This window comes from Myxocyprinus asiaticus, chromosome 41 (assembly GCF_019703515.2).
Source record: "Myxocyprinus asiaticus isolate MX2 ecotype Aquarium Trade chromosome 41, UBuf_Myxa_2, whole genome shotgun sequence".
Lineage (NCBI taxonomy): Eukaryota > Metazoa > Chordata > Actinopteri > Cypriniformes > Catostomidae > Myxocyprinus > Myxocyprinus asiaticus.
The window spans coordinates 24,767,337-24,893,274 of record NC_059384.1 but is presented as its reverse complement, the minus strand read 5'-3'; the positions used below and the strand labels follow the sequence as shown (position 1 = coordinate 24,893,274).

Sequence of the window (125,938 nt, the reverse complement as noted above, 5' to 3'; positions counted from 1 at the left end):
ACAGACATGTGATTAACAGAAATGGAATAATGTGTCCCTGAACAAAGGGGGGGTCAAAAGTAACAGTCAGTATCCGGTGTGGCCACCAGCTGCATTAAGTACTGCAGTGCATCTCCACCAGATTTGCCAGTTCTTGCTGTGAGATGTCACCCCACTCTTCCACCAAGGCACTTGCAAGTTCCCAGACAGTTCTTGGGGGGGAATGGCCCTAGCCCTCACCCTCCGATCCAACAGGTCCCAGATGTGCTCAATGGGATTGAGATCCGGGCTCTTCGCTGGCCATGGCAGAACACTGACATTCCTGTCTTGCAGAAAATCACGTACAGAATGAGCAGTATGGCTGGTGGCATTGTCATTCTGGGGGGTCATGTCAGGATGAGCCTGCAGGAAGGGTACCACATAAGGTAGGAGGATGTCTTCCCTGTAACACACAGCATTGAGATTGCCTGCAATGACAACAAGCTCAGTCCGATGATGCTGTGACACACCGCCCCAGACCATGACGGATCCTCCACCTCCAAATCGATCCCGCTCCAGAGCACAGGCCTTGGTGTAATGCTCATTCCTTCGACGATAAATGCGAGTCTGACCATCACCCCTGGTTAGACAAAACCACGACTCATCAGTGAAGAGCACTTTTTGCCAGTCCTGTCTGGTCCAGCGAAGGTGGGTTTATGCCCATAGGCGACGTTGTTGCCGGTGATGTATGGTAAGGACCTGTCTTACAACAGGCCTACAAGCCCTCAGTCCAGCCTCTCTCAGCCTATTGCAGACAGTCTGAGCACTGATGGAGGGATTGTGCATTCCTGATGTTACTCGGGCAATTGTTGTAGCCATCCTGTACCTGTCCCGCAGGTGTGATATTCGGATGTACCGATCCTGTGCAGGTGTTGTTACACGTGGTCTGCCACTGCGAGGACGATCAGCTGTCCTTCCTGTCTCCCTGTAGGGTTGTCTTAGGCGTCTCACTATACGGACATTGCAATTTGTTGCCCTGGCCACATCTGCAGTCCTCATGCCTCCATGCAGCATGCCTAAGGCACGTTAAAGCAGATGAGCAAGGACCCTGGGCATCTTTCTTTTGGTGTTTTTCAGAGTCAGAAGAAAGGTCTCTTTAGTGTCCTAAGTTTTTATAACTGTGACCTTAATTGCCTACCATCTGTAAGTTGTTAGTGTCTTAACGACCGTTCCACAGGTGTAAGTTCATTAATTGTTTATGGTTCATTGAACAAGCGGGTCGCGCCGCGGCAGGATGTGTTGATCTCCTCGGTCTGCTTCTTCACAGTCAAGAACAGATGGGCAAAATCCGAGACGCCAAAAAGCCCCTCTTGGGAGATGGGCGCATCAGGAAAGCAGATTTCTCGGCATCACGCATCTCCGCAAGGTTGAGCCACAGATGCCGCTCTTGGACCACAAAAGAGGACATCGTCCGGCCCAGGGCGAGCGCCGTGACCGTCGCACTTAAGGCGAGGTCGGTTGCAGTGCGCAGTTCCTGCATCAGCCCTGGGTCGGTCTTAACCTCGTGCAGATCTTTCAGTGCCTTGGTCTGGTGGACCTGCAGAACAGCCATGGTGTGCAGGGTGGAAGCGGCCTAACCCGCGGCCTTGTAAGCCTTTGTCATTAAAGAGGAAGAGAACTTACAGGCCTTGGAAGTGAGCCTTGGTCGGACGCGCCAGGTGGCTGCGCCCTGTGGGCATAAATGAACACTCAGGGCAGGGTGGAGGGTTCCACTTCAGCCCGATGTTTGCAGCCGCCCGGGCAAGCACGGCTGCCATCTCAGTGTCCGCCTCATCCTGTGCTCTACCGCCAGTGGGCGGGAGCTCAGAAGATTCGTCCGCTTCCGATAGCAGAAGCCCACCCTCCGATGCCACGACCGAAAGCTCATCCTCGTTGCAAGCTGCGAACGACACATTAAACTCGCCCTGAGGCAGACCGCCTGCATCGCTCGACAGCTCATCCGGACAGAACGAGCATGCTGGGGGATGGGAGGTCCGTGGGGGCTGAGCCGGCTGAAACGCTCCCATGTCCACATCCAGATCGCCCGTGGTGTTTGCCGACCCGGCCGGCTGAGCATCAGCCCAGGACGGACCAGGTTGGGGAGCAGCCGCGGTGGCTCCTTGCTTCGTGAAGAAGGAAGTGAGCTGCAAATGCAACGTTCTCATGGGCATGTTCTCGCAATGAGTACACAACCCTTCCACGAAAGCTGCCTCGGCATGCGTGCGCCCCAGACACTCGAGGCAGATTTCATGGGTATAGAGGGGAGAGATAACGGCCACATCCAGTAGCGCAAACGCGGAAGGACATCTTTAAAAAGACGCCAAGCGTTTGCGCGAGCTCTTTTAGAGAAAATATACTCTTTCGAATATACTCTTTTAGCACCCGCAGACTCAGGCTGCCGAAGCGCCCAGGGGAAGCACCACACTCGACTGTGCGAGGGTGACCACTGATATGCGGTGTAAAAAGTCCAGCAGCGTAGCAAGAGGTGAGAGGACGAACACACAAGCATTCGGCTCCAAAGAAAAAATCTGAATGAGTGATGCAAGCCATCTCCTTTTATACCTGTATGTCCGGGGAGGAGAGTGGCATGCAAATTCCACTCGCCAATTTTCAGTGGCCTTTTCTATTTTAAGCAAAGGTGATTGGGGCCCTCAAGATCGAACCCCTAGTGTCACTACATCAACACAATGTTGAGTGAGTGACAGACAGGGAACATTGTTTAAACCCTTTACAATAAAGATCTGTAAAGTTATTTGGATTTTTACAAAATTATCTTTAAAATACAGTGTCCTGAAAAAGGGACGTTTCTTTTTTGCTGAGTTTATTTGTCTGCAGTCATCATTAAGAAATAAGTATCAAAAAGTGCTATGGTAATACCATGGTATTCAGTTTGAATTTCCTCAGACTACCATGTAAACCATGGTTAAATATGGTAAACAGTTAACACCATAGTATCACCATCTAACATCATAATTGTTCCAAGTAATGTGTGAACCACCAAATTTGAGATTCAGCATTTCAGTCTATTTTTTTAATTTACTCATTTCAAATGTGACAAATTTTCATCAAACTGAGTAATCTTTAAATAGTGGACATACTGTACTATGAATTCAGAATAAATATGAAATGTTTAATTCAAATTAATGAAGAGTATACAAATGATTGATCACTGTTTACATTAATATTCTGGACAGTAATAAAGAGACTCCATGCTTGATTATGAGCACTGAAGTAGTGATTTCTGTACTCGTATCTATAGATGATCTATGAGATGCTTGCAAGGTGTAGAAAAAACAGCCAAGGAGGAGCAAACATATGAGAGAATGTTTATATAAAGTTTGAATGAAGACAGTGACTTGAAAAACGTTCACACAGAGGTATGACTGATGGATTTTCATAACGTGCTAGTACACTTGGAAAGATAATAAGAACAGCACTGAAAAGACATTTTGCTTTATGAAAATGTTGATGAAATCAAAAGAGAAAAATCACTCAAAGAATGAGAGAGAACTACTTGAATTTGGTCTTCATATATTTGAAGTGCATTTGTTGACGGTTGTCTTTATCAAGTTTGGTGGTGTGTATCTATGTTCTCTAAATGAAGGAAATTGATAGTAGAGCTTACAAGAAAACCTTAAGAGAGATAGATAGATTGAGAGAGAGAGATAGAGAGACCACACTTTTTCAATGTCAGTTTTAGTTTACTGAACTATATCTGAATGGCCCAGCTGGAACTCCGAGTATAATTGGCAGTGTCACAAGAATTGATTGGTGCAATAGATGCAGCAAGAAACTTCGTTGAGCTGCTGGGGTCTCTGAGTCATTCCTAAAACATTTCATGATCAACTGCCCCATAAATTTGAAAGTGGAGGAAGGGAGGGAGTTTGTGCTTGAGATGTCCACCCCTCTCTCGACCACCTTTTGTTTGGTGCCCATATTCTGGGTGGAGTACAGTACTGTGCAAAAGTCTTAGGCACATAAGATGTTTCACAAAAGCATTTGTCTTTAGATGGTTAATTATATCTTCAGCTTTAGCATGTCAATAGGAAATATAAATGTTAGACTCCCAAACATTACTTTTGCAAACAGAAAAGATTAGAATAGAAGAACAGAGAGCCCTGCAACAGATGTCATGGCCCCCACAGAGCCCCCCACTGAACATCGTGTCTGTCTGAGATTACATAAAGAGACAGAAGCAATTGAGGCTAAATAGATAGAAGAACTGTGGCGAATTCTCCAAGAAGCTTGGAACATCCTATCTGCCAACAACCAAGAAAAACTGTGTTCAGGTGTACCTAGGAGACTTGCTGCTGTTTTAAAGGCAAAGGTGGTCACACCGAATATAGATTTAGCTTTTTTTATGTTTACTGGACTTTTTATGACATTAAGTGATAAATGAAAACTATTTATGTCATTATTTTTGAAGACATCCTCACTATGCAACATTTTTCACAAGTGCCTAAAACTTTTGCACAGTACAGTATGTATATATATAAAAAAAACCTATGTGGTGGTGCCACAATGCCAAGATGTTGCTATGTGGTTGCTAAGGTGTTCTGGATAGTTTTTAGTATGCTAAGTGGTTGCATACTGGTCCAAGTCAAGGTTCGGTTCCCTCCTTCATTTAAAGTCCATGGGATTGTTTTGCTTGTTTTATTGTCCACCAAGGGAAAATCTTAAGTCTGTTCACTTAGAAAGGTAGTTTAGACCTCCCCTAAACAAACCATTTGATTAGAAGTGTCATTCAAGTCCGTAATACAAACAAAAACAAACCATTCAGGATGAGTTGCTCTCCAAAGTTTAATACATACTGTAGTTTAAGAGTTTTTTCAAATCCCTAACCCTAAGTATGAGCAAGTAATAGGGATGCTTGCCTTAGTAAACACATCTATAAACTGTTCACTCAAACCTCGGTTCTGACTGGAATGAAAAGAAGATTATATAAACCATTTTTTAAATACATATTTTGCATTGACCTGCAATCTTTGGCAGATCATTAGCAGATGTTCCTGTTCCTAACCACTTTTTAATCTTATTTGATTTATAAGCTCCAAAGTGAAGAAATGAAATAGAACTTCGTAGCTTAGATCACTGCTAAATAAAGTTACTTGAATTTCAAAATGTATTCTTATATTTCCTTTCATTTAATAAAGGTACTCTAATCAAGCAGGTTAATAAGATTTTACTCATTTAAATATGTTTTACAATAAATGAGAGTGGGGCATTGTGATGAAACCCAGATGCAGAAATAATGCTGCTTCATGTTGTGTTGAAATTACAGCAATTACGAGATGGCAACTCAGAGATTCTACTCCGGGTTGTTCTTGTCCTCAGACATTGGAAATTATGCATTTCCATGGCAACCCTCATAACACCAAAACGGCTTTATTGTTGATAACAGCAAAATACAGTGGCAAGAAAAAGTATGTGAACCCCTTTGAATTAGCTGGTTTTCTATATTAACTTATCATAAAATGTGATCTCATCTTCATCAAAATAAGTATAGACAAACTCAATGTGCTTAAGATAACAACACATAAACAATTATAAATGTTCATGTCTTTATTGAACATATCGCATTAAACAAGAAAACATTCACAGTGCTGTGGAAAAAGTAAGTGGTATAATAACTGGTCGATCCTCCTTTGGCAGCAATAACCTCAACCAAGCATTTCCGGTAGCTGTGGATTATACCTGCACAACGTTCAGAAGAAATTTTGGACCATTCTTCATTACAGAGCTGCTTCAGCTTAGCCATATTCTTAGGATGTCTGGTGTGAACGGCTCTCGAGGTCATTCCACGATATATCTATTGGGTTAAAGTCTGGGCTCTGACTGGACCACTGCAAAAGGTGGATTTTCTTTTTTTGAAGCCATTCTGTAGTGAATTTACTTTGATGTTTAGGGCTATTGTCCTGCTACATCACCCAACTTCTACTGAGCTTCAGCTGGCACACAGCCCGTAGGATACCTTGATACATTTGCAAATTTATTTTTCCTTTGATTATGGCAAGCTTTCCAGGCCCCAAAGCAGCAAACAAGCCCCAAATCATGATGCTCCCTCCACCATACTTCACAGTTGGGACGATGTTTTTAAGTTGGTATGCAGTGCCCTTTTTACACCATACGTATTGCTGCATGTTCTTCCCAAACAATTCAACCATAGATTTATCAGTCTACAAAACATTTTCCCAGTAGCACTGTGGAGTGTCAAGGTGGTCCTTGTCAAACTTCAGGTGCGCAGCAATGTTTTTGTTGGAAAGCAGCGGCTTCCTTCATGGTGTACTGCCATGGACACCATCCCTGTTTAATATTTTCCGTGTAGACTCATGAACAGAGATTTTAACCAGTTCCAATGATTCCTTCAAGTCTTTAGCTGTCACTCTATAGCGTGCTTTTTTTTTTTACTTAATTGAGCATTCTGCGGTGTGCCCTTTGAGTCATTTCGGCTTGACGGCCACTTCAATGGAGAGTAGCCACAGTACTAAATCATCTCCATTTATAGACAATTTGTCTAACTGTGGACGATATATATCTAAGCTCTTCGAGGTAACTTTGTAACCCTTTCCAGCTTTATGCAAAGCAACAATTCTTGATTGTAGGTCTTCTGAGATCTCTTTTTTGTGAGGCATGATCCACATCAGCAGATACTTCTTGTGAATAGCAGTCAAAATATTGGAGTGCTTTTTATAAGTCAAAGTAGCTCTAACCCACACCTCCAATCTCGTTTCATTAATTGGATACCAGGTTTGTCAACTCCTGACTCTAATTAGCTTTTGTTAACGTCATTAGCCTAGGGGTTCACATACTTTTTCCAATATACAATGAGAATTTTTAAATTATGTATTCAATATGTACAAGAACAATACAATAATTTGTGTTAAAATAGATTGTGTTTGTTCATTATTGTAACTTAGATGAAGATCAAACCAGATTTTAAGACAAATTTAAACATAACGCAGGTAATTCCGAATGGTTCACATAGTTTTTCTTGCCACTGTATGAATCACTACATCAATTCACCACTATATGTTCTTGCAAAAAGTTTACACAAATATTGCACATAAATTCCCATTTCCAGTTCACCAGTCCATGGTAACACTTCTTTCTCAAATCATTATTTACTCATTTATTAAATTAAATTAAACTGGCATTAAATTACCATGTTAATAATCGTAAAGATTTTAGAAAGGCTACATAACCTATAACATCTACAGAAAACAATGCCAATACCTTGGGCTATTGGTTAACTTTATTTTTCCTTCCCACACTGCCTAGGTGACATAAACAGAAAAGGAAAGTGGTTTCAAAGGCGGAGCGAGTTCTTTAATTTTGATGAAAGTTTACATAGGCAAACTTTTTTTTTCTTTAGAATAAGGTGCACTGACAAATTGTGCACACTAAGACCAGAAACGTGTATTAATAATGTAAATTGGGTAATTTCTTTTAATGTTGACTTCAAGAGGAAACTGAAGAGGAAAAAAAAAAACCAATAAGCCAGGAAACCAATGAAACAAGTAGACATTTATAAAAGTTTCACCATTTTTTTTATTCACACCCATCTCTATTCCACTATGTTAGAAAGCGACATCAGCTTCACTCTGCTATGATCCTATGCAGTTTATTTGTACGTCTGTACACAGCTATAAAAACTCAATACATAATGCTTTAGAAATCACATGGGGCACAGGTTATACTGTATCTGTAATGCAGGCTCTCTGAAACCCCCGCACATCTCATTTTGTCCAGAATTTTCTTTTTCTTTTTTGGAAAACAAGGCATTTCTATACAGCTGAGAATGAGGCATTTAAAGGGTATAGAATGACATCAGTAAAGCACTTATAATTCATACAGAACAAAAGAGATAAACAATAAAACCAAATAAAGGTTTAAAGAAGGAATATACTGTTTGGACAATAATACAATACAATGCCATTGACAAGTACCACAGACATAAAATGTCATTTCAGCATTTCAAAGAAACATGATTTGGAGTAAACAAATCAAATATATACACCGAGGTAAAAACACATTGGTCTTCAGAGGAGGTATTTTTGACAATTTGTAAAACTTTTCCTGAAATTATTTTTTTCTTCTTTTAATTTTTAATTTTTTAAGGTGATGCAAACATTAGAAATAAGTCCCATGCAGTGCATCATTCTAAGTGAAATAATAATAATAAAAAAAACACATATAGTCAAACTTAGGCACCAAATAAAACACGATAAAGCTTTCCTCTTCCATTCCACAATGTTTTATCAGCAGCCACACAAACTGACCAAATGAAATGCACCTGGGATAACTCTTTAACTAACTGTCACCTTTAAATGACCCAGACTTCTGCCTTGTGCTTTATGTTTACCCTAAATTGAGGTACCCTCATATCCTCGTACATTTTTTTAGCAAATTACAGCAGGCCTACATATGGTTTTCGAACTGCATGATTTTTGGTGCTGCCTGTCCACGGTCCCTCAAGGGTCTTTCTCACAGTGTCTGGATATTGGCATAGGTGTTTCAACAAACTGTAATAAATACTACTGCAAATGCTAGTGGAGAGCCTGAGGACTGTGTCACCCTATACATTTGCATAAATAAGTGAAAGACTCGTGTTTCTTCACAGCACCTTAAAAAAAAAATGGCATACCTTTATTGAAATTATGCGAATTGTGCTGTACTTGGTGGCACATTACAAGGAACGTCGAGGTTTTAAAAACGTAACATTCACGTCAGTCACATTTGGGTTAGATATATACACCCCTAGCGTTGACTTGATCACACAAAAGCTGTGAATTAATCCTCCTGATACTACATAGTGCATTATAGTGTGAAACGTTTGCATAATTTGCCTTCAATCATTCACAGGCTTGAATTATTAATTAAAAGCTGCAAGTAAAGTCTGGGTCAAAGAAGGGTACCCGATGCAACCTCACAGACATCTGGCCTGGCTACTGAAAAAATTTAAATCTCCTGGCATGAATGAACTCTTTCCCATGCACTGCAAATGAGTTTGAAGGAGGCACAAAAGTTGTTGACATCAAGAGGGATGTTGGCTGCGAAAGGGCGAGACAGCGAGTGCATGCCAGAGGGACACAGAAAATCCCATTGGTCAATCTCAAATACCTCATTTCCTAAATGTTTGACATGTATAGAAAAACTGAGCTACACTAAAAGGTAATGAACCATTTGAAAAGTACCTCACTGTCTCGCCCATTTGTGTGGAACCAGAGTGAACGTGATTTTTCCAAGTAGGACCTGTTCCTGGATCAACATCGCTATTATCAAATCAGATGTAAGGGATAGGGAAAACAGTAGGGTTGGAAATTTTTATTTTTGGGGTGAACTAAAGAGCTTAGGGATAGTTTAAAAAAAAAAAAAAAAGGAACATTGCTCCAGGACCAACAAAAGATGCTGCCTTAAAAACACGCCTTATACTTGGCAAATCACGTTAGCCGTGGAACCAGAGGTGCAATGGTGTTTTTTTCTGTCAAGTTGTAGCTGGTGTGGCATGACCTTCATGGCCAATAGGATACCTGGATGTCACTAAAGAAACCTGGATGTAAATGTTACCATGTTTGAATTTAAAACAAAAGGCTGCTGGTGAATTAGGATGTGTTCGACTTTGATGAGAGATGTGCATGAACGGGAGAAGAAAAGACTGTCGAATGTTTGTCGAAGAAAGCTTAACTGCAATCGCATTCCCTTAAACAACCTTATCAATTTCTCTAATGTTTCCCTTTGAGCTCATATCCTCTTCTGGCAGCAATGTCCATTGCGTTTTTTTTTTTTTTTAATTGGGTTTAATTTACACATTTTCCTTTCTTTAAGTTTCATTAACAAACTGTACATGACACATGTTATACATACATATTTATATACCTTTAAAAAAAAATTTATAGACACTATTTCCTATCCACACATTAAAAAGTACTTCATTCAGGAATTTTGCATTTGCAACATGTAGAAGTCACTAATTCATTCATTCATTCATTCAATCACTGTACGTATGGAACATCATATTGAGTCTCCAACAAAACAGCATAACAGCATCCAATTATCAAGAAGTAACAGACCATAATAATACTTTCTATCCAACTGACTGGCACTGTTTTATTTACAAGTATGAATTATTTCAACTAATGCCATCTCAAACAAGCTCTTTAACTCATAATTGTGATTATTTTAAAACCCGAATCACTCTGCATATGGTCATTACTGCTGTTCAACAAGAGAAGTGGGTTCTTTTACACTCAAATGAAAAAAATAATAATACTAATAATAATTTAAAAGAAGTGGACTGAGAAACCCTGTTCTGAATATGTCAATTATCCAAAAGTAATCTGGGCAATTCATGTTACCTGGTAGGTTGAATTCAGGTAAATTGGGCAACTTTTTAATAATCATCAATGTTAAAAAAAAACAACAACAAAAAAAGTTTACCTGCATTCACCATACTAAGTACTAGTGTATACTTACTAACACTTTACAATATGGTTGCATATTGGTAACATTGGTTAACTACATTAGTTTACATAAACTCATAATTAAAAAACAAAAAAAACTTTTACCAAACTTATCAATCTTGGTTAATATTTATTTTTAACATACTAATACATTATTAATAGAAAAAGTTAATTAACACTGACAATGAACAATTGTATTTTTAAAAATTAACATAAAGATGAATAAATGCTGTTAAAAATATTGTTCATTGTTAATTCATGTTAACTAAAGCATTTAATAATGTTAACAAATACCTCCTTATTGTAAAGTGTTACTGTTTACTTTACTTGCTCCAGAAATGAGAATTGTAATGCATAGCAGTAATGTCATCTACAACAGAAGACCAAAATATTTGACCAAAAATATTAAAAATATTGCAACATCAATTAACACGCTTGAACTTCAGTAACTGCCAAACCAATTAAAATATTCCAGTTTTTTCAAAGGGCTCTTACTTGACTATAATGATCAATGCAATGAATGTATAGCCAGTATAAGAAACTAGTTATGTTTTTCCAAAAAATAGTGTCTAGAAATGTAAGATTGCATGTAAATAAAATCTCAAGATGCACACTTAAAACACTGTATCATCAGAAGTGGATAACTTAAACTGGTTTAGCCAAGTTCAGAGAGCCGTTTCAGTTTTCATACATAAACGCAGCTATGAAAAACAATGCTATCAAATATCATCCAGCTTTGAAACACTAGACAGCCAGCTTGTTTGGGTGGCAACACAGTTCACCTCTATGGACATATAAACTGCTTGATCTTTTGCTACATTTATGTATTCTGTTACATACTGTATTGACCCTCCTGTGTTATTATAGTTGATTCAAACAGAACTTTTTACAACAAAACAAACAACCTCGACATGTTCGATTGGTCCCTTAAGGCTTGCTTCAAAGTTTTAAAGCAGTCCTTGAATTCATTTTTCTCTTTTTGTTTACATTCTATTAGAAAAAAGTTGCCGCAAAATGTTGGAAAACCTATGGCTTAGTAAATATCCATTTGCTATATTTAGAATGAATGTACCATTTTTGCACACTGAGAACAAAAGCTTAACTATAAGAAATATTCTAATCATATGTTTTCATTGGGCAACTTTCAGTAATGCTATTGGTTTCTTTCAATAATTCTATTGTTTTTGTCCAATCCCTGGGCTACTCTTCATTTTCTTTGCATCAAGCGACAGTTACTTAGTCCTTGCTATACTCCATCCTTGATATAGTAGTTTTGCAACTCTAAGCTTTGTTGAAGCATCAGCAACAATCTGCACTGGCCTGCAGACCCTCATCAGTTTCCCAGTTTCGACCAATCAAACCAGAGAACAAAGGTGGGTGTCCGATCACAGCACCGTCAGGGTACTTGAGTCAGTCATTGGTTTCCCAATATGCAGCAATTCCATGAAAAAGTACATATTGTCCGAAAAAAGAAGCTGTAAAATGAGAAGAGGTCTGGATTGTTGTTGTTACATCCCTCAGTGCTGCATCAATGAACATCATGAGGAGGCAGAAAATGAAAAATGGCACCAGCAAATTTGAGTGTGGCGGCCCCTTGTGCATAAGAGACATCACATAAGAAACTTTACAGAGAATCTCTCCAACATCAATACTTTAAGACCGACAGCGACTGAAGGGGCCAGCTCACACCATGAGGGTGGGTTTTTTCAAAGCAGTGTCACTTTCTGGTAACACCTGGCTTGGAAGGCATGGTTGTCATCGTTGTTGAAGTTGTAGTTGTTTTGCAGAGCAGTAAAAATATAAAGTAGATAAGATTTATCTATATTGCATATGTCACAGCATGTTTGCCAAGACTAAATGAGGTCATGTCCAGTTTAGTTTTTGCAAAAAACAAATGAAAACGAAAAGAACGAAAATATTTTCGTTACGCTGACCTGAAGAACTGCAGTGATAAGTGAAAAGGAAATCAAGGTGCAAATAATACGGTCCCAAAGAAATGAGTCAACCACAAAAAGTCATCCCTCCATGGGAGAAAAAAAAACAAAACAACTACAATTCTACCCAGTCACTGAAGAAGCTAAATGTATAAATAAAATAAAAAACCCTTCCTTGCAGGACAGATTTTTCCCAGCACCCAGGAGGCTAGTTTCAGTATCTGCCATGCTATTGGTGGAGTCTGGTGCTGTGCTCCCATAAAAAATGATATTCCATTATCTTCAGGGCCAGCCTATCAACAAGACCAGATGGACGTGCATACCAAAGGTGGGATATAGTTATTACATCAAGAGTTCATGTTCTCTAAGACCCACAGCAAGTCCACACGCAACATTAAGACCAAAAGGAACGCAAAACAACTGCAAAACTTCATTCAAAGTGCTTGTGTCCTCTCTTGAAGACAGAGGATTATGCAATAAAGGACAATGATAAAGGTAATGAGAACTATAGTGATCATAGTTTGAATTTTCAAAACGGTAAGTCGAGTGACTTTCCTCGACCGCTGGCCTACATTTTAATTCCCTCTTGTTGGCTGAGCTGGGATAAGGTCTTTTTAATGCGCAGGGCGGTGAGGCGAGCGGCTCCGTTGGCATACCAGCACTCCCGCATGATCTTGGCCATCACCCGCAGAGCCTGTGAACGAAACAAGAGAAATATGTTAAAGACCCCATGAAAATGCTTGATGAGCAATCTTTTCTTTCCTTGTTGACGTATATCGAAAATATATCGGAAATGAAACGAAGGGCTTGCCCTTTTATTAAAATAGCCAATAACTTTTAGTTTACATCTCAACCAAGAAAGATGATTCGATACTTGCTAGTAGGTGTGTTCAACTTCTCGAACTCGATTTACCAATCAGCGACATTTGCCGATTGCAGTTGGGGGACGAGTTGATATGAGAGCCTTCAAGCCAAACACTGCACTTCCCATCATGTGCTGAACCTACATTAGTCACGGAAGATCATGTGATGTTTGCAGGCGAAGTGGAATTCAGATAGACAGATGCTTACATTTTTCATAAAACAATCAGAAACATTGTTAATTTGAAAGGTTAATGTGCTGCTTAATACAGTGCCTGCTGTGTGTACAAGAAGAAAGTCCAATAAATGCCTATATTAGTTTAATAACAAAAATGTGTCAGTATTTTACTTCACGGTGACATGGCGGTGGTGGCGCTGTCTCAAGTCGACAAAAATTTTAACCAACATGCACTGTTTCAAGTATGGAGCTGATCAGTCAGCACAGCGCTGCATGAAGCTGAACACACCTATTGCTAGTCAGAAGTAGGTGGTGTTAGGAAGTGGCAAAAAAAAAAAAAAAAAAAAAAAATCAATCACATCCAATAAGAGCATATCTGATGTTGATGAGATTTCACTGTGGGCGGGAATACCCAGTGTGACACCACAAAATGAAAACCACCAAATGTCAAATGTCCTGTGACTCGTCACGGTTAATTAAGACAAAAACTCTGATTTACTTGGAGGAGATGGCTTTTATTTCTTATACATTCATAGTAATAGTGTCGAGTCCAAAAGTGCATCTAAAATGTTGTTTATGTTTAAGATGTGTCAAAAACACTTACGGACTGTTCAGACCACACACATTATTGCGCTAAAAGAACAGAACACAGATGTCTGGAGACGTATTTTTAAAAGTTGATGTTCTTTTTAACCTGACATGGCATATACACACAAAAAAAAGGATTTTTGCAGGTTGTTCAGTTTACTTAATTAAAATGAACTTAAGCAAAGCAATTCTAGAACATTTTGTCACAACTTGATTTCATTGCATTCTATCCAATTAAATTTGTAAAATTTAAGTTTACTTAATCCATTTGAGTTTGGACTACATGAATACGTTTTGTAGCATTGATGTAGCTGGGCAGTTGATTTACATTTTCCAGCATGTTTTGCATGGGACTGGATGGGGTGAACAAATGTTAAAATTAAGTGTTATTTTATGCATTTTTGAGCAAGATGAGAATAGGAGATTTGTTAATGTTTAATGTTCTGTTATATTGGTATTTAAAAAGAGTGTAAGTTATGCTGGAGTTTTGGGGGTTACCATTGTGGTGAAGAATGGCACTTGTGCTTAGGTTGAGGATGGACTTTCACATTCAAGTGATGTTTGGTTCGAGTGCTGCTTCGCTCTATAAGCATTTGCTATTAATTTGAGAGTGCAACAGTTTCCTGTCCTTACACTTGCTCACCTGGTATAAAATAATGATTAATTAAATAAATGAAGTTGGACCAACATAAGAAATTAAATTAAATGAAACATGAATCAGTTTAGTTTGATGAACCAAATAAAGTTAAAACTACTATAGTACATTGATTTGACCTAATCCAACTAAATTATTTTGGCTGAATGAAAGAAATTACATTGCTTGTAAAAACTCGCAAATTCAATTAAGTAAGGGTAATGACTAAATTTTTTGAGTGTAAAAAATGCATCCTTCCAGCATGACACACTGCAAAAAAATAGTGAGATGCAACAATGGTCAAAAACGGCCATCTAGCACTATATACATAGAAAAACAACTGAAAACCCTCAGATTTCAATGTACATGGCTTTTATTGCTTATAAATGCATTGCTAGACCACAAATATACAAATAGCTTTCAGTCCAAAAGTGCATCTGAAATGTTTACATTATAGATATGACACATAATCACCTTCGGGTGTTTGAATGAACAAGTTCTTGCACTAAAAAAAGCTAGCACAATGGACAAAACACAACATAGTGTAGGTGCCTCGAGATGCATTTGTACTGACGTTCTTTTCAACCTGACACGGAAAACTATTTTTCCCAAGCAGTTTTAGAAAACTAAACTATCTTAGTATCCAACATTGAGGTTCTTGTCAGCTCAAACATGCTAGAATGAATACAAATACGCTACTAAAGACATTTATGTCCCTCTTGCCATTATCTGCACATCATCTCCTAATGACTTCAGCGAGAGTCCTCCTCTAAGAGCCCTTAATAAAGTGAAGCTTGAGAGAGTTTGACAGAGCACCGCTCCAACAGATTTACTCATCACTTGGATTTTTGTTGGATACAAATTAGACAAAGCAAGCAAAAGAGCTTTTTATACTCGGCACACTGTTACCAGCGTACAAAATGCACAACAATCTCTGAAGAAATTTGAGCTCTCTTAGGGGTAATTACTCACACCCACATTCGCCTCTTGATTTGCAAGTATTTTCAACAGAATGCAAATCAAATTATTTCTGTTTTTGCTTAAGACAGGAGAGATAGTGCTACCAAAACAAATGCAAACTGCATTGTATGAATTAATTTCATTTCACTGCCTTCAAATCACATTCTTGCTCACAAAAATCAAAGGGTATCACCTTAAGTTAGAAGATTAAGCCTTAAAAAACAACAAGGAGTTTAAAATAAAGTTTTTTTTTGTTGTTGTTTTTGTTTTACATCTAATCAACCTGCACAAGTGTGAACAATCTGGCACAGTCCGATTTTAATAAAGCGGTTCCACTGAAGTCCGAGGACAAAATACAAAATTACCTATCTTGGGGGGGATATACTAGTCAGCTTCTTCTTTTTTTTTTTTTTTTTAAAGTATGTCCCTTAAGAAACTGCATAACAAATATTTACATATATTCCATAATTGAAATTACACAAATAAAATATATTATGTAATGTAATGTAATGTAAATGTAAAATGTATTATGTAATTTTAACTTTATGGTCCTAATAAAGTGCCCGGCATAGTCTTATAGCCCATCCACCTCAAGGTTCAACATGTTGTGCATTCTGAGATGCTATTCTGCTCACTACAATTGTACAGAGTGGTTATCTGAGTTACCGTAGCCTTTGTCAGCTCGAACCAGTCTGGCCACTCTCTGTTGACGTCTCTCATCAACAAGGCATTTCTTTCGCAGAACTGCCACTCACTGGATGTTTTTTGTTTTTGGCACCATTCTGAGTAAACTCTTTAGACTGTTGTGTGTAAAAATCCCAGGAGATCAGCAGTTACAGAAATACTCAAACCAGCCCATCTGACACCAACAATCATGCCACGGTTGAAATCACTGAGATCACATTTTTCCCCATTCTGATGGTTAATGTGAACTTTAACTGAAGCTTCTGACCTGTATCTGAATGATTTTATGCATTCCACTGCTGCCACATGATTGGCTGATTAGATAATCGCATGAATAAGTAGGTTTACAGGTGTTCCTAATAAAGTGCTCAGTAAGTGTAAATGTTATATACAAAATAGATATAAATAAGTATAATCTAATTTAATAATAATTTAAATGTAATACTAAACAAAAAACAAAATGCATTTTTTATCATCGCTCTTATTTTGTAAAAAAATATATAAACATTTACAGATTCTGCAAACTTGTAAACTTATGATTAGAACTGTAATTCGCACCCACATTATATGATACAGGCTCAGATTTTTAATTTTACACCTGGTCATTATGAAAAAAACACTTTCCAAAGACACGGATCTCTTCGCAAGCATCTGCATTTACAGGCTAACCTGTAAATGAGAGCAGGATACAGAAATACTATCTGCTTAAAATGCTGCACCAAACATTAAATGTCACTCATACTGCAGCTGAGTCATGCACTAGATATGAGGTCCTACAACACAGTTGGAAAGAAACAAAGACAGTAATACCTATTTATGAGAACGGAAGGCAAGACGAAGCGACTCTCTATTTCATGGTTTCTCATGAAAACTTTTTTTCAGAAAATATTATGCAGAAAACAATGCTTTAGAACTGGTGTCATAGCGTAGTTTGTCCAGCAGAGCACGCTCCGACTCCATTGTTTACAGAGCTGAGCTGATGGTGGCTCTGCAGATAGGGCAGAGTTCAGCGGTGTCATCACAGTAAGTTGTTAACTAGTTTGTGAAATACATATGGAAATTTAATAAACAACGACCCCATCATTTTCCCTTTTCAACATAACTAATATAACGTTAACCTTATCCCTGACAACCATATCACTCATGTTTGTTTGCTGTTAGCCAACTACAGTTTGTCAGTGCAGTCAGTAATGTAGCAGATTGAAAGGTAAACATCAGAGCATCTTTTTGCAGCTCAACAGACAACGGTGCGGTGGTGGATTGTGTCTGTTGAGTGTTGATTTCACGCTATGTTATTACCTATTTGGTGAGACACAATGCTGGAAAGTAAATAAACAACGTCCGTCTTTTACTCTCCGTGACAACGAGCTTATAGCTAACTAGCTAATCACATAGCTACTTTCATTGCTGTCAGCTGAGTGGAAGCTAATGTGTAAACATGTATTCACCAAACTGTTTTGTTCAGGATTCACAGTTTGGTACCCCCTTCAACCGAACAATTCCAGTCATTGCATTTATAAAATGTAATATTTAAAAGTCTGGTTTTCCACCGTTGAAAGTTTCCCCTGAACTTGTATAGCAGAATACTGTATAACACCACTGCCGCTGTTTATCTTGACTCGGCAGTATTAATATAGTCAGCATCTGACTGATACTAAACAGTAATACTGATGTTCATTTAGCTATTTATTTTATTTTTATTTATTCTTTATTTTAATGGTCAGCATTTGACTGATACTAAACAGTAGCACTGATGTTTATTTAGCTATTTATTTAATTTTTATTTATTCTTTATTTTAATGGTCAGCATTTGATTGATACTAAACAGTAGCACTGATGTTTATTTAGCTATTTATTTTATTTTTATTTATTCTTTATTTTAATGGTCAGCATTTGACTGATACTAAACAGTAGCACTGATGTTTATTTAGCTATTTATTTTAGTTTTATTTATTCTTTATTTTAATGGTCAGCATTTGACTGATACTAAACAGTAGTACTGATGTTTATTTAGCTATTTATTTTATTTTTATTTCTTCTTTATTTTAATGGTCAGCATTTGACTGATACTAAACAGTACTGATGTTTATTTAGCTATCTGTTTTATTTTTATTTATTCTTTATTTTAATGGTCAGCATTTGATTGATACCAAAGAGTAGTTCTGATGTTTATTTAGCTATTTATTTTATTTCTATTTAAATGGTCAGCATTTGACTGATACTAAACAGTACTGATGTTTATTTAGCTATTTATTTTATTTGTATTTATTCTTTATTTAAATGGTCAGCTTTTGACTGATACTAAACAGTACTGATGTTTATTTAGCTATTTATTTTATTTGTATTTATTCTTTATTTAAATGGTCAGCTTTTGACTGATACTAAACAGTACTGATGTTTATTTAGCTATTTATTTTATTTGTATTTATTCTTTATTTAAATGGTCAGCATTTGACTGATACTAAACAATACTGATGTTTATTTAGCTATTTATTTTATTTGTATTTATTCTTTATTTAAATGGTCAGCATTTGATTGATACTAAACAGTACTGATGTTTATTTAGCTATCTGTTTTATTTTTACTTATTCTTTATTTTAATGGTCAACAATTGACTGATACTAAACAGTACTGATGTTTATTTAGCTATTTATTTTATTTGAACTTATTCTTTATTTTCTCAGTGTTCATTTCTAGAATTTGTTGACAATGTATAATAACAATGTCAAATTTTCTTTGATAAAAATATTTTAAAAAGCAGCCTTCTGAGTACCTTTGCATAGTCATATCGGTGCAAACTCATTGAAAAATCCACATAGAAAAGGTCTGTTTTCATTCCAGCCCAAAAATTAAATATATCAGCCACCATATCGGTAATCGGTGAATTTTCCCCCTCTAAAATCAGTATCGGTCTCAAAAATCCCATATCAGTCGGGCTCCAATTCCAAACTGGGAGAAAAGGGGATACAATTTTTTTTTACATGTGTCCACGGACAATGACGCTTTCTGCTGGTCAATCATTTTGTACATTCTCATAGTATTGTAGTTGCAGCGAATTATTGAGGCTTAATGTCATTTTTATGTCATGTTGCTCATAATAGTCAGTTGAGGGTGTTATTTTGCTGCTGTTGTTTTTGACAACCGTTTCTGCTTGTGTCGCTCTTAATAAAGCTCATTTGATATCTTTGGAGTGCGGGGTTTTGGAAAAAGAGTGCGTTGCTAATCCAGCAGCTCAGCTTGTGGAAAATCTAGAATGGCTAAAACCACTTACACCACCATTAAGTTTTGTCAAAATACAGTAGAATTTTGATTTAGATGCACAGCCTTTGACGTCAAATCTCTTTTAAAAGTTGAAAAGTTTATTTTATTTGCCATCCTAACCATGCACAATTGTACGGTTAGTTGCGTTTAACAAAAACAAATGTCCTGCTGCCTGCGACCTTATCAGAACAGACCTCCAAACTTATTTTTGGGTCATGACCCACCAGATGAGAACCACTGGATTGGATTTCAGAGCAGTGGTATCGTAGATTAAATCCAATCAAATTGTGTTCATCCCAAGTTAAAAAGAAGACACCACTGAAGACAGAACAGAGCATGTCGGGTGCTCCTTTGATGACCGGCTGGAGAGCAACAGACGGAAAACCTCTCACGCCACTCCGGTGGGGATTGTGGTTTGCTCAGACAGAAGACTGTGGTGTCTCCAATGACACAAGAGCGCACAGATGTGGGAATTTAAATGAGAGAAGATAGCCATTAAGATTGAGTAATGATACATCCTGTGCCGGGGGGCCGCAGTGATGTGATTACTCCTGAAAGAGAGGCCAGATTTGTGTACCACATAATGAAATGCTGGCGTACACTTTATTGATCCACAAGGGGAAATTAAAATTCTTCCGAAAAAAAAAAAAAAAAAAAAAAAAAAAGGATATATTTGGTGAACAGAAAGCCATAAGCATATGTACAGGGGGCACACAAAATATTTGGGCACTTATGCAACACTTAAAAATCTATGAATTTCATTGCATTTATTTTAAATGAAGAAAGCACAAAGATGCTTTACAAACATTTACAAAAAAAAGTTTTTAAGGTTTTAAATTGTATAACAATAGATGTACTGTTCAAAATTAAGACAAAAGCATTGGACATCTGGTTGTCAAATGATAGTGGAATAAAAACACTCTGGTAGGACCCCTGTTTGACCATAAGGGGAACTGATTTTATATATCCACAGAAATGGGATGTTAAAAATAATTGCAAAAAGAAAAGTGAAGTTATTTCTGTTATGTAATGCAATGACAACTGTAAATTTTTATGTGTGGCTTAAAGGAATATTCCGGGTTTAATACAAGTTAAGCTCAATCAACAGCATTTGTGGCATAATATAGATTACCACAAAAATTTATTTTGTCTTGCCCCTCCTTTTCATTAAAAAAATCTGGGTTACAGTGAAGCACTTACAATGGAAGTGAAAGGGGCCAATACGTAACTCACTATTTCAAAAGTATAGACATAAACAATATGCATGTTAACATGATTTTAGTGTGATACATTTGCTTACTAACCTTTTATATGTGAAACTATAGCAAATTTAACAACTTGCCATGATGATGTAATGACAACAAACCCTAAAACAACTGTAAAAAATTACAATTTTAACAACTTTACAGCTCAAATAATACATGAGTTTTAACAAAATAATTAATTTAAGTGCTTTTATAAAATTATAAGCTTCACATTTCTGCCTTTGAACACTCCAAAAATTGGCCCCATTCACTTCCATTGTAAGTGCTTCACTGTAGCCTCGATTTATGTAAAAGAAAAGGATCGAGGGACAAGTCAAAATTATTTTTTGTGGTAATCAACATTATGCCACAAATGCTTTTGATTGAGCTTAACATGTACTGAACCCAGAATATTCCTTTAAGGTCCAAATAATGGGGCCAACTTATGTACACTGATTCATTCATTTTTTGGCAAAGTTGTACATGCTTACCTCACAGCTTTGCCACCTGTTTGGAATGTTGGGTCGTAATTTCTGTTCACACACAACTCTCCTCATTTCCTCCACCGACGGGTCGGACTGTACTAAGTCATAGTACGGCAGCTGGTAGTCTTCATGAATGCCTGTGGAAAAACAGTGTTTCGTCAGACCAGGGCTGCAAGCACAAGGACAAATATCTCTAGAAAATCATTAAACAACATTATACCGTATTGTGACATGTTAATATACTGCTGATAAGATTTAAATATTTGTTAGAAAGTTTACATAATACTTTACGTATATATTGAATTGATAACGGAGAATGAAAGTATTTGTTTAGGGAGTAGAAAAAAAGCATGTTACCTCCGATAGAACATCTGCTTGCAATTTCCCAAAAGACGAGACCCATGGCATAGATGTCTGCCCTCTTGAAAGACTCAAAATGCTTCATATTTATTGAATCGTCAAGCACCTCTGGGGCCATATACCTGTTGAAGAGGTATTATTTTATTTCAGAACACAGTAAAATAATGCTAATCCTGAGCTGAGCAGATTTATGCCCAGCAACCTAATAATACAAAAGGGTCATCTTTTTCAAGGTTTATTTTATTGTTATCTGCACTTTTATGAACACAGTTTCGTCAAGGGCCGAGGTATACTACTCGCAATATAACTGCACCCCTGCTGCGTCTATTTTTTAGGCCTTAATCATAAGTTAAAAACTGCTGCCTTTAGGACTAGTTTACTGAAAGGAACAGTTAAAGGAAAGTGCTAAAAAATAGTGTCCAAAGCCTGTATGATTTTTACTTGTTTTGGTGGAACACAAAAGATGACATATTGAGGAATGTCCAGAGTGCGTTTTCATAATAGGAACTGAGGCTGTCAAGCACAAAAATGGGGAAAAAAACACCATAAAAGTCACATATGTAAAAATGGTTTTTTATGACTAAATCCATACAATAGCTTTGTGTGTGGAAAAAATGAGATTTAAGTCATTATTTGGTGGATCTTTTAAATCTCATTATATTCCAATATGGTGCATGTTGTGCCGGGTCTGACATCAATGATGACCTTATGGCACTTTTTGTCATTTTTGAAGCTCGACAGAAACCGTTCCCTTTCATTTCATTGTTTGGAAAAGAGCAGCCAGGACATTCTGCAAAACATTTTCTGTGTTCCATGAGAAAGAAAAAAAAAACATATGGGTTTGAAACAACATGAGGATAAGTAAATTCATTTTGGGGTGAACTACAGTATTCCTTTAATTTAAAAATATGTTGAAATACCACTGAAACAAACATCTAACAAAATGTCTTGGAAGTATAGACTATCCTTAAGCCTTTCAACTTTAATGCTTTGTTCCATCAAGCTGTTATCCTGCCAGGAGCAGGGAATAACATTACTAGGTTATTGTGAAGTCTTTCACAGGACAGAAGGACATTAAAACGACTAATCTTCCCCCAAAATTCAGGGGGGTTAAGTCCATTTCTTGATCATGATTAATCTGGACAAATTCAAGGGGCTGGTGGGGTGGAGTTCTGGCTGTGAGCCCGGATAATAGCTGGGTTACCAGAGATGCTTCCAACTCTAAAAACGTGACAATGCCAGACCTCCCATTGCCCTCTGAGAGGCTCTTCACAATGAGAAGAAGTGGGCACTTTTTTCATTCTATTCTGTCGACTAATTATATTGTCAAGGCAAATGGGTTAAGTAAGCTGAGAGATTGTTCCTTTTCAACGCGTTAATTTAATTTGACGCCATTTCAAAAATGCAATTACTAAAAGAATTGTTAATGGAATCTTTAAGGAACCGTTATCGTTAAATGGATTCGGGATCAAAACAGAATTGTACATTTTCTAACGGTTCTCATCCTTACCTGTTGGTGGAAGACATTAGAGACAAAAGAAGTGAACCATCCCTTTAAGTAGAAAAATAAGAACCTCAACCAAACAGAACAGAAGTTTCTTGACAGGGGAACATTACCTTTTCGTGCCCACTCTGTGATTAGGTGCAATATCGATGGTATCGGTGGCCGAGTCGTGGCGTACAGCCAAGCCTAAGTCAGCAATACAGCATGTGCCGTTCTTCTTGACAAGAATATTCTTCGATTTCAGATCCCTGTGTGCGATAGCTGGCTTGCCTGAAATCAAATGAAGGAACAGGAGGTCAGAGAAGTTCACAATTTGAAGAGAAAGAGTTTTAAAGAAAAGCGACAGACAAATGATAAATTAAACTAGGACTAGAAGAAGGTATTCTTATCCGGAAAGGTATGCTACTGACAAAAAAGACATTTCTTGACATGCACCATAGTAATTAGCATTTTACATAAATATAGATTCATTTAGAAGATGCTTTTAACCAAAGCAATTTAAAAATGAGGAATATAACAAAATGTCTGTGTAATATGCAATTCACCCTGAGGAGACAGTAACACCATGCTTACAATACCATGTTTATTTGGACATGTACCACAGTACTGCCATGTTTATTTTGGCATGTACCTTGGTAGTAACTACTTTATTTGGACATGTACTGTAACATGGATTGATGTTTTTTAGACATGCACTTTGGTACTACCATGTTTATTTGGACATGTACCATGGTATTATCATGTTTTTTGGACATGTATCATAGTACTACCATTTTTATTTGGACATGTTTCTTGGTATTACCATGTTTTTTTGTTTTGTTTTTACCTGTACCATGGTATTACCATGTTTTTTGGACTTGTACTATGGTATTACCTTGTTTTCTTTGGACCTGTACCATGGTATTACATGTTTATTTGGACATGTACCATGGTATTATCATGTTTTTTGGACGTATATCATGGTACTGCCATTTGTATTTGGACCTGTTCCATGGCATAACGTGTTTATTTGGTCATCTACCATGGTATCACCATGTTTTTTTGGATATGCCCCATGGTATTACCATGGTATGTTTTTAGTACTAACATGATTATTTGGATATGTTCCATGGTATTACCATGTTTTTTGGCTATATATCATGGTACTACCATTTTTACTTGGACCTGTACCATTGCATTACCTGTTTATTTGGACATGTACTATTGTATTACCATGTTTTTTGGACATGCACTATGGTATTACCTTGTTTTTTTTAGACATGTACCATGGCATTACCTGTTTATCTGGGCATGTACCATTGCATTACCATATTTTTTGGATGTACCATGAGAGTACCATGTTTATTTGGGCATGTTTCATTGTATTACCATAGTCAGAAAGGAAGACAAACTGGCTAATCCGAGCGTCTGCTAGCTACCTTGTAACGTCACACAGGTCACATAAACTACAAAACATACAGACTGTACCACCTAGATATCATATAGAAACTGTGTCTGTTCCCAGAACTACCAAACACAAACCCCTCACTAAATCATTTAGAAAAAAATGTGATTAATGTCAAACTTGTAAAAAAAAAAAAAAAATTGAAGATAATCATCATATAAAGGTAAGGGTTCCAAACATTAGATCTCTTTCTACCAAAACACTAACTGTAATTGAAATTATTAAAGATCATAGTTTGGATGCGCTCTGTTTGACTGAAACCTGGCTTAAACTGGATGAATATATTAGTTTAAATGAATCTACTCCCTCAGGTTATTGTTATAAACACGAGCCTCATCTGAAGGGTCAAGGAGGAGGGGTTGCTACAATTTACAGTGAAGTTTTTGGTGTTACTCAGAGGACACTATATAAGTTTAAGTCTTTTGAACTAATAATACTTAATGTGACACCGTCAGATATAAATAAAAATCTCTGTCGTCTTTTGCTCTTGCTACAGTATATAGATCACCTGGGCCGTACTCAGATTTCCTTGGTGAATTTGCAAATATTCTATCAGATCTAGTATTTAATGTAGATAGACCTTTAATTGTTGGTGACTTCAACATTCACAAAGATAATGAAAATGGCACATTGGGATTAGCATTTATCGATTTTCTCAACTCTCTTTGAGTCAGACAAAATGTGACAGGACCAACTCATCGCCATAATCATACACTAGATTTAATTCTGTCATATGGAGTTGATGTTGATACTATAGAAATTCTACTGCAGAGCGATGACATCTCAGATCATTACCTCCTCTCTTGTTTGCTGCGATCATCTAATGTCACTCAATCTACAACATGCTATCGTTCAGGTAGAACTATTCTTTCGACCACTAAAGACAGCTTCACTAATAATCTTCCAGAATGGTCTCACATACTCAATAAGCCAAAAAGTCTAAGAGAACTTGATGAAATAACAGAAAACATAAATACAGTCTTCTCTAGCACTCTTGAGAGTGTCGCCCCCTTCGATTAAAGAAAATTCAAGAAAAAAGCCCTGCACCATGGTACAATGATCACACTCATGCTCTCAAGAGAACAGCTAGGAAAATGGAGCAAAAGTGGAAGAATACAAAATTAGAGATATTTCGCGGTGCATGGAAGGATCGTGTCTGTAGCTACAGACAGGCACTAAAAGCTGCCAGGGCATCATATTTTAACAAACTCACAGAAAATAACCACAATGATCCTAGCTGTTTATTCAGTACTGTGACTAAATTGGTTAAGAATAAAGCCTCAACTGAACCAGATATTCTGTCGCAGCACAATAGTAATGACTTCATGAATTTCTTTACTGATAACGTTGAATTAATCAGAAATAATTTGGAACTATACAATCAACTGTCACAGCACCTAGAAAACAGTGTCAGTGTAATTTTCCTCACAAGCAACTTCAATCCTTTGCTGTCAAAGGTCATGAAGAGCTAACAAAACTTATCAAAAATTCAAAAGCCACAACATGTATGTTAGATCCAATACCAACTAAGCTCTTAAAAGAGGTATTCCCTGTAATCTCAGAACCTGTTCTTAATATTATTAACTCCTCGCTATCCTTAGGACATGTCCCAAGAAACTTTAAAATGGCAGTTATCAAACTGCTAATTAAGAAGCCACAGCTTGATCCTGGAGAATTGGCTAATTACAGACCGATTTCAAATCTACCATTTATGTTGAAAATACTAGAAAAGATAGTGTCCTCCCAACTATGATAATTTCTACAGAGAAATTGTATATACTGTATGAACAATTTCAGTCAGGATTTAGGCCCCATCATAGTACAGAGACTGCACTTAGAGTTACAAATGGCTTGCTCTAAACATCTGATCGTGCCTGCATTTCTCTTCTAGTACTTTTAGGTCTTAGTGCTGCCTTTGACATGTTAGATCACAACATTCTCTTGAATAGGCTGGAAAATTATTTATATTTCTTCCAAACCCAACCAAAATTCACAATTCTCCAAATTAGCAGTGTATTATCAATGAAATCAAAGATTAGATGGCAAGACATTTCCTTCCACTCAAATTCCGGCAAAACATAGGTACTAATTATTGGACCAAAAACCTCTAAAAATAAGCCGCTTAAATATAATTTGACTCTCGATGGATGTACTGTTACGTCGTCTTCTACAGAGAACTTGGGTGTTATATTAGATACCAATCTGTCCTTTGAAAATCACATTTCCAATGTTTGTAGAACAGCATTCTTCCAACTCAGAAATATTGCTAAGTTACGACACATGCTCTCTGTTGCTGATGCCGAAAAACTAATTCATGCATTCATGACCTCAAGACTAGATTACTGTAATGCATTACTGGGAGGATGTCCAGCCAGTTCAATAAATAAACTTCAATTGGTTCAAAATGCAGCTGCCAGTGTGCTGACTAGAACCAAGAAATATGATCATATTAGCCCCATTTTATCGTCGTTACATTGGCTACCTGTTAAATTTCATATTAATTTTAAAATTCTGTTAACTACATACAAAGCTTTGAATGGTCTATCTCCATAGTACTATATTCCATCACATTCATTACAATCACAAAATTCTGGCTAGTTAATAGTTCCTAGAATATCAAAATCCACAAAAGGAGGTAGATCCTTTTCATATTTGGTTCCTAAACTATGGAATAGTCTCCCTAACACTGTTTGGGATGCAGACACACTTCACTCAGTTTAAGTCTAGACTAAAGACTCATCTAATTAGCCAGGCATACACCTAATTTATCCATCAACTCACAATTAGGCTGCTTTAGTTAGGTCTGCCAGAACCAGAAACATCTATCATGATCTATAACTCTGCATAAAATTGAATGACATCTATGCTAATATTATTTTATTTGTTTCCATGTCTCAACCTCGGGATTCATATCATGGTACTGCCATTTGTATTTGGACCTGTTCCATGGCACTACCTGTTTATTTGGACATGTACCATGGTATTACCTTGTTTTTTTTTGTTTTTTTGGATATGCCCCATGGTATTACCATGTTTTTTGGACATATATCATGGTACTACCATAAACGGGGTTACCAGAGCCGGCCAGATCCAGCTCTGTTCCTGCTTGATGTCGGACTCCACTGCTATGTGTTGTGGACTAAATGGGTAGGTGCTAGCCAGACATCACTTCAGTCTTTTACAATGGACTTCAGAGGATGAACTGATGCCAACTCCAACTGCAAGATATTGGATACTTCATATGCCACTTCCTGAACCTTGGACTTAGGATGGACCCCACCGAACCTCACCGAAATGACCAGTCGGATGAACTGCGATGCATCTCACTGATCTCTGCCTGCATCACCTTTGTCTATTGATGGACTACACTCTTGAAATGGAATAATACATAGACTATAATTTAATTGCCAACAAAAGCCTTCATCAGCCAACTAACAAAGGACAATGCATCTATGAAGTCAATCCTTGATTAACTGCAGAATTTCACAAAGACATTAGTCATTAATCTTACAGTAAAAAAAATAAAAAAATAAATAACATATATTTTTTTAAACTGGATCTTAACACTTACTTAGTTTACTAATCTTAAACCATAACCTGAACTGCATATAAATAACTAATATTGGCATTATATTCATGCTGGTAAGCCAGAGGGGAACTGGCACCCACAGAGAGCCTGGTTTCTCCCAAAGTTATTTTTCTCCATTGACCAACATCTTATGGAATTTTGTGTTCCTTGCCACAGTGGCCTTCAGCTTGCTCACTGGGGTTCTAAATACAATTACTATTTAATTATTTAATTTGTATACACAATTTACAATCATATTTAATCAAAGTACACAATGATCACTCTAAGACTTTATAGATATTACAGTTTCATTTGAAACGATGTGTGTTGTGAAAAGAGATATACAATTAAAAATGACTTGACTTTTATAGACATGTACTACAGGTACTACCACATTTTTTGGACACTACCGTCTGATTCAATCACTGTACTATGGTACCACCACAGTACTTTATATAAGGGCAGGGGAATATCATACAACTATGGACATGCAATCATTTCTGGCCTAAAGCAGTGGGAAAATGTCAAACATATCACATTCAAACACACAAATGAACACATACACACTCATGTGCACACTGACACCTCTGCACACGTGCATGAAAACCCACACAAGCAAGAACTGTGTTCCCTAGGGCACCATTTCACAATGCCCCATGAGCTAAATAACCACTTTTCATTATTCGCTGATGGTTAAATGCTGCCTCAGCATGTATCTACTGCATGCATGTTGCTCTAACCTTCAGGCACACCGGAGAAACCAACAGAGTAGTTTGAAAGGAACACTATAGACTTACTCTGTTCCTCTGCCTTCACAGTTCTAAGACTACATGCAGATTAGTGTTGCATTGCAAAGAAAATCTTGAGGGCTGTTTCAAAGCACAACCAGGAAATTCTCTCACATAAGACTAGATTTTTACATTTTCTGAATGAAATTTGAGTAAAGAATCATGTGTAAAAAATCATTAATTCTGTAGGAAGTGCTGAATGTTTTGCAGTGAAGATTCAAAAGAACCGGCTCATAAGAGTCATTCGTTCTGCAATTAGACTACACTGGTCACACTGTATGTTTCGAGCTGTAGATTCAAAATAACAAGCTCATAAAAGTCATTTGGCTCTGTTTTTTGTTTTTTTAATGGAACCGATTCTGACTATGACTAGGGAGTTCTAAGTGGTTGCTAGGGCATGGCTAGGGTGTTCTGGGTGGTTGCTAGATGATAATTTACTGGTTCAAGTCAAAAGAACCCACCCCTAAATCTCTATGGAATCTGAATATTCTTAATCTGGATTGCATTTGCACCTTTCATTCCAACACACCTCTAGTGTGATTGGGCAGGAACCGTTAGCACTTACCCATGCAAAATGGAAAACAGCACTTACAGATTACATATTACTTACAAAGTTGTTGTTACGTAGATAACAAAAACGAATGAGCATTTATAACTTAGTTGAATCTGTCCCTGACCCCCTCTGATGCCACGTCAACACTAATATGTTTTCGGTTGAAAACTCTTGTTTTTTCCATTTCCAAACATCATTGTTTTCTAAAGTATGCTGTACTAGAAAGCATTATCAAAAGTCTTTTACACGAGTTACATGGTTTTGATAAAGCCTGAGCAACAGTAAGTGTGAAAGCTTGTCTTTGCAAGCACCACTAAAAATGCATTACTTTTCAGCAGTCATAAACAAATTAAAACTTTGTTATACCTTTCACACTACAATAAGCCATGTTAAATTGATCTTAAAAGGCTTGATTGTGACACACTCTCGAAGTGTAATGGGGCATTATGTCTTAATTATACGAATGTAATAAAGCTGCTGTGCCGTTAAATGAAGCTTGCCGCAATCGCAAAAACCTCAGCTGATGACATAATTATTCAAGTAATCCCATCAAATAGTCATGGCCGCAATACAGCAGTCTAAATCAGTCTCAAACCAGCAAAAATGCTTAAAGAGCCCCTATTATGGTTCTTAAACATGCCTATTTTGTTTTAAAGGTCTCATACACTAGATTTACATGCATCCAAGGTCAAAAAACACTTTAATTTGCCAATAATCTAAATTGCAGCATTATCTTTTTTTCCTAGTGTCAAAAACATTCTAAAGGATTCATTCTAAAATCCTCTATTCAGAGAGCCTACTTTGCTATGATTGGTCAGATGTCCCAGTCTGTTGTGATTGGTCTACCGCTTAGTGTAGTGTTTGAGAGCGGGTCAAAGCTGTTCGTGAGCAGCCAATGAAGATCAAGTTTTTTTGTTACCAAATTACGTAGGTTAGTACAGGAAGTAAGTCTGGAATTACTAACGACTCATTTCAGGTGTTCAGAAACGGTTCTTTCTTTTGGGAGTCAATAACTCCATTTGTCGTGATTTTTGAAACAGCTATATAACACACTACATGAAAGGTAATATTTGAAAAACCATAATAGGTGCTCTTTAAGCATTTTTGCTGGTTTGAGACTGATTTAGACTGCTGTATTGCGGCCATGACTATTTGATGGGATTACTTGAATAATTATGTCATCAGCTGAGGTTTTTGCGATTGGACCTGAAGGAGTAAAAAGTGACTTAAAAAAAGACTCCAACTACTATTTTGCTACATTTTACAAAAAATAATCCTTCCCTGAACCTATGGTGGGCAAGCAAGGCTTGTAAAGGTGAAATATTTATTTGGCATTAATCGAATGAAAACAGCACAGCCTGTGAGCAAAGGAATTAACAGCTTACTATATATGAACAACCAAAATAACATCTGCTATGGCTGACATGGTGACAACATCCTACACAGGCGCATGCTGAGGCTGCACAGGGAGTGACAAGGAGCCACAACATCCTGTTTAGGCCCTATTATGGAAAATGAAAATCTCTTGAAAAAAATCATTGTACTGAATGATTACCATATTCATATACCATATTTCTCTTCCCTTTATGGTAACCTTAGGTATTTCATGGTATTAGGATCAATAACAAATAAGAATCTCCAAGATCAATAAAAGGAAAAAAAATATTTCAATTCTAGTTTCAAATGTTCCAAGTTCTCAAGATGTCACATATTTAAAAAACTTAAAGTGTCAAGGGTAGTTCACCCATTAACTCACCCTTATGTTGTTCCAAACCTGTATGAGTTTATTCTGGGGAACAAAAAAAAGAGATGTCAAGCAGCCTCAGTCACCATTCATTTTCACTGCATCATTTTTATTTTCACTGCATCATTTTCCAAACAATGAAAGTAAATGGCGACTTAGGCTGTCACTCTGTCTAACATCTCATTTTGTATTCCATGGAAGAACGAAAATCATATGGTTTTGGAACAACATGAGTCTAAGTAATTTTTGGGTGAACTATCCCTTTAATATGCAAATAAAACAACAATGTGACTCTGTGTGTGACACTATCAAAACATTGTTCTTTGTTTATGAGTGTCACATCATTGACATCATTGATTGGTAATACCATGGTACTTTTCGGTACTTTTTTGTTAGTTTTAACACTAAGAGGAATTCTGAAAACAAAAAGTCATTCATTTCTGTTTGATAATAGGCAGTCGGTGTAACAAACACAGGTGTGAGTGCTACTGTGGAATTGTCTGTGGGTTTCGGAGCACAGGTGAGCAAACAAATACCTTGTGTTCCGACAATCTCCATGTGCAGGTGAGCCAGGCCACTGGCAGTGGACAAAGACAGTTTGATCATGCCCTCCACTGTAACTGTGTACCGATTTAGGTAGTCAAAAAGGGAGCCATGTTCATGGTAGTCTGATACAAGCCACAGCTGGGTCCACGTCCCATTGTCTGAGAGAGAGAAAGAGAGATTGAGAGAGAAAAGACAGATTAGATGAGCAAATATCAGTGGTTTTTTGAGTGCGAGACCTCCAGATGGCTCGTGAGATCTCAAATCCGCTGGGCGGACTTTAACAACTGCTCAATATAAACACAAGCACACACACCACCTGCTTTCTAAAATCCCTCTGAAAAAAGGTTTGATAGAAATTCAGCAACACTTCTTTTCTCTAAATGAACTCTGTCTGAAGTGAAATGGGATCTGCTGGTAATGTACTGTAGCTCAAACACTCCAGTCACTAGAAATGGCTCAGGTCCCTGCTTCAATATAAGCCTGCAGGATTTTCCCCATTTTATCTTCAAGCAGTGTGGAAATCCTAAGCCTCATTGCTTAGAAAAGTAATAGCATACCTTTCCTCAACATGCCGCATGATTTCAGGAATCATGACTGTAGCACAAAAAATGCACGACGAGTTGCATTTCGAAGTTTAATACTTCGGTTTAGGGATTTTCTCAAATACCTAAACCAAAGTATGAGCAACAGTAATAGTGATGCTTGCCTTAGCATAGCCAATTCTTTAAGTATTTATTTGCAATTTATTTGCAACATTTGATATAGTTACATGTTGATGTTAATTTAATTTTTAGGGTAAGAGGTAATAAATTCTCAATCTTGAGAATTTGTATTAATAAATTTATTAAATTAACATATTTGACATAAAAGGATGAAACACCGTTTTTGTTTTAAATGGTTAGGAAAAACTAAAAAGTAATAAATACCCCCAAAAAATCTAATCCAGAGGGCAACTACTGCCCCTTAATGTAAAACTTAATTTCTGACACTGTTCCAAACTCATATGACTTTCTTATGCGGAGCACAAAGGGAGAAAATTGAATTCCAATTCCATACAATCAGTATGTTCAATACAATGAGAGTTGATAGTGACTCACTTTAAATCTTTAAAAAAATCACTCTAAAGTGTCATACAAGTAGTCAATGTATCTTGTGCATCATATTCCAAGTCTTCTAAAGGCATACAATAGAAGTTTTTCAGTTTGTTGCGCATTCATGAGCGCTATGAGAGAAGCTTGTTCACGTGAGAATTTGTATTGTGTTAAGTGCTACTTTAATGATGCTTTTGGGTGCTTTAAGCTTTAACGTGAGTCATTTTCAACTGCAATTGTACTTTAAAAGATGGACTGGAATTAGTGCTGTCAGTCGATTACATTTTTTAAATTCGATTAAATGCATAATTTTTTTTGTAGTTAATCGCGATTAAACGCAGATATTAAAAGTGCTAAAATTTGACACCATATATACTTTTTTTCTTGTCAAAATTTATTTATTTCCATCTTAGGAAAGAAAACAAAACAATATGTAGCAACATAATGCTTTATTAACATTTTCCAAACAAAGCCTTCCACAATATAAAGATAGAAAGGCACTAAAATAACACCAATTTAAGTAACATTAAACGTTTCACAAAGTCTAAATGGGAGTTTGACTAATTGAAAGAACTAGTCCCCACATAAGGTTAATATTTATTGCAATGGAAATTAAATCCCTTAAACTCTCATTCTCCACAATATTAATCTGCCAGTAGATTGTGGCTATTTGCTTTGTAACAGCAATCGTGAAGCTGTGTTCATGATTTGCGTCAGTGCGTCAACGTCAGCGTGAAGCGGCACTTTAAACTCATCACGAAAAACAATTACAAACAAACACGTCTCATTCTGCGTTTTGGTGATGACTAAGACTTGACGTGCTTCTGTGGTAATTAAAATGCGCCGTACATAGGCTGAAAACTAGCAACTAGTGTGTTTTATGCTAAGCTTGAAGGCTCCTCTAGATACAAGGGCTCTGGCGCTGTTGCGTGTCTGTTTGTGGCATGTGTGTCAGTGTAATGACTCCAGACGGACGCATTAGAATTCTGACAGCCCTAACTGGAATATTCATTATATTCTCACCTTTTGTGTTCCACCTAATTAAGTCAAGTGTGTATGGAATGAAATGAGGGTGAGTAAATTATGACAGAATTTTTTTTTTTTTTTGTTGAATTAACCCTTTAATATTCGGAAGACCCCATGTCCTAAAAAAACATGTTAAGGATTCATCCTAACTATTAATGAGCCCTTTAAACAAATCCCTGCATGCATTAGTGCTGCTGACCTTTGTTGTCAGCGGCGATGAAGCCGAGGATATTCTCATGCCGGAGCATCACAGTCTGGTAGATCTCTGCCTCCCGAAACCAGGACCGCTCTTCTCTGGAGGAGAATATCTTTACTGCCACCTCCTCTCCTCTCCACTTCCCCCGCCACACCTCTCCAAAGCGGCCCTTGCCGATGCTCTCTTGCAGGATGATGGTTCTGGCTATGGTCCTCTGCACCAGTAGAGGAAGACCTGGAAAAGATTAAACAGAAAGACAGATTATATATAGACAGAAAGAGAAAAGAAACTGGATGCCATGACTGGGCCTAACAGTATGCTAAACAATAACCAACATGTATTTATTTTTATTTTTTTTATTAAGGTTTACTTATAATGTTAGTAATATTCTTTTGCACAAAAAACAGTTTCAATGCAGTATTAAATGTCCTTTTTCTGGTCCTCTGTCTGAAACATTCGGTTTCAGTGCACTTCACCTTTAAGAAACCCAAACTGGTATGACTGGCTAACATCTTCACAAGTCTCACCTTGCCTCAGTGCTTCAATATGCATTCAGTGTCAGAAAACACGGGATGTTTTCCCGGTAGAAAATGTGCCGAACAAAACATATAATCCCACACTGATGCATTCAGGAACTTCGTTTAAATAATTCCTAACATTGGGATCCTTTAGAAGGCTATGCAGATATGCAGCTTTTTTCAAAAATAGGAACACAACAATGTCTGGGGACTTCTTAATCTTTTCGTTGGTTAAAAGCAAACTACAGTAACAATAGTACCACTTTCAATGTTGAAGTACCTAAGCAGCTCTCTCTTACACCATGACAATTACTTATGTTGTGGAGGCAGAGATATTCAAATGAACAACACATTGTGACGTAACTACAGTATGTGGACGATTTAAAACACATTTTAATTTTTTTTTTGTAGAAACAGTAAATGCTCTTTTTGGGCTGGAGAAGAAGTTTTGAGTTCTGAAACTTACAGTATATTTTTATAGTACACTGACCTCTTACATGTCAAAATATCAAGGAAAATTCAAATCCTCAAGTCATGACCTCTTTAAGTCTCTAAAGCTTTACAAATTTGTGTTTTTAAACATAGCTAAGAATGTACACAATACAGTAATGGTTCTCAGTTCTCATGGTTTTTCTCACATAGTTTGTGTCTGACAGATTGTTCAAAAGTATTGATTTGCGGTTGAGTGAGTGAGCAAATTGTTAGTCAAACCAATAGCAAGTGAGTTCAATACAGACCATGAATCACTTCAATGACTCTTTAAAAAGACCGTCTCATAGTAGCCATTTGTTTGTGAAATCACTGGCCTTCACTGGCGGTATGTTCGCTGTTGCGTGCAACCAGCAAATAGAGTGTAATTTTGTGCAGAGCCCAATCTTTCTCAAATCAAATTGTTTTCTAACTGCAAGCTCACAAGTTGAAGATTGTTTTGCCATGGGGCAGTAGACTTCACAGCAGACACTGGCAGTCATGAAGAAAACAGTGACATTAAGTATTTAAAACCTAATTTAGATCAGATGCTAGGGTGTCATGATAGGAAATCAACTAAATTGGTTAAGTGTCTGAATTAATTCAGCTAGTCAAGTGCAGCATACACGTATACAAGTTAAATTAGCAGCTTAGACCCCCGCAAGAATAGAATATTTGCAATTGTAGCAGAGCATCCAAATTATAGACAAGTCTTTATCACATTAGTATAGAGAGAGGGGAAATGTTAATTATTTAAAAACAATTAAAAACAGATTGAGATGCAGGTGCTGCAACATGTGTATGAGCTGTGGCGTTCATATGGGAGATGGAGGTTTGAATCTTCCCATTGTTGTCTGACCTTGGCTGTTGACTGTCCCTGTCAATAATACAAAAAAGGCCAAAAAAACAGAGATGGAAAGGAATGCCAGAGGAGATTGTGTGTGTGTGTATTTGTGTAGGAAGTGAAGAGTAACAAATCAAAACCATTTAACCTCTATGGCCAATCTTGATGTTTATGTTCTCTAGCAACATTATGGTGAGTCATTTTACACTAAAGCCTTCAGGGACGGACTCAAAAGACTAGTGCCGCTTCAAAAATAGAACAGCAAGCTATTAGAAACCAAATGGAGCGTGTATTCTGTATGGGAATGGTGGGAAGCCATGGAGACAACGGACGGGGTCAGTATGAGCCAATCAGTATTCAGCCAACAGCGACTACCCCACTAAAAGCTTTCTGATCTGCCCAATAATCTCATAGAGAGGGCATGAGAACTTTGGCCTTTGTGTGGCTGAGATATTCAGAGCAGGTGGGGTGAAAGGATGCATGGGTATCTACAGGCTAATACTAACACCCGATACAGCATTGTATCAAGTCCTGTTCAATTATTCCAACCAGAAACCCCATTCTCAAAACCAAGGTTATGTGCCATGCAGCACTGAATTATGAAGACCTTTTAAATTCCAGTTCAATCCCTGAATGTGAACTGAATTTGAATTGAGGTAGCAAACAGGATGCAGAATAGCATTTAGAAATTGAATTTAAGAAAGTACCAATTAAAATGGAATGAAATTAAAAAACATTCTTGGAACTGCTACAAGTGTAGTTTTAGTACTACATCTCATTTTTCATAATGAATAATGCATAATCATGTAATCACACGCACATACAACGCAAACACACATATTCTGGAAACGTATTTCCAGGAACATTAAAAAGGGTCACATTATTTCAGTGATTTCGCAACAATTTCCCCAGAAGTGAAGATTTTCTTCTCTTAAACACATGGGATGGAAACACTGCTTTATTTTCAAATAGTTTTTCCGATGATCCACATATATTGAATTGCATCTCATATGGATACTAGCTATTGACTGTTTTGGTAGACCTGATTAGCATGTCTGTGATTCTGTGAGTCATAAAAATGGAATTAAGAGTAAAAGAGTGGAATTTCACAGAATTAGACATCTTTGGGATGAAATGAATGTCAGTTTGACAATTAATAATAATAATAATTTAAAAAAAACACAATATGACCAAGTGTGATTATTTAGCCGCAAAATTTATTATACATTTTAAGTAAAAAATAAAACATGAAATCCCGAAAAACTAAAACAGAATACAAAGAATTTGGGAAAAATAAAATGGATTATATAGGGCCCTACTTTAGATTGTATTAGTAATCATTGTCTGAATTGCCACCTATAGAAATGTTCTATTCTATTTACATATTTAAATTTCATCATATTTAATAAATTAACTTTTATTAGCCTCTATGGACCATGGTGGAAGAACTCCCAGTTCCCAGAATGCTCTAATTTACCCCAAAGTCTTCAAAATTGAGCCGAACTACATGAAGCTCACAAGATGGAAACTTTAATTCTTGCAATTTTCAAGAATGAAATTTGGTGCGTGATTGTGATGAATTTCTTTGAACGGCAATTTAGTAAAATTCCTCATAACGTTTACTATGAAGATAAATAATAAAAACTGTGTAGTGGGAGAATGTGTGGGCTGACAATCTCTTGACATTCTCAGTTATATATGCTTCCAATCACTGATTCAATTTGCCTATGACAGGGATGGCAAGGTCAGGCAGACAGGCGGAGAACTGCAGAGACTGTGAGCAGTGTTGTGGGATAGACATGAGGTTTACAGACACAGCCAACAGAGGAAGACAGGGAAAAAAAATGATGTGTACAATGTGACTCACTGGTGAGGTTATGTCATGCAAGAGATCCAGACGCAGAAAGCTAAAGTAAGACAAGTGGCGCCACACCAAGCCAGACCTACAGACTAAATCAAATGTGGCTAAAGATGTCTAACAGACACCAGACTGCTTAAATGCATTAAGAAATGGGTTACCAGGGATTTAAAAAAAAGGTACTCTAACCTACTTAAAGAACCTATTTAAACTTATTCTATAAACCTAAGGCCTCTTTTAAAAGTGAATTGTGTAGTTTAAAGTCAACATGAAATCAGCAGACATTAATTTTCTTAATGCACGTTCCTGCTCATATTTTGAACATCAGCTTATGATATTCCAAAAAAAATTAAAATAAATAAATCTTGCAAACAACTAAACTTTTCGGCTGACTTTTTAAAGAAATCAGCTTTTGTTAGGCATCTGATCTCATGTGAGTGTTTTTCAAAAGTACTATTAATTTCTTTAGGGGTAAACAATTTTTTTCAATGAAAAAGATTTTGAGTGCACCTTTAAATAAAAGGATGCGGGAAGGCAAACTTATTTTGAGGATTTAATAATTTCACACCCTCATTAAAACTGCAGCATGAATGTGTCCTTGGATATGTTCTGTCTAAGTTTCAACCACCTCCACAGATTTTTCCTTTCAGTAAACATGAGAAACAGTCGAGGAACCTTTTTTTCCTGTGCAAATTAAGTTGGCGTAGATATCTGAGTATGTGTGACCTCAGCTGAAGCCTACGGGTTTGTTTGGTCCTCATTCCAGTTCTCACACAACAGATAAGTCCTTGGGGAGAGACGTTAAGAGTGTCAAGTTAGCGCTACCCTGTTTTTACGGCTTGCCATGGAAACAGCACAGCCGAAGACTTGCCAATAAGATAACTGCCACTTCACACTCAGCGCCGCGTCTTTAAACCTGCCTGAGATGCCGTGCGATGACTGCTGCGATTTACAAAACCACAAACAAACACAAAGTGGAGGGAGGGAGAGATATAAAGATAATCAAAACAGACAACAAAGAGCCATGCAGACACGCAGACATAACATTCATGGTGGCAAACACACATCAAAGGAGGCAGGTGTTTAAAAAGACAAACAGGTAATTATATTGAGTGAACAGTGTGTAAATAAAGCAAGAATAACAGGAATCTTCTAAAAAGTTTCCCCGTGAATCAGATTACAATTAATTTCACTTCATGCATCTTTATCATGCGAATTGCTATCTGACTGGGAATGCACATTCCATTAACACTTAGACCACGACCACAATAATACGTTTTTGTTGCAAAACTTATCTTTTTCTTTACGTTTTGCCCTTTCGTCCACACTGAGACAGCATTTTTGACAGCGAAAACTGCTTTTTGAAAACGCTCTCCCAAGTAGATAAATTAGAAAATGCTGTCTTTGCGTTGTAGTGTGGACAGGGAAAACGGAAATATCTGAAAATGATCATGCATTTGTTGTCATGTGACGCAGTCACATGATCCATTCCACCCAAAACAATCAAGATCATGGCCCATGTTGTAGAGGTATTGTTGTGCCTGCTATTCATTTTGAAAGCATTGTTAAAGATAAATGTTACTTTGTACAACCTTCAAATTGCATTCCTTCAAAGGTGACAGGAAGTTTACTCGGAATTGCTGTCTGGCAACAGAACACGAGGACATTTGCGTTTCAGATTGTACATGGAATGCCAGTTTCTTTGCATGCGCAGTAATTGGATTTAGGAACTTTCTTTTCATACTTTTCAGTGTGGATGAGCAACTTTTTGAAAATGCTTTAAAACAGCAGTCTGGATGGAGAGCGTTTCGAAAACGAAAACGGCCTTTTCAAATGAATCCGGATTAATGTGGATGTGGCCTTAGCCACATAAATGTGTCTCAGCACAGCAGATATAAATCCAATGAACTATTCCCACGCTATACGCATACTCTGGAACACTTGATTCTGATTGGTCAATGGCGCCATCCAGCGGTCTGATATTTCAAAAAATTACCGCACATCTGGGGATAAAGCAATATTTCACCGGTTATCCGGGTATTGAGAGTCATCTTTTGTACATCTCATATCACTCTGTGATATATACAAGTAAGCTAATAAAATAATTCTAATTCAAATTAATATTTATTTTCAATTTATTTATTTTATGTGTCAAGTAGTCTTGCAATAAGCGAGATAATGTGCAGTTACACCGTCATTTTCACATAAAAAATCAGATGCAAACTGAAGGTGGAATTCAGCTGTTTCTGGAGACTCCACAATCTCTTTCCTTTCACATAATGATGTAATTTAATCTCAATTCAATATTTTATGTCCATTTATTTGGCAAGCAGTCTTGTAATGAGTGGGATAATGAGCAGTCAGACAGTCATTTTCACAATACAAAGTCAGTTGCAAACCGGAGGTGGAATTCAGCTGTTTCTGGAGACTCTGTGATCTCCCTGTCTGGGTTTAATTTGTGATAACCGGCTGACTATAGATTATCTCTTTCAGAGTTCATTATGTGAGGTTGTTACTATTCACCTCGAAGGGCACATAAAGGTCTTTTCATAACTGGATCGCTAGGCGATCTCTGAAAATGCATGAATTGACCAAATGTAAATACACCAAAATACAGGTGTAAAGATAAGACAGTTTGGACACCATTAGCTATGTGTGAGATTGAGTACACAGACACTGATTATGGCATAAAATGATCGTGACGTACCAGAGCCTGAACCCGATGTGGTCATGTCATATATGAGGTCTTTAAGTGTGGTTCCCACGGTAATGAAGGGGTGGTCCATGGAGGGATCTTCCTCGTTAGGCACACGGTGGTGGATGACCGAACGGCTATGGCAGATGTAGAAAATGGTGACCATCATGAAGCAAACCACACACACGGGACCTGCGATTAGGGCAGCAAAAGCCACGGGTCCCAATGCTGGAGGCTTTTGTGTTGGCACTGTGTGAGAAAAGTGAAATAGAGAGAGAGAGAGAGAAAGAGAAAGAGAGAAATTGTTGTGAGAAATTACTTCATTAAACTTTGACTCGTCATTTTCTTATATTCCCATTTGAACATACATAAACTACAGATTTTGTTTTAGCATTATTAAATAAAGCCATAAGCAAGGAGAGGGTGAGTGTCAGTGATTTTGCCATGGATAAGGCGTCTTCTAAGGAACAATGCCAATCAGTAAATCCTCCCTAACCTATGGTAAAATCACTGCAACACATGGCCATGTGTGGTTTATTGTTTAATTTAATAAAACTTAAAAAATGGCTCATCCAATCAGTTTTAGACCCAGAACTATCAGTTTCATAATGTTATTTAATGACTAATTAAAAGCAATCATTATTAAAAGTTACAGATTTCCTTTAATGATTTGTACAGGTTTTGATGGAGGCTCCTTGTAGAGTAAGCAAGACCAGATTGCACAAGAAAAAAAGGACATATAATTTTTTATAATTTATTATTTACTGTATTAGTAGTACGGTGTCTTTGAAAACTTTAGAAATCAGAAATTCAATCCCTAGCCAAATAAATGAAAGGTAGCTGATGCCATTTACTTTATTTGTTCTATCAGAAGGATCTATTATCTTCAAGATTGTTTCAGAACAAAATGCTATAGTATAAATGCTGCATGGTTTGATATTTTGTTATCTAAAGCAATGAAATTCATACATCAAGTGAGACAAAAGTGTCAATTTTATTAATTAGTAGCAGATAACTCCCAGATATAAGGCATCTGCCTCTGAATGCTTGCAAACATTAAGTTTGTCAGAGCATTTTGTCTGCATGCTCTAAACCCCAAGTAATTTACTTTATTTAATCGAAGAGCAACAGTGGCTTCAACTTCTGTTCTCTGTTCTATTTCACAACAATTTCACCAGAAATGAAGATTTTCTTCTCTTAAACACATGGGATGGAAACACTGCTTTATTTTCAAATAGTTTTTTCCGATGTGCCACATTACATTTGCAACTCATATGGATACTAACTATTGACTGTTATGGTAGACCTGATTAGCATGTCTGTGTATGTGGGAGACAGTTAAGAAAAATACAAAAAGCTTCTTGATACTGACTAGGTGATCATATATTACATTTGCAACTCATATGGATACTAGCTATTGACTGTTTTGGTAGACCTGATTAGCAAGTCTGTGTATGTGGGAAACAATTAAGAAAAAAACAAAAAGCTTCTTTGTACTGACTAGGTGACCTTTCATAAAAAAGTTTAGAAGCTCATTAAGTCTAAATGGTCTATTCCGAAAGTAACAGGGAATTACCTTGCATAAAATAGATGCTTTTGTTTCCAATAACTTTGAGAAAATGGGTCTTTTTTCTAATAGTGCGTTACATTAGAATTTGGGTGGATGATAATGCCACCTGAGCCACTAAATGGTATAGTGAGAAGGAACAATGGGTCTTTATAATCCATGTGGGAAAAAAAGGTTTAACAAAGTAATGCCAGACGATGTGTGTCTGGTTTTGTGTAAACAAACAAGTCAAGCTCAATTCTGCATGCCAATGTAGTTACATTGACATTACTCCTTTTTAAAATAAAGAAGTTCCCACAGATGACTGTCTAGACTTCAGACAGATATTCCATTGAAGGGACATCACAAGCTCATGTGATTCATCTCATGAGGACATCGATAACTTCCTTGGAAAAGTAAGTGTTACCAGCTAGCAAAAGGAAGGCAGAGGACAGTTTGACAGAGCTGCAATAACATGCTGATCCCTACAAGCTGAATAAGCCAACTAACAGCACAGGTTGGACCAGCTGTTCCAAATGACATTCCTTTGTTAACATGGAAGTCTGTGGCTGAGGATTGAAGTGTCTTCATCTGAAATTCCTCTAGAGAAAACAATCATCTAAAACAGGCACCGTAGCATGAATCATGAAGAAGTTAAGAAAAAAACAACGATTTTTTCTGACCAAATTTATAAATTGAACATAACAGTTTTACCAAGCTCATGTTTGCCAGTTGTCCATGATTTTAATTCTTTAAATGTTATCTGAATGAAAATGTCCAACTCAGTCTGCCAAAGAATTCCTTTATTTTAAGCACACCCTCTGGACTACAGCAATAGTTTCCTTCTATGAACTATTTTTTCTGTTTCTAAAATGTGGGCTGAGGATTTGCTGTAGAGCCATTTATGAGCAGCAACCAGAACGTGAGGCTTTTTTCCACACCATCAAGACAATAACTTAATAACAGACTCCTGGAGGCATTCACATTTGATTGCTGAATGGAGTGATTGTATTTTTGTGTTCATGTTTAAAGCTATGCGTGACTGGCAACATTTTCCAGTAACTTATATACACAGTCATTTGGAAGATGTACATTCCAAGAAAACAATAAAAGTATTATTATTGTTATTAGCAAGCCTGACTAAACGTTACTCAGCATTGATTCAGCAGACCTTTAAAAGACTGATCTGCAAAAAAGATAAATTCACCCCTAAAAGTAGGGCTGAATCAAAGCAAAAGTTGTCACGTTCCACTTGTCCTACTGTGTCTACATTAGTAGTGGACATAAATGCAACTTTTTCTGTGTGTAAAAATACATGTGAATTAATTTAAGCAATTCTGTGGATGTCTTATCTGCTACTAATTAATAAAATTGACACTTTTGTCTCACTTGATGTATGAATTTCATTGCTTTAGATAACAAAATATCAAACCATGCAGCATTTATACTATAGACTTTTTTGGGGCCACTCTATCTGGGTAATTGACATGAAATATTTTTAGAAAATTGACATGTCCTGCAGTGTGACATGCTATAACCAATCGAAAACTACTTTAAACAGCATTGTGCTGTTTAAATGATTTTATAATCATTTTAAATGGAGCTTTAATCACCTCATATTAATTGCAAGACTGCATGGAATATTTGCACTTTTTAAAATTTTCACACAGCAGGACCATGTCCCAGGGGTTGATTTTTTATTAAAACTAACAGATTTCAACTTTTTTGCTTTGTAATATGGTGGTTACATTAAAACGAACTTGGAAACTTTTTTACCAAGCCATTTATTTATTTTTTTTGGAATATCTTATGTTATGATTTTATTGTTTTAGCCTTGTCCCATACCCAAACATTCAATATTAAACTACGAAAATAAATAATAAAAATAAAATGTAAATTTAATAAAAAAAAAAAAAAAAAAGAGAAAGAAAAAAAAATTTTGTGAAATAAACAAACCATTTTAATATTTATTGTGTGAAAATTATTTCTAACAAACTTTCAAAAAATACGCTGTCACACAGTTCAGGCGTCATTTCCACCACACCAGACAATTTCGCCCCTACTAAAGTTTTTTCGAAAGTTAGTGTACTTGTTATACTATGTTCACAAAAGTGAAGATCATGCTTGAGATGAAATATGAGATGTGATTTTAGAAAAGAAAAAAAACCTAAGAAAAATCAAGGTAAATATCACTTATGAGCAGAATACTGTATTTTTGTTGCGTCATTTCCAACAAAGCTGTAATTTTGTCAAAAACTGTAAAATGAAAAACGTCATTTCCATCACTGTCATTTCCACCACATAATTCTGTTAAACATAATACATAATTTGAGATGTGCTGAAAATGGCACTGCGATGGGATTTTTTATGACTTTCAGAAATGTTTACATTTTGAAAAATGCTTTAACAAGGTTTGACTGTCTAGAAGTCTACAGTTACGTTATGTTTCAACTACCAATCTGCTATTTTTCTTTTTAAATATTGGTTACAGCTATTGTTTGACCACTGATTTGCATGTCAATCTACTGAGTCTTACCTGGGAATGTTGTGAGGTCAGGGTTCTTGTTGCACCAGTCCGTGTCACAGCACATGGGGTAAATCCCTGTGTTGTCCTTGGTGGAGGGTGCACAGACGAAGGGCCGGTCACGTGGTATCAGCTCAATCTCACTTATGCAAAAACTCTGTTGCGTGGTGACGCTGCCTGATTTTGTGATGGAAACGTAGCACAGACCGTCTGTGGCACAGGTGTGGTTTGGGCATCGGTGACAGTAGCATTGTAAGGCTGGAAAAAAAATCAGAAAAAATAACACGAATGCTTTATAATTAAAAAGACACTTTTTTAATTAGACAAACCTTAACCTTGACCAATAAAACAAAAGATTGACAAAACAAGCTACAGTATGAGAAGAACCACTGACAATAGTCTGTTGTTCAAAATTAAGACAAAAAGTATTGTGACACTTTCTAGTTGTCAAAAGTTAGTGGAACATGTCCAGAGTAAATGTAATGAACTACACCTGTTGTAGTTACTCTGCAAGAACACCTGTGAGAACTGGAGGGGAAGTGACTATCATCCCCTAAAGATTACCCTGAGACCAACTGGTTAAAAGAAACTGAAGAAAACTGAAGTTAGTTCTCAGAAAAGGTCTTGTGTCATTTGTTTGTAGATGCCACTTGGTTTGACAATGAGACATTTTTTAGTATGACTTAAGTATACAAAAATGTCCAAATACTCTTTTGCCTTCCAAATACAAACAGTTTTGGACATTTTAGTCTTTACTCATTAAAGTAGATAGGAGCTGTACTGGTATGCAAATTACCTACATAGAAAATAGCTTCCCGGAGGAGTTACCAAGATTGCTGTTGATTGAACTGACTTGCCTCAAAGGGACTTTGGAAAAACCAATTATGATGTAATATCACAAACAAAGAAAGAAATCAAATGTAGGTAAAGACTAAACTTTCACATTAAGCTTTCCTAATCAGAGTGCAGTCATTTTGCTTTTTGGGTAAAATGTACCATTTCACAAAAGAGAATTCCTCAACCTGGCATCAACAGATTGCCATTAGCATTTCTGCTGTCTGAGTTCAGTTGTACCATACTGACCGCCTGTCTCCCTCATCAACAAACATATGATGGCCGCCATCCAAAAACAGCCCACCATCTGTACCTACTGGGTGAAAATGCAAAAATGAAGGTCAAGGCAGAGCTTTGCCTACAACCAAAACTATACCATTCTAGACAATACATATATATATACAGTTGAAGTCAGAAGTTTACATACACTTAAGTATGTGAGGATTAAGTCATTAAAACTATTTATAACCACTCCACAGATTTCATTTTAGCAAACTATAGTTTTGGCAAGTCGTTTAGGACATCTACTTTGTGCATGACACAAGTGATTTTTCCAACAATAGTTTACAGACAGATCGTTTCACTTTTAATTGACTACATCACAATTCCAGTGGGTCAGAAGTTTACATACACTAAGTTAACTGTGCCTTTAAGCAGCTTGGAAAAATGTCAAGCCTTTGGGCAATTAGCCAATTAGCTTCTGACAGGCTAACTGCAGTCAAGTGGTAGTGTACCTGTGGATGTATTTTAAGGCCTAACCTCAAACTCAGTGGCTCTTTCCTTGATATAATGGGAAAAATCAAAAGAAATCAGCCAAGACCTTAGCAAAAAATTGTGGACCTCCACAAGTCTGGTTCATCCAGGAAGGTGAGTTCTGACTGTCGTTTATCACCTTTCACCGCTCTGAAGCTCTCACAGTGGAGGGTAATTGTCTTCAAAGGAAATAATTCATAAGGGTGTCTGGGGTGATCATTTCTGAACAGGACACACCAATGCTGGAGCTAGATGCGAGGATGAGTGGCTGAAGTTTATTTTATTTATCAGCTGGAGGTTTCCTGGGATGTACAGTTCTAGTAGATTTACTCCAATTATTATGCTTGGTGTATTGTGATTCATAACATGTATATATCATATTTTATACCTTTGTTTTTCATTCATCTGTATTGCACAGCGGCTCCCACCTCGTCATAAACAAAGACTGCGATTTACTGTGTGCGTTTGTGGGCAGGTAATGTAGTAATGTTGACATAGATCATCGTTCAGTTTTCAAATATTTGGAAAAGCTGGCCGATACTGAGATTACCTCTAAAGTTTCCCCTGTAAGAGTGCTCTAGCTTGATCAGCATGATAGAAAGCGGTGTGTGTCAGTGTGTGGCTACAAACCAAAACCTATTGGCTAGTTTTAAAAATGGGGCGAGTAGTTTGACATGTCCCGCCCCCACTTCCTGTTTCAGTAGGAAATACATTAAAACAGTAACTCCAACCTTGCTTGTCAAGGCACTTCAGGGCGACTTTAAGGGAAACCGAAAGGGATTATGACGTTTTACTTATAAACCCCTTAAATAACACTTAATGGTTATTTTCTGCAACTTTAGGGCATTCTTAAGGGAAAATGACACTTAATGTGCTTTATGCAACCGGGCCCAAGTATTTTAAAAGTTCATATCTGTAACGTTGTTTCTGCGACAGCCCCAGACCTCCGACACTTGGTGTATACAACAGCATCCGAATTCGCTCACTCATTTCGTTCACTCGCTGCTGAGACGCAGTGCATTCACTGCCATTCACTATATAGGAAATAGTGAATGTGTGAATGATTTTGGACACATAGTGATCGATTTTGATTGCATACAAATTAATTAGCATCAATATTTTATTGAAATTAGACATTTTTGGTTACATGATAACATAAAAATAGAGGATCAGTTGGTTTTTTCCCCTATTTACCCCCTATTTCTGATGTTTTGGATCAAATGGTTGAGTCCATTTTCATCAGTGGGCCCTCATGTTAAGCTCGTTTGAGATGCCAAACGCCTCTCCTTGAAAGTAGACGAGTGCAGGCTGGTGCAGTCTGGGGAGGAGTGAAATAAGAGCTGTCAAGTCGGACAGTTCTCACTTCTTGTAATGGATCACCAGCTACGAGATCAAAGGTAGATATCATGTGATTCACGTTCAAGTGCTTTGTGGATGCAATTTAAATTCTGTTGCTTTAAATGAAAATAGATATGATGAACAAAACACTCAATGTACCTGTTATTTAATTACCCCATAACATACATTTTTAGTTTAATAAATACACGTATTTTAGATATTTCAGAAATATGATACCAATCACATATCCCATACAGTTAGAATGTTGGGAATATTCACATATCATTTATACACATAAAAACATGATATTAGAGATAAAAAAAAATAAAACATTTTAAAAGAGAAAAAAAAATCAAGGTTGTTTAAGCCAATGAGCATTAAGCTGTCGGCAGCAAGTCATTTCCCATCATGCTTGCAGTTCGTGCAACTCGGAAAAAGCAACTGTACCGCCTGCCTGCTACAACTGTGGCCGCCTTGCTCTCGCAGGAGTATTTTTGACATACGTGGTCATGATATCACAGCAAGTCGGACAGATTTCTAACCGGCATGCACCTGTTGGTGATCACCGGTGATCGGTTCTGCGCAGAACTTCCTCATCTCAAAGGAGCCTAACGAAATGCATGCTGTTTTTTCTTCAAATGAGCCTAATGAAATGCATGCTGTTGTTTTCTTCAATCACTGGATTGGATCATAAGCAGAGAACATGAAACTTAAGTAGCCTACTGTCGTTCACATGTCGCATATATAAAAAATGCACTCTTAACATTTTAAAATATATTTTTCATTGTAATGTTCTAATTGCAAAATACTGCAGAAGATGAAAGTTGAGTTTTTAAGCTTTAATTTGATACCAAGTATGTGAACATTGATGAAATTTTTGATATAAAACAAAGCATTTGTTTTTTAGCCACACTCAAATGGTCCAACTGTTGGCCAGTGACAGTTAACAGGTTTAAAACTGCCGTGTATGACGGCCTCTGTAGCACCCCCATTTTCACCAACAGTCACCAAAATTGGTACATATATAGTTCTCATCAAGCCGGACAACTTTCATAAATATAGTCATTAGGTCCGCCCAACAGGGAGTCGGCCATTTTGGATTTTTTGAATATTGCAGTCTCTGAACTTTTAAATACTCCTCCTAGGGGATTTATGAGACTGTCACCACATTTAGACAACATTATGCCAAGACACTGAAGATGCTAAATTGTGAACAGATTTTCAATGTATCGTACGCTGTTGCCATGGCGAGGCATTAAATTAATGGTGAAAATGGGAAACAGAAAGTGTCTCATATCTTCTGTGTGCAATGTGTGATTTAAATCAAAATTGAGATATGTGTGTTCAGTCTTAGGGGCTAATCACATGGATGTGACTATTTTGGGACACGGTCATAGCGCCACCACCTGGCAGCAGGAAGTGTGGCTCTTACAACAGACTTTAAAATAGTCCTCTTGTATTTATCAAATTGCTTCAAAATTGTTTAGAATGTCAAATGCCAAATGCATGTGTCCACCTTGCATTGTTTTCTGAAAGCCACCGGTGGAAATGGACCCATGGTGCTTGGGCCCATCATCACTGCTTGCAGCTATATTTTCCTTTTAAATCTGCATGTAAGTTTAAACTTTTGTTCGGCGCAGCGGTTGATTGACAAGTGAGAGGTGGTGCTTTGCTACCATCCGGGAAACATCAGGATGGCGTTTACACCTCAAATGCAATGTGGTCACATGCGTTTTTGACTACCTCTGTCCTACGTTTTGCACCCCATTTACAACTATATTTAGCACTGACCATCTGCGATCGGATCATCCGAAACACGTCTTCATACCAGCTGTAAACCGGGTCTTAAATTAAAAATTGTGACCCATTTTACATAGCAAAAATCCATCAAATCCAACAACAATGTACAATGTACTCCAGGTAAATTTGTGACATTTTTGAAAATAATATGAATCATTCCCAAAGTAATCACATTGAACTGAATTCTGACCAATCTTAAGATTTTATGGCAAAATCACTTGATTAAATAATTTAATTGAAATTGAATTTTATAATTGTCACAGCAAATATTTACACCCCTATTAAAAAGGTAGTTAAGTATGTTGTTGGATAGGCTAAATGTTGGGCCACTTCAATGCAACACACTCCAAAGCTTTTCATAAATAGTCCAATTACAGCATAATTACAGTCTAGCAAAGTGCAACAAACAAATTTTACATAAAAAATAAATCTGCACTTTTTTGTGATAGACCTTACCAAAAGAATAAACTTTTTCAATGCAATACAAATATGAATGCATGTTTTTTAACTAATTTCTTTGCACATCAGCTTTATAAACAAATGAGGTAAGCTTTAAAAACTATGCACCCGCTGAACTTGTTTTCGCCTCAGTCTGGCGCAGTAATTATACTGGCATGAGAACACGGCATAGACAAGGTGAAGACAGGTTACTCTTAACAGACACATTCAACCACTGTCTGTGACTAAACTGCACACAAACTGTGTGATTTGTATAGATGAGGTTCAAGCAAGGTGCTGATGTTGCTGATAAGTATTTCAGTCCTATTCTGTCAGACCAAACCAGACTGATAAAATATTAAATAAAATCAACTCGTTTTTCATGGTGCCGTATGCTGAAACTGAGCAGTATGTGTTCACAAGGGATCACACTTGCACAACCGTGAGACGCCAGAAATATCAGCTCATTGACTCTCTGACAAGGTCACTTCGAAAGAAACGTTTTTTACAGCTATGTAAAAGCTATAATTTGACACTTTATTTTTGTGGGAAAATGATAATATACAGTTCCGTAAACTGCCTCAAAACATTCTCACATTGACCCCAGACCCTGGGACATTCTTATTGTCAAACAGTCAAAAAATGGGGGGAAAAGAGGGTAAAATGTGCGGGAAGGGGATAAATGCGAGAGACGGGAAGAGGGAAATTAAGGAGATATGACAGAGAAGAGATGGGGTATGATTGAGCAAACTCAAAACCACAAGCAACAATAAAGTCAGCAATGGCATTTCTGAAGGTCTAGACAGCCCCAGGGCACCAAACACGTCAAAGACTTTCAATATGATTTGCCCTTGAGGAATTGAGATGGGGGGGGGGGGTTCATATAAGCGTTTCAGTTTTCAGTAAAGAGGAAAATACAAAAGGACATCTTGCAACCAGCAGTCTAGTCTGTGGTCTATGCAGAACACAAAGGAGGTACAGGCCAGATATTTTTGTGTTTCATAGAAGACGGGTTTGGAACATTTTCATTTTAGGTAATCTATGCCTTTAACTGTGCACCTGACTCTGAGTCCATTAAAAAAATATATTTATAAGGTGACCCAAACAAACATGCATTCCACAAGAAAGGGCGGAAGAGAGGTCTTGCCTAGAGTCAGTGAACATTTCCTGAATGATGTTTAGATTAATAAAACTTGACAGTGACACAGGTTAGTTGCACAGAAGCAGAGAAAAGGATTTTCAGACCTGAGATTGAAATTTAAGAAGGCTGAACTCACAGGGACCTTCAAGGACTGAATAGGGATTGTTAGGATGCAAGTTGGCCTGACAGTGGTATCAAAAACAGGGCTCACTAGATTTGAGATTAATAAAGAAACAACCCTGACGGAAAAGTGAAAACCCCAAATATTTTTTTTTTCTTCTTTTTTTTTTTTCACAACAACTGCTGCCAGGTCATGAAGGCAAAGGAAACAAGAGGAATCAAAACAAAAAATGGTAGCAGATTATTCTCAAGCAAGTAGTTTTAAAATTGGGTGTTGCAGAAACCGATGGACCAGGGGTTGGATCAGCAAACTAAGGCACCAGTGGTGGCACGTGGAGGGGTATCACTGGCACGCGAGCAACAGCGAGAGAGGAGTATACAGTATGTTTTATTTATATGAAGTCCCTCATACCTGCATACCAATCTACTTCTTGATGTTATCCTTCCTCATAATTGTGTTTTATGTAGATATAATTGGAAGCTAAACACTATTTAAGTGTGACGAGACAGCAGTACACACCAGACGAGCACCACTTGTGCAAGCCATTCGCGCATCACGAGCCAGCGCCGCAGACCAATAGATAATATTCACAGCAGCAAAAATGTTTGGGTGGGAATGATAACGAGACTGTGAGGCATAGACATACAGTCTTTTCAATGGGTTGTACAGTTGTTTGAAGTGTTTTTGGATCGTGACGAAACAATGAAAAAATATCTTCCCAACAACTTCAGTAGACAAAAAAACTCCAGACACTATGAGTTGTGGAAAATTAGATGTGATGTAGGAGCTTTTTAATAACTTTATACAGTGCATGTAATTAACCCTTTAAGCTCGGGATGCGCCCCCCTCCCCAAGAAAAAAAAAATTAGCGTCAAAATATTAACAACTACAGTCTTGACCAGCACAAAATGGGTATCGTTTGAAAGCTTAGAAGCTCTAATTTCCAATGCATGTAAAAATAATGACCAAAACTGAACAAGTGCTTTGAAATTTGCAGACAAATCAGAAGTTACATTTTGATAATTTAGAAAACAAAATTTGCACTGTACATATTTTTGCAATCAGAAAAACATCAAACTGTTCAAATAGCCTTGTGTCATATGTTGTTGGAAAGCTCTCAAAGAGTAGAATACAACTGTCATATTTGTTTTACTCACAGACACAAAATATAGCGAGTAATACCAAAGTATATTTTTAACAATTATGCTGGTGTTGCTTATATGCCGCGTTTTCGCTTATAACTTCACGAAACCGCGGCATATAAGCTTCACTTCATATAAGCTTCACTTCATATACCATTATTTAGAGGAGGTAATTATCTTTCAAATGAGCTCACACACAAGGTGATCTGATGCACAGATCATTAGACAGTCCACACAAAGCACAGTTTTACATATGGCCACCAGGAGATGGCGCCATGTAAATGATACCAACTCAATGATGCTAACTCATTGAGTCAAAAGGCACCCATTCTGTGAAATCTCATTACTAAAATCATGTCTCCATGCTATGCATACCTTTAGTCATTGTGTTTGCATGTGCAAATCGTTTTTTATGTACAATTATTATGTTTTATTTGTTTGGAGAGGCTTTTGGACACATGGAGACGTTTTTGGACACTATGATCAATAATTTTTGAAACACTATAACTTTTGATTGCTTTGTCATATCAACACAACATTTTTCTCATGTCTGCTTTGCTGCTTGTTTGAGTGGATAACAGCCCCATTTTAGTGTCTTTTGTGTTTTCCTACTGATGTTAATAAGAAGCAACTGCTATCAAAGCTTGATTTTCAACCCATTACACACGCTCCTTAAACCACAATGACGATAACTTTCAAAACTTCATTATTAAGGGAAAAGAGCAAACACTGTCAAATAAATCTAATACCTGGTAAATATTCCTAATCTAATGTATAGTATAATTTAATATTTACTTTAATAATAATAATAATAATAATATTTAAAGGGGTCATTAAGTGCTATTTATGTAAATAATTGTATTATCTCCCCTGAGGTCCAATGACAATGTTACAAAAGTTTTTTTTTGCATCAAAACAGTCACAATTTAATATATGATATATGTATTTGTCCCCTCTGTCTGAAACGCTCAGTTTTGGCCCAAGAGCCTCCTTAAAACTTCAACTTAAACACCCAGTGTTATGATTGGCATGCAGCCCCTCAAATTCAGCAAACTCAATAGGAAGAGAATGAACAAGCCTCTCAACATTATAAAACTAAATTGCAGGGTTTACACACAATGCACATCTGACACATTGCATCTGAATATATTCAACTGTTCATCTCAATCACAACCGTTAACACTCAGCACCATAAACTATCAGTCATTACATTTGAAACACATCAAAACGGTCAAAGACGTCCATCTCAGTACGTTTACATACACCAATAATTAAAAATAGTGCAGATGTGCAGAAGAATGAGTACAAGACACGCTGGTGCTCAAAACAACAAGAGGCAGCAGTTGAATTAAATAGAACTGCGTCTCCCTTTCAGAGTTGTAACTTGACACCGCGTCTTTTAAAAGCATCGAGACACATGGCAGTGGTCAAAGAGTCTGCTTAGTTCATATATATATATTTTTTATATACGAAATAATTCAAAATAGTCCAGATGGGTCCCTCTTTGGTGTTAGGAATAGTAAGCCACATAAGGCCCGGTCTCTTGACTTGACCTGCGCGCCAGTGGGTGTGGCCAAAGGTGCGATGATGCATGTTGTGGGATGTGTAAATAAAAAGTAGTCATGTTTTGTGATGTCATGAACAGGGACATTTCAGCAGGGTGGCAACTATAAATGCTCTTTTTAGACTGGGGAGGAAGTTTTGAGTTCTGAAATTTACAGTAGTTTTTATAGTACAGTTACATCTTATGTCTAAATATCATTTGAAAGTTAGATTTCCATTTCATGACTCCTTTAAAAAATATATCAAGCAAGAGTCTTGTAATTACTGAATAGAAGTTTTCAATGTTTTCACTTATAATGTGATGTTTTCTTGTGCAGTACTTCATTTAATTAAAAACTAGAGCTGTCAGAAATAACGCGTTAACGCATGTGATTACATTTAAAGGTGTAAAGTATTTTTTTCTTAATCGCGATTAACACATTTACTGTTAATACAGCACATAACCCAGCATAAACACTGGTTTGAAGGGCAGAACCTTTGTGATGTGTCTGCCTGGTTCATGAATGCAGCTTCACAATTGCTTTAGAAAAGCGGATAGCCACAGTCTACAGGTAGATTAATATTGTGGAGGATGAGAGTTTAAGAGATTTAAAGCCCATTGCAATGAAAATGGGGAGACTAGTTCTTTCAATTAGTCAATCTCCCACTTAGACTTTAGGAAACGTTTAATGTTACTTGAATTGGTTCTATTTTAGTCCATTTCTATCTTTATACTGTGGAAGGCTTTATTGGAAAGCACATTTCTATATTCCACTTTATTCACCGAGCTGGCTGGTCACATTACATGTCAGTCATCTAAGCAGTCTTTATGCAGATAGACAAAAGTTTGGCTAGGCAAGGTATTGTCTTGTTTCAGAACTGTGCCTGAACAGCACCCATAGAAAGGGACCTTTACTAATGGCTTTACTCGAGCACTGTGCATTCTGTTATGCAATTCCCCTTCAGTGCCTGGAGGGCAAGAGCTTGTTCACAGCTGACTGAGCAGTACACACCAGTTTGATGAGGAGAGATGCTTGCCTGCCTACCTCTTCTCTTCTTAAGTCTCTCTTTCCTCCTTATCCTCTTTCTAACTTTCCTTTTCCCAGGCCCTTGCATTCTCCTCGCATCTTTCTTTCTCTCTACTTCACATTTCATCATCTGGAACAGCATTGGTTTCAAGTGCATGTAAGAATCTGGAACATGTTCGGTCCCATGTTCACTGTTGTGAGTGTTTCATGGCTTCCACCAACAGTCATGTAAGATTACCAAGAAATAAGGCCATAATATCCAGACTAGGCACACGCAAAACTACAAATGTTTAAAAGAGACTTGTCGGTGGGTTGCCTGAACAACTAGCAGACTAATCTGTATTGAGGAAGCTCTGTATAATTAAGCTGGTTTCGGGTTCACCTGACCCCAATCAGACACATTTCTAAAAGGGTATTTACATAACACAGGTTAAGGGCCATTAGTTTTTTTTTTTTTTTTTTTTGTGATTTTTCCCCTTTTTCTCCCAATTTGGAATGCCCGATTCCCAATGTGCTTTTAAGTCCTCATGGTTGCGTAGTGATTCGCCTCAGTCCGGGTGGTGGAGGACGAATCTCAGTTGCCTCTGCGTCTGAGACCATCAACCCATGTATCTTATCATGTGGCTTGTTGAGTGCGTTGCCACGGAGACATAGCGCGTGTGGAGGCTTCACGCCACCCACCGCGGCAACCACGCTCAACTCATCACGTGCCCCACTGAGAGTGAACCACATTATAGCGACCATGAGGAGTTTACCCCATGTGACTCTACCCTCCCTAGCAACCGGGCCAATTTGGTTGCTTAGGAGACCTGTCTGGAGTCACTCAGCACACCCTGGGATTCGAACTAGCAAGGTAGCGAACTCCAGGGGTGGCAGCTGGTGTATTTTACCACTGAGCTACCCAGGCCCCCCCAAGGGCTGTTAGTTTAGAAAAACTTTTAAGTTGGACTACTTTTTTTACTTCACACGATTAGTAGATTAATCAATCTTAAGGAAGCAAGATGCAAGATGCAACACAACAACCAAAGAAGTTCATTTAAATTTGTATGACTGTGCTTTAAAGGGGATACATTTAAAGACAATTTTCAGTAGGGATGTGCTGAACAACCAATTTCCCTGACGTTTAAATGCAAATTCTGAAGTCGAACTTTCATGAAAAGTTGCACATATTTCATGACATGCAGTCGTGCATTAACCATTGATCTAATATGACAGCTGTTTGGTAAAGAACGTTACCCAATAACAGTTACTATGTAAAAAAAAAAAGTAGCCATAGGATAGAAAAAATAGGCCTGTGATGTAGCCTACAATAAACCTAATGTATTTTAAACGTGACTTGCACACAGAATAAAAAATAATTGAACCCATTAAGCAGTCGGCACCTCACTGGAAAAAAAAAGTAATTTTCTAGGCTACTTACTCCAAAAGCATTTTTTTTTTTTTTGATGAGCAAAATTAACACGTTGACTCACCTGAGGTGGCTTTCCTGTGCTTGAAAAAGCCTGCACATCAGAAAAATAACGTACAATCAAGCACAGATGTAAATAAGACTCAAATGTGAAAACATCCATAGGGACTTTCAAACGTTTGGAAATCCGATTATCGCACCACCACCAAAGTGATTTCATAACTACTTTGCTGAGTTTGCTTGTCTAGCGAGAGGACATTTTGAGAGGGAAAAAGCACGTGCAGCCTGAGGTGAAATGTAACTTTGCATCTGCTCCAGATATCCTCTTTTTAAAATAATATTTGTATTAATTCTATTTAAAATATGTAACATTAATATGACAGTAATTTAAGCGCAACCTCTATAAAAATAAAAGCCAGACATAATTGTGTAAAAATGATGATCAGTTTAATGGGGGGAAATACTGACTGACTAGTAATTCCAGTGTCGGATAGCAGCATCAGAACCGTTTAGTCGACTAGTCTCGCACATCCCTACTTTTCAGAGAGGGTTTTACTGTGCATAATAATGCACAGCAAACTGTCAACATGCTAATTAAATAACTTAGACTAGATAATCTATATAAACTAGTCCTCATTAATCGAATAGTTGACCATTGGGATCAATCCCTAATAGGGCCATAAAGCTGTCCAGCAAGCTGAACAAATATTCTCAAAGAATATAAAGAACTTTTTTTTTCCAACAGGTGAAATAATGTGATGCTGACTAACCGTCTCATTACAGCTTTGATGATAAAAACCAAACTAGTAGCCAAAGATAAGGTTACAACCATGAGGCCAGAAGAATTCCAATAATGTTATCCTACAGAGAGCTCAGTAAAACCCCTAAGCACATCCTATTTCAGTCTGCATGCAATAGCCCAACACAGTCACTCTACTCTAATGCTCAAATTCAATACTACAGCCTTCACAAAATATAGCAGGTATCAGGATACTTCAATAAAATTATTTTGCCACTCAATCTTGACATTTGTGTGGATATCTGGGTCAATGCGGCTCACCGACTGCATGTACACCAAGGTTTATTGGGCAAACGTTCACAAGTTCATAAAGCCTTCAAAGGTTCTTAAATATATCCTTGCAAAAACCAATAACCCCTTGTGTTGCAGTAAATCTCTTGGGAGGACTCAAAAATAAAAGCTCACTGAATAAAAGCTTGCTGCTGGTCTGGTTTAAGGATCCCATAGCCTAGTCAAAATGTTAATTTTGTATGCCCTCAGACAATAAAAAAAAACTAGGGTAAATAAAGGTTGTCACCAGAATCAAAGAGGCTCGGAATCACAGAATGGCAATATTGACGAATCTAAGAAAATGGGAGGTTGACTTGAGCCCCACCCTAATGCAGAGCTGCAACATAAACCCATCGGCTCTACAGCACGATTTCCATGCTTTGAGTCGTAGCTAGGCAACAGTAAAACAATGCATAGCTGTCACCAGTGGTATGGGGCTAATCAGGGGGTTTCTGTTGGATTGCAACCGAGAAGGATGCAGAGAAGGAGAAGCAAACAAAGATGTGGACTGATAAGCAGACAAAAAAAAGTCGATTTCAATGAATGTTTGCATTTGTGACGCAGACAGACAGGATTAACCTATACCAATTTATTTTTTTTATTAAAGAAAACCTTGCAGAAGCTCAGAATTTGTATAATATACAAGGCACCAGGACTCATTTCAGCTCTCAAGCTGCTTGAATTCTATTTCATGTTGCACAAGGCTGTTCAATTCTCTGAATCAGCCTTGAAAAGTGAGAGCAGTTGGAAGCTAGTTATAGAAATATAATGTTTGAAACAGCAGTGAGGTGGGCTTGCTCGAAAGGAAATAGAGATCAAAAAGTGTGCATCCCACTGGCACTGATAGCACTAAATAATCCCTAGGATCTCGCTAGAAGCTAATTGGTATTGGTCATAATTAAGCTTCCTTTGAGTATGTTGACTGTACACTTTAGTTTGCATGCATTTTGTGTAATTGATTTTAAGCTTCTCAATAAATACTATACATTTATATGACATTACTCATCACATCAATTTTATTAGGGATGCACCGTTATGGAATTGCTGGGCCAATACGATAACCGATAACTCACAGCTCATTGTGGCCGATACCGATAAATGGTATTTTAACATTTTTAATCTTTTAACTTGAACTGCTAGCTAATTAATTAAAAGCTTCTCATTTGAAAAATTTGTCAAATAGCAGCAAGTCCAAATTCCAAGCTTTTATATAAGGTTTGGCAGATGTAACATGAACCAGAAATGTGTCTATATTACAGATGAATGCTGATTTAAATGAGAAATAAATGAAAATACATGTGCATTATTGTATGGTGCCCATTTATATGAGTGTTTATGGTAATTCTGATGACTTGCTAACAGAGAGAATAATGAACTTCAAACAGCTGTAACAATGCATTAAACCAAAATAAAGTGATAAACAGCATGTAATGAACATTAAAACAACCAAACACACAATATAAACCCTAAACTCTGTATACAGGTCTTGACATTAAGCATTGTCATATGCTTGTCTTTCGGACAAGTAAATTGGTAATTCATTTGTCTGAGTAAAAAAGTTACTTGTCCGGAGACAAAAACAAAAGGACGTAAGAAAAAAAAAAAAGAAAAGCCTCCATCGTCATCATTTACACCTAATAGGGATTAAGAACACAGTGCAGAAAGATGGTAAATCATTACTCACCCTCAAGCCTGTATGAATTTCTCTCTTAGGGACACAAAATTAGATTTTTGGCACTATTCACTGTCACTGCATCTTTTTTTTTTTTTTTTTCATAAAATACAAGTGAATTGAGACTGAAACTAACATTCTCCCTAACATCTCCTTTTGAGATCCGCGGAAGATACATAAACATAAAGGCGAGTAATGATGACAGAATTTTACAATAAGGTTCCATTCATTAACATTAGATAATGCATTAGCCATCATGAACTAACAATGAACAATATTTTACAGCATGTATCAATCTTGATTAATGTTAGTTTCTAAAAAAAGAATTACAATTGTTCATTGTTTGTTCATAGTGCATTAACTAATGTTAACATATACAACTTTTTATTTGAATATATGAAAATGTATTAATACATTGTATGTTGGAATTAACATTAACCAAGATTAATAAATTATATAAAAGTGTTTATTGTTAGTTCATGTTAACTGATTTAGTTAACTATCATTAACAAATGTAAAGTGTTACCAAATTTTCATTTTTGGGTAAATCATCTCTTTGAGAGTACAAGTCAATTCTCACCAGTTGCATTAAAACCGCTGTTTAATACTGACAAAATCCATTTAAAATGTTAACAGATAAAATTCTGAGAACCTTGCTGCTAAATCAGTTATGTTGTATATTCAAAACAGATATGCAAATTAAAGATAGATAATGTTTTCATTGTGTGTAATTTATTAAAGTTATAGTATTAATATTATTATAGTATATATTGTTATACAGTATGAAAAATGCTAATAAAAACAAAAATGTGTGATTTATTTTTGTTAATTATATTCACGCTTTGCTATATTGAAAGCATTACAGTTATACACTATATGCTGTTTTACCCTGTGAATTTCATTGTTTTTTTGTTTTTTTTATGTACAGTAATTTCAAATCAGATGATTGCAACACACTCCAAAAAAGTTGGGACAGTCGGGTACCACTGTGAAACACCACCATTTCTTCTAATAACACTTATTAAGCATTTAGGCACTGAAGACACAAGTTTAAGTTTAGAAAGTGGAATTTTCCCCCATTCATCCATTATGTAGGTCTTTAGCTGCACAATTGTATGGGGTCTTCATTGCCATATGGTGTGCTTCATAATGCGCCACACATTCTCATTTGGAGACAGATCAGGACTGCAGGCAGGCCAATCTAGCACCAACACTCTCTGCTCACACAGGCATGCACTTGAAATCTGGGCAGTGTGTGGTTTGAAGTTGTCCTGCTGAAAAATGCAGGGACGTCCCTGGGAAAGACAGTGCTGGATGTTCTCACAGATGTGCGAGTTTCCCATGCCATGGGCACTGACACACCCCTGGCCCATACAGACACTGGCTTTTGGACCTGACGCTAATAACATATTGTATGGCCCTTTTCCCCTTTGGCCTGGATAACACGATGGCTTTGTTTAAAAAAAAAAAACAAATTAAATGTGTAAATGTAAATCTGTCACACCTAGGGCTTCAGGTCAACTGGGAAAAGAGCAAGCTCCTCCCGGCTCAGAGCATCTCTTTTCTCGGTTTGGAGTTTGACTCAGTCTCCTTGACGACGCACCATACAAATGAGCGCGCCCAGTCGGTGCTGGCCTGTTTGAAGGCGTTCAAACAGAAAACAGCAGTTCCACCGAACTTTTTCAGAGGCTCCTGGGGCATATGGCGTCCTCGGCGGTGGCCACCCCGCTCGGGTTGATGCATATGAGACCGCTTCAGCACTGGCTCCAGACTCGAGTCCCGAGATGGGCATGGCGCCATGGGACACATCACGTGGCCATCACGCCGGTCTGTCACCGTCTTTTCAGCCCTTGGACCGACCTCTCGTTTCTACGGGCAGGTGTTCCTTTAGAACTGGTCTCCAGGAGCGTCGTGGTCACGACCGACGCCTCCAAGACGGGCTGGGGCGCTGTTTGCAATGGGCACACAGCCGTCGGCCTCTGGAGGGGCCCGCGACTGCATTGGCACATCAACTGCCTCGAGTTGTTGGCAATTCTGCTCGCCCTGCGGAGGTTCCGGCCGTTGATCCAGGGCAAGCACGTGTTGGTTTGAACATACAAGACGGCAACGGTAGCATATGTCAACCGTCAAGGCGGTCTGCACTCTCACTGTATGTCACAACTTGCCCGCCGTCTCCTCCTCTGGAGTCAGCAGCACTTCAAGTCGCTGCGAGCCACTCACATCCTGGGCAACCTCAACACTGCAGTGGACGCACTGTCATGGCAGGTTACCCTCAGGGGAGAGTGGAGACTCCACCCTCAGGTGGTCCAGTTGATTTGGAGTCGATTTGGACGGGCACAGGTGGACCTGTTCGCCTCCCAAGAATCCTCCCACTGCCCGCTCTGGTACGCCCTCACCGAGGCTCCCCTCAGCATAGACGCGCTGGCACACAGCTGGCCCCCTGGCCTACGCAAATATGCCTGCTTGCACAGACCCTGTCAGGGAGTCAGGGAGGACGAGGAGCAGGTCGTCCTGGTAGCACCCTACTGGCCTACCCAGACATGGTTCTCGGACCTCATGCTCCTGCGGTGGTAGACACGATCACTCAGGCTGTGCCCCCTCTACGAGGCACCAGTATGCCTTTAAGCGGCGTCTGTTCGCTAAGTGGTGTTCTTCCCGATGCGGAGACCACCAGAGATGCGCAGTCGGATCAGTGCTTTTCTTCCTGCAGGAGAGGTTGGAAGGGAGGCTGTCCCCTTCCACCTTGAAGGTGTACGTTGCCACCATAGCAGTACACCATGATGCAGTCGACAATAAGTCCTTAGGGAAGCACGACCTGATCATCAGGTTCCTAAGAGGCGCCAGGAGGCTGAACCCTTCCAGACCGTGCCTCGTTCCCTCATGGGACCTCTCTGTAGTTCTTCAGGGTCTACAGAGAGCCCCCTGTGAGCCCTTGCAGTCAGCCGAGCTTCAAGCGTTCCTGCAAGCGTTCTCTGTCAGCGAAACGTGCCTGGAGTTCGGTCCGGGTTACTCTCACGTGATCCTGAGACCCCGACCAGGCCCAAGGTTCCCACCACCCCTTTTAGGGACCAGGTGGTGAACCTGCAAGCGCTGCCCCAGGAGGAGGCAGACCCAGCCCTGTCGTCACTGTGTCCGGTGCGCGCTTTACGCGTCTACTTGGATCGCACACAGAGCTTTAGAACCTCTGAGCAGCTCTTTGTCTACTTTGGTGCACAGCGGAAATGAAGCGCTGTCTCCAAGCAGAGGATTGCCCACTGGCTCATTGACGCCATAACTATGGCATATGTCGCCCAGGACATGCCGCCCCTTGTAGGGCTACGAGCCCATTCTACCAGGGGTGTAGCAGCTTCCTGGGCCCTGGCCAGGGGTGCCTCCCTAACAGACATTTGCAGAGCAGCGGGCTGGGCAACACCCAACACCTTTGCAAGGTTCTACAACCTCCGGGTGGAACCGGTTTAGTCCCAGGTAGTGGCACACAACACAAGTGGATAAGCCCGGGATAGACGGCCGGGTGTATCGCTTGCACATAGCGCCTTCCACCTCCTTTTGAGCTGAAGACGTGCGCTATTAATTCCCAGTAGTGTTCACAAGTTTGTTCCCTGGTTGACTTCCTACGAGCCCTGTGGCAGTCGAGTTTTCGGAGAGATTCACTACCGGCCCAGTACATGTGCTAACTAAGAGTCCTGTTCTAGGGTAGGTGCTCCGCATGTGGCGGTTCCCTTTAAGGCTAACCCCATGCGATATATATCTTCCGCTAATTCGTTTCCCTGTTGGCAAACTGCGTCTTCCTTGGGCAGAGCCCCTCTGCCCCAGTCTCCATGTTTCCATGTAGTAACTCCTCTCCCATTGGGCTGGATCTACCTTGAAGACTCTCCACATGGTTGGAAAGACCATGTGACGTATCCTTCCACTTAAATATCCCCCCCCCTCTCTTTGGGCGAGGTGTGGTCTCCGCTGTGTCTTCCCCTTGGGAAGGACACCCCCCGACTAGACCTGGCGGTCCAGTCGAATAATCCCCCTTTTGTAGGGAGTGGGGAAAAAAAGAAGGGGAAAAGAGGCCACGACTGGGTTAAGCCTGTCTCTATCTTTTGGGTAGTCGACTTGTCCCCAAAGGGTCGTTCGACACTTATAACTATGTTGGGGGAGGTTATGTGTTGACCTAGTGTGCTGGCTATGAGGCACACAGTAGTCTGCCCACCACACACCGCCAGTTCACGTAACACAGTTCAGCCAGTTGTGGCATTTCGTATAGGGACCCTGTAGTGTCACTACATCGACACATGTCGAGTGAGTGACAGATAGGGAACGTCATGGTTGTGTAACCTCAGCATAAAACCTGAATGAGTGGTTGCATACCAGCTCCTTTTATACCCGTATGTCTGGGGGAGTGGCATGCAAATACCACTTGCCAATTTTCATTGGCCTTTTATCAAAGACCAGAGGTGTCTCAGGCTCCCAAGAGTGACCCCTAGTGTCACTACATCGACACAACGTCTTGTTCCCTCCATCAGGGAACGGAGGTTACACAAGTAAACATGACGTTAGGTTGTTTTGGGGCTTGTTTTAAATGCAATGCCGTGCTACAAGTAACAATGTGCAATTTCCCTCATTCTGTTTGTTTCATTAAGTAATAAGCAAAAATGATCACCCCCAAGTAACATACATGCATGTTTTTGTCACGTTTTCATTTATTGCCTCATGAAACATACTCAGAATATGGGAAATGGCATGTCGATACTCACAGCAGATTATCCCGATTTAAAAACAGCCCTAAAACAATGTAACAAGGTGCAGAGATGTTGAAATAATCAACACCGAGTGACATCAGCTTGGCTCTCACCTGATCTCACTCACACAGACACATGCTGCGTCCGAAACCGCGTACTGTCACAGTATGTACTATATCTGATTAAGGACGCACTTATCTGCCAGCAAAACAGTACGTTCTTTTAGGTATGCATGCGAGTAGTGTGAATAGATTTCGGACATACTTCATCTGGGTATGTGGGCATTGTCTCGTGACCCGAATATATGACGTAAGAACAACAACCGCGAAAACGATCCGCTCAGGTTTTGTTAAACAAGCACCATTTAAGCAAAGGGAACAATTATCTTGGTATATATAGCACTTACAGTTTAAAAGAGCTGCCCGACTCGTGATTCACTGCTGTTCTTTTAAATCCAGCGTTTTGAACGTGACCGCCTCAGCTGCTGAGGGATTATGGGATTGTAAAGTGTCCAGTCAATCCACACTTCAGAATCTCACCGGAAACAGTAGGTCATCCGGATACTTCTCGCTTACTACTTCATGAATACTGTAAATTCGGACATACTACTCCATTAGCATACTGTTTTTGGCATACTATATAGAAGGAAGTATGCATATTCAGATGCAGCAACACTGTGTGCACACGGCTGCATGCACACTGTCGATTGGGACTGCCCGAGTCTCTGCCTGAAGGAAAGAAGCCACAGGCAGTCAGAGATTCTAAGCTGCAAGCAAATAAACTGTAACAAATTATCTGCAAAAATATCAGCGGCAATTCCACTATCAGTGTGATAATAATATTTTGATTTTCCCGGTTATCGATCAATAATATATTGGCCACCGATATATCATGCATCCCTAAATTTTACAGAGCGCAACAGTGCCTTCTCACTTTTGCAGCCATCTTGGTTCCAGATGTTTTTTTCCAAATTGTTTTTTTTTTTTCTATTGTGATTTCATAAAATCCTTCATAAAAGAGCTCAGAGGTGACCAAACAACTCGGAGTTGAATCTCAATATGACAAATTTGATTTGAAGCAAAAAAGCATTTGAAAATCGGGAAAAAGACAAAGGTACAAGACTTTGTGGTTTAAGTCTTTCAAGGTAAATAAATACAATCCCATGAAGGATTGTGAATGGTTTAATCGAATTAAAAACCATGAAAACTATTTTTTATAAGTATAGAAACAATATATTTTAAGTTTATTACAAAATATTCAGATATAAACAAATATACAGTATAGGCTAAGTAGTTTGAGAGTGTAGGGAGACCAACTCGATTACATCATTCACAGTGGGCGGTCGCTGCAGAGCTTTTTTTTCCCCCCTGCATTTTGTTTGCCATGATTCTCTGAATACTGAATTGTTTCGTAGTTATTTATTGCACATTCCGCTACAAATTATTTTATTTATTTATTTTTTATTTTTATTTTTTTAATGAAGTTTAAATAAAGTAGCCTCGTGGCTTCAACAGAAGCACATACCATCGATTAAAAACCTCAGAGCTCATAGTAGGTCTGTCTTAATAGGTTTATACATTATTAAAAATCAATTCCCCTGTGGAAAAAAATTTTTTATGGTATTTTTCTCACGGAACCCTGCTGTTGCACTCTATTCCAACCAAAATTACTTGAACACACATCACATTGTAATTATGATTTCCAAACTCGTATGGGACTTCCCAGGAGGACTTCAAGGCAGCATTAGCCCCAACAATAATTAAAATCTGGTTGTACCCATACAATGACAATAAAGAGACTGAATCTTGAATCTTTATCTTTAGACCTATGTTTTTCTGGGTAGCCATCTCAACAAATAAGAGAAATACTTTTCCACGTCACACGTTTCTCCTACACAACTTCACCCAAAACTATCCTTTGTTAGCCTACTACAGGTTTGCTTTGTTTTGCTGAAGCTGATGAAGTAATATGATGAATGAATAGCCTTCTCAAGTGGGTACAGATGGTTTCATGTTACTAATTATGAAGCATAATCCTACTGTCTGGACAGACAGAGTGGTACAGTAGCACTGCCCAAAATGGATTCCAGTAAGCTTTCAAATTCAAGGTGGAACCAAGCATTTTCCTTTGTCTGACTCCTTTCCCTAGTTCTCCTTTGTTTTGGCAAGGCTACCAGGGGAGACAAAGAAAAAACAAGCATCCAATCCTTCATAGACCTGCTCACTGCACATTCCCAGCGCAGGTAAACACAGCCAGGTCAATGGGTGCACAGGCAATAATGGTCTCAATGTATTCATAATGTATTTATACAACCAAGCAACCTGTCTGTAAACAAACATAGCTGTCATTGTAGCAAAGATATTGCCTTATTTATTAGATGAATTTATTTAAAACGGCATAGGTTGGTAATCCACAGAGGAGGAGAAGGGCTCCATGTTGCTATTGCTCAAGGCATGCCAACAGCACTGTGGACACTAAGGCAATATACAATTCCTTCTCACATGTACTTTACAGATTGAGGACAGTGAGTACTAGCACAAGCATATCACACTGAATCTTTTATTGATGGCACGGAGAGGATATTTTGTCTTGTGGAAATATTCCAAAGGTTTGCACTGACAAGGCAATCCACTGCAAATGAGTCACTAGCTGCATTTACATGGACACTTTTTGTTTTATGAAATCATTCCAATTGATGATTCCAAATGTACCGTTTACATGAACACTATATAAAGTGATCAGATTGACGTGAGAGTTTATATGTATCAAGCATCAGATCGGAACTACTATTGTGACGTGTGTACACTGCACCATTATACAGCATTACCTCACCGTCTGAAGGGGTGCTCACACTTGACTTTGAGCACATACAATTATTTCGGACTTCTCTACAAATGAGGATATGATGTTATGCATGACTGCTTGTAGTTTTAATAATCAATACATCATAAATAACAAAAACTATTAAATTCAAAATGTTCAAATATACCATCTACTCATTTTCCAGCAACAATTAAAACATTCAGCTTTGAAATACAAATCCTTTGAATCTATTTACCTGTTTCATGTGATATCATTATATGACCGTACAGTATATAACCAAAACTCCACATACCTTCTGTGTGCTGCGCTGTGGGGTGCGACAAAAGTCAGCAAAACTTTTGTTTCTATTTATAAAGATTAATAAAGTGATACTGCTGTTTACATACCACAGCCAAAATCACAAAGTCAAGCAGTGATGAAGGGGAAGAGCAGCGATTAAACACTTAAATTTATAATACCACGGCCATGTAAGATGTGTGACGATTGTAACATATTGTATAAAAAGCACTATAACCCTTATAGTTTTTGCATCAATCTCCGAAAACGTTGTCTTAGGTGCAGAAATCACTAAATAATTCCACAAAATGACAGCCCTCAATGTACTGCAGGTGATCAAGGGCTTAGGGTGTTCCAGTTAAACCCATTGCACGAGTTCCGCCAGAAGTGGGCACTCACGCAGCATAAGCAATGACGTACATCCAAGTCAATGAGATGGAGGGAAGTTAGCGAGGCAAGGGGATACATTTTTAAAGTGAACGCAGCCCTGTATGTTTCACGCTGTAGATTCAAAAGAACGGGCTTATAAGAGTCAATCATTTGGGAATCAGTATACACTTTCAAAAGAATCAATAGAGTAATTCATTCTGAAATGGGACTATACTGGTCGCGCTGGGTTTCACGCTGTAGATTCAAAAGAAGTGGCTCATTAGGGTCATTTGTTTGAGAATTAGACTACACTGGTCACACTGTGCGTTTCAAGCTGTAGATTCAATAGAGGGGCAGCGCGTCCACCGACTAAAACTGTAGGAAGCACTGTCTGAGTATTTTAGTATGGTTTTCTGTCCCAATCTGCAGAATGTTGCACGTTCGGGAACCGTTAATGGAAGCCAGGAAAAAAAATCAGTCTGGAATTCTTTAAAAAATGGAACCACTTCTGAACATGATTCAGTTCTTGGTCCTCAACCCTACCCTTCACCGTATCTCTAAAATCTAATTTGCGCTTGCAACAATTCAAATATAGTGCATCAAGACGTCCTGCCAGGTTTGATGTGTCATTGTTAAACGGCACAGAATCTCACATGTTTCGCAATCGCCAATAAAAGTTTTTCTTTTTCTTTTTGGATTCTGCAAAGAATCTCTTTGTTCCATGGAAGCAAATTATATGTGTTTGGAACCAAATGAGGGTGAGTAAATAGATGACAGGATAGTCATTTCTGGGTAAACTATTCCTTGAAGTCCTAGGCTACACCAAGTTAATTCTAAAGAACATTGATACTTTGTCTGCTATTGTTATGATTTAAGCAGAACAGTTATTAGACAGTTATATGACTCAGCTAGAGGCAAAGTGGAGCACAGCAAAGCCCTTTATCTGCTGGCCCAAAAAGTGCTGCATGCCGGCCACGGGTAAACATTAGAGACACGTAGCTCAACTCCACCAATCAGCATCCTGTGTCTCCACTTTAAGCATGGCAGCCTGAATGAATCTTTACACTGTGGAATATCCTGCTGGTCACAGAGGAGAATGATTTAAGAAATGTGTAAATATTGACTCAGTGTTTGGCTGAGAGAGGGACTGGCATGGTCACGGCCTGGTGCCGAGAACACGTCTAAATCTGCAGGGAGGACAGTTTCTGAAAGCCAAGACTATTTTGGGAAGGGTCAGCAAACTGAGATGGCTACAGCCGTGACTTGCACAACCAAAAAGCACAGCCAAACTCAACCAGGAATCCTGGATTCTGCTCATTTTTATTATTATTTTTTTTTTCTGTACCAGTGCACAAATATAGTCTCTAAGGGTAAGAAGTCCAGTGCTCATTAAAGAATACATGTTTGTGAAACTAGAAAACAGTTTCTTTATACCAAGTATAGCCTATAACTTCACTGGCAATCACAAGTGTACTCCAATTCTACCACCAATAACCTCATTTAAATTTAGTATTATAAAATGGATAGTTCCATCTCTAAAATCGGACTGGATGAACCATGTTCAAATTGAATGTGTGGTCACAAGTTCACTTATCCTATATCAATAATTAGGCAATATAATAATCGGTAAACATACCTACAGCTAATCACCAATATACTACACTGTTTAGCCAAAGAATAGTTCATTGTGATTAGTAATATGTGGGATGAGGTAAATGTATAGATTTAAAGATGCATCGCAATCTTCATTTGAACAATCTCGATATCGATTCTTAAAGCCCAAGATTGATCTTTTACTCTATGCTGCAACCCTCTACAATGCAAGAAAATCACTCGCATGTGCAACCAAATTTCGCACTATGCAACTAAATATGTAAGTGATTTGCCACTGGCTGGTTAATTTTCAAATTTCACTCCCCAGTGATTTGAGTAGTTCTGAACTTCTTGCACTGACATACTTTCACTGTGTGTTGAGAGTAAAAGTTTGCTTTGACTGTGTTTTCAAAGATAAGATCCACACGATTCATTTGTCATTGAATAATGTCTCTTTTAATTCCCTTTCTGTTCTTTACAGTGAATTATTGATATAAATAAGAAGAAATAAACAGTCAATTCTAATCACGCATAGCACAGACACTGTAAAGAAGGCATTTCACTCATTAATATACGCTCAACCATAACACGCAGATACTCACTGAACCGCCGGTATTCTTAAAGAGACAGTACCGGTTTTTAGCATGTGTTCTAAAAATCAATGTAGATGCTTTTAAATAGTTCAAATTATGCATGTAAACAAAAAACATGTGACAAAATATATTATGCAAAATAATATTTGCAATTTCAAGACATATTTATTGATGGAATACATGGATTTGTACATTTTAAAAAGCTAAAAGGGACCAAAATGGCTGAAAACGTAATGATAAAATAGAATTTAAGTAAAATTTCCATAACGTACTTAGTTTAAAGGTCCCCTGTATAATTAACAGCATTAGCAAAGAGAGCATTTATTTCATATGTAAACAAAATGGACATTATAACTAAAATATTGCCTACCCATATGAACCAGAATCAAATTGAAACTTGTGAATCAGAATAGAATTAATACGCAGCCCTAAGTATTATGAAAAATTTAGTTTTTTTTAGTTAGGTGTATAATTAGGGTTGGCCGATATATCGGTTCAATCAATATACCAGTACAAATGTGTCAACTGAATTTTCAAGTATTGTTTCTATTGTGGTAAGCAAAATGCTGCCGCATGGTAGGGAATTTGCTTTCAAATCAGAGGCTGCACTACAAATAGGGCTGGGAGATATGTAAAAAAAAAATAAATAAATCGATAAACGCCTTAAAAATATCGCAATATCCGATTATATCGTCAACCCCCCTTTTTGAGTTTGTTGAATATTTTTGCTTTATTGATTTTGCTTTAAAAATGTAATTAATTTATTGAAACACGAAAAACGGAAATGATTTTTCCAAATTCAAATTGCACTTTAAGCAAAAAACAGAAACAAACAAACAAACAAACAAACAAAAAACTATTAAAATAATGGAGTGATCATAAAATCTTACCGATCAGGAAAATTTGAGGCCGATACCAATCTACGATTTTCTTTTTTTTTTTAGCACCAAGATCGGCCGATACCGATTTATTTATTTTTTAAAGTGTCATTTGCCACACTTTTGCAAGTTATATGTTGCAGTTATATATGTTTATGCCCCACACAGTAAAATTACGGTAACACATTACAAAAAGGTTCCATTTGTTAACATTATTTTAACAACATTTCTGCAGTTAACATGAACTAATGAACTTAATGTTAGTTACAACATATACATTTTTAAAATCAAAAGTTGTATTTGTTAACATTAATTAACTATGAACTAACATGAACTGTGCATCTCCTGAGATGGTCTTGGGTCATTTGCAGCATTCTCACAGACAACACTATTCTTGCAAACAGTTTTCTGATGAGTGAAACGGAGCAGAAAGAGTGATTCCAGGAGACGCTCCCCTGCACGCCTCTGAACAAACAGCACATCAGACCTAGGCATTGATGGCTTTCCTTTTGTATGTTCTTAAAAATATAATAAAGTGTGTTTCTTACAGCGTGTGTCTTTTGTGTTTAACAGCATTTCTTGTCATGTTTTACTCCGAGACGTCTTACAGTTCGCCCACCACTGTTGCGGGTAGATGAGCAAACTTACCCGCTCATGAAATACCTGCACTTGGATGAGAAGCTTGCGATTTAAGGAGCTGTATTCAGCCTTGTCGCATTTGGCAGGTGGCGGGTGCAAATTTCACACCCTGGGCTGCTGTTTAATATATCTGACAACTTCCCAGATCCATGGTTTTGCCATTTACCGATATTAATATCATTGATATCGTCTGTCAATGAGTTGAAATTGGCATCGGGAGATTTGAAAGACATCATCGATATCCGGTTGCATCGTCCTATTGCCCAGCCCTAGCTACAAATAATCATTATATTATAATCATTATAATATTAGTATCCCTAATTAGTTATTTTTGCATTAAAAGGTGCCTTTTTCTCATGGTCTAGAGACAGATATTTGAGATTTATTTATAACGTTTTCTCACTGCAATGCAAAACACAGGACCACAATTACTTAGTATATTGTTTTAAATCAAATACAATGAATTACATTTTTTCAGAAGTTTTTGAATCATTTTCACACAATTTTTTTTTTATAAAAATGTGGTAAATATCATGACATTGACCAAAAATTAAGAAAATTGCAAAATGTTCTTAATTTAGCTTATATCACCCATCCCTATAAATATTCTTTTACAGGGCTCGACAATAAGGACTGCCCGATGGCCCCGGGCCAGTTGCTAGAACTGTCACTTGCCTGATCGGGCCAGTGCTGCATTTATAACATTAGTGCAAGCAAGCAACAAGTGAGAAAGCACAAAAATTACACAGAGCGGACGAAGTCTTCTAACCGAGGAGTGAGCGCATAATATACTGGATGCGCCAAGGCACATTCCTGTGCACGCACAAGATCGTGCAGACACCGAGCGCACTCTCCTAGCACTATCCTCACTCTTTTCCAATTGTCTTAGCAGCAGCTATTACCAATGTGTAGAAAATAGAAGGGGAAAAAAACCCACTTAATGAATTTCGTAGTGGGATTTAACGTCTTGTGCAACATTTTAAGTATCCCCTCACATTCCGTGTTCACAGTGCGCGAAATCCCCACATTTTTCGTTTTTACATGTTGGTGAAAAGCAGTAATCCACACATTGGAACACAAAAATATCAACAGTTTCTTTCTATAGGACTGAAAATCCATGTCTCTCTGTGCATAGGTCTCATCATCATATCTCTCCGTGCAGCGTAGACTGTTTAACATGCATGTGCTCTCGTAAAGGGACAGAGCACTAGTTTTATTCCCACTGTAAAAAAACAAAGCACATTTTATCTCATTAATTCGCCTTTAGAGATGAAGCGCCGAATGAGACGTAATACATTTTGTTAAACCCCAGTTACACACATGTCTGGAAATCAGGAGCTGCTGAATATCCAAAATGTAAGTATAGATTTAATTAGGTTAGTTTCAAAATGTAATCATTAATTTGACATTATAATGCTGTTTGATATGAAAAGAAACAAGATCACTATGACTATTAGGCTGTTATTATCAGAGCTGTTCAGCTGCTGGGTGAAGATGAATATTTGAAACAGTCTACTTCATATCATCCTCATAAAACACCGGTTATATTTCTGATTTCTGGACCATACAGGTATTTTTTGTTTTTGTGCTTTGTGCATCAGTCAGTGTTGGTCTTTAGGTTGTCTGATTTCATGTTATATACACATTCTTAATTCACAGATTAGGTCTAATATCTTCCTAATGTATATTACATGTCACAACCGATTTGGTAGCAAGTCTCTTTTCAGGGATTCATATGTTTATTACATTCAGCCAATAATCACATCTTTAACTCACATCTTTACATCTTTTAACATCTTTAAAGTGATTAAATCGTTGATCCTGTGTGTGAATACACTACACATGGGCAAAAGTTGCATGACAGCATGACTAAACAGGTGACCGAAAACCCATCATCTGCACAACAGAACTCTTCACTTAAAAACTCATGTGTAAATGGCAGGACGGCTGAGGTTAATATGATGTATTTATGAATTTATATCTGTAAAGCGCTTATATGGGATTACATAAGGCATAAATCATATTTTGCAAATTATAAATGTGATTCAGTTTGGGGGGACATTGTCTTAAATAATTATCTTCGGACACATTTTTAAAGCTATGATGGTAAAAACAGCTATTTATCATTTTTGTGTTGGGGCCAGTGAAAATTTTGGCAGGGCCAGTAAAAATCTGAAGCACTGGCCCGACCGGGCCAGTAGAAAAAATCCTTAGCGTTGAGCCCTGTTTTAGAAAACAATTTGACCTAATGCCATGACTAACCAATCAGAATCAACTCATCTAGAGAACCACATAATAAAGCTACTTGGTAAACATTGGTTGTATCGATCATTGGCTGGGATTCAAAATAAACAAATAAATATTTCTTCACAGTGATAACACAAACACTTATCACTTATAGTTCACCTATCACTTTATCAATCTAATATCCCAAAATTAAAGTCAACTGAGGCTTACAGAGGTAAGCCCGTTGAACGCAGCAGGCTTTAAACAAACGAGTGCCATACGTTTGCTTCTTACACAATTCAAATATGTTATTTTTCCATAGCTGCTTTTCATGTCACTTCTCGCAGCCCAAGACACTGATATTGCCACTTCTCCATCACTGTCTTGTTTTCTCATAGGAAGAGGACACCCACAGACAAATGATAAAAAGACGGCACAGGAATAGGGTTGTCAACAGGGCTGAGAACCTAAATTTTAATTTTCACAGAAATATTACCAAAATTCAAATTACATTCAAAATATTTTAGAATTTTAAAGAAATTGTTTCATGAATCTTCAAATTTTAATTTGACAGCCTTACACAGGAGCGCCACATGAGTCTCAGCTGGGGCAATGCTAGACCTAATTTGAAAACATCAAAGCTGGGAGGCCACAGGCAGGGTCTCTGATGATGAAACTGACTTTTCATCATTTTATGGAGGGCACTTTTGAACAGGACCTTGCCATGGGATATTGTTTATCTGTCAGCCCACATTCCCTAGAGTCACCTGTTGACTTTGTTACAACTCCTACTAGTGTCATGAATGTCCTTGTCTATTCATTTCTAACATGCATACATGTCGATCAAAAGTACAGAGACTTTTGACTAGATTATATTATTTATTAGGGATGTACCGATACTGGTATCGGAATCGGGTCCGATACAGCGCTCATGTACTGGTACTCGTACTCATAAAAAATGCTCCGATACCAAAAACCGATACCATCTGACATACGAATGTCATTACGAAAACATTCAGCACATAGATTAAAATCACGTCATGTCCTAGTGAGATTTTTTTAACAGCAAAAGCTGTGATTTAATGAGATAAATAAATAGTTTGCACGTGCAGCATTTTAAATTTAAGTGCTTGTGAATGTTTGGAGCCAGTGTTGTGCAGGCATAGAGACACAAACTGCTCATACGTTTAGAGATCCTTGACTCATGCACAAAAAACACTATTATGAGCATCGCATGCTCTGTTTGTAGCAGATGACAGCAGGCAGAGTGCTAATTCACTTTTTAGCGCGAGTCATATAAGGCTATATATTTATTTATATAGTAGCCTTTTGCGGTTTAATAACTCCAATATTTTATTTAGGATTGTGCTCTGAGGTTCTGTATAAAATCACTTCATTTGATAAAAATTTCATGTTGAAAATTAATTGTTATACTTTCATTTGATTAAAGTTTTAATTTATTTATTTAAACACCATTTTTATGATAAAATTGAAATAACTGATATTGAGTTCAGACAAAAAAAAAATAAAAATAAAACGGGTATCGGACGGTATCGGCAAGTACTAAAAAAAAAAAAAAAAGTATCGGTACTCGTATTCGTTCTCAAAAAATGGTATCGGGACATCCCTTATACAGTATTTATGCATTTATTCTCTTTATTTAACCTTCATTTTAAAGGGGTATTCACTGGTGATTTCATATCTTTTAATCAGTTCAAGCAAATAAGTCCTTAAAGTAATTTAATAAATATTTAAGTAACAGTTCACCCAGAAAACTGTCATTATTTACTCACCTTTTTGTTGTTCCAAACCTGTATAATGTTTATTTTATTATGTGAAAAACAAAAGTCGAGATTTTTGAAGAATCGCTCCACAGCTTGTGCCAACAACAGTTACCAGGGGCTATCAAGCTCCATAAAGGACAAAAACACCATAAAAGCACTAGGCCTATAAAAAAGAATCATAAAAGTACTATATTCCTAGTTATCTGAAACCATACAGTAGCTTTATGTGAGGAATAGACCAAAAACTCATTCGGTTCCTACATGGAAAGCCAATGCTGTTTTGGCATCAATAACTTAGACTCGCCATTTTTGTGTCTGGATGCAGACAGTGGCTAGACGAGAGCTTTGGAGGAGGTGAAGATTATTAGTGAATGATGATAAAAAAAAATTAAAATACACTCTGCTCCTTACACAAAGCTATCGTATAGTTTCATACTTGGAATATAGTGTACAAGACGTATGGACTACTTTCAGGGTCAGAAATGAACACCCGTCAAGCGCCAAATGCGAGTCATTTTTCTATGTGGCTGAATTTTGAAATTAAACACTGTCAGGTTATCTGTATGTCTGTATAAGTAATGTAACATAGTCCAGCTTTGTCCTCAAGGGGGCTCTGAAGGCCTACATTCAAGGATACAGGTGTATGGTGCTATTACCAGAAAATTTCTAGCTTCTTGCTGCTCATCAATTACCTCAAATAGGTGTAAATCTAGAATCAAGACAAACGCAATGTTTAGGGATACCGATACCGAGTTAGTGAGTAAGTTTTAATTGCTTACCACCACAAGCACAAAATCTCTGGTAATGGTTGCGTTTAAATACTGGAACCAAATTATTTTAATGGCATTTGATTCTGTTAATGGTTCTTCAGCATTCTTACTAAGTACTCAGACAGGGTTTCGTGCACTACTATTTAGCGCTGTCGCAACACACTGCTACTAAATGTACAGCGTGACCAGTGTTGTCCAATTCCTGAATACTCAACTGCAAAAACACACTGTACCTAAATAAAAATTAGAGCTGTCGGAATTAATACGTTAATCGCATGCAATTAATTAAAGTTTAACGCATAAATTTTTCTTAATTGCGATTAACGCATTTACCATTAATACAGCATAAACACTGGTGTGAAGGGCAGAACCTTTGTAATGTGTCCACCCAGAGTCATAACAGCGACGGACACACCACAACAGCGCTTCCCTGTCAGTGATAAAATGATGGAGAAAAGACCTCTTAGCGCTATTATTTGATGTACAAAACAAGCCCAGATGGGACTTGTGATGGAAATCAAGTATTTTCAGCCTATGTAAGGTGCATTTTAATTACCAATGAAGGACGCGAAGTCTTAACTATCACCCGTGGAGTTCAAAGCGGAACTGGAAGCTGACATTCTGACGCGAATCATGAACGCAGCTTTAGGATTGCTGTAAGTAAATAGTCACAGTCTACCGGCAGATTACAATTGTGGAGGATGAGAGCTTAAGAGATTTAATGCCCATTGCAATGAATACTAAACCTATGGGGACTAAAGCCATATTTACACAGCAAAGGTGGCACAGAAGCTGCATCTGAAGTGGCAATTTGGTGTATTTTCAAATAGCAGGAATAAATACATTTACACAGCAGTTGCAAATGCATAAATAATGTTATGACTTATTTCAATAAGTCAACCTCCCAATTAGACTTTGGGAAATGTTTAATGTTACTTGAATAGGTGATATTTTAGTGCATTTCTATTGTTACATTGTGGAAGTCTTTGTTTGGAAAATTTGAATAAAGCATTATATTGTTACATATTGTATTGTTTTCTTTCCTAAAATGGAAATATATGCATTTTGACAGAAAAATAAGTATATATGGTGTCGAATTTCAGCATTTGGGGGGGGGGTTTCCCCTTTTCTCCCTAATTTGGAATGCCCAATTCCCAATGTGCTTTTAAATCCCCGTGGTCGCGTAATGATTTGCCTCAATCCGGGAGGCGGAGGACAAATCCCAGTTGCCTCCGCATCTGACCGCCAACCTGTGCATCTTATCACGTGGCTTGTTGAGCGTGTTGCCACGGAGACATAGTGTGTGTGAAGGCTTCACGCCATCCACTGTGGCATCAACACCCAACTCACCACGTGCCCCACTGAGAACGAACCACATTATAGTGACCACAAGGATGTTACCCCATGTGACTCTACCCTTCCTAGCAACCAGGCCAATTTGGTTGCTTAGGAAGCCTGGCTGGAGTCACTCAGCACACCCTGGGATTCGAACTAGCGAACTCCAGGGGTGGTAGCCAGCGTATTTTACCACTGAGCTACCCAGGCCCCCGAATTTCAGCATTTTTAAATACTGTGATTAATCGTGATTAACTATAAAAAAAAAAATTATAATTAATCGACTGACAGCCCTAATAAAATCCTTTAATGCAACAGGAGTAGACATCAATGAAATGCTGTAAACTTCATTTTTTTATGATTACACGATCACGGCAGCCATAATCATTATCACGATTATTAACTGTGCAGCCCTTTCAGCCACCATGGTAGATTTTGGAACCTGACTACTGATATGGTTGTTTTTATGGGCTTTTTTTTAGCTTGAGAGTCCCTGATCAGTCACTATGAGCTGTTGTTGTAACGATTCTTCAAATATTCCTAGTTTTATGTTCAACTATGTGGTGATGTGGGCTTGGCCGAGCGACGTTTGTGGAGAGCGAGGCCAAGAGAGGAAGAACGGTAAGGATTGACACCTGTGGGAAATCACCTCTAACAGCTGTTTTGTGTTGCAGTGAGAGCTGGAGGGGGATAAAAGGGCAGTCCAAACCGTCGGAGGAGAGAGAGAGAGATACACACGTAGCAGAGTCTTGTGTGTGTGTTGCTAAAAAGCAAGCCGTGTATATGACTGAAAAGTGTGTAAAATAAAAAGCTTACGTGGATTGTTTACCCGGATCCCACTTCCTCCTTCACAAAGTAGAAAGAGATCTATCACAAACTAAAATAATAACAGCATATGGGTTTGAAACACCATGAGGGCGAGTAATTAACAGAATTTTCAATTTTGGGTGAACTATCCCTTTAATAATGTACCTTAATCTCTAAAACAACATGACAGGAATGCTTTAATGCATCACTCTACTCTCCTCTCCATCAATAGCTGGGGTGTGGTGAGCGTACTGGTGCACTATGGCTGCCGTCGCATCATCCAGGTGGATGCTGCACACTGGTGGTGGTTGAGGATATTCCCCCTATACTATGTAAAGCGATTTGAGTGCCTAGAAAAGTGCTATATAAATGTAAGGAATTATTATTATTATTATTATTATTATTTAATTATGTTGTGGATGAAATGGAATATTTCCAAATAACTTCGCCATTCATGAAAAGCACGCAATTTTGAGTCACTCAAGTCCTATAATGCTTTCAATTAACCTAATTCCATCGAGCGCTGTCTGATTTGGACCCACTAAGCCATTTCTTTTTTTTTCTAATGGATGGGAAGTGAGGGAGGGGATGCTGGCCTCTTATTTCAGGTCTCCAGAGTGGCTACAAATGAAAAGGATGGAAACAGTTTCATCTAATGCTGAGGACAAAGCGAGAAAGAAAAAACTGAAAGACAATGAATACTGATTTTGAGAATCAATGGCAATTGGATTTCACATTGTTGGAGCCTTGGGCTTCAACCTCTAATGTAGTAATTGAATTATCTGGCATTGAAAAGAGAAGTGCTGTCCAATGTCTTTTCGCCACAGAGAGGAAAAGCCAGCAAGCTTGTGGCAGCGTGTCTCTGCAGCGTGTGGACGCCAAGGCAATCTATTGGTGTAATCCAAGCATGCGGTGGAATGTTAAATGAATAGGTGTGCTATTTGTTCACAATCTCATCAGTTGCTTGAATAACAGACATGGGATCAATTGAAGAGTGTGTCAAGTTTTCAGAGTCAAACTAATTAATCTTGCCCAAGTCATCTCTTTCTCTCTCTTTTATGGTGTAGTATGTTTCAAAGCCCTATCAAAAAATAAACACGTAATGAACTTGCAAACCAGAGTGAGATCAACAGTGACACAAGTAGCTAGTTCTGTTCTGATTTTGTGAGACCAAACAGCCCATAAGAAATTGAGCCTGGATTTCAAGAAGGCCACTGACGGTTGTATTAATACAGAAGACACAATTTTACATGGACTGTCTTCTTAATGAATTTCATTTTGCTGCATATTTGTCTTTGCATTTAATCTTACATGAGTTATTTTCACAATATAATATATACATCTTTGCCTTTGTATCACATTTTAATAGAGCTGTTCAGCCATGATGTCAATTTGTAGCCAATGGGTTCCCTCTGGATTTTCCTATGGGGTTTTTCAACTTATGAGTAAAATAAGGTCTGTGGTAAACATTACTTTATGATACATGGACGTTTTGTTCTGCAACATAAATTACACACTTCCATACCTCAAATGTGAATTTTGAAGCTAATGTGTGTTTAAAATAAAAAGCAGGCTATGCAATTCAATACAGCTTCAAAATTCACATCTGAGTTATGGAAGTGTGTAATTTATGTTGCATAACAAAACGTCCATGTATCGTCAAGTGATGTTTACCACAGGCCTTATTTTATTCGTAAATCCAAAACTGCCATTATAAAAACCCCAAGGCAAATCCAGATTGAACCCATGGCGAATTCTCTTCTGGATTTTTGGATAACAACCTGACCAGTATATCTCAGCAAGATGACGTGTGTCCCGTATTTCTGTCGGCTGTTTAGAATTAGAGTGATGCTCAATTCGTGAGTGAATCATTCCTTTGAATCTGTTCTTCTCAGTGAATTGGGTGAAACGGGTTAGCAAAATGGTCTAAACTGATTCATGATTCAGACTGATTCATATGGACACCTCACTTACATACTGAATCATCTGGAGTGGTTTCTCACTCTTGAAAAACAATATCAGGGTACTTTAGAACACAAAGACCAAACAGCGCTGGATAAAGTGGATATTAACAATACAATCATTTGAAACAAAAGGCTACTTTTTGAGAGGTAATTTTGAGAAACTTCAATCAGTGCCATGTGTAAGTCTTTAAGAAATTATTTGTAACCAATAGTTACATAAATACTACACATACTCAAGAAAATGCAAAAATGCTTCTCTCAGAATTAAATGCTTTGTTGGTGTTGTTTTTGCAAAACAAAATGTCCGCCAGACAACTGATCTTGAAATGTATAATCAAAGGTGGAGTATTTGTTACAAAAGCAGTGCATAACGGGGATAAATTTAGAGACGCAACTGCACAGAGAGGCTTTTAGTGTGCTGACAGTACAACAGTTACTGTTAGCACACTAAAGCACAATGGTATCAGCGCACAAAAACATTATCTGAAAAGTTGCGTCTCTAAATGAATCACAGGAACTAAAAACTATTAAAACTAACCATCTTGAACCATCCATAATACCAATGCTGTTTTGATTCCAGCCGCTGCAATTTCATCAACACTGTGACAGAAAGCAAGTATTTTGGAGTAGGATTCTGAAGTCTGATTGGTCCTTTTGAAAATAAAACAATCATAGTGGCAGAAATCAAACTGTATAATCTCAGTTTAATTGTCTTTTTGCTTCCCTGAATTTAAATTAGACGTGTGCAAAATTACGTATTTTCAAAATCAACTAGTGGGCCAATCGGCCTCAAGGAATCCTTTCAAGGGTATCATTAGGCTGCCTTTTGGGTTCACTTGACCCAAATCAGATGCATTTCGTAGAGGACGAAAAGTTCTTGTGATTATAAACAGACAAAGAGAAACTTAATGTCACAGAATGCATGGGTCTCGTCTTTACAAAGTTTAAATATTTTTCTTGGTCATAGTGGGATGCTCAAAAATAGTGCAAGACACGACACAATGGCCAAAGACATCTGTCTTCATGTGTATGGCTAGCGACGGTGCTTTAAAAGTGCCCTCAGTATTTTTTAACTCATTTAACTCCTAAAGAAATTAAAGGGTTAGTTCACCCAAAAATGAAAATTCTCTCATCATTAAATCACCCTCATGCCATCGCAGGTGTGTATGATTTTATATATTCAGCAGAACATATTTAAAAATAAATAAATAAAAAAAATAGAAAAATAGAAATATATGGTTAAATGAAAGTCTAATAAAGCGAAACGATCTCTTTTGGTGCAAAAAAGATAAATTAAGTACTTTTTAACTACAAAACATCGCTTACAGTCAGCAGCAGTATGCGCGTGACGCGTGTTGGCACGTTCACGTGAGAACAGAAGCGCATGCGACACCCGGAAGAGCAGTGCAGTTTACAACCGAGTAGGAAGAACGCTGTACAGAAGCATTGTTGGTTTGGTTTAGATCTGTATTTGTATCTGCTCGTTTACTCACAATGGCGCGTTTGTGTGCTCATCCTGGATGTCTCAACCGAGAGAAAAACGTGAGATTACATTCCTAACATGCCAACACGAATATGTCACATGAGAGACCGCGCGAACTCCGCCCTCTCGTGAATGCGCATACTGCTTTCTGGGTGAATATTTTTGGGTGAACTATCCCTTTCATTGTAATTTTGAAACGTATGTATAAAATCAAGACCACTCACATGAGATAAAGATTCTAGTCATGTCATTAACCTTATAAAAGCTGTTCAGCTAATCCAGCCTACATGAAGAAGGTCCTCTCATGGGTGCTGCCATGTTATGATCACATGACCAGCCAAATACTATTTGCTTAAACTCAGTAACTGCCCTGTTTTTGGACACTTTCACTCATGAATTAAGTCAATGGCTAACTGAATTTTCACAATGCCAAGTCCAAGACAACATGCAAAAAAAATTACTGAGTGCACCTTTAAAGGTGATGAAATGAAATACTCACTTTTCTGAGAGGGTTTTATCATACAAACTGGTCAAGAAGCATGCACAATGTACATGCACCATGATGCCCGCTAACTTCAAAACTTTAAGGTTTGTCTCATTTTCTCTAATTTCTAACCAAGAATAATATCACTTAATGTTAAAAGCAGTAAAAAAGCAGGGGCCTGGGTAGCTCAGCGAGTATTGACGCTGACTACCACCCCTGGAGTTGAGGGTTTGAATCCAAGGCATACTGAGTGACTCCAGCCAGGTCTCCTAAGCAACCAAATTGGCCTGCTTGCTAGGGAGGGTAGAGTCACAGGGGTAACCTCCTCATGGTCACGATTAGGGGTTCTCACTCTCAGTGGGGCGTGTGGTAAGTTGTGTGTGGATCACAGAGAGTAGCATGAGCCTCCACATGCTGTGAGTCTCCGTGGTGTCATGCACAGCGAGCCACGTGATAAGATGCGCGGTCTCGGAAGTGGAGGCAACTGAGACTTGTCCTCTGCCACCCGGATTGAGGTGAGTAACTGTGCCACCACAAGGACCTATTAAGTAGTGGGAATTGGGCATTCCAAATTGGGAGAAAAGGGGATAATTATTTTATTTTTTTTAAAGCTGAAAAAAATCTTTTTTGTTCTTTGTTTTTTTTTTTAGGGTGAAAGTCCTGGTTACAGTGCTTTTGTGCTTCATGTGGCTTTTTAGCTAAAATCACTGGTCTGTGTCGTTTGATGTTACAGTCTGCTATTTTCACTAGGGATGTGCGCTACGACTTATTTGACTGTCGTTTAAACAGAAGTTTTATAACCGACAAGTCGACTATTCTAAAGAGAAACCAACCTTCAGAAAACAGTAAAAAAAAAAAAAAATTATGCGACCCATTTAAAATACTTAAATCTATTCCAAATCCGATGCTAAATTCCACTGAAATGGGCCATTTATCTGCGACGTGCTCGCCTTGAATTATGATCATTGTACATTCAATATAGAACATGACACGCATTCACTGAATCAACGTTAGTGAATATTTAACAGACATATTTATTGAAAACAATTGAATGAATAGTGCAGGATCAATGGAACAACCATTAAAAGCCTGTTCTAAACGGAAATCACCAAGTAAAAGTTACTTAACATATTAAAACACTCAGGACATTGTTGAAAATAATTAACAGGTAAGCCAAATCTATGAGAGAGAAAAAACATTTGCTGAAAAGTTGCGTGTATTTCACGACGTGCAGTCGTGCATTAACCATTGATCTAATATGACAGCTGTTCGGTACAGAACGTCTGAGTTTGCTTGTCTAGTGAGAGGACATTTTCCTGCGCGTGCAGCGAGAGAGAGGGAGGATGCACGCGCAGCCTGAGGTGAAATGAAACTTTGTGTCTGCTCCAGATATCCTCTTTTTTTTAAATAATATTTGTATTATTAATTCTATTTAAAATATGTAAAATTAATATGACAGTAATTTAAGTGCAGCCTCTGTAAAAATATAAAGCCAAACGTAAATGTTTAAAAATTATTATCAGTTTAATGGGGGGAAACATTAACCGACTAGTAATTCCAGTGTCGGCTAGCAGCATCAGAACCATTTAGTCGACTAGTCTCGCACATCCCTACTTTTCACCTTATCTTGGTTTTAAAAAACTCCTGTTTACATAATGGGAAGTATGTGTTTGTGCCAAAGCATTAATGCAGAAGGACAGCGGTATAGCTATAGAAGTGCCTTTATGAAATATGAATCACAATTCCTAAAGAACATACACCATAAATTAATACTCCTATTTAGAGTTTGTGCAAAAATTGGGTTTCACATTTGTTAATGTATTTAATAAAACACATTATTTTAGTATATTATATTATATCGATATCTATATCTATCTATCTATCTATATATATATATTTAGTATTCTTTTGTACTTTTGTTTGTTATGGCAAACCAGTCTTCTATTCCCCTCATAAAATACTATTTCATGTTCAGTGATGATTGACTTATTGGTTCTTGCTCTCTTTTTCAGATGTTTCCCATGTGAATTGCCCATCAACTTTAAGCACTTGACTCACCTGCTCCCAAACTCTGTGTTTCCAGCTCCAATGCATTTTTAAATGTGTAACATAAGATCAGTAATTCTTCTCTGTGGTGGTTGTCAGACTTTTTGTAATATTTCCATGTCTTCAAATGAAAGTGTAATAAAACTTGACAAAATTAGCAACACTGTCTTCTTTTGGCTAAATTAAAGGATTAGTGCATTCAAAAATTACAATTCTGTCACTATTTACTCACCCTCATGTACAACTTTCTTCTGTAAAACATGAGAAATTGTGAATATTGGCGTCACTGTTTTCCCCATACAATAAAAGTAAATGGTGACTGAGGCTGCCAGTCCATAACATTCTGCCATACATCTTTTGGCTTCCATGGAAGAGTGTCATATGGGTTTGAAACTACATGAGGGTGAGTAAATGACAGAATTTTTTTTTTTTTTACTTATCTCTTTAAAATCAAAATTTTCTCTTATTCTGTTTTACCAAGGCATTTGAGGTTAGTTAGGTTTTTAAACAACACAAATGACTCAAAAGCAAGTCTGTTTGCTAAAGTATTATTTATAAATTATTAAAAACATTCAGTATCTTGTAAAATATTATAAATTGTTGTGCATGTTACTATAAAAGACAACAAATTTGGGTACATTTTACACACTGGTATACATGACAGCTGGAGCTCTGGCATTTTGGTTGAGGCATTTTATGTGTGGTTGTGTCAGCTGTCTGGGACTGATGCCTCTAGTCAGCGCAAAAGAATTCTAGTCAAATAAAAATAATTAAATTATACCTAAAGTCCACTCCGTTACCGAAAGGAAAAGGTTACACAAAGAAACAAGATTGTGGCCATGAAGCATTGTGATGCCTCACCAGTAGTGCAAAAGCCCCACAACTGTTTTCGTCATCTTGTGATAAGGAGCAGGGAGCACCATTTCTCCAGTATACTCTAAATTCTTTGGTCTTCTTGTACCTCACAGCCATATACTTCCTCAGTAAATAACTGGAATACACATTGTTTGCAGGGTTAATATAACATAAGCATTCCTCATGAGTAACACTGGATTGGTCTGCCACAAAAACATACAAATGTGCTAAAGAAAATAAAATAATGTTGCAAATTAATGCCTTGTTTTTTATTAATAACATTTAAAAACAAGACATAAAGTTTGTTATGTTGCACTTAAAGTAACGGCTTCTTACACTGAATCAAACGACACCATGAAACAGACAGGTTATATTAAGAACTAATCAAGGATTTAATGGCACAAATACTTCCCATTATGTAAATAGGTTTTTTTTTTTTTAAACCTAGTTAAGGTGAAAATAGCAGACTGTAACGTCAAACGACACAGACCAGTGATTTTAGCTAAAAAGCTACATGAAGCACAAAAGCACTGTAACCAGGACTTTCACCCTAAAAATGAGCTTTTTTTCAGCATTTAACATTAAGTGATATTATTTTTGGTTAGAAATGAGAGAAAATGAGGCAAACCTTAAATCGCAGTGACATTTTTCTGCTAATTGTGTCCGCTTATTTTGAAGTTAGCGGGCATCGTGGTGCATGTAAACTGCGCATGCTCCTTGACCTCGTGAATAAGCCACACCCCATGTGATGTCATCAGACTCGAAACTCCCCATGTCAAAACAGTGCCACATAGTGAAGCGAAAAGGGAAAGAGGTACCCTGAACATTAAAAGGAGCATCGCAAAGAAAACGAATTTGTGCCAAAGGTCTGTTGCAGATTAAGCACAGTCTGATTTTAGCTAAAGATGGGTTTCGTTTACAACATACTTTGTTTTTTGCAATTAAACACAGCTTTGTCTTTTGCAATATTTTATTTTTTTGCAAATATATAAGGCATCATATTGACTCCATAGTCATTTCCTCTCAACCAGTTTAAAAGTCCTGAGGAGTCTATCAACACAATAGTTTGGACAACCTTGGCTAATATTGCACTAACACTGCCTGGTTTCCACAAGGCACGAAGGAGTGATTTAACCGAGGAGAGGGGGAAGCAGGCTTCGTGTCACGTGGGCCATTCATCAAAGAAAGCCACTCCACACAACTCCTCGCGCTCACCTTCCGTGTGCAGTGGAATTAATTACACCCCGTTTCCTGGCAACCACAATCCCTGCACCCCCGTTGGCTTATACATCATCACCTTCAGGGGAGGGTGCAAGCTCATTCCATATAAAGGGGGTTAGGGAATGAAGCCACTACTCATGCGCAGCATCCACGAACCTCAAGTGCTCGTTTGAGATTTCCTTCCCCACTTTTTGATTGCAATGGAGCTGTGGAACCCTTTCTCATAAGACAAGGGATCCAAAAGTCATTTTCATAGGTCAACACTCTGGCCCCTAACCCCTATCCGCCCACTATTGCGAACCTTTTGTCCGCCACAGATGTGGGGTTTGGGTGTTAGATCTCAGATGGACCCCTTCAACCTTTACCTCCCCCACAAAGCCTTAGGCTATATGTTCCTTTGTCTGGACAAACAAATGATAAGGAGTCATATTCTTGGTTGAGAAGGATCTGACAGCTCTAAAAATAAAATAAAAATCAGTTAATTCTGAATTACAGACAAAAGCACTTAGCATTTTAAGAGTTAGAGGTAGAGTTCGGTTTTAGGTCAAAAAATAAAATCTTGGCAGAAAATTTGAAAACAGAAACCGTAACTTTAAATCTGATAGCAGAAACACTGACATGGGGAAAATCTAGCGACGGTAACATGAACATGTGTACCTGAGACACACTTCTTCGCGTGAATGTGTGGCGAGACTCTTACAGAAAAATGCAAACAAAAAAGCACAATTGGCACGTTATTTTATCAATACATTTTTAGGCATCGATATATTAAGATCAGCTGACATTTAAATTAGAAGCCTAATTTGTGTGCTTTCAATTCACTCTCAGTTGCATTCTATTCAATGTAGCCTTACGTAATAGCTTTGGGAGACCACAAGGGGGCGACATAACATTTCCTGAAGCTGGTTGTGGCATGAACATGACACAGATATCTCACACACATTACGAGCTGATGGCAGTCCAAAGTTACGAAGGTTTTTTTCTCAAATGTTAAGTCAAAAGTAAAATGAGAGGGGAAAACAGTTGTATGTATTCAGTACAGTTGTATGTAGAGTAGCAATATTCACAGATAGCAGTGGTATTTGGCTGAACTTGGTGATGAAGCGGCTCAGACTATGAGCCCAGGCCAGGGGCTGTTCAAACAGACAGAACACAACAGACTGGAACCGAACGTGAGAATCTCAATACAGACACACATTTCCAAGTTGAACATCTTTCCTAACAAAGCATTTAAACAACTCATTGCTTAATCTGAGAAACGGTTATAAGACAGCAAGACGCAACAGCCAAGTACCTCCACCAACAGTAAGGGGCTGTTCACACCGAACGCTTTTGCAACCATCCATTTGTTTTTAAATGTACACGCACGCAAGACAAACATCTTGGTTTCCCTTTGTTTTGTTTATTCAGCGTCTGTTTTTTAGATGATGTCTAATTAAAAAGAACTTTTAAAAGCATATTGAGACACCTGCTTTCTGTTGTACTGTATTTGTTGCGCTGTGTCTAGCCTTTTTTAGCGCAAGAATGCGACTGATCATCGTCAGTGCTTGGCACACATCCAAAATTCAAATACATAATTTTAGCATTCGAATGTGCATTTTTTTCTTAAATTCGATGAATATTCGAAATTCTAATTTTTATTTGACAGCCCTAATACCAGTAATTGAAAATACATTGTGTAGGCTCTATGAAAGATACTTACTGTATACACAATTTATCATCCAGCAATGACTAGAGTAAATAATCTATGTCCTTTGATAATGATTTGGGTAAAATTTAATGGAAAACTATGCAAGTTGAGCTCCGAGGAGAAACCAGCTGTTTGAACAAGACTTTTTGGAAAGCTACTCTGGCACTTAAGCTACTGTGTCTCTGTAAGCAACTGATAGTGTTGTTTAGCAAAGTACTTTATCATGCTAGCGAAGTATCTAAAGGCTGTACACAAGAAAGAGAACAAGGAATTTAGCTGGTGAAACAGTATGGTTCTGCCAAGAAAGGTAGCCATCTAAAAGATCAAGATGATAAGCTGTGGACGAGAAGGGAACTTTTTTGCTTTGCTGACAGTGACCTAGTTCCAACCTGCTGGCTTTCATACTGAAATTTGTTGAGTGTCGTTAAGGCTCTCTGGTTTGTGTCTTCCTGATGAGCGATCGCATGAAAAATGTGAACGGAACTTCACAGTTTCACAAGTTCCAGTGGACATCTTAAACACGGGCTGTCAAGGAGCAGCACACTCTGTGGGCGTATTGTTCCAAAGCAAGTGTTAGCCAGAGACAGATTTTCTAGGACACACCAAAACCTGGCACTCCAAAACTGACTTTTCAGGTCTACAGCATTCTTCAACCTGAAGCGCTAATAAGCCTATAGAGACAAAAGGGCAGTAAACCGTAAAAGAGTATGTACTATTCGATGCTTAAACACTAACTTTTTCGCCACTCTCACAGCCTGAAGCCCTGCTAATTGCTAGAGTGTCAGAGCACATGACGGACTGTTCTTTACAAATACTTGCTGCTCTAGGCAGCCTCTGAGGCACACAGGGATCATAAAACTGCCCCTCTCTTTGCCGACTGGAGAGGCACATTCTCCATTTGAGGTAACTAGCTCCAAGAGGAAAGAGAAGAAAGCTGTAAAACCAGCAAAGGTCCCTTTTAAATCAGCCAGTAAAACAAATGACTGAAATAGAGGGCAGGACACGGATTCCAGCACTTCACTGGCACAAAAGGGCACCGCATGCCAATGTCTTCAGGTTCCAAAGATGAACAAGTTGTCAGGGCAGGGCTGATTCTTTACCTCACTGGACATGTTTTCTTGTTGCAGATTCATTTGGTGTAATTACAGGAATAGTTCACCCAATAATGGAAATTCTGTCATCATTTATTCACTCTTGTGTTGTTGAAAACCTGTATGACTTTCTTCCATAGAACACCACAGATGTCAGACAGAATGTTCACAAAGGTCTTGCACTATATTCCAAGAATTCTTAAGACATATGATACTTTGTGTGAAGAACAGACCGAAAGTCGTAAGTTTGCTGAAAATCTTCCCCTTCACCACAGCTCTCAAACTTAATTTGTGTCCTAGTATATTTAAATATGGCACAAAGATATTGATGCTAACTCCCACCCCTGGAGTCATGAGTTCAAATCTAGGGTGTGCTGAGTGACTCTAGCCAGGTCTCCTAAGCAACCAAATTGGCCCGGTTGCTAGGGAGGGTAGAGTCACATGGGGTAACCTCCTCGTGGTCGCGATGAGTGGTTCTCGCTCTTAATGTGGCGTGTGGTAAGTTGTGCGTGGATCACGGAGAGTAGCATGAGCCTCCACATGCTGTGAGTCTCCGTGGTGTCATGCACAGCGAGCCGCGTGATAAGATGTGCAGATTGACGGTCTCAGAAGCGAGGCAACTGAGACTTATCCTCCACCACCCGGATTGAGGTGAGTAACCGCGCCACCACGAGGACCTACTAAGTAGTGGGAATTGAGCATTCAAAAACTGGGGAGAAAAAAAATGTAAAATAAATCAAATATGGCACAAAGACACATCATGCCATGTTTGATGTCAATGACAACAATTGCCAGTGATTGCCGCAAAATTTATTGCCGATAAATATTTCTTACTGCCATGAAAGTGTATTCTGCAGTATTTTATTTTATTTGTATTTATTTTTTTGGCCTAATAACAGCGTTTTTCTTTGAAACTTCTCGTGATCTTGTTCCTCATTTTGTTTTGGTGGATTAATACAAGGAATATTCCACAAATATGTTGCTATTAGGAGGGAAACACAACTTTAGACATCCTAGAAAAACCAAGATATTTTTTTCCACTGAGGCTCGTGACAAAAATTTCTTTAATAGAGATTCTTTTGAATCACTCGCGTCACTACATCAGCAAAGGTCAAAACCCAGGGAAAGCAATCTTACATGTTGCAGTTGCTTATAACGTTCAGACTGATCTCACAGGAAATAGTAGGTTAACTTTTCTTTAGCTAAAATCAGACTGTGCTTAAATAAATAGAAACACTGTCTCCAGTGGCCAAAGTGGTAACTGCTTTTGGGCGTAAGTGTACGTGTGAGCTCCATTTTCCAGGTGAAATGTCCACGAAAGGGGTACCAAAGGTGAGTTGTAAAACAAGTTGTTTTCAGCTGTACAGGCTGTAATAAAGTGAACCCAACCCAAACCCCAAACCTAAACCTAACCATCAGTGAAATACAAATTTAATGTTATTTCATTGTATGGAAAACAGGAGGACATGATGATCAGTACATGTTGACAGAATTTCCCTTTTTAGGTGAACTACCCTATTCCACAAACTGTTGTGTTTGCATCTTTTTATACACAATATGTTGATATGTTGACAGTGCAAGTTGGAAATACACTTGATTTACATCCTTTGACAGAGCCCATTAATCATGCCACAATCTCCTATTGCTTCCAAACCACAAATCCCACAGTCTGAACGGCCGTATAATATGCTGTGAAGTGATATGAGATCTCCCCAACAGGTACAACTACCCTGAGCTGGATCGAATATTGGAAAACTGAGAGTGCTGTGGTCTGAGTAGAAAGACTTCAGGCTTCAGTTTCTCCCCAAAGGAAACCGGTTTTAAAAAAGTCAGAGTTGACTTCAGGGTAAATGAGTTGAGAGACTGTTATATCCTTCCTGTAATGATGGGGGCGGCTTACTTTTGTGAACTCGATGAGGGCACTTAACCCAAATTGCTTTACTAAACACAGACAACAAATGGATTGCATGAAAGCAAGTCTTAGTGTTATTTTTGTAGGGGTGTTAGCTGCGCAATGGTTTAAAAAACAGCCAGCAATCACCTAAGAGCTTTGCGCTTGCACTGTCAATTTGAGTCAAGCTATTCAGCTAAAAGGAGATGCAAATGTTGCCACATTATTAACTGCAAAGTGCGAGTTCTGACATATTCATCTATGGGAGAAAAAGACAGAAAGAAAGCTTCTTAAAACAAAATTGTCAGTGCGCCCATACCCCTAGTTCATTACTTTGAGTGCAAGTTTCAAAACTCACTTACATTTCGTCATTTTAAGAGTCTAACTTGAAGTCCAACATAAAAAGAACAAGCCTCAAAAAGCTCTATGTATCAAAGCTTATGTGAGCATTTCATTTATTTCACCCAGCCAACTAGGCTATACTTTAAAAAGCCACCATCACAGTAAAATACCCAGTTTTGCAAAAAGCAGTCTGAATGCATCACTACCTCTGAATTCAATCGCAGTTGGCACAGATGCAACTTCTCAAATTAGCTGTGGTTCTTTAAGCCAGGACAACAGGCAGTTTGGGGTCACACAAATACTTCGGATTCCTCTGTCCCAAAGGCAAAATTACTGTATTGACCATGTATCAAATTCTAAATCTAAAGAGAAGCCTCTTAGGGCTTATTCAGTGGCCTCAGGCTGAACTCCGGTTTAAATCACGTTCCCAAGAGTGTCTTTAGATATGCCTAGAATACATTCACAAACACAAACCGAGGCAGCCCTGATCATATATTAGTAATGCATCTGCCTATCTAATCTACAAATGGTGTATTATTTAAGGTGCTCGGGTGTTGTTTGGTATGGCAATACTTTCTTAAATTGTATGTTAGCGGGATTCCACCTGTGGTCCATCCTGGAATCGCATGTTAAAATGCACACTCAAAAAAAAAAAAAAAAGAATGCTGAAAAGGTTTTGTTATTGCAAATGAAGTTTTCCTCACATAAAGGAGACAACATCTTGGACATCAGTTTAAAAAATCTTTACAGAAATATGGGGTACTTAACATCCAACCCAGAGGCCACAATGATGGTGACACTCAACAACCAAAAGAGATGTGCTCTAAAGCCTAGTGTACACTACACGACTTGCTGACTTACAGTCTTGTTTTCCGTTGTGCTGGTGCGCACACTACAGGACTGATCGCAGACTGGGTGTATCAACTTCACGACCATTCGTCCCCGACTGAGCCCATGTGTACATTTGGTATTACGACGCATTTTGGGTGATCCAGTCCAAATGTACAAGCAAGACATCACCGTTAAACCTGGTCGTCTCTTTTGACCACTTGTGTTCGGATTTCCAGGGGACAGTCTCTGATTTCATGAGGACATACTGATCAATCATTATGTCTATGTATTACTGAATGATAATAAAGTGCAAAAAAGTAAAATAATAAAAAGCGCTAAAAATCGGCACACAGTTTCACTTATTTATACGAAAACATGATGTTTAAATCAGAATTCTGAGTTATTTAAGCAAATAAGTTAGCACTAGCGGTACCTGTAACTGAGCTTATAATGTGTGTCCTTCTCATATCTGTGTCCCTATTGTGTATGTTAATGCATTAAATTTTTTACATTTTAATTTCCCTTTATATCCGCACATAATTGGCAAAAAATGTCCGTAACAGCTGTCTTTAGCGTCGTCCTGTTTCAAACGGATAAATCAAAATGAAATTAATTCACAAACTCACAGTTTATTCTTGATAGCATGTCAACAACGGCCCTCGCCCATTTTCATGCATATTTACGCTTATTTGCAAAGGGAAAAAAAAGAAAAACAGCTGAAAATAATAAAGACAGCAGGCAGGAAGGTGTGGGTGTAGTTTTATTTTATTTTCTAATTATTTTTTGTTTCCTGCTTCCCAATACTTTTGCTCTTCTCTTGCGCTCTCTGTATTTCGTTGGCTGTGGCTCATTGTCATCTCGCTTATCGGGACAGTGCGCACACCTGGCGACAAGATGTTTAGATATCAAGCTGGTCGTAGAATCTGTGACTGGCCATGGCTTGTCACAGGCGTGCACACACAACAAGATCGTTTGCCGTGAGATCTGAGACTTCTCGTCGCAGACCAGTTGCCAACTCAAAACATCAATGGAGACGAGCTGGATTCGTGTAGTGTACACTTGGCTTAATGTAACACCTTAGCACCTTAACTCAAAGGAACACCACCACCAGTGCAAATAGTAAATATTAAAACATTAATTTACATTTTTTACTCATGTCACATTGTATGCTGGAAAGCTTGAAGTTTAAGTGGAATGCATGCTTCAAAATAAAGTTGTAGCAAAATGTTCAATAATTCTGTTGAAGTAGCTCTTTTTAATTAAGTAAATTGAACAAGCAGAAAAAAACCTTTTTTTAAATGCATTAGCATTCTTGTGAGTTATCCATTTTTTTTTAAAGCAAATTATATAGCCATTGCATTCATTCATGCGCTCATGACGAATGATATCTGTGTTCCCAATAAGCAGAAGGTATTTTATCAACTTTTTAACTAATCACTTACACCAGAGGTTTTCAAACTGGGGGCCGCAAGGGAGTGCTAGGGTGTCTGTGTAAAATTATTTAAAAAAAATTATATTATTGATGTTTCATTCTGCTTTCTAAATCCTGTTTGGAAATCACCAGATTAATTATGATTATTTTATTATTTTAACAGCCATAGTTTTTAATTATAAGAAATATTTATATATACGTATATTAAAAAAATGCATATAGGTTTGTGATGAAAAACTTCTTGAACCTTTAGTTGTCACATTAAGCTTGCTCACTGGGTGTTGTAACGCCATATTATCAGTAAAGCCGATTTGGAACAATATTTGCTGTGAACGCACGGTACAAATACACTTGAATGTAATTAAGACTCTCCAGGTTTCCAGTATACAAACAATAATAGAGGAAAAAAGATTCACTGTAAACTTAATAAAAACACTTTTTGGAGATAATATTTTAATAATTTCTTTGGCTTTAGTACAATGACAATATAAAATCAAATTATTTATTTTCACTAACATGTTATCTTTATAATATCACACTTACTATTTTTATCACACAATGAAATTGGGTCTTTATACATGAAAAAGCTACCTTTATATTTCAGGAAGGGGGTCTCTTGCAAGGTTATCATCAAATGTTGGGGATCCATATCATCAAAAAATGAAAACCCCTGACTTACACCATTTCTTTGTACTTGAACAGTTTCATAGTCAGGATCCCTAACCCTAATCTGAATCCTTCAACAAACCAAGGAATGTTTGAAGGCATGTTGCCAGCACTAGATTTTTAATACTGCTTCAAGGCTATCCACTATCAAATAGTGCTGTATTTGTTCAAACAAATCAAATAAACAAAGCATAAGCTGTAAAGGTTGCAAGTCATTCTCACACTAAATCGCCAGTGCGGTTTTCACATTCAGAAGATGGACTTTCGTGATTCAAATCAAGTGTCAACAAAGCAACCATCCATAACTGATTTGGTTAAGGTGACACAAATGCATGTCACTTTGCAATAAATACATATGGCACTAACTGTACCCACTCCCTGCCCACCAGACAAAGCAAAATAAGAACTTTTCAATTCAACGTGACATGCTTTAGCCTGAAGTTATTCCTAGCTCAAAATTGCATATGACAAAAGAGATTAAGACATAAAAGAACAAAGAGTGCACATACAGAAAAGATGTCTAGTCTATGCACCAGACACAGGCTGTCTCTCAAAAACTAGTTAGCTGGCAATTTAGACAGCATTTCTGGGTATCTTTCTGGGTATATGTGCGTTCGAGTGTGCCCTTACAAAAATGTATTGTGGTGGTAAAATGGTACACTGATGGTTTTAGATGGTAATATCATGGTACTTTGATATACAAGTGGTTACATTCACGTACCATGGTTTTTGCATGGTAATTCAAAGAATACAATGATACTACAATGTAAAAAAAAAAGATATATATATATTTATATTTCCTCACGTTTCGTGTTTAAACGACTTTAAACAGCCCGTTATAAACAGCAGCATATTAATCAGAAGAATAGTCTACTCTATTATTTCTGAAAATGTCTTTCCAAGTTCTGTATTAGCTACTAATATACATTTAGACACATCAGGGTAGTCATAACTAATCCCAGACTAGTTAATGACTAGTTAATTATCGTTTGTTTATTATGTTAGTTTCTCAACTAATAGGAACTGAGTGAAAACAAGTTAGCCAAACCGCTAACCGCTAATCTATTGTAGCCTAAACAAAAGTCAAACGAGGTAACGATACACACTTTTAACGTTGTATAAATCGAAAAATATATCTGCAGTAGAACGGAATACATAAAAAGTTGTATTTGGGGCCAATTCACACTATTTATAACTTGTGAACTAGCAGTTTACACGCAGATTTAGACAGTTATGTGAATAGTTAGCAACATCCAGCTAGCTAATGTATCTGGGAAGCGTTTTAATGGTTTTATTTATTTTATTTGAGCATATAAAATCGAACTAGTTCTTTATTATTAAAATAAATAGTAAATAAGGAGTTTTAAACGGATTGGGTGTCTCGGGATAATATTCGACAGATTAAAAAAAGTTTTGAGACTTGAGACTTGTGTCTCAGGGAACTGGGACACTCGTTTATGAAATATGTAAGACCGATCACTTAAAATATACATCATGTATTTATAAAAATACATTATTTGCCTAAATGAAAGTTTCCAGTGAAAATACAGCGCCTCAAGGCAGGTATGAGAGGAGAGTGTGTGCCACACTGCTTGTCCTGCGAAAACACTGACGCTTACACAATCACAACTCAAACACACAACTCGGACTTTAATCATCTGAACACACATTTGCATGTGAATTTGGTCTAATCTCAGGTCAGTTGTAAAACCAATCAGGTGTGATATAATGGACTTTTCAGCTCATCCTCTGCCTTTCTTCTCGGCCCCCCCTTATTTTTCCTCGACATGTTGAATAAAACCTAAAAACCTTCAACTGACAGCATGTCCTTTTCTCTCTCTTTTTCTTCTTTTTTCTTTCTTTCTTTCTTTCTCTCTCTCTCGCTCTGACCTGCGCCATCTTTGCAGAAAGACTCTCTTTGGGCTGCAGTTGCTTGCAAACAAAGAGCAACCCTCAGACGGCCCCACAACACAAACATTCACCGCACGCATGGAGTGAAAAATGCATGCATGCATAAATCAGAGGAGACCGCACTGGCCATACCTTCTGTGTGTTGGATCCTGGCTCCAAACAACAGGGCTAAAAACAAGAGACGACACGGTACTGCATCCATCATCATCATCCTCGCTCTCACACTTACTCCAATAGACTCAAGTTGTCCAGGCAGACTGAGCTAACGGAGGAGTAAAAGAAAACGAGAGAGAGAGAAAAAAAAATGGAAGAGGAAAAAACACGTTGATCATTGGCTGGGACGGACCGCTCCCCGCCCAGACGGAGTAAAACACACTAACATTCTCTCTCTCTCTCTCTCTCTCTCTCTCTCTCTCTCTCTCTCTCTCTCTCTCTCTCTCTCTCTTTCCCTTCGTCTGGACCTCAGCTGGACTGTTATTGCATAATAACATATCCCATGTTCCCTTTTTGTTTGATTTGTTTTTGGCGATGGCCTCTCCTGCATGCACGAAAATTATATTGTTAATCCCTTAGCATGGCTTTTTCTTAATTAAACTGTAATATAATTTAATTGAAGTTATAATTTCAGAGTGAAAGTAAGTTGCATGTATTTGTTTCTTGAATGAACAGTGTTTGGTGTAATCTGATTGCAGAGTAATTAGTTACTGTACTCTAATTATTTTTTAGTACAAAAAAATTAGTGTAACAATACAATATTCTTTTATTTTTCAGTACATGGTAACACAAACATGAATTATGCTCATATTTATGTCTGTTAGTGTTTCTGTGACAGCTGACGGGACAACAAAATATGAACAATGAGGAAATAGACATTATTTTGAATTTGTTGAGCAGAAAAACAAAACCTTTTCTATGAAAATTATTTTAGAAAATAAGCTTAAAGTAAATTAATAAATAATGTGATTACTTTTGGATTAAGTAATCAGTAAAGTAATCTGGTTACAATTTTAGAGAAGTAATTAGTTATTTGTAGTGGGTTACTATTTTGAGTAACATACCCAACACTGGAAATCAGGATCAGAATGAGATTTATTGCTTTATTTCTTGGTGACAGAAGCTTCCAGTGCACAAACAATACAACAACAAGACAGCGATAATAATAATTAATCATTAATAACAATTAAATGTATACAGCTAATAACTGATTTATTTATTTTATTTTTTATGTTTGTTTGCTGTCAGAAGACGTCACTAAGAAAAAGGTACAAAAGTTTCATGTTTTTTGGGCCATTGTATTATGGGAATGTATTTTTATTTTATTTTTTTCATCTAATTTCCCCAACAGAAATCTTATGTATGACAGTATATGTAAAACACATATTAAATATAAGTGCACAAATGGTTTTCACTGATGTAAAAAGTTACATACTTGTGCATATATGGAATCTATATTTCAAAATACTACAAAAATGGTTTTCATGTACTGTATGTAACATATATTTTCACGAATACCACTGGAATTTGAATATGTATACACAGTATATGCTCAAATATATGAACAATAATTTATATAAGTGTGTGTGTGTGTGTTTGTGTGTGTAACTGTTCTTGGTAAAAAATCGAAAGGTACGGTTCACCACCCACGGTTCAGGAAGAATTGGCACCGTGGTCGGTTCACCTCAAGTTTAATGATGCATCTGGAGCACAAGGTTTGGTGAAGAAAACAAAGCATCAAACAGACAGGCACACTTACATCATCCGCTAATGCACCTGAAGTATGCAATAGACTGGCATGTCTTTAGGTCAATTTTAGGTCAAAAATGGCAAAAAAAAAGAAACGGTTTTCTCTAGAAACTTGTCAGTCAATCATTGTTTTGAGGAATGAAGGCTATACAATGCTTGAAATTGCCAAAAAACTGAAGATTTCATACAAAGGTGTACACTACAGTCTTCAAAGACAAAGGACAGCTGGCTCTAACAAGGACAGAAAGAGATGTGGAAGACCAGATGTACAACTAAACAAGAGGATAAGTACATCAGAGTCTCTAGTTTGAGAAATAGACGCCTCACATGTCCTCAGCTGACAGCTTCATTGAATTCTACCCGCTCAACACCAGTTTCATGTACAACAGTAAAGAGAAGACTCAGGGGTGCAGGCCTTATGGGAAGAACTGCAAAGAAAAAGCCACTTTTGAAACAGAAAAACAAAAAGAAAAGGTAAGAGTGGGCAAAGAAACTCAGACATTGGACAACAGATAATTGGAAAAAAGTGTTATGGATCTTAACCCCATTGAGCTTTTGTGGGATCAGCTAGACTGTAAGGTGCGTGAGAAGTGCCCGACAAGACAGCCACATCTATGGCAAGTGCTACAGGAAGTGTGGGGTGAAATATCACCTGAGTATTTGGACAAACTGACAGCTAGAATGCCAAGGATGTGCAAAGCTGTCTTTGCTGCACGTGGAGGATTTTTTGATGAGAACTCTTTGAAGTAGTTTAAGAAGTTCTGAACAATTTTTTCAAATTGTAATAGTAATTCTAATGTCCTGACTGTATATTGTGATCAGTTGAATTTCTTTCCATAAAAGCAAAATCTGTACATTATTCCAAACTTTTGGCCGCCAGTGTATGTTCATATATGACCATACTGTATATAAGATTTCTGTATGGGTTCCATGGTATTTTATGAAGTACTTAGGAGTAGGCCATGTAAATACAATGATTTATGAATTTATGGTAATCAGTAATTACCATGGCATTACCGTGGTATTACACAGGAGTGTTAGCCAACACCTATAATAAAAAATTATGGAATAAAGTGTTTCTGTAAAGTGTTTACCGACACTTTACAAGTTGGTAACAGGTCGGTAACATCAAAATTATTCTGGTAATATTGATTATTAGACCAAATTTAGTCTAGTAGTTGGACTGCGAGAAGCAAAGATAATTTGACAGTCAACAGGCACTTTTCATCCAAAGCAGACGGACTAGAATAACCTTACAGACTTCACATTTACAGGTATTTAGCCTTTTAATAAGAAAAAACACAGAGATAGACCATCATTGCTGTAGATAATGGTGTTTATGCAGGCTTAACTGGGAGTGGCCCCCTTTGTGTCTTCTCATGCCTTCCCCTCTGCATATATTTATCCGAGAGGACAAAACATCTGACCTCCTCAAACCATCCACCCTCCCCAAACCCATGGACAGCGACAGAGATTGATGATCGCCTATTGTTTAATCTCTGTCTAGGCCGTGTAGGTCTTGGATACAGGGTTTGCTTACTAAGAAGCCCATCCCCCTTCTCCACACTTACTTACAAAGAGCCTGATGCCTAAAAATTGTTGCAGTGTCTTTAGCAACCAAGATGTTCATCTAACTGTCCTGTAGACTGTCACCCTCTCATGTAAACAAGGTGAACTGTCCAGGACGAGACAGGCTAAAGGAAGTTGTGGATTTCTTGTTTTGTCATATACCATACCTATTTTGGTTGGGTATAATGGGGTCCAAATAACACCCCCCACCATCATGCTGTGGCCAGCCGTCTAGACATGAGCCATGGTAGTTTGTTATCTATATGGGGCCTCTGGTGTGGACTAGGAGGAATGCTGCACATTCAGACCTGATAACCACGACTGTGTCATATCAGTTGTCTATGTTCCAGTTATAAGGTCATAAGTCAATGTACCAAGCACGTACTCTAGAAGTTGCATCCATTTTTAAGTTATTACTACTGGGACAGTAAATTCAATACCAAACACAAAAAGTAGCACACAATGTTTTATACGGTTTTATTATTTCTGTGTTATGATGTTTTTTTTATTGTTGTATGATGATTTACATGGTGTTTTTTTATTGTGTTTAGATATTGTTTATGGTTTTTATTGTGATATGATGTTTTATATGGCATTAATATTATTGACAATGTATGTGTGCAGGCACAGTGCAGCACCCTGGAGTCCAAGACAAATTTACTGTTGGAAATGGGTACAGTAAAGTATATTTCAACCCTTATAGAAATCTTATTTATGGTCAAATATGGATATATACTGTATATATGTACATATATAGAGAGTTCATATATTTGGGCGTAAATGTACATATTCAAATTCCACTAGTATTTGGGAAAATATATGTTACATATAAACGGCTATTTTTGCAGCACATTGAGATATATGTACAAGTATGTGAGGCAGTCCCGGTTCTAAGGGGGTGCTTGAGGGCGCTAAGCACCCTCAAACGAAACTTAGAGCACCCTCAATTGCAGACCAGGGCAAACTACTGCCCGCAGGTCGATTTATCATGAATGTTTTTTATTAGATCTTTAATTTATCTGGCTTTTGGACCTATCGCGCATCCACGAGCTTTTAATATTCTCAGGGTTGCCAGATAATATATGCATATTTTGCCTTATGTCATACTTAATTTATGCAATCTGGCAACCATGCATGCAAGTGCACGCGCTTTCTCTCCACAAAAAACAAACAAGAACTACTTAGCGCTCAATAGTGCATGGAGGGGACACGTGAGTAAAACCAAGTGAGAGAGGAATATATTTATTCTATGTGTTATTTGTAAAATGCTGAAGTCCCTCACACATGTATGTGAATGTTACTCTGGCAGTAATCATTTATTAGTGTCATGCAGCCTGTTTTATCCAGTGGTGTGCTGAATGGGATGCCAAATATTGACAAGACTCACATCATGACCCATGAGCATGTAAACAGGTTGATAATGTTCTGAGAATAAAACAATAAACATGTCCACTTTGCGGCCAACAAAATAAGCTTTTAGAATCTCTTTCCCAAATATTTTACTTTTAAGCCAGACTCCTGATATAGAGTGTTAAATTGAATACTAAATTACCATTGCATTGAAGTATGGTAAAATAATAAATTAATAATTTTATTCAGCCTTTATTCAGTTTTACTAACACATAATAGAAAGTATAGCAGCAAAATTTCAAGCAATCGCAGAATGGTCCCATCAGAATACACTTCAGAAAATTGTGCATCATTCATTGAGTGCATGTCTGGGCTTAAAAGATAAAACTATGCAGAAATATTTATCTTCTCTGTTCCATGTTCTACTCAACGGCTGATGTGGCACTAGTACCAAAATAGTTGCACACCCCTGCTCAATTGAATATGTAAGACTAATACTGTCACACAAACACACAAAAATCCCTGCAAAAAAAATGCTGCATCAAAACTTATAAACATGTATGATTTTGCAAATCAGTATGTCCTAATCTGCAGGCACAGAATTTTGCTGTCATTTTCAGCGTCAGATCATGGGGAAAAAACCCCTGAAGCAATAAATGTTTTGTACATTAAAAAAACAAATTTTTCTTTATGTTGATTAAGTAGCATTTAAACATGATTTAATTATTAAAAATGTGTAATTATGATACATCTCCACTTTATACAGAGTACCCCCATTATTTGCAGAAGCACCCTCAGTGATTTTGATCTGGAACCAGGCCTGATGTGAGGTAACACCTTATTTTACAGTGTCCTTGTTACATATATTAAATGTATCGACTATAGTAATAACAGTAAATTCTGTATAATTGCAAGCAACTAACCCTAAATCTATAGTAAGTACATGTTGTTAATTAGTAATAATCAGTAAATACTTGTGTAATTACACTGTAACAAGGACACTAAAATAAAGTGTAACCATATGTGCCTTTTTTTTATATTAGTGAAAACCATACATGGGAATTCAATTTCAGTTCAGGACCAAAAACACATAATAAAACCTTATTTTAAGAGAACAACTCACTTTTTGTGCACATGCCTCAGGCTTTTTGCAGTGTTACACATATTTTAAGGCATGCGGGTAACAATGGAAAATTAAACATACTTTAAAAAAGAATCTTAGACGTTAAGCATAAATGGTGATTTGCATCAGATTTCTGTTAACTTGTTAATTTGTAGTAACCTGTTTTCGGCTATGGATGAGTGTGGTATTTGACCTTGAAACATACTTTAAATGGCCTGTCTGGTAGCACACCAAATTTAGCACCCAAAACTCAGAAACAACCATTAATTAACGGTGCACAACAGTGTTTTTCTTAAAAAAAAAAAAAAAAAAAAAAAAAAAAAGGTTTCTATGGATTTTATGCAGTAATGGGGTTAACCATAAGTAGGGCAAACAAAAATTGTGTTAACTTAAGGGAATATTTTGGTCCACACAGTAATGCTTCAACAAAGTACACGCTCCAAAAAGATAACAAGTATTTTGGGACTAATTAGGCAAATAAAAGAGGTGCATTGTATTAAAATGAGAAAAGCATTGGTGAGATTAAGTAGAGTTAGTTGTCTAAGTAAAGCAAAAACTCTGAGTAGTATGGGTGGATTTAGTGAAAGAGGAAGCTTTAAAATATATCATATAATATTTGTATTTCTCTGCTTTGATGAAAAGTAATGTCAAGAGGATCCTCTAAATGAAGGTGATTTTTTTCATCTACAGAGATCAAAAGGTTTTCATAGATCAATATGAAACTAGATTTGTACATTTTCTGACGAAAATGTGAGTGGTGTTTGCCTATGCTAATCTCGCTGCCACAGTGCTAGGGTGTTCAGGGTGGTTGCCAGGACATTGCCAGGTGGTTGCTAGGGTGTTTTGGATGGTTTCTAGGTGGTTGTTACTGGCAAGAAAGAAGAGTTTATCCCAAGTTTGTATGGTGTTTTGGTCCCTAGATATGGATTAGGATTTTATTTGCCCATTTAATGTCTGCCAGGCAAAAACTATAAGCCTGATCGCTTAAAAAAGTAATTGCACACCTCTGCTCAACAATCCACATGATTTGAAGTATCATTAATGGCTGTATTGCACAAGTTATGCTCCGAAGATACTTTCAGCAAACACCGTACTTAACCCTTAATATATCAACAATATATTAGTAAAAGAGATGTTTGCATTAGCATGCACTGCTAAAAAGAAACCATGACTTGTGCAAGGCCGAAGTGCAAACCTTCATTTTACCCATGTTATTTTTATTCTCATCTTATACTGGTCTTATTTCAGACTTCTCTTTTGTTTAAAAAAAGTTTTGCTCTAAGGCCCTTAAAGTCTCAAAATCCAGATGAACTACATTAAACAATTAAAAATGTCCTGGCTAAATCATAATGATTGAACTTACTTCAAGATAAATTTTTGTTGTTTCAGAGCAGTGGAAAGCATTGGCACTTTTCAGATTTGGCCGTGCTCGAAAAGCACTTACCTAATGTTGATAACATAGTTTCTTTAACTGATGTGCCTCCAATGTCCTATTTTGTTTGACTTATCTTATGAGATGATTTGCATGTGGCTAATAAGGAGTCCTGAGGAAACTTCCCTCCCTGTAGGCATCTGGGTGACTTACTTACACATAAGTAACAGACGTATTCTACAAAGAACAACATATTAAGGATGTGTTCATTTTAGCTGTCATTGTTGAGATACTGTTAGGGTAATATGATTTGAAAGGTCATAGATATTAACAAAAATATCTTATATTTTAATAAATTATATAGAATATAATAATAAAGATTCAGTTTTTAAAAAACAATTTCACTGTTATTCTTCAATAACATTTTTAGAATCAGTCTGTTTTACTCGTTCTGTAATGGAGCAATTTTGAGAGCACTTTTTAGATGATTTTTATTTAAATTTGTTTGTCTCGAGTTACCTCTATTCCCAGTACAGAGAATGGATAAAATTGTGTTCTTCATCAGGCCGATTATCGAAGGATGTATCGGATGGTGAATTGTGCACAAGAATCCATTTAAAGTCCCAGAAGTCATAGCGGCACTACGGTGGCAGATGCAGGAGATTTATCGTGTTTTCCCTTAAGAGATTTCCGCTGTAAGCTCGTGAAAGTCTGAAGGCTCGGGCATCATTTCAATATAGTAATTAACACATGGAAGAAACAAGTGTTTACAGACTTTATTATTCTAACGTGTCACTAGTCCTGAAAAACCTCACTGGTGTGATGATAAAAATGCTGTAACTGGTGTGTGAGATGCCAGTAGTTCTCTCACAGGTTATACAGGTGCATCTCAATAAATTAGAATGTCGTGGAAAAGTTCATTTATTTCAGTAATTCAACTCAAATTGTGAAACTTGTGTATTAAATAAATTCAATGCACACAGACTGAAGTAGTTTAAGTCTTTGGTTCTTTTAATTGTGATGATTTTGGCTCACATTTAACAAAAATCCACCAATTCACTATCTCATAAAATTAGAATACATCATAAGACCAATAAAAAAAACATTTTTAGTGAATTGTTGGCCTTCTGGAAAGTATGTTCATTTACTGTATATGTACTCAATACTTGGTAGGGGCTCCTTTTGCTTTAATTACTGCCTCAATTCGGCGTGGCATGGAGGTGATCAGTTTGTGGCACTGCTGAGGTGGTATGGAAGCCCAGGTTTCTTTGACAGTGGCTTTCAGCTCATCTGCATTTTTTGGTCTCTTGTTTCTCATTTTCCTCTTGACAATACCCCATAGATTCTCTATGGGGTTCAGGTCTGGTGAGTTTGCTGGCCAGTCAAGCACACCAACACCATGGTCATTTAACCAACTTTTGGTGCTTTTGGCAGTGTGGGCAGGTGCCAAATCCTGCTGGAAAATGAAATCAGCATCTTTAAAAAGCTGGTCAGCAGAATAAAGCATAAAGTGCTCCAAAATTTCTTGGTAAACGGGTGCAGTGACTTTGGTTTTCAAAAAACACAATGGACCAACACCAGCAGATGACATTGCACCCCAAATCATCACAGACTGTGGAAACCTAACACTGGACTTCAAGCAACTTGGGCTATGAGCTTCTCCACCCTTCCTCCAGACTCTAGGACCTTGGTTTCCAAATGAAATACAAAACTTGCTCTCATCTGAAAAGAGGACTTTGGAACACTGGGCAACAGTCCAGTTTTTCTTCTCCTTAGCCCAGGTAAGACGCCTCTGACGTTGTCTGTGGTTCAGGAGTGGCTTAACAAGAGGAATACGACAACTGTAGCCAAATTCCTTGACATGTCTGTGTGTGGTGGCTCTTGATGCCTTGACCCCAGTCTCAGTCCATTCCTTGTGAAGTTCACCCAAATTCTTGAATCGATTTTGCTTGACAATCCTCATAAGGCTGCGGTTCTCTCGGTTGGTTGTGCATCTTTTTCTTCCACACTTTTTCCTTCCACTCAACTTTCTGTTAACATGCTTGGATACAGCACTCTGTGAACAGCCAGCTTCTTTGGCAATGAATGTTTGTGGCTTACCCTCCTTGTGAAGGGGGTCAATGATTGTCTTCTGGACAACTGTCAGATCAGCAGTCTTCCCCATGATTGTGTAGCCTAGTGAACCAAACTGAGAGACCATTTTGAAGTCTCAGGAAACCTTTGCAGGTGTTTTGAGTTGATTAGCTGATTGGCATGTCATAATATTCTAATTTTTTGAGATAGTGAATTGGTGGGTTTTTGTTAAATGTGAGCCAAAATCATCACAATTAAAAGAACCAAAGACTTAAACTACTTCAGTCTGTGTGCACTGAATTTATTTAATACACGAGTTTCACAATTTGAGTTGAATTACTGAAATAAATGAACTTTTCCATGACATTCTAATTTATTGAGATGCACCTGTAAATGTGCTGTGACGGTTAATTGCGCAACAGGAAGATAGCAGCACATACAGTATCAAAGCTTGCAATAGATGCGTTCTATGTCCTCTTGTCCTTCCTAGTTCATTCTTCCAAGGTAGATTGGCAAGACTGGTCTTCATAAGAATGCAAGCCTGTCCTCTGCATTTTTAGCACTGAGAAACACCCCTTGTAATATTTCCAAAATGGCTTTTTACTGTGATGCACATGGCTTTTAACTGTGAAATCCTTGTTAATAATAACATTTATATTGTTACTGATGTTTCAAAATGACTGTTTGCTGAATTGAAGTGACTTTTTCTTGGTAAAATGTACCAAAAAAAACTTGATAAAACTTTTATAGATCAATCACGCTGAAATACGTTTATCATTATTACATTATATTCATGCACAATTAAAAAAACACAAAGCTTTGAAAACACTGACACATAATTTGTATAAGATATTTCTAAATTGGGAACTGATATTTATATGTATTTTATGCACTCACTTAACACTTTATTCGGAACAGGATCCTAATAAAGTGTCCGACATGGTCTTCTGCTGTTGTAGCCCATCCGCCTCAAGGTTCAACATGTTGTGCATTTTGAGATGCTGTTCTGCTTACTACAATTGAGTGGTTACCTCAGTTACCGTAGCCTTTCTGTCAGCTCGAACCAGTCTGGCCATTCTCTGTTGACCTCTCTCATCAGCAAAGCGTTTCTGTCCAAATAACTATTTTTTTGTTTTTGGCACCATTCTGAGTAAACTCTAGAGACTGTTGTGCGTGAAAATCCCAAAAGATTAGCAGTTACAGAAATACTCAAACCACGCCGTCTGGCACCAACAATCATGCCACGGTCCAAATCACTGAGATCACATTTTTCCCCATTCTGATGGTTGATGTGAACATTAACTGAAGCTCCTGACTCGCATAAGCATGATTTTATGCATTGCACTGCTGCCACACGATTGGCTGATTAGATAATAGGTGTACAGGTGTTCCTAATAAAGTTCTCAATGACTGAATATGTCTTTACAAAGATCTCATTGTGTTAAATTACAAACTACTACGATGGCATATTACAATAACATCCTGACCCAGCAAACATTTTTTTTCATAATTTAGCTTTTTATAAATGTCAATATACTAGTGTATGGTGCATAAAAAGCATACGAAAAATTGTTTTCATCATGGTTAGGTTTAGGGTTTGGGTAAGGGTTTACAGTTCATGAGTAGGTTTAGGGGTTAAACTTGTCATAACATTGTTCAATTATTAATTCATTTATCTCTTTGGGAGTAAAAGTCATATGTTTTTATATAAGCCAACTTGAAGTGTACGATTTATTTTTTAAAAACATGTTTTATCCTCTTTTCTCCCCAATTTGGAATGCCCAATTTCCTCTACTTAGTAGGTCCTCATGGCGGCGCAGTTACTCACCATTCCGGGTGGTGGAGGACAAGTCACAGTTGCCTCGCTTCTGAGACCGTCATTCCGCGCATCTTATCACGTGGCTCGTTGTGCATGACACCACGGAGACTCCGCATGTGGAGGCTCATGCTACTCTCTTGATCAACGCACAACTTACCACTTTCCCCATTGAGAGCGAGAACCACTAATCGCGACCACGAGGAGGTTACTCCATGTGACTCTACCCTCCCTAGCAACCGGGCCAATTTGGTTGCTTAGGAGACCTGGCTGGAGTCACTCAGCACACCCTGGATTCAAACTCGTGACTCCAGGGGTGGTAGTCAGCATCAATACTCGCTGAGCTGCCCAGGCTCCCGAGGTTAAACCCCTCATTCTAAGTATGAGTAGTGATTCTGGCCTTAGCAAACACAACTAATGAGAAACAGAATGCATTGCACATTATTTTCCTTTTCTCTCTCATTTTCCTGATTGCTGTTTTGACACGGGCTGCCAGGGCCCTCCCGATGCTCAGGTGACAGTGGCAGACCTCTCTTTATGAGTTAATGGGACGTCACCAGCTGTCCGCACAGGTAGATCCAGAGCCCTGCTCCGAGCCATCTGTTCATCCTCCATCATTACTGTCTCTACACAGGGAGAGAAGGGAACAGAGAGAGAGAGAAATTGGGAGAACAAGGTGGCCGAATCTTGGAGAAGAGAAACGGAAGGATGGATTAAATAGAGAAAGAGATAATGAGAAAGATTTGGGAGCTCCCTATGGAATATGCCCCAGCTGTCATTTATAACCCGAAGTGTTTCCCCCAACCACCTGGACTTTTTTCCCACACCCGCAAATCTAATCATGTGATGCGATGCAAATTTAATTCAGGCTCTGTCAGGCTGATTTAAGATCTAGCTGTAAGTCAGCTGTTATGCTTGTATTCAGACATGCGTTTTTAATGTGATATAAGTGAGTGTTTTTCAAAATTATAACATTTAGAGTACACTGTGTTATTAAAAGCTGTTGTTAGTACCAAGCATAAACTATTACAAATTAATATAATAAATTGCACATATTTTACTCCTTACAAAATGTCTTCAGTTAAATCAAATGCAGCTTCAGAATGCCCACAATGCTTTGCAGATAAGGCCGAAATATTCCATATGTAAAAGATTATGCACTCAATTGTTTTTTTTTTTTTTTTTACGATATACACATTTCAATTTCATAACAAAATTCCATCAGATTGAATTGAGTAAACTTTAATTAAATTAAATTAAATACATTAAAAAAATATTAAAAGTTTGAAAAAGAAAATTTTGTTAAACATTACACAACTCAAACTGATGTAATTTTATTATGAAATTAAAATGTATAAATCTTAAAAATAGACTAATATATATACAGTATACTATATTGAGTGTGTAAAAGGAGAAGTATATAGACTATATTTGGAAGAATATATTTGTTAAATCAAACGAATGTCGCACACCTGAAAAGCATAGGTAGGTGCCTAAGACAAAAGCAATTATAAATACAAAAAAGAAAAGAAAAAAAGGAAACCTGATGAAGATCATGTGTCAGAGACGTTGCTAATACATTTTTGATTGTGTTCATCAAGCAATTGTAACATTGTCATCTGTACCATTGTCAACATTGTCTTATATCAATAGATCCTCGACTGTTGTTGTTGGGAGATTTAAGCATAGTGGATGAGACTGACTGGGAAAGTAAGAAGGCTGCTTGATTATTTATGACTGCAGCTACAGGATATGTTTATATAAAAAAACTGGACAATGGAGAAAGAACCTTACAATAAACAATGGTGGAATGAGCTATTGTCATTCAGCCGACCATAAAAAATATGCATATGGAGACAATCTGAGAAAATTGATAAAATATGGAAACCAGGCAAAATATGTCTGAATGATGTGTGTGGATATGAACTTTTAATACCATGTTCTCTATACTTTCTACCTGATTGTTATGCTTATCATTTCTTATCTGCAATGGGATAGGGGTAGGTTTTTTGTTCGGATGTAGTAAATTGTACAATAATAAAGAGGGGATTTCTTTATATTTATTTATTGAAATAGCAAATAAAGCTGAGAGCAAGTTTCTCTAATTATTATAAGATGCTTTTACTTATTGCCAATGACCAACGTAATATGCAATTTAATGTAATTGTATAGTGCTTTTTACTACACAAATCATTATAAAGCAGCTTTACAAACAATAGTGCCTTACAATACCCAGTGAGCAAGCAAATAAAAACTGCTGGGATGGTTAAACAATTTCTGATTGACTGGCACGCCAGGGTATCCGCTTTCAGACTGTTAATTATGTAATTATTAATTATTCATTACAACTGATGTTAATTAATTGAGGTTAAGAGATTTATTCCCACTAACTAACCAACCATAGGTAGATACTGTAGATAGATAGATAAATAGATAGATGGATGGATAGACAGACGGATGGATGGAGGATGAATAGATAGATAGATAGATAGATAGATAGATAGAGACACTGAAAGCATATTTTTGTTTGTTTTACGTAATTCAGTTATGGACATCGGTTCCACATAATGAAAATGAGTTTCCTTAATATGAAATGAAACTGTAGGCTCTACTTACAGTAAATGTTTTGTGTTGCATAAACCCAAAGGAATTAAGTAAATCTCACTAAAATTAGATCTGTCCAAATTACTCCACTAAGTTTAAATGTTTGCTGCTAGTTAACAACAATACACATTAGCATATTATAGATATATTTTTGTTCAGTATGACAAGGATGATACTGTTGAGGGTCTACTGATTCTCAGTCAGTCTGCATGCTGATGATTCTTCAATCTTTGCATCATGACAAAAGCAACATACACATATTGTTCAGCAAAGTACAATGTTGTAAATCACACATCCTCGACCTAACCATTAGCTTCACTCTTCTCCACAGTGGTAACCTCAGAAAAATATTAAACATTAAACACTATCAAGTCTCTTTCTTCTTTTATTTTGTGTAGAAATGCTGTACATTAAAATAACACAATTTACTCTCCCAATCCAGTCTCATGCAAAGCATGCTGGGAAATGTAAATCCCTTGTCCCGTTTCAGAAATACTTTGATGCAACAAATCTTTTTCACATAGTCCCAACACAATTGGATCAAGTAAACATAGCTGGATTGTACACAATGAAATTAAGTTGAGACCAAATACTAAATAATTGTGTTTGATTAACTCAATTTAATGAAGTAAATTGAGAAAGCAGTAAAAATCATGTTGAGTGAACACTCCGAATCAATTTGATCATTTCATATCAATGTCATCATATCACTTTTTTTTTATGACTGTGCTAAATTTTACTTGGACTTTACACAATATTAAAATGTTCTCATCTCAAACATAAATGTATTAGGTTGATTTTAAGTGTACTGTTTTAGTATATTCAATGGAAACACTTTAGTTTGATGGTCCCAAGTAGATATTAGACCTACTTACATTATTGTTGAGAACATCAGTTCATTAAAAGGTCATTAATAAAGATCTATATACAGGCTACTGAAAGTATACTGAATGCTTGTTGAAACACTGTTTACTACCTATAGCAAGTCAGTCGATAAGCTGTTATTTTGTTGCTGTTATACAGGCTATTGAAAGTCTACTGAATGTTTGTTGAAACACTGTTTACTGCCTATAGCAAGTCAGTCGATAAGCTGTTATTTTGCTGCTGTTATACAGGCTATTGAAAGTCTACTGAATGTTTGTTGAAACACTGTTTACTGCCTATAGCAAGTCAGTCGATAAGCTGTTATTTTGCTGCTGTTATACAGGCTATTGAAAGTCTACTGAATGTTTGTTGAAACACTGTTTACTAGCTATAGCAAGCCAGTTGATAAGTCACTTATAGTCAGTTAAATATCTATTTGGGACCATCAGAATAAAGTGTTACCTATTCAGTAGATCTGCTTTCCATTTTTTACCCCAGTGTAGATAGATAGATAGTAGCATTTCTCCTTCTTGGAAAGCTCAGTGTCTTCCAACTATTACTTACGAAGTACTGTGTGAACCACAGTACATTTTTCATTAGTTATCCCCAATTACTAAGTGTTTTGTTTCAGAGTATATGTTTTGGTCATGTCAGTTTAAAGCAGTTTAAACTTCTCCCAATATAAATGCACGCACACACACACACACACACACACACACACACACACACACACACACACACACACACACACACACACACACACACACACAGACAGACACGCGCGTTGGTGCGGCTATCCTTATGAGGACTCTCCATAGACATAATGATTTTTATACTGTACGAACTATAGATTATATCCCCTAACCCTACCCCTAAACCTAACCCTCACAAAAAGCTTTCTGCATTTTTACATTTTCAAAAAAATGTTTTTTAAGTGATTTAAATTATGGGGACACTAGAAATGTCCTCATAAACCACATTTATAGCATAATACCCTTGTAATTACCAGTTTGTAACCTAAAAATAAAACCCCACTTAAACCTGCCAACCCCCCCACAAACACACAAATTCGTTTACACATACAACACTCTGTCACTCAAAGTAAACATCTTTGAGGCCCTCTTGAGGAATGACTCTGTAATTACATGTTCTGCCACAGAAATTAGGGTAAATGTACAGTAGGCCTCCTCACATGCAGATGAAGGGGGCTGATTTTTTTTTCTCTTTTTTTCAGCAATCATTTTTACTTTGTTTTATGCATTCATATCCACTCAGCAGTCCAAAGTTCACGATATATTCAGCTGTTTTATTCTGCTGTGTTGACACAAATCAATTTATTCACATCATTAATAGCACAAAATTTCAGCCCCTCTTACAGATTACATTAAATCAGATTTATAGAGTGGAGATAAATAGCAAAACTGAAAGTATAATCAAAGCTATTCACAATGAAACGTACAAAACAGATGATGCCTAAAACGTGTTAAACAATGCAAAACCACCACAATTTCTTAGTTTGTGATTAAGTCCTCATGTTAGCTCTATAGCTAACATGAGGACTTCTAATTTTCAGTAATATCAACAGCTGTGTTTTCATGTTTAATATTTACTAATATTTAGTACAACACAAAAAATGTACTAACTAATTCACCTCATTGCAATAACTGGAAATGCATGAGTAGAGCATTTCTGATACATAAAGGGGTCATAACACATTGCATATAGCATCTAGTACCTCAGTTCAAGTTCAAATGTTGGTATCATTCATAAAAAAATAAACATAAATACAATATTTCTGTCTACATACAGTCTATTTAAAACAGCACTTCAGTGACAAAAGCTCAGTTAAAAGACTGGTGATTGGGATGGTGGACTGCTACAATGAGATAAACATAGAAGTGACACCTCAAATCATTAAGGTTTAGAAAAACACATTTTTGGTCATTTTTGCTTTAAAGGTTTTGTTTTAACACCAACAACAGGTCAATGTGGGCTGTCAAATATCACATCCTTATCATAATGTGTGTTTTTGTAGTTTATTTGTTCATTTTTCAAATTTGGTGCTGAAGATTAAAGCTGAAGTATGTAACTTATTTAGTGTTAAAATTCTTTCTACTATCCCAACTTAATTTGAAGAAACAACTATAAGTAAGCCATTCGTAGGTTTGTTTTCTCAAACTAATTTTCAACACAAATGCTTTTAGGCCTTTTTTTAAGTAACATAAATGCAGAAGTGATGGTTATCTCTGAAAAGGTCAGATTCTAAGCTTTCAAATGATCCCTCATATGCCTGACTTATATATACGGATACGTTAATGTTTCAATTGTACCAAAAACGGGACCAACACTTATACTTCTTCTTTTTGGACATACAATATTAAAAAATATGCACATTATAGTGGAATATAAGTGGAAATGTGTTGAGCAATAGATACAGATTGCTCAATTAAATGATCTCTCATTCTTGAATAGTATCTGATTTGATGATGTAACAACTGTATTTATGCCCAGTGGAAGATAAGTAAAAAAGAATAGATAGAGACCTGTTATCATGTCGCCACAACATTCACATATTTTATCAGGGGCTAGGGGAAAAAAAAAAATCGATCAGCAAACAACACAGAGAATCAATTCAATTCAATTTTGCTGTGTTGTGGATCTTCTGAAAAGTAACAACCAGCATATTTACCATATTTTATAGATCACTGTTCTTGACCACAGAAGGGCAGGTGAATTTATTACCAGAAGCAGGTAGCTGTAACATGCAAATAGGAAGATTAGTTCAAACAACAAAAGTGGGGAATGCTAGCTCTGTTCCAATATTCCAACGGTAGTTATAAAGGTAAAGGAGAAAGGTCAGTCCTGCAAGTTCATACCTTGATGTTTCGTTCGAGTCCAACTGTATTTGCGTATGTTCTTTCACCAGTAGCACAGCAATGTGACTGTAATGTGCCACAGAAAATACACATGTTATGCACTCACACACACATACACTTATTCTATCATGGTGGTGACTTTCCCTTGACTTTTATTGATTTTATATTGAACACACTCACACACTGATCAGTTAACACTGCACAAGTGATGAACACACCAACTGAACTATTGCAATATTATTCAGTTGTTGCATTTTACTATAGTTTAAAATGCAAAGGGGAAAGTTGATTTACCTCAGTGTTTCTTTTGAGTCCAGCCATATTTTCATATGCTCTTTCAACAGTAGCTGCACAGCCATGTGACTGTAATTCGATGTTGGATACAGAAATGAGAAATAGACTTTTCATTATTGACTGGAATTTTAAAAGGACCAATGTGAATGTTTTCTTTAAATACGTCAAATATATTTTCATGATTTATTTGAATTTGCATTGTTTCTTGGCTGTAGTGCAAAACAGTTCTTCTCATTAAATTAGTGCAATACTTATGCTGAATCATTGTGTAATCATTAACCTAAAAAATGATGCAATGTTTCTGAACTTACATGTGATGATCGTTTCCTGTGCATTATTACGTAGTGACTTTCCTCTGCTGCTTGATTTGTAGATTTTAAGCATCCTAAAATAATTCAATAAATGGGTTTGATTTCACATCTTTTATACCCAAGAAATACACAGACCAGATTAGTATCACAGAATTAAACAATTTACTCACTTTCTCTGTATACTTTGAATAGTTTAAAAGCTCCATAAATTATCATGAGCAGGAAGACTTCAATAATCATGGCAGTCCTAAAATGCAGAACAGAGCCAAACATTCAGCCTCTGAATAATGGCCTGAATACTTCAAATGTTATGCGTCAGCTACCCATATACAAAAGTGAGTTACCTCATCCGAACGGTGTTTGTTACTATCATGTGTGGCGTTGTGGTAGATAGAGTTGATAGAGTATTTTTCTGTTCTAAAGTAATATGAACAGGCATCTGTAGGTCCCCAACTGAGCACGAGTACCATCCTGTGCTCTCCTTCTTCAGGTTGCTCATGGTAACAATAATGTATTCCTGATCATTTCTGATCGAAACAGAGGCTCCATTCAAGGTTCCATATTTCTCTTCCATGCAGTGCTCTCCCAACTTACACCATTTTATATTACCTTGAGTAAACCCATGATGAGAGAATCTGATGGTAACGCTACCATTCTCAGAAATTGTTAGCCTCTGATTGTCCAGTTGAAGTCTGGGAGGGCCTGGAAATTGCATTGAAAATGACAAATAGCCTCTCACTTAATAATAATAAAGTCACAAGTAATAGTAATAAAAAAGTCTTTCATAATTTTAACAGCATCTTTATCTCCATTTAAGTATCTGGTTGCAAACAATGGTAAAACTTGCTTGGTTCTATTTGTTAACATTAGTAAATGCATTAGGTATCAAGAACTGACAATGAACAACATTTTTTACAGCATTTATTAATCTTGGTTAATGTACATTTATGAAAATATATGAACTAATATTAACTTACCACTTTAAAGTTTAAACATATATTTGAATAAGTTGAAATCAACATTAACCAATGTGGTAACACTTTACAGTCAGGCTGTATTCATTAACATTAGTTATAGGAATGTTCCAGTTTCAATAATAACTAGTAAATAGTAAAGCTTATTTGACAGTATTTGTGGCATAATGTTGATTACCACAAAATTGTTTAAATGTTTAAATCTAAACATTTATTTAGACTCGTTGCACCTTTTCTTTTAAAAAAAAAGAAAAGCAAAATAGTTCAACTCTGTCCAGTTCTGTGTGAATTATAGAAAAGTCAACGCGGTATTGACGAACTGCTCGATCGGTTGGGCTCGGCTCGCTTTTATTCGACATTGGATTTGACAAAGGCATATTGGCAGATCCCCTTAATGCCGATGGCCCGTGAAAAACGGCCTTTTCCACACCGTTTGGATTACACCAATTTGTGACCCTTCCATTCGGTTTATCTGGGGCCCCGGCTACATTTCAGCGTCTTATAGACCGAGTCCTCAGACCACACACTGCTTGTGCCGCTGCTTATATGGATGATATCATTATTTACGGTAATGATTTACAGCGGAATATGCAGCATCTGAGGGCGGTTCTGAGGTCGCTGCGACTAGTGGTTGTCACAGCAAACCCAAAGAAATGCGCAATTGGACAGGTGGAGGTATGGTATCTGGGATTCCACTTGGGTCACGGGCAGGTATGACCACAAATTGATAAACCTCAGCAATCGCGACCCGACTTTCCTGTAAAATGTTATCAAATAATTTTTCAAGAAAGTCTCAACTAAATTTTTTTCATCAGAAAGATAAATTCAAATTGTTTGAATATGTGCAATGAATGTATAACTGCATGTTTTAATTACAGTATGGAACCAGCTTGATTTTACTTAACAATTTGAGGCAGCAATTAAACTTAATCACCTAAAACTGAAAATTCTCTCAGCTTTTACTCACTCTCATGTTCTTTCAAACCTGTATCACTTTCTTTCCTCCATGGAACACAAAAGGAGATGTAAGGAAGAATGTTTGCCACAGTCACAATTCACTTTCATTGTACTGAAAAAGATGCAATGAAAGTGAATGGAGACTGAGGCTAACAGACTAACATCTCCTTTTGTGTTCCATGGAGGAAAGAAAGACATACAGGTGTGTGAGAACACAAAGTGGAGTAAATTACTTTCCCTTTAAGTTTTAAATTTTGGTGGGTTGAATGTTTTTACAATAAGAATGTAATACAATTGGGGGAAAGTCAACACATGCAGGAGACTATCAAGGAACTATAAAAAAATTTAAAATAAATAAAAAACACACACACAAAAAAAAAAAAAACTGTATGAGAGTCTCACCTTCTGTGACTTCCAAGAAAAATCCTACCCGTTTGTCCCAACCATAAGGAATATCGACAGCACACCAGTAATGACCAGACTCTTGAATATTATTCATGTGTACAGTAAAGACGTTGTGTGATGTGTCATCAGAGATGAAAACTGTTTTATGATTATATCGATGGTCAGATGTCTCTATATAATTACTAAAATGCCAAGAGTATCCAGCCCCCAAGTACTTGTATGAATATGTATATTCCTGTCTATATAAACAAGGAATTGTGATAGATTTTCCTCTCTGAACAGATATTTTTCTGACCGTGGTGACATCTTGAGTACCTTAAAAAAAATAAATAAAAAAATAAATAAATATTAACAAAGAAATTATAACAGACAGTTCATTAGAAATATTTAAGATTCTACACAATTTCTAGAATGTAAGCGAATTTTATGTTATTGTTTAATGTTAAATGTTAAGGTCAGATTTCCTTGCACACAAGATGCTCTTTGTATTATTATTAAATCATGCAGGATAACATGTATCATCAGGTTTATGGAGTCTGTTTTTATGGAGATCATGCAAACTTGAGTGCATGCTGTTCTTAAATTAAAAGTATTCTGACATTTTTCCAACCGTTAATTACTGATAATATAATTTGTAATAAAATTCTCATTTTTTAAATGCAAAAATGGAAGCATTTTCATTAGTGTTCTCTTTAGGATGCCACTGTATGTTTGGTTTTGCATATTTGCTGTACGTTCAATCAACAATCACACAATGGTACATGCACACTATATAACACCAAAATTTAGATGATCTTAGTAGTATCTATGTACAGTGGGGAAAGTATTAATATTTCACACGACATTGATACAAGTGCACCAGTAATTAATATTTGTTAACCATAAGGAACCTTGTTTGTCTCACCTGAGAGTTTCATCAACAGGAAGATGAAGAGAAGGCTACACAGATCCATCACTGTGACATTGTGATGGTGTTTGATAGGAATGGGTGTGAAATATCTCCTTTTCACATCAGTAGTTCCTCTTTTTCTGCAATACAACCCTGACTCACTCCTTCTCTCTCATGATTGCCACTGTTTTGCAAGAGTATGTGTGGATAGGTGATGAAACTGTGATATACATCATGTTTTATTTCTGGAGTAACATTTTTCACAAGAAACAGGAAACCACTGTGATATCCCTCCAAACCATTTAGAAAAATGCATTATTTTTTTAATTTTTTTAAAACACTGATGGATTTGTTGATTGAGACTAAGGAAAACCGACTTCAGGCATTTTTTTTAAATTACAAAATCTTTCAAAGTCTAATTAAATAAATAACAAAAACAAGGAAATTAGTTTATAGTTTAAAAATAGACATCTGAAAACTTCTCACAGTGGTCATTATGAGGTCAAGCAAAATTTGAAATTGTGAGAAAATTAAGCTACTGTGTAGATGGCCTTGAGCTTAGTATCAACTGTTGTGCCAGAAAGCTGACTGGTGAGCAGAGTCAATCAGTGGTTCTCAGCCATCAAAATGTTATTTTATACGATATTCTGAGTACTGTTGGAAAACCAAATGAGAACCACTGGACTAGATTACACTGTATGTTAACTACTGATATTACCTACTAGAAAAAAGTAGCAGTCAAATCACACATATTATTCTTAGCTGTGATTATATTTTTTCTTGGGTGACTGAACATCATCTCTGACATGTAATACTGTAACAAGGTGCTGCTGCTGGCAATGGCAATGAAGAAGACAATGACGAAGTGTAGAGAACCCAAGTGCAGTTTATTATAAAAGTGAAATCCAAAAAACCTGACTACAAAACATGAACATGGACTAGACTTGACTATGGCTTGACATGACATGACTTGACAAAGTTACATTCCCATCTACATTCAATACTAGACAAGGGACAATGGAAAACATGAGGGCTTAAATACAAGACATGGGAGAACAAGACAAACAAGTTAACCAATGAACAAACAGAATTCTAACAAGATAATTAAACAATAAACCAATGAAAACAAGACCCATGAACATGGAGGGAAAATATGAAATCACATGACAAGGGATCACATGACATAAAACCGGGACTAAACTTTTCAAAATAAAAGTCTAAGCAAATACACAGGGAATACGTGACAGAGCCCCCCTTTTAAGGAGCGGATTCCAGATGCTCCAAAAACAAAACCCAAATTGTCCATGGGGTGTGGGGGAAAACAGGTAGTTCAGGGGGCACAAAAGGAGCAGAGAAACAAGGCAAAGTCAGAGAGGCTTGGAACCAAGGCGGAGCCAGAGGGATGGAGAGCCAGGGCGACGCTGCAGGCTCGGAGGACCAAGTAGACCAGAGCAGATCAGGCAGGTGGCCAGGAGACCAGGGAGACCAGGGCAGATCAGGCAGATGGCCAGGAGACCAAGGACACCAGAGCAGATCAGGCGGACGGCCAGGAGACCAGGGAGACCATAGCAGATCAGGCGGACGGCGAGGAGACCTGGGAGGCAGCTGCAGGGCCGAGACAGGGTCAGGAGGCCTGGGAGGCGGCCACAGGACAGGGACAGGTGGCAGAGCCGCTGTAGGAGGAGTCTCTGGGGGAGCGGGTGGAGCCGCAGGAAGAATAGTCACTGGGGGCGGAGCTGTGGCAGGCTCTGGGGCGGAGCCGTGGCAGGTGGAGTCGAGACAGGCTCGAGGGGCGAAGCCGTGGAAGGTGGAACCGTGACAGGCTCGAGGGGCGAAGCCGTGGCAGGCTCGAGACAAAGAGTCCTGGATGAATAAGAAACGACCTCCGTGGTCGCGAACACGGGAAGAGACTCGGAAACGACCTCTGTGGTCGTGGGCATGGGAGGAGACTCGGGAACGACCTCCGTGGTCGTGGGCATGTGAGGAGACTTGGGAACGATCTCCGTGGTCGCGAACATGGCAAGAGACTCGGGAACGACCTCCGTGATCGTGGGCATGTGAGGAGACTCGGGAACGATCTCCGTGGTCGCGAACATGGCATGAGACTCGGGAACGACCTCCGTGATCGTGGGCATGGGCGGAGACTCGGGAACGATCTCTGTGGTCGTGGGCATGGGCGGAGACTCGGGAACAACCTCCGTGGTCGTGGGCATGGGCGGAGACTCGGGAACGACCTCCGTGGTCATGGGCATGGGCGGAGACTCGGGAACAACCTCCGTGGTCGTGGGCATGGGCGGAGACTCGGGAACGACCTCCGTGGTCGTGGGCATGGGCGGAGACTCGGGAACGACCTCCGTGGTCGTGGGCATGGGCGGAGACTCGGGAACGACCTCCGTGGTCGTGGGCATGGGCGGAGACTCGGGAACGACCTCCGTGGGCATGGGCGGAGACTCGGGAATGACCTCCGTGGGCATGGGCATGGGCGGAGACTCGGGAACGACCTCCGTGGTCGTGGGCATGGGCGGAGACTCGGGAACGACCTCTGTGGTCCTGTTGACAATTCTGGCTCTGGAATGGACGAGGCTGGCAATGCTGGCTCTGGGACGGACAAGGCTTCTAGCTCGTTGGCCATGGCAGGCGTGGGCGTAGGCACGCCAATGGCCATGACGTGGAACTCTGGCTCGGCGGCGGCCATGTCGTGGCACTCTGGCTCGGCGGCGGCCATGTCGTGGCACTCTGGCTCGGCATCTGCCTCCCCCACAGTGAATGTGGAACCAATGATTTGCAAGGCGAGGTCGATATATTGAGCCAGGCTGAGGGAAATGCGACTGCCAGGCATCAAAGTGGAGATCGACTTACTCAGTCCCACCCTAAAAATGTCCTTGTGGGTGAACACATTAAAATCCACCTGGCTGGCCAAATCGCAGAAGTCCTCCAGGGGACGATTCCCCTGACGTAGCCATATGAGCTGAACTGCTGGGTTCATAGTAGGTCAAGTATTCTGTAACGAGGCGCTGCTGCTGGCAATGGCAATGAAGAAGACAATGATGATGACAAAGTGTAGAGAACCCAAGTGCAGTTTATTATAAAAGTGAAATCCAAAAACCCTGACTACAAAACATGGACATGGAAATGGACATGGACATGGACATGGACATGGACATGGACATGGACATGGACATGGACATGGACATGGACATGGACATGACAACAAAATTACATTCCCATCTACATTCAATACTTGACAAGGGACAATGGAAAACATGAGGGCTTAAATACAAGACATGGGAGAACAAGACAAACAAGTTAACCAATGAACAAACAGAACTCTAACAAGATAATTAAACAATAAACCAATGAAAACAAGACACATGAACATGGAGGGAAAACATGAAATCACATCACAAGGGATCACATGACATGAAACTAAACTTTTCAAAATAAAAGTCTAAGCAAAAACACAGGGAATATGTGACAAATACTGAACAAAGATCTACAAGCGTAAATACAACTATAATTTACATTTTTGTAATTAAAAAGTGAGGTTTGTCCCTGCTTTGTTAGAGAAGACATCAGGAGACATTTAATTAATCTGAGTGAATTATTCAAATTAAATGTCTCCTGTTGTCTTCTGCATCAAAGCAGTGTCTTGAAGAAGTAAAATGGAATTGATATTCAGCCTAAAACTGTATCTTCATGCAATAAGATATAAAAGATAGCCAATTATAATTATAAAAAATCATCATGGATGTTGATGAATATAGCATTCCAGCCATGCTAAAATATATTATATAGTTGTTATGTTTTGCTGTTCAGAGGAACGACATGGACATCTATTTCACTGCAGACTCTTTTACTGCTACGTATGTTCAGAACTCTCTCTCCTGTTGTCACATCTTCCCAACATGTTCACCCAAGATCTCCTTCCCCTGAGTATTAACCCATACCGGACTACATTTCCCAGAACCTCCTTCTTCCCGCCATGGACTCTCACACCTGATTGCAATTCATTCATCTACTCTCTGTGTATATAATATCCCTGCTCAAACTTCACTTCAGTGCGAAGTCTTGCCAATTCACCTGTTGTCTTGCATTTCTGAGCGTTATCTACTGCCTGCGTTGATTATTGTCTGTCCCTTGGATTACCCCTTTGTTTACCGTCTTTGATTTGTTTACTTTGTTTGGACTGCTTACCTGGTTTTGACCTCTGCCTGTTTAACTACTATTGCTATTAAACTCTGCACATGGATCTTCACTCTGTGTCTGCCTCTGACTCGTTACACCTGTTACACTGCATCACTTCTAGAGCCAACCCTCTCCATACAGATAAACTACCATAATACATGGTATAGACTCACATTCACAATACATTACATCTTCCTTAACTTGAACTGAATTTGCCTCTATCACCACTAATCAGTCCATAACTACAGATCTAGTCTGTTAGGGACTTTTCTCTGGTGAAGTGGATATCTCCGTCCAGGGCAAGGAGCTGTCCCTGAATCCACTGAAACATGTGACTGTGTAACACTGGCATTGCCCTTGCCACACACATCCGAAGCAAAGTTATCTGCCATGGTATTGTCCATAGCAGCCGTAAATGGTCGACATCTACCTTCATACTATGATCTCCGACTTGTACTTGGTATGAGAGAGGTCCATGTTTGAACAAGATCACTCCTGGAACCCAGGAAGAATTTGAATGTTGACTGTTCTGCACTGTCACTTTCTGGCCAACCTCAAATGATCTGAGTTTCCTGGAAGGTGTGTCATGAGCTCTCTTTTGCTGCATTTGGTGTTTGACAACTACAACAGACGTATCTTGCTTTAGCAGTGTGAGCCAGGTACAAATCTGTCTTTTCAGAAATAGTTCAGCAGGTGTTCATTCTGTTACTGTATGGGGAGTGTTATTGTAGGTTAAGAGGAAACAAGCCAGACGCAGATGAGGTGCTACAGACTATGCTCATAACCTTTCCCATGCATTTTTGAAGGTTTGTACCACCCGCTTGGCTTGACCGTTTGTGACTGGATTATATGGAGGTGACAAAACATGATGCACACCATTGTTGTTTAGGAACTCCTGTCCATTATCTGATACCAGCTCTTTTGGAAATCCATAGGAAGCCCAGAGATAATGCAAGAGATTTGTGGTCTTCTCTGCATTGGTCAGCCGAGTGGGGAAAATTTCCACCCACTTTGAGTGGACATGCACAATCACTAAGAAGTGTTGCTTGTCTATTTCTGCATAGTCAACGTGAATGTGCTCCCAGGGTGTTGTCGCCCAGAACCATGGATGAAGAGGAGTGCTGCAGGGTTGGTTTTGCCCAACTTGCATGGAGTGCACTTATGAAGTTTTGGATGTCTTGGTCGAGCCCTGGCCACCAGAGGTATCCTCTCGCCAATGCTTTCATTCTTATTATACCTGTGTGACCCTCATGCAGCTCATGCAGTCTTTCCCTGTACTTCGGAGGAGTGATCACTCTCGAACCCCACATGATGCAGCCCTGGTCTGTTGAAAGCTGGTCTTTCCTAACAAGGAAAGGTTTCAATTGTTCATCTGTGACATGACTAGGCCATCCAGACATAGTTAGGTCCAACACTTTTGATAGCAGAGGGTTTCTCCTGATTTCTGTGGGATTTCCTTTGCGATGATGGGCAATTAATCTAAGTGTGAAACTTGAAACACAGTGTCCCCCCCGTAGAGGTTTTCACACATAGTAATCTGGACAACGCATCCGCATTTGCGTGATCAGAAGAGCGTCTGTACTCTATGCCATAATCATAGGCAAACAAAATCAAAGCCCAACGTTGCATGTGGAGAGCAGCAAGTGTAGGGATGGCAGACTTGGAACCTAAGATAGCAAGAAGAGGTTTATGATCAGTCAGCAGATGGAACTTGCAGATACCTGTGAAACTTTTTGACTCCAAAGACTATGCTCAGGGCCTCTTTTTCAATCTGTGCATAGTTTTGCTGACTTGCTGTTAAAGTCCTCGATGCAAATGCATTGGGATGTTCCTCACCCGAAGGTATCATAACTGATAACTGCTCCAACGGCATAGGGAGAGGCATTACAGGCGAGTCTTAGGGATCATAGTGGGCTAGCCACTTACTGGATGACAGGTGCTATTTACAGGCATTAAAAACGTGGGCACACTAGAGACCATTGCCACTTTACATTGGCTTGCAACAGTCTGTGAAGTGGGTGCAACAACGTGCAATGATTTGCCACAAACTTTCCATAGTAGTTCAAAAGACCCAAAAAAGATCTTAATTATGAGATATTTGTTGGAGCAGGGGCCTTCACGATCGCTTCCACCTTGCTCTCAGTTGGATGCAACCCTTTTTCATCAATCCTAAATCCGAAGTATTCCACAGAGTTACAGAGGAATTCACATTTAGATTTCTTCACTTTTACTCCATGTTGTTGAAGTAATGATAGCACTTTGTCCAGCCAATGTTCCTCAGAAGATATTTGTTGGAGCAGGGGCCTTAACGATCGCTTCCACCTTGCTTTTAAGCCTGTTAAAAGTTTGCTGCTGGCCCTCTTTTTTGGTACTGTACCGAGAACCTCCACATCCTCTGTATTTCTCTCTGCATCCACAGACATTCTGCACCTTATGCACACTCGTGTCTTTTATGGTTGTCTGCGCACCCAACTCCTTGGTGTCCTTGTGCGCTAATTCTAATGCGAGGGCAACATCACAGGCTTTCTTAAAAGCAAGGTCCTTTTCAGACAGTAATCTTCTGTGATAAACTTCTCCTGCGAGTACACGGACAAATTTGTCTCTCAGAGCATTATCTAGAAATGTTCCAAATTCAAATGAACTTGTGAGACGTTTTGTAGAGGGGTTCCAGTGGGAAGGAAAACGGGAGTTGCAGTCCAAGTAAGTGGGTTTTCTTTATTCTTCTTGTATAACTCAAAATTATGCTTTTCAGCCAGACATTTACTTTTCACACACATCTTCGATTAAACAGTTCAAGTAACTTAAAAGACTCTCTCTCCCGGTCTGTCGCTCCAGCGGTCTTTTAAAGCCTGTCTATGCCATCACTGAAATAAGACACAGGTGTTTAATATCAGCAATCACCAGGTGATGGTCCTTATCGCTTCCTCTCTCCCCACTGACAGACACATGACCACGTTCCGCTCCACACGTTTCAATGCAGAATGTAATCTGATATCGTTTCCCCAGGACTTTGGTTGTGTTGGTAGAATCTGAAGCATTCTGCAATCAGAAGTGGCTTGGGCTTGAAATTATCAGAAATGGTTTTAGTAATTTCCTGGAATGTTAAGTTCTAAAACACTCAGGAACACATTTTTGTGACTATCTTTTTTGTCACTATCAATTTAATTTGCTACAGTCCATCGCTCAAATCTCTCCAAATAGTTATCAAAATCCTCTTTAGCACTGTCAAACTCAGGTACTTGTCCTATTGTGGCCATTTTCCTTTTCCTTGTTTTTATTTCCTTTGTAATTTAGTCCTTCTCTCTCTTTGTTTTTTTTTTTTATTATTTTTTTTTACAGTACTTAATTAATTATGCACACTGACCATCAACAGATCCGCTGTTCCCTCCGTGGCTGTTGTGCTCCTCCTGTCTGTTCTGTGTCACCCTACTCCACAAGCTCAGCATGTGACTCTCTCTGCCTCCTCCACAGAGATTTTCTTGCTCTTTCTAAGCATAGGGGATTACAAATCCACCTCGTCGCCACTGTTATGTTTAGCTGTTCAGAGGAGCGACATGGACATCCATTTCACTGCAGACTCTTTTATTGCTGTGTACATTGAGAACTCACTCTCCTGTTACACTGTGACGCTTCTAGAGCCAACTCTCTCTGTATAGAGAAACTACCGTAATACATGGTATAGATTCACATGCACAATACATTACAATAATAACAGCAGTGCAGTCAGGGCCATACGCACATATACACCATATGCTTACTTTTTTCCCAGGGCTGTTAGCGTATAACGACTTCTAAGTATACAAATTTGTGTATACCCACCGTATACCCATTTGCTTTGCTACTTCAGAAGTCTATTATAGTCTGTCGTAGTTTTCCTTTATCAGTATTCAATGGTGTTTTGTGAAACTGGAGAATCTTTGTTGTAATTGGTGCATTATCACTTGAATTCTGCGTGGAGGTTTTTTGTGTGTCCCTTGATTTATTGTCCACCCTGTTATGTCATGACACCATGACCTTTCATTGAATATATACTGTATGTTATGAAATGACATCATACACACTGGAGGTGGACATTAACTGTTCTGCTAAATTATTTTGAGTTATTTGAAGTTTGTAACTCTTTTGTTTTCCTTAATACTGTGGTGTTAATCATATGTGGTCAAGCATAACATATCCACCATGTTATGGGGAGATAAATGGGGAATAAATGTAATTTTAAAATTTAAATTAACAGTATTTATGTTAACAATTAAAATAATAAAATATTATTTGCCAGATAAAATAAGTTTACAAATATGTTTGCTAAATAGCAATCACAGACCATGAAGTGGCTAATTTATCCACTGAATGTCCACTCTGTTATTTTCCATCCTGACGCTGCCCATTTAACTGGATGGACATCTGAATTTTTTAGTAGTTTAGCTTGACCAGTATGACTAATACAATCTTTATAATTATGAAACATGAAGATAGTTGTAAAAGTATATTTTATTTTCAAAAATTTCAAAACCAGAATGTCACAGAATTGTAGGAATGCGGCATTTACTATATGTACAGAGTTGCAGTTACTGGACTGGGTAATAAAAAACCACTTTTTTTTGTAGGACTACACCACTGAATAACAGCTATAATGCAAAACACTTGTTCACCTGTTGTAGCTACTCTGTATATTAACCTTATAAAATTTATGTCATGGGCATGTATAGCAGAAGGATGGCACTTCACATGTTTATTAAAGCATGACAACCTATGTCCTTCATATATATATATATATATATATATATTTATATACACTGGTGATACAAAACATCATGACCACATTATGATCACAGGTAAAGTGAATAATGTTGATCATCTCCTAACAAGGCTACATGTCAAGGTTTAGGTAGATTAGATGGTAGCCAAACAATCAGTTCTTGTAGACAATGTGTTGAATGCAGGAGAAATGGGCAGGAGTAAAG

General features: G+C 37.9%; 2 protein-coding genes across 2 annotated transcripts; both read right to left on the bottom strand.

The window, feature by feature from the left end:
• Positions 1-7,521: 7,521 nt before the first annotated feature.
• tgfbr1b (transforming growth factor, beta receptor 1 b) lies at positions 7,522-95,867 on the bottom strand. Its single transcript, XM_051682313.1, has 9 exons — positions 95,705-95,867; positions 44,572-44,817; positions 40,502-40,738; positions 34,110-34,340; positions 31,784-31,951; positions 23,264-23,420; positions 21,644-21,768; positions 21,293-21,423; positions 7,522-13,085 (listed from the first exon to the last, which is right to left on the bottom strand). The coding sequence occupies exons 1-9, from the start codon at positions 95,781-95,783 to the stop codon at positions 12,960-12,962; spliced, it is 1,500 nt and encodes a 499-aa protein (XP_051538273.1). The 5' UTR covers positions 95,784-95,867; the 3' UTR covers positions 7,522-12,959.
• Positions 95,868-111,127: 15,260 nt separating this feature from the next.
• si:ch1073-59l16.1 (uncharacterized) lies at positions 111,128-116,877 on the bottom strand. The gene is made up of 9 exons (XM_051682321.1): positions 116,808-116,877; positions 115,901-116,218; positions 113,912-114,269; positions 113,738-113,814; positions 113,568-113,641; positions 113,257-113,325; positions 112,963-113,028; positions 112,776-112,841; positions 111,128-112,671 (listed from the first exon to the last, which is right to left on the bottom strand). Exons 1-8 carry the CDS (start codon positions 116,854-116,856, stop codon positions 112,782-112,784), a joined length of 1,071 nt encoding a protein of 356 aa, XP_051538281.1. The 5' UTR covers positions 116,857-116,877; the 3' UTR covers positions 111,128-112,671; positions 112,776-112,781.
• Positions 116,878-125,938: the final 9,061 nt, after the last annotated feature.

Excerpts from the sequence above, each read along its gene's own strand:
- tgfbr1b (XM_051682313.1), bottom strand. The coding sequence starts at position 95,783 with ATGATGATGATGGATGCAGTACCGTGTCGTCTCTTGTTTTTAGCCCTG. Across the intron at positions 31,952-34,109 it reads CATCGCCGCTGACAACAAAG|ACAATGGGACGTGGACCCAG; the intron begins GTCAGCAGCACT and ends TCTCTCTCTCAG. Across the intron at positions 21,769-23,263 it reads CACAGAGTGGGCACGAAAAG|GTATATGGCCCCAGAGGTGC; the intron begins GTAATGTTCCCC and ends CCTCTTCAACAG.
- si:ch1073-59l16.1 (XM_051682321.1), bottom strand. The coding sequence starts at position 116,856 with ATGGATCTGTGTAGCCTTCTCTTCATCTTCCTGTTGATGAAACTCTCA. Across the intron at positions 114,270-115,900 it reads TTTCTTGGAAGTCACAGAAG|GCCCTCCCAGACTTCAACTG; the intron begins GTGAGACTCTCA and ends TGCAATTTCCAG. Across the intron at positions 112,842-112,962 it reads GACTCGAACGAAACATCAAG|CTACCTGCTTCTGGTAATAA; the intron begins GTATGAACTTGC and ends TGCATGTTACAG.